At 34.6% G+C, this 144,179-nt stretch overlaps 1 protein-coding gene and 1 long non-coding RNA gene across 6 annotated transcripts; one reads left to right on the top strand and one right to left on the bottom strand.

Moving 5' to 3' along the window:
* Positions 1-50,383: 50,383 nt before the first annotated feature.
* On the top strand, positions 50,384-96,958 carry LOC128549813 (uncharacterized protein CXorf38 homolog). The gene is made up of 6 exons (XM_053527471.1): positions 50,384-50,667; positions 53,559-54,132; positions 56,095-56,253; positions 57,600-58,115; positions 69,272-69,347; positions 96,894-96,958. Exons 2-6 carry the CDS (start codon positions 53,572-53,574, stop codon positions 96,956-96,958), a joined length of 1,377 nt encoding a protein of 458 aa, XP_053383446.1. The 5' UTR covers positions 50,384-50,667; positions 53,559-53,571.
* Positions 96,959-100,502: 3,544 nt separating this feature from the next.
* Positions 100,503-137,233, bottom strand: LOC128549421 (uncharacterized). 5 transcript variants are annotated; one of them, XR_008367593.1, is made up of 15 exons: positions 136,906-137,233; positions 135,007-135,148; positions 134,309-134,425; positions 132,450-132,663; positions 131,077-131,217; positions 130,587-130,723; positions 123,569-123,701; positions 122,820-122,954; positions 119,406-119,520; positions 117,554-117,646; positions 115,939-116,054; positions 114,486-114,573; positions 108,386-108,449; positions 103,512-103,627; positions 100,503-102,444 (listed from the first exon to the last, which is right to left on the bottom strand). It is a non-coding gene; the product is annotated as an uncharacterized LOC128549421 (long non-coding RNA). The 5 variants fall into 5 exon arrangements; XR_008367596.1 differs by having other exon boundaries at positions 119,417-119,520; XR_008367597.1 differs by having other exon boundaries at positions 122,836-122,954.
* Between the last annotated feature and the right edge of the window lie 6,946 nt (positions 137,234-144,179).

Below are 144,179 nucleotides of genomic sequence, written 5' to 3'. Positions count from 1 at the left end.
AATTATTATACAACAATTCACTGTTCTGACGTCACAATTATCACGTTATAGCGTCAAACGACATAGCGGCGCGCAAGAAAAGAAACCGATTGAAAACGGGCAAATATCTAATGAATGCCGTCAAGGATAAACTCTACTTTCAAGTCCTTGGTAACGTGTTAGAATCGAAATAATATATCTTATTTCGTCGTTCAGATGCGTATTATTATATCACTCGGGCTGCGCCCTCGTGATATATTTCCTTCGCATCTGAACTCCAAACAATGATTTATTCAGCGACAAATCACTAAATGAGATATGTTATTTCTTAATTAAGTCACACAATGGTTAAATAGAATCATCTTAAATTTAACGTTTAACAATACAACGACAAAAACAGACGGGTACTTTAACAATCGTTTTAAATCAATTAATCTACTCTAGTTCCCGTATGTAACTAAATATTTGATGTTTTCCATATTTGTTCGTAGAGACTCTTTGGGTAGGGTAGGTTTTTTTTTAAATAATACATGACGGAACCATTAACCAGGGGGTTTGAACCTCTATATGCAGCCCGTCTGTACGTACCATGTCAGGCTCTAAGCACCAGTATCTGACAATACTGGTAAGACAGTCTCATTTCTGTATATTTCCATATATCCTGATCTGCGCATTCTATTTCTCTAACCACTACAATCTACAATAGCATTTATTTGTGTAAACTGTTCATTCTTCCTACTCATGAGTTCTCAGGCATCGCAAGTCTCACGAAAATGTATTCTTATATACATTAAAAAAACAATATTCATTATTCTCTAATTATCTTCTTTTGATTGTTTATTTACTTCGTTAACTTAGTAGCATTGTTTTGAAACTTTGCACACTTATTTATCATCATGAAGGGACAATTAAGGCCAAGAACTATAATTCCTACATGCATTTTATCAAAATTATGAAACTTCTAGTACTAAGAAAATCTGACTTCTTTGGTCAAAATTTTTGTTTAGATCCACCTTTTTTTCAAAAACTATAAGAGCTACAGCCATAACTCTAACCTGTATTTTCTCAGAATTATGGCCCTTTTTGTACTTAAAAATTCTAAACTATGACATTTGTTCTTACATACTGACTGGTATGTGCAGACGAGCGATAGCACCCGTAGGAGGTGCTCTTGTTTTAATTAGTTGTAACTGTATGTATAATTCATATAACAATTATAGGCTGAACACCACTAAGTCCGAATGCTCTTTATTTCATATAAAATACACTGACTTCAGATCAATTTTTCGACATTTTCTAGCATATTAGACTTTCAGAGCCTTTTATTCCCATTAAGAACTATATCGCTACTTTAGAAAAACAAAAAAGAAAAGGGGGTGTTAACTTCTATATAAAAAAACTACAGTTTGTTAAAAACAACCCACTCCTTTTTCCTTCTTTCATTTTCTCCTTTCGAGACATTAACTTCTTACGCCGCCCTTTTTACCTAGCATGCGATAGGATTATGCCGATTTCGATAGAAACAAAGTGATACATACTGAAACGCGTTAGGGTAAAAGTAAACAAGTTGCTGTTGAGAAAATGCACTAGGAAAGGATTTAACAGTTAATCTAAAACTATATTCTTTCACACAAGATCAGGAGAGTGTTCAGTCAATTATTTTTTCATTCGTTTATATCATATATGTCTTGCGCTTGATATTAAGATGACAAATCTTGGAGATAAGATATCGTGTGTACGATATAAAATTTCAAACGCATGATATAAGAGCTGAAACAATCTTGGTCGCTGTAATTCTATATTCAAAATTGTTGCCGTGTCCTACACACAGCACCGTAACAGAAAAAAGATCTTTACAATGATGTTAACAATGTTTACGATAAAATTAATCTCACAAGGAAGCTCTTCTCAATGAATTATTCTATACATTTGTATTTACGACGTGAATACTACTCTAAATTTACGACATAAATACTATTCTATATTTACGACATAAATACTTCTCTATATTTACGACATAAATACTACTCTAAATTTACGACATAAATACTACTCTAAATTTACGGCATAAATACTACTCTATATTTACGGCATAAATACTACTCTATATTTACGACATAAATACTACTCTATATTTACGACATAAATACTACTCTATATTTACGACATAAATACTTCTCTATATTTACGACATAAATACTACTCTATATTTACGACATAAATACTACTCTATATTTACGACGTGAATACTACTCTATATTTACGACATAAATACTACTCTATATTTACGACATAAATACTACTCTATATTTACGACATAAATACTACTCTATATTTACGACATGAATACTACTCTATATTTACGTCATAAATACTACTCTATATTTACGTCATAAATACTACTCTAAATTTACGGCATAAATACTACTCTATATTTACGTCATAAATACTACTCTATATTTACGTCATAAATACTACTCTATATTTACGTCATAAATACTACTCTATATTTACGTCATAAATACTACTCTATATTTACGTCATAAATACTACTCTATATTTACGTCATAAATACTACTACTCTATATTTACGACATAAATACTACTCTATATTTACGACATAAATACTACTCTATATTTACGACATAAATACTACTCTATATTTACGACATAAATACTACTCTATATTTACGACATAAATACTTCTCTATATTTACGACATAAATACTACTCTATATTTACGACATAAATACTACTCTATATTTAGATCTACTACATAAATACTACTCTAAATTTACGACATGAATACTTTTCAATATTTACGTCATGAATAAATAAAATCTTTTTAGATTGATTATGCATTAGCATAAACTTTATCATATATAGTTTATGTCATTTATTTCGAACAATTGTTGCTAGCTGTTGTGTGCTCTTGTCGCCCCAAGAGGCATGAGTCTCCCGAAATATCTGCCTTAGAGGCAAAATTATCCCCACTCCCAGCAGACACATCACCGTATGACTAAAAAACTGTCAAATCAAACAAATAGGAAGATTCACGACAAATGTATAACTGTATCTTTAAACAGATATTTATTTGCGTGCATATCAAATAACAGCTGAAAAGATTTGCCTATTCTTACTGACTAATATTGTGTACACTTTCGTGATGCGAAAGGAATATAATGGAAAATTGTGGGGATTACCCAAAATAATTTAGTTTCAGTTTCAGTACATGTTTATTTAACGCATATCTATCAATAATACAGCGAATATTTCAATCTTACTGAAATACAAGATCTTAACATTGTAAGCAATGCATTTTAGGTGATGATTTAAATCAGATTAAACAATTAGTTAAATTAATCGAAACTGGTAAAAAAAAATAAAGAAACATTTTCTTATTCGTGTAAATCTTTTCTACAGTTCTCTGTGATATTCACAATATATCTACTATCTACTATCAGTGTTTTCACCATTATACCTACTTGATCGGTTAAAGATGAATCATTATTGAGGTAAGCGTAGGTCCAGAGTATGCAAATATACCCTTACAATATTCAGGAAATGAAAACTTGCGAATCAATTAAGGAGGTAGGTTACCTTGTTACAAGGGTAAATTCAAATTAGTTGAACCGCAGCACATTTTTGTATTTCGTGTAATATGAAGTTTTAACTGCTATAATCTCAATTTCGTTTGTCTCTGTCCCTTCAAGTTCAATTTTTATCCAGGTTTGAAGAGCATGACCCTCCAAAGGTATTTCACATTGAAAGAAGAAGGAAAATACGGATATTTAACACTTTTCAGTGTATTTTAGTTTCATTGATATCCGTAGAAGTCTGCATAATTGATAATTTTACTAGTATGCACGTTATCTTTCTAATAAAAGCTTAAAATGTATATGTCGCGGGGCTCGTGTTTCCATGGTAACGCATTTTCTCTCATTTTTAAACAACTATGTATAAAAATAGGGGTTTTCGACGGCTTCAGTGCCATTCTGTTAATGACCAACATGGCATATTTGGGTAATATTATTAGCAAAATACCAAAAACTTTACATGGTACCCTTTTTTTCATAAAGTTTAAAGTAACCATGGCAACAGAGATGTTTAAAATAGCTTATATCTTGCTTTTTGTCGTAGTTTCTTATAAAAAATATTGAATAAGATTATCTTTCTAGTTAATGTAGCTATAAAACATATTATTTCTAACGTAAGTTATATTTTCGTGTTATTTGCATTTATTCAAACAAATTTCAAAGCTTAGAATACTTACAGCAGTACCCCTCGTCTGGCATTTTTCATGGAAAAGTCGTTCAGCATGCTGCTATTATTCTCATGGATATTGTTGAAATGAAAATAAAAAGCCGAAGCTGTGTTTCTTAAATAGACCAGTGTCAAAGCTTTTGAATTTTACATTTAGATACATAGGTCACGGGCTTCGTTTCCATGGTAACATCAATTCAATTCAAGAAACCACATTTTTCTACCGAAATTTGAACAATTTTAGATGTTAGTTTTAGTATAAAAGTAACAAATTATCAACGGAACCTGAAAAATAGGTATTACAAATCAAACTGCTAGATTTTTATTTGAAAATGGCCGTAACAAGTAACTTTTCACCCAACTATATACCAAATAACATTGGTTACCATCATCCATTTTCTTACATTCCGCATAACATTTCAATATAACTACATAAAAGAAGCAAAATATTGATTTTTATTCAGCGCAAAAGACTCATAAAAATATTTCAGCAAATAATGGTTATTTGAAAATAGTTAAAATATAAAAAAAATGCACAGAATTACGTACTTTCAAGACAAAAACTATTAATTTTGCGCGGTAACTGACACGTAACGTCATGACGTCAGTGACGTCATTTTAAGGCAACATTGTTTTGAAGCGTTTCTGCGGCAATTTATTCATTATTTCTGAATTATTAAACCATAAAGCATCAGATCGAAGACAGGTTCATGATTTGTTTTCAGAAGAATGAATATACAAACACATTTAGTTTGTCGTAAACGTCGTCGTAAATCGTCACGTTAGCTTCCGGTTGGACATGCGCACATACAAATATGAAGGTAACCTACCTCCTTAAACCAATAATCAAACTTAATTACGTTACTTATCAATTGAATTAACTTGGATACATTGATTTACTTGTACTATTTATTTTAGTGTTTGACAATATATTTTTTCCAATGGCATTGCAGTATTTTTCATATTATCGGGAAATTTATTTTGGTAATTCAGCATTTACCTCCAGTCGTTTATAAACACCATAAGTCACATACTGTACTATGCCCCAACGATAACTTGATATTTACAAACATGACTATTAATAAATCAAAATGGAACATAGGTAATTCAACATTTTTCTAACATGTTACAATCAAAATACGGGAAAACGAATAGAAAAAAAAGAAAATTAAAAGAAAAAACCCTCATGAGGATTCGAACCCACAAAATGATTTGCTTACATCCAATTGTTATCTGTGTTTTACCCGACTGAGCTATGTTGCATTTTCGGCTAGCATGGATCAAGACCAGCCTGCGCATCTGCAAAGTCTGGTCAGGAACCATACTGCTTGCTGACGGTTTCTTTAATTGGCATAGGCTTTGAAAGCGAACAGCAGGCTGGTCTGGATTCATGCTGGTCGCAAATGCACTCAGATGGTTTTCCCATGGCGCGGTTCATATCAGTTTTCTTATCTAGTTTAAAACATCTCCTTTTATTAAACCTAAATGTCTTCCGGGTTGATTTCGTGTATGGGCCATTACAATCTGGATTTGAAACGTAATTTAAATGACATGCACAAATTTGATATTAGGAATAGTTATACAACTAAATTATATTAACAAAGGAAAAACTGTTAACAAACATTTTTGTTTCTAAGTTCATAGCCTTTAAAACTGTGATTTAACTAACCATTTTATTCAAACATGAAAGTATATACTGTATGCATTACACATGTAAACATCGCAAAAGTTTCAAAAAAAAGAGGAAGGTTTATATGTTGCAGATGAACCTGTCTAAGCGGCCACATGTATTATTTGTTGTTTTTTTTCTGTTCGTTTTGGGTTAAACGCGGTTTGTCAGTTGTGACGGCGGGCACTTAACTTTACAGGTGTTCCCTGGATTCTGTACCAGTACAAACCTGTTCCCCGCAAGTGACTGCAAACGTCTATACATGAGTCGGAGGTGGAGGACGAATAATTACAGATAAAATGTCATTTATAAAATCACCAGGGAAAAATATGCCCGCCCGGGTATCGAACTCGCGACGCTGAGATGCATACATCTGCACTCCTCCTATTGAGCTTAGCAGGCGAGTCCGTCCTCTGTATTAATCTGTCATTCGCCTTAAGCAGCGACTTCTCAAGTGACCTTTTGTTCTAATTTCGACATGTATTAGGTATGAACATTAGTCAGTTTAATAATAATATATCATTTAAAACTTCTCAACCATCACCCCTACTTTTTTACCCAATCTATAAAAATACATATAAAATGTATTTGAAGTTAAACGATTGTCATGCTGGATATGGCCTTTGAGATCAATGTAGGTAATGATCAGACTGCACTGTTCGTCAATCAGTCAGTTTCTTTTTGGTATACACCCTTTTAAGAGTTAATGCTTATACCCAAACTAAAAGACGGATATGTTAATAATAAAAAATTAACAACGTAAGGGTTAATTTTCAACGCTACACATGACTTAAGTTACTTTTCTGCGATGAGCTGACTTTAAAATTTATAGCCATGACTGTGTGTGCTTTACACATTATGGTCAGTCTATAACGGCTTATACAGGTTTGACTGTATGTTATTTCAATACACAAAATGATCATTTAAAACGGCTTGTACAGGTTTGACTGTATGTTATTTCAATACACAAAATGATCATTTATAAGGGCTTGTACAGGTTTGACTGTATGTTATTTCAATACACAAAATGATCATTTATAACGGCTTGTACAGGTTTGAATGTATGTTATTTCAATACACAAAAGGTTCATTCTGAGTGTAATGACTTATACAGGTTTGACTGCATGCTATTTCAATACACAATATAATCAGTCTATAATACCTGTACAGGTTGAATGTATGTTATTTCAATACGCATTATGATCAGTTTATAACTACTTATACAGGTTTGACTGTAAGTAATTTCAATAGACATTATGACCAGTCTAAAACGGCTTATATACAGGTTTCACTGTATGTTAATTCAATACGCACTATGATCACTCTATAGCCACTTATACAGGTTTTTCTGTATGTTATTTCAATACGCACAATGATCAGTCTATAACGGCTTAAAGGTTTGACTGTGTGTTATTTCAATACAAAATATGATCAATCTAAAATTAGTTATACATATTTGACTGTATGTTAATTCAATACGCACTATGATCACTCTATAGCCACTTATACAGGTTTGTCTGTATGTTATTTCAATACGCACAATGATCAGTCTATAACGGCTTACAGGTTTGACTGTGTGTTATTTCAATACAAAATATGATCAGTCTAAAATGAGTTATACATATTTAACTGTATGTTAATTCAATACGCACTATGATCAGTCTATAACGGCTTACAGGTTTGACTGTATGTTAATTCAATACGCACTATGATCACTCCATAGCCACTTATACAGGTTTGTCTGTATGTTATTTCAATACGCACAATGATCAGTCTATAACGGCTTACAGGTTTGACTGTGTGTTATTTCAATACAAAATATGATCAGTCTAAAATGCGTTATACAGGTTTGACTGTATGTTAATTCAATACGCATTATGATCAGTCTATAACGGCTTACAGGTTTGACTGTATGTTAATTCAATACGCACTATGATCACTCTATAGCCACTTATACAGGTTTGTCTGTATGTTATTTCAATACGCACAATGATCAGTCTATAACGGCTTACAGGTTTGACTGTGCGTTATTTCAATACAAAATATGATCAGTCTAAAATGAGTAATACATATTTGACTGTATGTTAATTCAATACGCACTATGATCACTCCATAGCCACTTATACAGGTTTGTCTGTATGTTATTTCAATACGCACAATGATCAGTCTATAATGGCTTACAGGATTGACTGTGTGTTATTTCAATACAAAATATGATCAGTCTAAAATGAGTTATACATATTTGACTGTATGTTAATTCAATACGCACTATGATCAGTCTATAACGGCTTACAGTTTTGACTGTATGTTAATTCAATACGCACTATGATCACTCTATAGCCACTTATACAGGTTTGTCTGTATGTTATTTCAATACGCACAATGATCAGTCTGTAACGGCTTACAGGTTTGACTGTGTGTTATTTCAATACAAAATATGATCAGTCTAAAATGAGTTATACATATTTGACTGTATGTTAATTCAATACGCACTATGATCACTCTATATCCACTTATACAGGTTTGTCTGTATGTTATTTCAATACGCACAATGATCAGTCTATAACAGCTTACAGGTTTGACTGTGTGTTATTTCAATACAAAATATGATCAGTCTAAAATGAGTTATACAGGTTTGACTGTATGTTAATTCAACACGCATTATGATCAGTCTAAAACGGCTTACAGGTTTGACTGTATGTTAATTCAATACGCAATATGATCACTCTATAGCCACTTATACAGGTTTGTCTGTATGTTATTTCAATACGCACAATGATCAGTCTGTAACGGCTTACAGGTTTGACTGTGTGTTATTTCAATACAAAATATGATCAGTCTAAAATGAGTTATACAGGTTTGACTGTATGTTAATTCATACGCATTATGATCAGTCTATAATGGTTACGGGTTTTGACTGTAGTTAATTCAATACGCACTATGATCACTCTATAGCCACTTATACAGGTTTGTCTGTATGTTATTTCAATACGCACAATGATCAGTCTATAACGGCTTACAGGTTTGACTGTGTGTTATTTCAATACAAAATATGATCAGTCTAAAATGAGTAATACATATTTGACTGTATGTTAATTCAATACGCACTATGATCACTCCATATCCACTTATACAGGTTTGTCTGTATGTTATTTCAATACGCACAATGATCAGTCTATAACGGCTTACAGGTTTGACTGTGTGTTATTTCAATACAAAATATGATCAGTCTAAAATGAGTTATACAGGTTTGACTGTATGTTAATTCAATACGCATTATGATCAGTCTATAACGGCTTACAGGTTTGACTGTATGTTAATTCAATACGCATTATGATCACTCTATAGCCACTTATACAGGTTTGTCTGTATGTTATTTCAATACGCACAATGATCAGTCTATAACGGCTTACAGGTTTGACTGTGTGTTATTTCAATACAAAATATGATCAGTCTAAAATGAGTAATACATATTTGACTGTATGTTAATTCAATACGCACTATGATCACTCCATAGCCACTTATACAGGTTTGTCTGTATGTTATTTCAATATGCACAATGATCAGTCTATAACGGCTTACAGGATTGACTGTGTGTTATTTCAATACAAAATATGATCAGTCTAAAATGAGTTATACAGGTTTGACTGTATGTTAATTCAATACGCACTATGATCAGTCTATAACGGCTTACAGGTTTGACTGTATGTTAATTCAATACGCACTATGATCACTCTATAGCCACTTATACAGGTTTGTCTGTACGTTATTATAATACGCACAATGATCAGTCTTAAACGGCTTACAGGTTTGACTGTGTGTTATTTCAATACAAAATATGATCAGTCTAAAATGAGTTATACATATTTGACTGTATGTTAATTCAATACGCACTATGATCACTCTATAGCCACTTATACAGGTTTGTCTGTATGTTATTTCAATACGCACTATGATCACTCTATAGCCACTTATACAGGTTTGACTGTATGTTAATTCAATACGCACAATGATCACTCTATAGCTTCTTATACAGGTTTGTCTGTATGTTATTTCAATACGCACAATGATCAGTCTATAACGGCTTACAGGTTTGACTGTGTGTGATTTTCAATACAAAATATGATCAGTCTAAAATGAGTTATACAGGTTTGACTGTATGTTAATTCAATACGCACTATGATCTCTCTATAGCCACTTATACAGGTTTGTCTGTATGTTATTTCAATACGCACAATGATCAGTCTATAACGGCTTACAGGTTTGACTGTGTGTTATTTCAATACAAAATATGATCAGTCTAAAATGAGTTATACATATTTGACTGTATGTTAATTCAATACGCACTATGATCACTCCATAGCCACTTATACAGGTTTGTCTGTATGTTATTTCAATACGCACAATGATCAGTCTATAACGGCTTACAGGATTGACTGTGTGTTATTTCAATGCAAAATATGATCAGTCTAAAATGAGTTATACATATTTGACTGTATGTTAATTCAATACGCACTATGATCAGTCTATAACGGCTTACAGGTTTGACTATATGTTAATTCAATACGCACTATGATCACTCTATAGCCACTTATACAGGTTTGTCTGTATGCTATTTCAATACGTACAATGATCAATCTATAACGGCTTACAGGTTTGACTGTGTGTTATTTCAACACAAAATATGATCTGTCTAAAATGAGTTATACAGTTTTGACTTAGGTTAATTCAATACGCAATATGATCACTCTATAGCCACTTATACAGGTTTGTCTGTATGTTTTTTCAATACGCACAATGATCAGTCTATAACGGCTTACAGGTTTGACTGTGTGTTATTTCAATACAAAATATGATCAGTCTAAAATGAGTTATACAGGTTTGACTGTATGTTAATTCAATACGCATTATGATCAGTCTATAACGGCTTACAGGTTTGACTGTATGTTAATTCAATACGCACTATGATCACTCTATAGCCACTTATACAGGTTTGTCTGTATGTTATTTCAATACGCACAATGATCAGTCTATAACGGCTTACAGGTTTGACTGTGTGTTATTTCAATACAAAATATGATCAGTCTAAAATGAGTAATACATATTTGACTGTATGTTAATTCAATACGCACTATGATCACTCCATAGCCACTTATACAGGTTTGTCTGTATGTTATTTCAATACGCACAATGATCAGTCTATAACGGCTTACAGGTTTGACTGTGTGTTATTTCAATACAAAATATGATCAGTCTAAAATGAGTTATACAGGTTTGACTGTATGTTAATTCAATACGCATTATGATCAGTCTATAACGGCTTACAGGTTTGACTGTATGTTAATTCAATACGCACTATGATCACTCTATAGCACTTATAACAGTTTGTCTGTATGTTATTTCAATACGCACAATGATCAGTCTATAACGGCTTAAAGGTTTGACTGTGTGGTTATTTCAATACAAAATATGATCAGTCTAAAATGAGTAATACATATTTGACTGTATGTTAATTCAATACGCACTATGATCACTCCATAGCCACTTATACAGGTTTGTCTGTATGTTATTTCAATACGCACAATGATCAGTCTATAACGGCTTACAGGATTGACTGTGTGTTATTTCAATACAAAATATGATCAGTCTAAAATGAGTTATACAGGTTTGACTGTATGTTAATTCAATACGCACTATGATCAGTCTAAAATGAGTTATACAGGTTTGACTGTATGTTAATTCAATACGCACTATGATCACTCTATAGCCACTTATACAGGTTTGTCTGTATGTTATTTTAATACGCACAATGATCAGTCTAAAACGGCTGACAGGTTTGACTGTGTGTTATTTCAATACAAAATATGATCAGTCTAAAATGAGTTATACATATTTGACTGTATGTTAATTCAATACGCACTATGATCACTCTATAGCCACTTATACAGATTTGTCTGTATGTTATTTCAATACGCACTATGATCAGTCTATAACGGCTTACAGGTTTGACTGTATGTTAATTCAATACGCACTATGATCACTCTATAGCCACTTATACAGGTTTGTCTGTATGTTATTTCAATACGCACAATGATCAGTCTATAACGGCTTACAGGTTTGACTGTGTGTGATTTTCAATACAAAATATGATCAGTCTAAAATGAGTTATACAGGTTTGACTATATGTTAATTCAATACGCACTATGATCTCTCTATAGCCACTTATACAGGTTTGTCTGTATGTTATTTCAATACGCACAATGATCAGTCTATAACGGCTTACAGGTTTGACTGTGTGTTATTTCAATACAAAATATGATCAGTCTATAATGAGTTATACATGTTTGACTGTATGTTAATTCAATACGCACTATGATCACTCCATAGCCACTTATACAGGTTTGTCTGTATGTTATTTCAATACGCACAATGATCAGTCTATAACGGCTTACAGGATTGACTGTGTGTTATTTCAATGCAAAATATGGTCAGTCTAAAATGAGTTATACATATTTGACTGTATGTTAATTCAATACGCACTATGATCAGTCTATAACGGCTTACAGGTTTGACTGTATGTTAATTCAATACGCACTTTGATCACTCTATAGCCACTTATACAGGTTTGTCTGTATGTTATTTCAATACGCACAATGATCAGTCTATAACGGCTTACAGGTTTGACTGTGTGTTATTTCAACACAAAATATGATCAGTCTAAAATGAGTTATACAGTTTTGACTTAGGTTAATTCAATACGCACTATGATCAGTCTACAGCGACTTATACATATTTGACTGTATGTTATTTCAATACATATTATGATCAGTCTATAACGGTTTATACAGATTTGATTGTACGTTAATCCCACTATGCGAATATAACGACTTATAAATACAGGTTTGGTTGCATGTTATTTCAATAAGCATTATGACCAGTCTATATGTACTTATATACAGGTTTGACTGTATGTTATTTCAATACATGCAGCGATCAGTATATAGCGAATTATATATGCTTGACTCTATGTTATTTCAATAGATATCATGATCATTCTATAACGACAATCATATACAAGTTTAACTGTATTTTATTTCATATCCAATATGATCAATCTAATGCGACTTATACAGGTTTGACTGTATGTTATTTCAATACGTACATATGATCAATCTATAACGGCTTATACAGGTTTGCTATAACGGGTTCGAAGTGTGTTTGTAAACATGACATTATAAAGAAATTAAGAATGAATTCGTTTACATTACAAAATCATATGGTCATTTAACTAACCAACTTTAACCAATGCATATAGGAATGGAAATGATTATATACGCATGTCATACATATAAATATCAGCAAATTCAGGAATTGATTAACACGCGGGCATTTAACTGAAACTTGCAAAAGTGTGAATATTCAAAGAATGAAGATGTATACAGAGTCGCTTACTTTGAAACACTTGCTCCCAACCGATGTGTGGTTAAAGAAATATTCATGACTTAGGCAGCCATCCAACTGGCTTACCGAAGATCGCTGGTTTCTGCCCAAACCCGAAATTTAATAAGACACAAATATATATAAAAACATCGCTAATATGACGTAGAATAATGTGCAAATTGTGCACGAATATTATATATAGAGGATAAGGGTACTGGTTTGTATCCTACAATGTATAACTTAATGAAATTGCAGTTTAACTTAGTAGCCATTTAGTTTTTTAAAATTTAAAACACTGTAAATGCGGTTATTAGGTAATATAGTATTTCCTCACAAAAATATCTCTAAACGGTTTTCCAAACTTATTTCTAAATATAATCACCATGTTTTGTACGATACCGATTACTAGGGCAAGGTTTTGTTGAACACCGTCATTTGAGCCGTTTGTCCTTGTTGTATTTATAGATACACCGTTGACAATGACAAAATCACGACTGTTTTAAGGAAAAGTACCCGTTCTATACTTTAAGTTTCAAGGCTACATTTTGAAAGCATGTGCTATTTCTCTGGAATAAGGGTATTGAAACAGCTGCGCTGTTTGGTTCAACGAGTTGTAGGAAAAGTATGTCAGGTCATGTTGTATTATGTAGCCAAATGGAAACATATTGGTTGATGACGGAACAAGAAGGGGAACCATGGTCTTCTAGCCTCTTCCACCCCACCCTTCCCTGACGGACTGGTTTGATATCTGGCCTGTCCTGCTTCATCGTGTCTTTAAAGGTGTTTCCTCGGTGTTCTAGCGTCTGCGATGACATTTGTTGATGGTTCTATATGAGCATATTTTGTGTATTACATGTACCTTGTTTTCCTGTGGTCACTGTTTAATGTGACAGGGATTCACCTCGCGGGGAGCAGTTTCATTTGCACTGAATAATCGTATTTGAACAAAATGTGGTTTGGCACCGGTAGACTGGTTCAAATTTCCAAATGATGATTTTTGCTAATGTCCGTTCCAAGGCGATGCCCTACTGTGTCCCCTCTTCATGTATGCTTCTTGTGGCTGTTGGTTACTTCTTGGTGTACAATGCGTTTGCTTGTGTCAGTGTGTACATGTGCTCAGTGGCTGTGTGCGTGAAATCATTGTTGCATATAGTATATTACCATATGTGCGATTGCAGACTTTGAATGTAATTGTCGCACTTTATTACTCGTTTTTCATCTCGCCTTAGCACAAAACGCTCAGGGTGAGCTTATGTGACCACTCCCCGTCCGGCGTCCGTCCGTTCAGCACCCAACGTCCGTCCACACTTTCCTTTAAACAACATCTCCTACACAGCAAGGCCAATTTTGACCAAACTTCATAGACAAAACTTGAATCGTCTTCCTAAAATATTGTTAAACAATTTGAATTCCATACAAATCTCTGGTTGCCATGGCAACCGAAAGGAAAAGCTCTAAATATCTTCTTGTTCTAAACCACAGGTCATCGGGCTTTTATGGTTTGTATGTAGCATCATCTACTAGTCCTCTACCATGGTTCTTCAAATTATCCCCTAGGGTCAAATATGTCCCCGCCTGCGGGGTCTCATTATTTACATAGACTTAAATAGGAACAGTTTTGGAAATGTTCTTGACAATGTATAAAACTACAGGTCGTAGGGCTTTGATAATTGGTATGTATCATTATATAGTAGTTCTCGACCAAGATTATTCAAATTATTCCACTAGGGTCAAATATGGTCCCGCTCTGGGGTCATATCATTTACATAGACTTATTTAGGGAGAAAATTCTTGTCCATAACAACAGGACATAGGGTTGTAGCATCATTTAGTTTTCATCTTTCCAATCATGTATAAATTATCACACTATTGTCAAATTGTCGCTGCCCCAGGGATTACATGGTTTTAAAGACTTTTATAGGGAAACACTTTGAAAATCTTCTCGTGCAAATCCACAGGGACAATGGCTATTATATTTGATATTTGGATTTTACCATCATCTAGCGGTCTTCTACAAAGATTATTTAAGTTTTCCCTCTTGGGTCAAATATGCTGCCTCGGAGAGGGGAGTAAATGGATTAAATAGGCTGGTACAGGGAAAAACCTTTAAAAAGATTCTTGTCTTAAACCATAAGGCCCAAGAGTTTAGATATTTAGTATGTATTATGCTCTAGTGATTCTTTACCAAGATTGTTCAAATCATGGCCCTGGGGTCAATGTAGGCCACGCCCGGATCATCCTTTATTTTACACGGACTAATACTTGTTTTTAAGTTTGGACCACATACATAAATTTTTCTTAAATTAATGTCTTTATCATGACCTACTGACCTACTTCCTTGTTTCTGAAGATACAGCATAGATTAGATCACATTTATAACATTTGATACCAATTTAAATGAAAAGACCTGTAAAATTTCCTAAACCACTGTCGTACCTAGATATTGTCTTATGTCCTGAACCACATAATGGACGTAGCTGTTTTACATCTGACACCATGATGTAGTGAATTGAGCTGGAGAATTATTTCCTGAATGTTATGGAAATGAATGGGTTTAGATAAAATTTAATTTACCCTAATGCATCGACCGTAGTTGGACCAAGCTTTATGTGCAGTCGCTAGAAATTATCTAATTTTTAGTATCATATGATAGCAAACGGATCTAGATATCGTCAGGTGTCCAAACCGCTTACTGTAGTAAATGGAGCTAGACACAATCTAGCGGATCTAAATACAGTAAAACCTGTCTATAAAGACCACCCTTGGGAGAGCCAAAATGTGGTCTTTATTGGGAGGGGTGGTCTTTCTTCACAGGTTAAAATGCACTGTAAATGTTAAAATGGGATACACAACATGTGGTCTTTAGAGCCAGGTTGTCTCTGTTCAGAGGTGGTCTTTAACACCGGTTTGACTGTAATGATAATATCTATTGTCCAGAATCAGTTGTTTGAGGCAGTTTTCAGATAAGACGGATTCGTTTGGTTCGTTTTGAATTCATTCTAATTTAGATGATTTCATTTATATATGCTAGCAGACAATTGTATGTTTTAGCCCTTTGTCTTTCCGTTCCACCTATATCCCACTAGATAGCTCTGGTTATAATTTTGTTGGAACCATATCTTTTCAAGATAATTATTCACGATATGAGATGTCATACTAGCTTGCATTTAATGGTTTTTTGCGCCTTTTGCAGAATTAGTTTTGTTATCAATAATATTTTGTTATTTCCACAACTGTCACAATGTAACTTGAATGTGATACTTTTGAAAGATAGTTATTCACGTGTGCTAAACTTTTTATACTAGAGGCCTTTGTCATCGCAACATACATTCTAAACAGATACCTCTAGTACGTGTGTGCGTGTTGTTTTTTTCTCAGTCGTTTCTTCCTCTTTGTATATAAGAATAGATATGAATAGATTCATGGAAAGATTATTAGTTCTTCGAACCAAATAAAATCCCCCTAAAATTATTTCTATTTTAATCATCCTGTTTTCATCGTGTTTTGCGCGCTTGTGCTATTTAACAGTTTTATATGTTTAAGAAAGTTTAGAATTATAACTCGTTTCCAGTAACATTTTATTTAAAACATTTTATGTTCTAAGTTAAAAATACCACATTTTCTGTTCTTCGCGTATTTATTATGCACGTGCGAACAAATAAGATTTTGCTATAAACTAAAATGCATATAATTCAAAGTGTGCGTGTGTGTGTGCGTAAGTTAGTACTTGAGCTCAATGTTATTATTATTTTGATCTCCTGTGATCATTGTGCCCATTAAACATAAGTGTTAGGAAAAGGCAGGCCTAAGCCAAAGAAACTGGTATATAAATGCTAAATGCTACGATGTCTATTTGTGCTTTAAGCGCATAACGTATTCCTAAGGGTGAAACATTACTTAAACCCTGCCAAGTCGAAAACAATAGGAAGCAGTTACCTTTGTTGAGAAATAATATTGAATTAAGTACTAAAATTTTATATGAATAAAAAAACATTAATCAATAAACCTTGCTTCATTCAGTTTCATATGAAATGGCCTGCTTTAACATTACTACCAAAATAGTTGTAAGTTAGATATCGCAATAAATAACAATTGGGAAAATCGGGGATTACCCAAACTATTTTATTTCAAGGTGAGCTACCTGTACAATGTTTTACTAAAAGCTTTATGATAAAAACTTTAAGTGTATATAGAAAGATTAAATTTAGTAATTAAGACCTGACATCAAAGCAGTTCTGCAAGTTTGATAAACAAGAAACGATTTAATGACATAACGTAATTTGTCCTGATATAACGTAGATCAAAGTCTGGAACTGGGATAAATGATCGGCATTTAATAGGAAAAAGGGAAATATTTTACTTCTTGGTGTATATCCTGATTACATATTCAGTCATTTGTCTCAAAATAGTCGGGTCATAACACTTCTAATACGCGTTCAAAATTATTATTGATAGAGAGTAGATTGGTCCTGTCAATGGAAAGTTCAAAGGCAAGAACTGTTTTATTTTTATTAGGCACTAATTGGCTATAATTGGTATTTGACATTCAAAACCCATCAAAATATAATCTAGTTTGCGTCCACACTAGGCAAAGAAATGTGGTTTAAATATATACATGCAATGTTGGAAGTTAACAAAAATCTTGCAATAAGCAAAAATGGTTACAAAGAATTGAGGCTAACAGAAACAAGAAGGGGTCATCAATATTTAAACTTCTGTGTTCATCTAAGAATTTCTGTTCATTCCATCTACTGTCCATTTTGAGCGTCAGCATGACTCCATATCGCAATTTAATGTTTTTGTTTCAACAACAGTCCAATTACTTTTGCCAGCCACAGCATCAATTGTTTGATACAAAAGAGAAACACATGGTATTCTTCCTCCAAAAGGTAAGATCTGTGGATTTGGGATTGTAAAACCAGTTATAACCCACATTTGCGTTCACATTTGTAAAATAATGTAGCATTACTTTTTAATGTAGTATTAAAACCACCTCCCGAGGTAGTTTTAATGCTACATTACAGAAACCACTTGACCTTTACAAAATTCACATTTTACACCACATATAGTGTGGACGCAAACGAGTTTAAAAAATAAACCCAAGTTAATGTAGGATTAAAAACGTAGTCTGAACACGGTATAATTGAGGCTGAAAACGGTTTACAGAACATGCAAAATCTGGTATGCATACGTTGGTGCCTGCAGTCGTGATTTTGAGCGATTACATCCACTGTCTAATTATTGAAATAAAATTTTAAGTATGATTTGTCTGTTGACAGTAGATAACCGTTTCATATTAAGGCCAGCGAGTGAAATGTCAAGGTGCTTTCTATAATGGAAAAATATCTAGTGAAACTATCAATCTTTGGTCAGAATTTCACTCTTAATTAGTCAAGAGTTATGCCAAACTAATAGAATGTTTAAGCTTACCGCCGTTAGATTTCTTATGGTTATTATATATAGATAGAACTTTAAGGTCCATGGATCCGAAACTCAAGTACCTATGTTGAAAAATTCACTGGTCTGTCAGCGAGAGTTTGTGAAAGGCTCTCTATAACTTTATATTCCTCTGGTATACAAGCGAGAGTTTATGGGAGGCTCTTTATAACTTTATATCCCTCTGGTCTAAAAATAAACAAGACTTGATAGAATATACATACATGCTGAGTAAAAGCAAACAACAATGGTTATTACTTTGTCTTGTTTTGTTTTCACTAAGTATCTTGAATGTTATTGTTGCATAAACTTTCCTATTATATTTTTATGAGTTAAACCTGCATATTATGTTTAGATTGGATAAGAATGTAACATTATGCTCTATAAGCAGTACAATAAGTGAGTTGTCTGCAACACGTTAGTACATTAGTCACCTAATCCACGTGACAGTGATTATATAAGCCGTCGACCACACCTCACAGATGAATTAAGATTAAAATTTCATCCTTTCAGGCTTAAACGTTTTGTTTGTTTTTTCTCAAAGTCACCTTTGCAAAATAAAAGAGAATCAGACTTTTCGATAGAATGTTGTAAAGCGTCACTGTGTACAAATGTACCAATGTTCAGAAAAAAATCTTAAGGAGGTATCAAAAAGAGCTACCTGATGTGAAGCATGCAAAAAATTATATCAAAACATGCCCAGTTCCATTTTGCGGCTTATATATTCCATTTACCCGCTTTGATCCACACAATTACAATATACGGGATGATATCATTTGATAAGTAGATAATCACTTTCTGAAACTGCTATCTGCATGGTACAATCATTATGAAACATAACTTCTATACCAACAGCTTGTTTGCTGAAATAATTATTATAATGATAAGTAGTCAGATACAGTTTTACCAAGGGCCAGACCTCCTTAAAGGCTGACAGGCTCGCACTGGTACCATACCTGACTAAGATATTATACAAATAAATACTGTGACATTGAATAAGAACAGGATCGCACTGGTATCACACCTGACTGAGATATTATATAAATAAATAATGTGGAATTGAATAAGATCTGCTCGAAAAGACCGAGCGGACGTCTTCTTTTTGCAATTTGAGTAATTCATGTCATTTGAATAATCTAAGCTGTCTGGTATAAACTGCGCATTCAAATGTTATTCAACCTTGAAATGTTTACAAAATTCTCCACTTGCAGCATCTACCAAAATAAAATGTTATTTGCAAATATCGGGTAACATCTATTTGCAAAATTATCGTATGAATTTATCCGGGTTCAGTTTTTATCACAGTTATTCACTGGATAAAGTCTTCATATTGAAATTACTTTATAAGCTTGTATCGATAACTTCCGTACTGTCTTGTAAAGGCATTTGCCTCAAACAGATTTCAGTGCAATGATATTTTCATGGAAAAGAGCATATAATCTTAATGCATTTAAAAAAAGACTAGAATAGCAATGTCACTTCAGTTTTTATTACGTTTATTTCTTATCATACAACATAGCAAGTAAAATCTTAAGTCTTAAATGTCACACATATATCAAAATTTATCAACACATTGCTTTTGGAGAGAACAGAATGCAACTACGCCATATGATAGCACATTCTGTCAGGTAAAAAATGTAAATAAAGCTTCCACACACTTTATACTTTTATCACCGGATGAAGTGCGGACTTCTATTATAAGTGAAAAGTATTGAAAGGACTCCATGAGCATACAAGATCAAGAATGATAACAGTACTCTATCAGGACTTGGAGTGATATATTCTGACAGCCAAGTGATGTTGTATATATACAAATGTAGATAAAGTTCGGGACTGATGGTGTTATCCGAGCTGCTTACTACTGCGTCACTGACTTCCTTAAATATATAATCTATTACAAACATCTTTAGACACATAAAGCAAGAATTTAAAATAGTAGCAAACTCGACTTTATTAAAGATGAAGATGTGACATACATGTAATTGAACTTGCAACTGTAACATTTCCACAAGCAACTAATAGCATGTAATGCAGATGATAGATTGGACTGCACGAACTAATGTGATCAGAACAATATTTTGGAGAATTTGTACAGTCATAACACAGCTAAAATGCCAGTCTTGATTGTAAGCAAAATATATTCAAGCACATTACACCTCTAGCACAGGCTTAAGGAAAATCTTTCATTCAGATATATTGAATGGACTCCTTGGTCCCAACTGCACAGAAAGGTCTGTCCTTTGACTTGACAAATTGCCTGAAGTAAGACTGATTTGAATATTTTTGATGTGCATTTTGTATAGCTCTTTGACATGTTTCCTGAACTAGTCTTGTAAAATATAAAACAATAAAGAATAAGCATCAGCTGGGGTTGAGTCTAAAGATAAACATCGGTATTTATGCAAATATTTAACAAAGTTTTTGTGTTAAAGCGTCTCCATATGTGGACTAGTAGTTTGACAAGCTGAGGGTATGTCTATACAACTTTTAACGGTAATGTGATCTTTACCTGCTGAAATATAAAAGCTCAACTTTGAACGACATTGTCAAATATTTGGTAAACAGCCTGTTTTGAGACAAAATAAGTCGTATTAAACATCTCCATATATGGACATAAAACGAATGATTTCAGCGAAAATGTATATTTCCCTATAAAGTGTATTTTCAAGGAATTAAACATATTATAAATATTATATAATAAATAAGGTTTACAGCGGTAAAAGTACGAACCCAAATATTCGTATACTTAAGAATTTCTTAGAGAGATTCTGAAATGTATATTTCAACCCGACTCCAAAATACCCTTTTAGATCCGACCCGTAAGTCCAAAATGGTCCAAAAGAAGCTGTGTTGCTATGTGAATATAGGAATATGAAATTTTTATTTCACACGTTTGCGAAACACGTCAAGTGTTTTTACAGCAGTGTTAATGAATTGTACTATCAGCTCAATCTGACTATATGGTGCTTTTTTATGTGAATGATACAACATGTCCTTGTTATCATGTAGTTCAGTAGCTTTATTGGTGAAATTAAGAATGTATGAGACAGCTGCTTTAGTAGTCAGGGGTTTACTTGAAAGTAAATTCTAATTAAAGTGTCTCTGTGTCTCAGTTAAAATGTCGGGACGACATTTCTTCAGAGAGGGGGAAAATGGCGCAGGGCTAAATTGTGCTTTACATGTTGAAACGTACTTATTCGAGCCCCGGACTGACAGCATATTTTTCTCACCCTGTGACGTTCCGCGCCCCACGTAGGGCCGTGGCATGCTTCCCTGGTCAGCCTTACGACGCATGCAATATTATTTACATCCTGAACTCGAGTCTCCAATTTGTGGGTGTGTATGTTAAGGTACGGACTTGGTCACGCAAGGGGAGAATATGTGTCAAACGCCATTTAACTCAGTTGGTAGAACACTCGGCCGGCCTGTAAGCGAGGGTCTTCGGTCATTTTCCCCACCTTAGAAAGACATTGGTCGCGAAAGTTTTATCATTTAACTCTGGGGTACCGTTTATCATGTTATGATAACATTTTTCGTCAATAAATCTTGATATTAAGAATTCAATTCCTTCATATCAAGACTTCAGTTTCTTGATGCATGTATACCATGAAACATTTTCTGATCTAAAAATTTTGGAAGCACATACACAAGTGTCAAGATAACACCGTAGATTTATCAAGCGAGAAAGGTCAAAGATATACTTTTGCTTTTCCGATATTTTTTGAAACATAATAAGTATCAATTAACGGAATGAATTTTATCTTAAGACTTATAATTGTTATAACGGACAATGTTGAAACACAAATCAAATTGCATGTGCAAATTGTATCCGAGTATCATTATATTGTCAATGGCAAAAATCAACAAGTTGCTGGTTTGTATCTGGTTGCATAGTTTGCTGGTTTGTATCTGGTATCTGGTTGCATCCGCGTGACGCGCGATGAATATAGTGTTTAACAAAACAATACTGCTGTTAATATTCGAACATGGAGAGCAGCTAATACTAATATTTGATTGGACACAATGATAATAGTGCAGGTTAAGAAACTGTCCCACACAAATACTTATGATGAATATATCATAATAGCATCTTTTTATCCAGTGATGACACTTACGAGGTAGATTCAATGTCATGTTTTGGGTTAAAGATCGAAAAGAAGGCATAAGGGCAGTTGTACTGGTACAGATCAGCTATCATGTCCAAGGAGACGTAGAAAAAGTATGTCAGCTCACTGTTCTATAATTTAACCCTAAGATATACACATTGGTTTAGTGCTTAGGTATATACATAAAAGATAATAGGTAAGGGTAGATTTCTTGAAAGCACATAGTACCAAATGCACAACCTCATAGCCATGCATTTGCAAAGTAGCTCTCCACCCCCTAACAAAAAAGAAATAAAAAAGCTGTAATCAAGTATATATTAATTTATGTCAAATATAGATAGAGGGGGATGAAGTAGTAAAATGACGGGGGATTTATCAGCAGGAAAATAAAAACAAATGTGCACCGCCCTAGGACTCCGGCAGCCAGGATAAAGGGGTGCCATGAAAACTAACTCAAAGTAAAGGGGGAGGGGATGCACCCTAGCAATGCACACCATTTGATAATGCTGGCTTATATAGATGACATCCGACCTTTAAGATGGTGTTTCAAGTCAGTTTAACACAGTTTTATTGTCAACGGCGTTGGTTCTAGTAGTTTATAACATACATGTAGTTTTGTCAAGATGCTGAATAATGTCGTTGTGGGACATCTTTTTGTCAGCTCTGGTCTTTCAGTAGTGCAAATACAGGTGAATGAATGTTTCAATACAATCCCTAGGGTTTTGAGTTATTCTGTTCTAAATGGTGCTCTTACTGGATATCCAATATCGTCTTATAAAATGAGTTTTGGACGAGGTACAAGCATGCTGATTTTGTTGCTGTTGTTTTTAGGTTTCCTTAACATAGAGATCTTATTTACACACTCTTAAATATATTTGGTCTTTAAATCCAGGGAATATATTTAGAGGATTATGCTATTAATGTTTGGTTCGTCCAGGAATTTCTTTAAAAGTCATATCTGCATCTTCTGTTGTATGATTGAAATAATAAAACAGTTCGTTTTAACGTGTTTAACATGACCGTCTATAACATTTTGAGTCTAACCGACCTGATCTTAGTGATAGGTCTTGTGTAAGTGTATAACATTCCTAATGTTTTCAGAGTCATTGGTAATTCAAAGGGAAAAGCAAGATCACTACCTTCTGTTTGTTTTGGGTTTAACACCGTGTTTTACAACATAAATTCAGTTATGTAATGGCGTGCACTTAATCTAACCAGTGTTCCTGGATTCTGTACCAGTACAAACCTGTTCTCTGCAAGTAACTGTCAAATTTCTCAACATGAATCGTAGGCATAGGCTGAATGATTCTAGACACGATGTCTTTTTATCTTATTAAGTAGTACGATCTGAGCTAAGCGGATGGGCTAGATGAAGGCAGTCTTTCTACATATTTTTATGTCTTTGAAAGCTCCATTCAGAATCTTAATCAATTTGCACCTGATTTGACCTATCTCTTTATATTTGATCATTCATTGTGAACTTAGGCATTGGCCGCTTACGCCCAAGCTTGGTTTTTAGAAGTTTGGCCTCGTAATTTAGGTTGTTACAATTAGGTTTAACTTGGTCGAAATACGGCAATTTTTATGGGCGTATGAATGCTAACTGTATCAGTGAACACTAGCTGTTTACATTTACACTTACTAGCTTATCAGCATGAGGCTTTGTATGGCACATGCACATACATGTAATTAGAAGGTAGTTTCAAAACAGTCATATTACATGTTGATAATTTGATAACAAAGACAAGGATAATTGACTGCATACGCACTGGAAACACACCTGTAAATATAATAGCTTGCAGTCAACCCCTATGTGTGCTGGCCTAATGAAATGTGCTTGCCTAATGAAACCATGTGGTGGATTTGACCAGATTAGTATTGTTTGATGTTTAATATCTTTATATTCAACACATGCTCTTGAAATTGCAAATATCTGGGATTTTTCTAATCTGAAAAGGCATTAATGCTATGTATACTATTTGCAAATGTGGTGGTAATTATGGCAACGGCTCTAACTACATGGATAATAAACGTAATTATACTCTTTGCATTTGCAATGTATATTGATAAACATTATTTGGTAGGAATCAAATGTGTATATATCTCGTTAAGTAAAGTGTTCAACGTTTTTTACAAATTACAAAAAATTGTGTCTGTTGCTGAAATAGGCTGTGTAAATGAAATTTACTTCTTTATAATCTTTCCATATAGGTATGACAATATTTTTAAAAAATTAAATTGTTTAAAGCCAATAGTCCTGATGAATATGTTCTTAGTCAAATGATCACCCTCATCAAGGCGGTGTGCAGAACTAATGAATCAGCCATGCAAGCTCAAGGTCAAGGTTATGATTTAGGGTCAAATTTTTAGCCTTCCTCTTGTGTCCACTCTGTATCCTCAATAACCTCATCAAGAACTCATGGGTCAGCCATGTCAACTCAAGGTCAAGGTCACAACTCAAGGTCAAAGGTTTGAGCTCTGTATCTCCTAAACTCTATAAAGGATGTTCATGGAACTTGAGTCAAATGATCACATTATGAAGACGATGTACAGAATTTTTGAGTCAGCCATGTCACTTCAATGTCTAGGTCACAGCTCAAAATCAAAGGTTTACTCTTTTATTATCCATAACAATGGCGGGGGATTGAGCTGCCTTTCAGACTGCCTTGTTTTCTTAACAAATATTGATAATAACAAAACTGACATAATTGATGCATATATTGAAGGCTGGTGCACCATTCATATTGCCATATATCTTAAAAGCTAATAGCTAAATGCCACATTCTTGCTCTCATAATAAATGCAAAAAAAATCAAATATCTAATGGTTATTGCTAAAAGAGTATGCTATTTGTTCATTGATTTTATAAGATACAAATCTGCATCATGTCGATTGAGTCTGACTTAAAGCACTTGCATATTCAACCAGTCATGCCAACATGGGAAAATACAGCTAAGCATCGAGCTTTGTATCGAGGACCGGTGTGCCAAGCTAATTGCCATTCGTCAATTTTAGTGCTAAATGTCAATATCTTTATGCTAACTGCCAATTATTGAATGCTAAATGCTATTATTTTGTCAAATTATTTTCATATAGCATTCCACAATTAACATAACACACCGTCCTTCCATAGTATTGTTTTGCCATCGTATTGACAAATATGACCAAATGTTTAAGATGAAGCATCTGGCAATAAATATTTGGCATTTGGTACGTTGTATTTTTAAAATGAAAGGGAGGCGGACAGGTATAATGTTGATTTCCCACTGCTGTATATTTTATGCCAAATACATGTATTAAATGCTTACTTGCATTTAGAGTATCAAGCTTTTTTTATGTAATATGAAGTATTTGATACTATATTAGAGAGTTTGAGATTTCAACCTTCGCCTTCCCCGTCAACGTCTCTTGCGAAGTTAACGTATGAAGTTGAAGTTCGATTAAAATTCCTTGAGATTTCAAACTTTAGAATGAACCTTACTTCTTTTAATCCGCCCATTCAATTTTTCCGTAATTATGATCGTTTTTTTTCGTGCATTTTGATACCAATTGTCCGAAAGGGCAAGAATTTTACAAGAGGTTTTAAAAATGGTAAAGTGAAAATTAAATAAAAAAACAAACATTTCAATTAATATAATCATCGCATGGATATTAGAGCGATTTAAAAAAAAAAAAAAAAAAAAAAAAAAAAAAAAAAAAAAACACGATTAAACAATGTGAACAATGTAAAAACTCGTTAGTGTTGCTCCAAACATTTAGGTTTTATATAAGATTATGTCAGTATAGTCAGTATACAATGCACGATTGTAAATCATACATGAGAGGAAATAAAAATGATAATTACATACCTAAAATTATTTTTCATTGGGTTTCAATGGACCGCGATCGTGCAATATTTTTCCATATCATGACGTTGAACGCTTTCATATCGGACTAGTCCCAATCCGTGACTCTAGTTACCTCCCCTGACGTTCTGTCCATTGCGGATCTCGTTTTTATTAACATTTTTGTTGCTATTGTGTGTTTGTTTAATTTGTAATTTATGCAACATTTTGTTTACTTTTACACTTTGATTAATCTGACCTATTAGATACTGGCACAAAGTAATTTATCAGACTGAAATGAAATGAAAGTTATAATTACGTCATGAATTGGACTAATATAGGACGTGGAATGTTTTCTTAACGTTGTAATGAAAAGAATCGCGTGATGTCCATGGCGTCCACGCGCACGTTGCGACGACAAGTTTTCGCGGAAAATATTAATGCGCGTCAGTTTGATTTGTTTATTGCGTTTTCGGATAATATATTTCCGTATTTTTTTCCTGTCTTTCGTGACAGAACGATAATTTAGAAATAAATTCATCATTTGATAGTGGATATGTAATAAAAAGGTTATCAACTTTGTATTTCGCGGACAATATTGCGCTCCTAAAGTCGCGCAATATTACCGCTGCAGAACTCGTGCATATATCCACATACAAAGTTAATAACCTATAATGATCATATCAACGTGATAATGACACTCTGTATGACTCTGTTTAATGCCAAACTCTCAGACAGCACAATATGATTTTAATATACTATTTTATAAGTAAAGCATCTGCGGATCCAGGAATTTTGGTTAGAGGGACACCAACATTAAAGAGGAGGTCACCCATTTCAGGGGGGTGGGGTGAGGGGGTAGGGGTAGGGTAGGGTCACGCCGAGTTTCAAGACCGACTTTCTTTGTAAAATGTAAGAATCAAAGGGGGAATTAACCCACAATGTCCCTCTGCCAGACTCTGGTTCCGTGCATTTAAAGAATGGAGTTATCCCATACGGCTAACAGGAAACGTCTCTCATCATGATATCATAGATCTGAAATTGTCTGGTACTTCAGAAGAATTTTCCGTCTTACTAGTACCATTTTATGTTTATAATAGACCTTTCTAACGTAAACGTAATTACGAAACGGAATACTGAATTCGTAAATTTAGCTAATTTGTGTCTAGGGAACAATTCATCAATGAATGCAATAGTATCTCCTTACACTTATTGAAATAATATTCGAATTCAGTATTCTTCGATATCGTTTACGTTAGAAAGTCTAATTAAAACCTCATTGTCGTATAGTGTCCGAAAAAAAAAGTTCTACCAAATGATAATCGCGCGTAATTATTTATTTTTCAAGTAAAATGGCTGTCATGCCATGTGCTTCCATCCAGATTTCAGTCTTTGATGCCGAGTATGTGGACAGAGTAGATGTAAAAAGAATGAAGTTTCGACTTTCGTGATATCACATCTTCGGACGTTCAAAACTTCACTTCATACGACAAAAAGGCCCATCTGGTATAATCGATACCGCCTGGGGACACAAATATGCCGTAAAAGTTAAAGTTTGAACAAAATCTCAAAGTTTCTCAAAATCAGTTGATAACTTCATACTTCCAGGTTCAGTACAATGTATTTAGTTAAAATCATTAGCCATACAAAACTTCATTATTCTTATACCTATTGATAGTGTTTCGCATCAAATTCAGTCTAATTATATATATGAATAATCAAATAACTTAATAAGCAGAAATCCTGAAACTAAGCTCTTTATTTCGCATAGTAATAAAGAGAAGTTTTAGGCTTACGTGATATTACATGAAATACTTTAGTAGCAACGTGTGATATAAATAAAATACACGCGTATCGGTGACGTTTTACCCAAAATATATATGAGAGACGTTGAAGGAGAAGGCGAAGTTTGAAATCTCAAACTCTCTATTGTGCTTGCCAACTTGTCTGATCAAATGAAACTATAATATTATCAACAAAATAGCAAATAAATTGCGTAATAAGGTAAGATAACTAGCGCTTTCGATGTATTACATATATATAAGTATACATATATATTCTTTAAACCAAATGTCTATATGTATTACCATTATATTTTCACAAATCAATTAAATTCTATCTTAAAACATTTGGCTTTGCTAATTTGTACTAAATATTATACATGTATGTGATCTTTTATATTTAAAGCAGTAGATAACTAACTTGAGTTGATTGAAGTATATAATCGGCAACATGTGAAATTTACACACATAAGTAACTTGCAAAAATTATAAACTGAAATATGACGTTTCTATTTTCTGCAGAAATACCAGTTTTGTTGTAAAAAGTGTGCCTTTATGTATTTACATAAAGACTTTCAAAGCTGAAATTTCCTCCAATGAATGTGACACCTGCATTAAATTCAGAAAAGCCATAAACCTTCTAACTAACAGAATACAGGATAAGAATAAATGGAAGAAATTTCTGTACAATTCAAAATGACACAATATTCTCGGAGGAAGATATGCCTGTACTTGTGTATCACTGCCCTTCAAATACAACACTTAAATTTGCATTTATTCTGCCCCTGAACCTTAATGCATCAACAGATGATACCACTTTATTACATGTGCATTCGATCTTTTAGTTTCGAACATTCGAACAACTGGGCCCACATGGTCTCAATGAGTTGCATAAACAAGTGGCAGTGAACCACTGATCGCAATTTGCTAGACTTTGGTCAGTTCTTGACCTTGATAGATAATAAACCTAGAATTAGGCTTGTAAATTTTCGGATTGTACTAGACAATGATATTGGATATATGATATAGACTAGCTCAGTTCGCTAGTTGCTACATTCAATCATACAAAATGTAAAAAATGTATCATAGTCTAGGAGCTGGTCCTTTTACAGGTTAACATTGCATGAACTCTTTAATTCATGAAGGAATTACGCTATTACGCACTAATATTCCCCATCATCAGGAGACTTGTCATGCGCAGCACAAAGACTCCTTGCTTAAAGACGTATCCGGGAGTTGCCAATGCGCATCTTTGTGCGCATTCACTTTTGTGTTACAAAGAAGGAAAATTTAAACTAGCAGAGAGAATTTTCTTAAATTTTGCATGATCATAGAGCATGATATTAAAAACAAATTTATAAAGAAAATGGGAGAGTCACCTTCTCTGCAAGTCCTATCATCCTATTTAGATTAAAGATGCTAGGTAAAAAGGTTTCTGAAGTACTGAATTGAAATAGATTTCTATGTTCTGGTCCGTATGACATTGACCTTAAATTGAGTGACCGCACAATCGATAGAGGTAATCTACGGTGCATGTCCATTATCATAAAGATTCAACTTTTTGGATGAAGTGGTTCTTAAGTTATTGATCGGCAATGGTTTTCCATATTCTGACCCTTTTGACCTTGACCATTATCAGTGACTTCAAAATTAATATGGATCATCTATTCTGTTTGTCAAATCATTCTATGAACTTTCAACATTCTGAGTGAAAGTAGTTTCTCAAGTTAATGATCGAAAAGTGTTTTCCATGTCCAGACACCTTGATCTTTGATGGAGTGTCCCCAAAACATTAGAGGTTGTCTACACTATAAGCTCTGCCATCTACTGAAGTTTGAAGGTTCTGAGTCAAATCGTTCTCCAGATTTTTACCGAAAATGAATTGTGACGGACGGACTGACTGACGAACGGACAGGGCAAAAACAGTATGTCGCATATGTTGTCATATTTGACCATAGGGAGATAATTTGAAATAGTTTGGCAGAAGACCACTTGATTAGGCTTCATGCCAAATAGAATAATAGCCCTTGGACCTGTGGTTTTGGGAAGGAATTGTTTAAAGATTTTCCTTTCGATTGCCAAAGCAACCAGAGTTTTTATGCAGTTAAACTCTTTGAACAATTTTAAAAGACGACTATCTAAGTAACATCCCTGTGAAGTTTCTCAAAATAAGCCTGGTGGTTTATGAGAAATTATTTAAACGAATGGACGCCGGCAGGTGAATGATCACAGTAGCTCACTCTGAAAAAATAAAATTTTGGTGTATTTTTGCTTCTAATAAATCCCTTTTAATATAATAATTTCTTAGTTATTTTTTTCCACATTTTCCCTTCGAATTAAAAAAAGAAAGAAATGCTATTAAACTTGCAATCTAATACTTTTTATATCTACGAATGTTATAAGCTCTAAACATGTGTAGATTTTCATATGTGCACCTTCCAGATGGGATTTTTGTACTGCAAAGGCAATACTTTATTCATTTGATTTCCATGTTATACAATTTCCTTATATTGCCTAAGATATTTATAATCTGGCTCCAATTCAAGAAAAGTATCTCATATATTTAGATCTTTACCCGTTTTATTTGCAATAATGATTCATTGCTATTCTTTTCTATTCTATCATAGTACTTAAGTTGATAAACTAAAGGTTTGGTGGGCTGTATGACAGAATTGAATTCTTTTGATTTCTATGTTTTAACAAGTTGTCTACACCATATATAAAAGTTATTTACAAAGGAGTGGAGCAATTTAAGACTTGAGAGCGAACTCCAATTTCGTCACAATGACTAATGTTGTATAATAACAGCAGTCATACACACGACAGTTTAAATTTAAGCCTGTTTGTGAAGAAGTACTTTAATCGAGTTAGTTTTTGGTAACCAACCTGCGCTTTTGCGCTTTTCGGGTTGAAACGCTAGATATTAACCATATTGGAACAAATCAATTATACGGTAAGTTGTGTTACATGTGGACTACAGATCAGCTCACGCGGAAAACCCATTCTACTCGATCCTCGGAGGATGGCCAAAACGAGTACCAAGGCTCCGACTCGAAGTTTCTTCGAGTCAGCCATTTTCCGTCAAGGAATTTCGCTATCTGACTCCGAGGATTTATGCGAAGTCACTCGAAGGAAATCCTCGAAGTGACTCGCGATGAAATCCAATTAGCGGAATACACACCTACATTTGTATATTGGTTCCTTTTGTTTCCGAATCACTTGACGGAATTCCTTCGAGTGACTCCGAGACGAATAATTAATTACCTATACAAATTTAAATGAGCCTTCGAGGACAGATTTCAGATTACTTGGAGCAGGATGATTATATTTTACTTAGTGCTACGCGAAATAACACAATATTTGGAAATAAAAATAATACTGAATTGTAAATAAAAATAATACTGAAGTATATTTTATCTTACTTTAAGATAAAATAATTTTTTTCTGTTTACTAATGATATTTCATTTCTTTTTGAGTGGATACGGCAGTAGTATTTTTATCTTATTTATAATTCCTTCCAACTGAATAAAAGAAAGACCACTTTCATAATAAAATTAATCATTTCTCCTATAATTTTCATTACTTCATAAAAGTCACTTTTCTTTCACGGCCATTATCTTAACGTTTATCTAGTATCATATAGTTTCTAATTTAGTCCATTTAACATCAATTTATTTTTTAAATTTAATTTGCACTGTCAGAAACTATTTCAATATTATATTTAAATCACTATTTTTAACGGCAGTTATTTGAAATTCTGTTTACTTTTAATTTACTTTTCGAGCGGGTGTAATTTTAAAGTTTATCTAGTTATAAAGTATTCATATTTTAGTGCATTTTTATGACTTTATTTCTAAATTATATTCGCAAAGTCAAAAATTATTTCTATATCATCATACAACAAAGCAGTTTCCTTTAACGGCGCTCATTTGGATATTTGTTTAATTATATATGATTAATAGTTTATTCCGTTCTACATAAATTTACTTCTAAATCTAATTCGCATGTATTTCAATATCATACTAAACAATTTACTTATTAATTTACTTTTAGCGGGTTTATTTTTAAGTTTATCTAGTATAAATTATTTTTAATTAAGTGCATCAATTATAAATAATAGCACGACTTTTTTTCTAAATTTAATTCGCAAAGTCGGAAATTATTTAAATATCAAAATTTAACAAATCACTTTCCTTTAACGGCGGTGATTTCAAAGTTTGTTTAATGTCGTGTGATTGATAATTTAGTTTATTATAAATAAATATACTTTTTAATCTAATTCGCATGGTCAGAAACTATTTAAATATCAAAATTTACAACAGTTTCATACATTCAAATAAAAAAAAGAAAGAACAAAAAAATAAGCTAATTATGTAAAAACAATCCTTAAGTAAGGAAATGCTGCCTCGAAGTTTCGTCAAATCATCTCGCGGCACTCGAAATGACCGATTTATTGTTTATTACAGACTCGGAGTCGCGCGGAGTGGCCATAAAATACCGGAAATCATTAAAGTGTTACCTGTATATTTTAGACTCGGAGTTCCGTCAAGTAATTTCTCGGAGTGACTCGACGAAATTCCGCTAAAGTAATAAAACTATAACAGTCGGTACTCCGAGTCAGAATTAGGCAGTACTCGGAGAAATTCCTCGCTATGTAAGATTTTTCCTTCGAGGAAAAACGGAAAGTGGGTTTTCCGCGTGAGCTGATCTGTAGGTTAACATGATAAATCTGTTTTAGAACGGCGTTAACTACAAAAAAAGACTAGAGCTAAAGTGAATTTCTGCTCCGTCTGTTCAAATAAATTTGACATCATTTTTGTAAAAAAGCTTCACAACAGCAGTCATATCCTAGCTATCCTAAGTATTTACTTGTTCTCCGCATGTAAGTGACAACTGCTGGAAGAGAATGACCCGTCTCCTTTAAAATCTAGTTTCTATTGACTTTGTATGTATAAAATACGTAACAAAATTTATGTATTTATATAGATTTATCAACATTATAATAAGATATATAGTTTATCTGTATAATGTAATCTGTATGGCATGAAATGCGCATTTAATTTGATTTTAATATAAGAGTTGTATCCGTGGTTTTATTCTTTCGTGTTAAACCTTGCTACTTTTACATTCTTTCCTTTGACCTTGTTTACCAAAATATAATGTTTTCGCAAATATCCGGTTGCAACCTACAAGCAACCTGCAGTATGAATTATCCGGGTTCAGTTGGTATCACGATTATTCGCTTGATGAAATCTTAGATTTAAAACAACTTTATAAGATTTTTAAGGATATTTGAAAATTGTGTCCTCTTTCTTAACCATTAATTTTACAAATATATTTCAGCACGTCTTTTCATGGAATGAGAAATTTATATAAATGCATTTATTTGAAATACATAAAAAAGAAACGTCTCCTCATTTATTTATATATTTCACCATACTTTCTGAACTAACCTGTATTACTTGCAACATTCACTGAAATATTTTAGCTAAAATCATGATCTGATCATATGTGTGCAAACTCTCTATTTCCCTAATTCTTTTCTTTTTGCTTGATCAACATTTACTGAATGGCATTCATTTTTTTTTAATGTTCATCTGTATATTTGTTTTGTGTACGCATAAATGCATTGACCCAATTTTACAGGGGGATGTTTACAAATGTAACAGTAATTCACATATAACAAAATCATAAACCATATAAAGGTAGCCTCACGAATATATTGTATTACGGACTACCTGCAATTAACAGGTAGGTTTAGAGTTATAAATATACCTCTTGCCTGGACTAAAATTGCACTCTTTACGATATGTAAGTGGTTTGTCCTCTATTTATACAGAGCCTCAATTCATGTCATGGCAAGATCATAAAACTCTTACCTATATGTCAAATCACTTTAAAATTATTGATTATTTGATGTGGCCTTTCTATCAAATTGAATACAGTTCGTTGAAAAGGAACGATAGAGTTACTGTTAAACACTTAAATAGTATATGTATGAATTTCAATTATACTTTACAATACTTTTTTTCCCAGTAAAGTAACCAAACAGTAACCTCGTTACTGAAGATTTCAATCTGATATTACCGATATTAATCAGTGAAATTTTAAATAAATCTTTTAACATGCAATTTAACAGGTATATAACACATGTTAAATCTAAGTGTTGAAGACACTAAAACCAAGTACATCTGAAAAGAGTTTGATTAATATCATATTAATTTCGTTACAATTTTCCCTTGGCTATACATTGTCAAATACATATATTTACACAAACCAGACTTGAGATATCATTATATCAAGAAGCTCATGCTATTCGAATAACCTAAGCTGTCTGGTATAAAATGCGCATTTAAATGTTTTTCAACCTTGAAATGTTTTACAAAATTATCCACTTGCAGCATCTACTAAAATAAAATGTTATTTGCAAATATCGGGTAACACCTATTTGCAAAATTGTCGTATAAATTTGTCCGGGTTCAGTTTTTATCACAGTTATTCACTGGATGAAACCTTCATATTAAAATTACTTTATAAGCTTTTATCGATAACTTCCGTACAGTTCTGTAAAGACATTTGACTCAAACAGATTTCAGTGCAATGATATTTTCATGGAAAACGTAACATAATCCTAATGCATTAAAATAACTAGAATAGCAATATCTCTTCAGATTGCTTCAGCGGACATCTACATCATGCGTCTGAATACAACAGAGCAAGTAAAATCTTAAGTCTTAAATGTTACACATATATCAAAATTTATCAACACATTGCTTTTAGAGAGAACAGAATGCAACTACGCCATATGATACATTCTGTCAGGTAAAAAAATGTAAATAAAGCTTCAACACACTTTATACGTGTATCACCGGATGGAGCGCGGACTTCTATTATAATTGAAAAGTATTGAATGGACTCCATACAATATCAGGAATGATAACAGCACTCTATCAGGACTTGGAGTGATATATTATGACAGCCAAGTGATGTTGTATATATACAAATGTCGATGAAGTTCGGGACTGGTGGTGTTATCCGAGCTGCTTACTTCTGCGTCACTAATTTCCTTTAATATATGATCTATTACAAACATCTTTAGAAACATAAAGCAAGAGTTCAAAATTGTAGCAAACTCGACTTTATTAAAGATATAGATGTGACATACATGTAATGGAACTTGCAACTGTAACATTTCCACAAGAAACTAATATCATGTAATGGAGATGAAAGATTGGACTGCACGACAAAACTGTGATCAGAACAACATTTTGGAGAATGTGTACAGCCATAACACAGCAAAAAAAAAAAACTTGTTTGTAAGCAAAATATACTCAAGCACATAACACCCCTGAGAAATCTTTCATTCAGATATATTGAATGGATTCCTTGGTCCCAACTGCACAGAAAGGTCTGTCTTTTGACTTGCCCTTCAATCAAATTGCCTGAAGTATGATTGATTTGCACTTTTTAGATGTGCATTTTGTTTAGCTCTTCGACATGTTACTTGAACTAGTCTTGTAACATACAAAACAATAAATAATAAGCATCAGCTGGGGTTGTGTCTAAAGATAAACATAGGTATTTATGCAAATATTTAATAAAGTTTTTATGTCAAAGCATCTCTATATGTGGACTAGTAGTTTGACAAGCTGAGGGTATGTCTATACGACCTTTAACGGTAATGCGATCTTTACCTGCTGAAATATAAAACCAAATCCTTGAACGACATTGTCAAATATTTGGTAAACAACCTGTTTTGAGACAAAATAGTCGTATTAAACATCTCCATATATGGATTTAAAACGAATAATTTCAGCGAAGAATGTATAATTATTTCCCTATAAAGTGTATTTTCAAGGAATTAAACATGTTATAAATATTATATAATAAATAAGGTTTACAGCGGTAAAAGTAAGGATTAATATTAGTATACTTAAGTCTTTCTTAGAGAGATTCTGAAATGCATATTTCAACCCGACCCCAAAACACCCTTTTAGATTCGACCCGTCAAGATAACACCGTAGATTTATCAAGCGAGAAAGGTCAAAGATATACTTTTGCTTTTCCGGTATCAACTAACGGAATGATTTTATCTTATGACTTATAATTGTTATTACAGACAATATTGAAACACAAATTAAATTGCATGTGCAAATTGTACCCGAGTATCATTATATTGTCAATGGCAAAAATCAACAAGTTGCTGGTTTGTATCTGGTTGCATAGTTTGCTGGTTTGTATCTGGTTGCATCCGCGAGACGCGCGATGAATATAGTGTTTAACAAAACAATACTGTTTTTAATATTCGAACATGTATTCTAAAGCTCTATAGCAAAATCAACTGAACTAATTTACCCATCACAAATATCTTTAAGCGAGCTTGCAATCTTAATTGTAAACACGGTAACCATCGTATATAGTGGTCTGTAATATATTTGAATACTAGTGGTCTGGTTTTAATGTAAAATAATATTAGTAGACTTGACTGTCTTATATTTTCAAGGCTGTTTGGGTATAAACAAGATCCGGAGACAAAGCCCCATCTTGTAATAAAGTCTATGATAATGTCCATATATTGTTTTCAGCCAGCACCTAAGCTTATATTCAGTATTACATTGCATTTTGTTATCGTGGGCAATCGAGCTATACCCAATGCCGTAACGTGCTGTTCTTACAACTAGAACAAAAAGTATAGAGAGCAGCTAATACTAATATTTGATTGGACACAATGATAATAGTGCAGGTTAAGAAACTGTTCCACACAAATTCTTATGATGTATATATCATAATAGCATCTTTTTTATCCAGTGATGACACTTACGAGGTAGATTCAATCTCAGGTACAGATCAGCTGTCATGTCCAAGAAGACGTAGAAAAAGTATGTCAGCTCACTGTTCTATAATTTAACCCTAAGATAAACACATTGGTTTAGTGTTTAGATATATACATAAAAGATAATAGGTAAGGGTAGATTTCTTGAAAGCACAGAGTAGCAAACGCACACAACCTCATAGCCATGCATTTGCAAAGTAGACCCCACCCTCCTCCAACAAAAAAGAAAAAAGAAGCGAAGCTGTAATCAAGTATATATTAATTTATGTCAAATATAGATAGAGGGTGAGGAAATAGTAAATTGACGGGGGGTTTATCAGCAGGAAAAAAAAACAACAAATGAAAACTAACTCAAAGTAAAGTGGGGGGTGGGGGGATGTGTGCACCCCAGCAATGCACACCATTTGATAATGCTGGCTTATATAGATGACATCCGACCTTTAAGATGGTGTTTCAAGTCAGTTTAACACAGTTTTATTGTCAACGGCGTTGGTTCTAGTAGTTTATAACATACATGTAGATTTGTCAAGATGCTGAATAATGTCGTTGTGGAACTTTTTTTGTCAGCTCTGATCTTTCAGTAGTGCAAATACAAATGAATGAATGTTTCAGTACACATATTGCAATCCCTAGGGTTTTGAGTTATTCTGTTCTAAATGGCCATGGTGTTCTTACTGGATATCCAATATCGTCTTATAAAATGACTTTTAAACGAGGTACAAGCATGCTGATTTTGTTGCTGTTGTTTTAAGGTTTCTTTAACATAGAGATCTTATTTACACACTCTTAAATATCTTTGGACCCTAAATCCAGAGAATATATTTATAGATTATGCTATTAATGTTTGGTTCGTCCAGGAATTTCTTTAAAAGTCATATCTGCATTTTCCGTTGCATGATTGAAATAATATAACAGTTCGTTTTAACACTTTTAACATGACCGTCTATAACATTTTGAGTCTAACCAACCTATCTTAGTGATAGGTCTTGTGTAAATGTGTAGCATTCCTAATGTTTTCAGAGTCATTGGTAATTCAAAGGGAAAAGCAAGATCGCTACCTTCTTTTTGTTTTGGGTTTAACGCCGTGTTTTACAACATAAATTCAGTTATGTAATGGCGTGCACTTAATCTAACCAAAGTTCCTGGATTCTGTAACAGTACAAACCTGTTCTCTGCAAGTAACTGTCAAACTTTTCAATCGTAGGCATAGGATGAATGATTCTAGACACGATGTCTTTTTATCTTATCAAGTAGTAAGATCTAAGCTAAGTGGATGGGCTAGATGAAGGCAGTCTTTCTACATATTTTTTGTCTTTGAAAACTCCATTCAGAGTCTTAATCAATTTGCACCTGATTTGACCTATCTCTTTATATTTGATCATTCATTGTGAACTTAGGCATTGGCCGCTTACGCTCAAACTTTGTTTTTAGAAGTTTGGCCTCGTAATTTAGGTTGTTACAATTAGGTTCAACTTGGTCGAAATACGACAATTTTTATGGGCGTATGAATGCTAAATGTATCAGTGAACACTAGCTGTTTACATTTACATTCACTAGCTTATCAGCATGAGGCTTTGTATGGCACATGCATATACATGCAATTAGAAGGTAGTTTCAAAACAGTCATATGACATGTTGATAGTTGATAAAAAAGACAAGGATAATTGACTGCATACGCACTGGAAACACACCTGTAAATATAATAGCTTGCAGTCAACCCCTATGTGTGCTGGCCTAATGAAATGTGTTTGCCTAATGAAACCATGTGGTGGATTTGGCCAGATGAGTATTGTTTGATGTTTAATATCTTTATATTCAACACATGCTCTTGAAAATGCAAATATTTGGGATTTTCCTAATCTGAAAAGGCATTAATGCTATGTATACTATTTGCAAATGTGGTGGTAATTATAGCAACGGCTCTAACTACATGGATAATAAACGTAATTATAGTCTTTGCATTTGCAATGTATATTGATTAACATTATTTGGTAGGAATCAAATGTGTATATATCTCGTTAAGTAAAGTGTTCAACGTTCTTTACAAATTACAAAAAAAATTGTGTCTGTTGCTGAAATAGGCTGTGTAAATGAAATGTACTTCTTTATAATATTTCAATATAGGTATGACAATACTGTTTTAAAATTAAATTGTTTAGAGCCAGTAGTTTGATGAATATGTTCTTAGTCAAATATCACCCTCATCAAGGCGGTGTGCAGAACTAATGTATCAGTCATGCAAGATCAAGGTCAAGGTTATGACTTAGGGTCAAATTTTGAGTCTTCCTTTTGTGTCCACTCTGTATCTCCTAAACCACCTGAAAGATTGTCATCAAACTGGTCAAACAATAACCTCATCAAGAACTCATGGGTCAGCCATGTCAACTCAAGGCCATGGTCACAACTCAAGGTCAAAGGTTTGAGCTCTGTATTTCCTAAACTCCATAAAGGATTTTCATGGAACTTGGGTCAAATGATCACATTATGAAGACGATGTAAAAATTTTTTGAGTAAACCATGTCACTTCAATGTCTAGGTCACAGCTCAAAATCAAAGGTTTACTCTTTTATTATCTATAACAATGGCGGGTGATTGAGCTGCTTTTCAGACTGCCTTGTTTTCTTAACAAAGATTGATAAAAACAAAACTAAGATGATTGATGCATATATTGAAGGCTGGTGCACCATTCATATTGCCAGATATCTTAAATGCTAATAGCTAAATGCCATATTCTTGCTCTCATAATAAATGCAATAATTCAAATATCTAATGGTTATTGCTGAAAGAGAATGCTATTTGTCCATTGATTTTATAAGATACAAATCTGCATCATGTCGATTGAGTCTGACTTAAAGAACTTGCATATTCAACCAGTCATGCCAACATGGGAAAAAACATGTAAGCATCCAGCTTTGTAGCGAGGACCGGTGTGCCAAGGTTATTGCCATTTGTCAATTGTAGTGCTAAATGTCAATAACTTTATGCTAAATGCCAATTATTGAATGCTAAATGCTATTATTTTATCAAATTATTTTCATATAGCATTCCACAATTAGCATAACACACCGTCCTTCCGTAGTATTGTTTTGCCATCGTATTGACAAATATGACCAAATGTTTAAGATTAAGCATCTGGCAATAAATATTTGGCATTTGGTACGTTGCATTTTTCAAATGAAATGGAGGCGGACAGGTATAATGTTGATTCCCCACTGCTGTATATTTCATGCCAAATATTAAATGCTTATTTGCATTTAGAGTAGCAAGCTTTTTTTATGTAAAATGAAGTATTTGATACTATATTGTGCTTGCCAACTGGTTTGATCAAATGAAACTATAATATTATCAACGAAATAGCAAATAAATTGCGTAATAAGGTAAGATAACTAGCGCTTTCGATGTATTATATATATATATATAAGTATACATTTATATTCTTAAAACCAAATGTCTATATGTATTACCATTATATTTTCACAAATCAATTAAATTTTATCTTAAAGCATTTGGCTCTGCTAATTTTTACTCAAAATTATACATGTATGTGATCTTTTATATTTTAAAGCAGTAGATGACTAACTGGAGTTGAAGTTGAGTTGAAGTATATAATAGGCAGCATGCAAAATTTACACACATAAGTAACTTGCAAGAATTATAAGCTGAAATGTGACGTTTCTATTTTCTGCCGAAATACCAGTTTTGTTGTAAAAAGTGTGCCTTCATGTATTTACATATAGACTATCAAAGCTGAAATTTCCTCCAATGAATGTGACACCTGCATTAAATTCAGAAAAGCCATAAACCTTTTAACTAACAGGATACAGGATAAGAATAAATGGAAGAAGTACAATTCAAAATGACACAATATTCTCGGAGGAAGATATGCCTGTGCTTGTGTATCACTGCCCTTCAAATACAACACTTAAATATGCATTCATTTATTCTGCCCCTTATTACATGTGCATTCTATCTTTTAACGTTCAAAGTTTTAACGCAAATATCGTAAAAGCTAACTTTTCCCACTACCATTTCAAGAAACACACACACACGCACGCACGCACGCACACACACCCGTTTTACTCCTTTATTGTTCAATTACAGTTTAATTAATTACGTCCATTTTATCACAAGCCACAGTAAATGTGTATCTTTTATATTATAGTACGAAGTACAGAGAAATAAAATTCATTTCTGATACAAATTTCAATTCAACAGACTCCTGCAGTTGTAAATGCCAGCTATTATGGCCCATTTGTTCGAAACATAAACTTACGATTAAACTAACGGTTGACTGACTTTTATGGTTACATTACGACATTTCAAAAGATTTAGAAAAGCAAATGTATGAGTTAAAGATTATGAACACTGAAAATTCTTTACAATACAATCAAAACATCATATTCGAGTTTTCCGCAAAAAAACAACAGTATTTTGAATTAAAATTTAACCGGATGTTTGTTTAACTGGATGTTTGTTTAACAGCCGGTTATAGTTTCGAACATTCGAACAACTGGGCCCACATGGTCTCAATGAGTTGCATAAAAAAGGGGCAGTGAACCACTGATCTCAATTTATTAGACTGTGGTCAGTTCTTGACAATGATAGATAATAAACCTAGAATTAGGCTTGTGAATTTTCGGATTGTACTAGACTATAATATTGGATATAGGATATAGACTAGCTCAGTTCGCTAGTCGCTACATTCAATCATACAAAATGTAAAAAAAAATGTATCATAGTCTATGAGCTAGTCTTTTTAAAGGTTAACATTGCATGAACTCTCCCATTCATGAAGTAATTACTCTATTACGCACTAATATTCCCCATCATGAGGAGACTTGTCATGCGCAGCACAAAGACTCCTTGCTTAAAGATGTATCCGGGAGTTGCAAATGCGCATCTTTGTGCGCATTCACTTTTATGTTACAAGAAAGGAAAGTTTAAACTAGCAGATAGAATTTTCTTAAATTTTGCATGATCATAGAGCATCATATTAAAAACAAATTTATAAAGAAAATGGGAGAGTCACCTTCTCTATAAGTCCTATCATCCTATTTAGATTAAAGATGCTAGGTAAAAAGGTTTCTGAAGTACTGAATGGAAATAGATTTCTATGTTCTGGTCCATGTGACCTTGACCTTAGATTGAGTGACCGCACAATCGATAGAGGTAATCTACGGTGCTTGTCCATTATCATAAAGATTCAACTTTTTGGATGAAGTGGTTCTTCAGTTATTGATCGGCAATGGTTTTCCATATTCTGACCCTTTTGACCTTGACCATAATCAGTGACTTCAATATTAATATGGATCATCTAATTCTGTTTGTCTAATCATTCTATGAACTTTCAACATTCTGGGTGAAAGTAGTTTCTCGAGTTATTGATCGAAAAGTGTTTTTCGTGTCCAGACCCCTGTGACCTCGATCTTTGATGGAGTGTCCCCAAAACATTAGGTGTTGTCTACACTATAAGCTCTGCCATCCACTGCTATCTGAATGTTACTCCACACACATTTGTTTACAAATCCAGCTTATGAACAGAAACACACTTGATCTGATGTTAAACATGAAACAAGTGATTATTTACTCTCTTTGTTTTTCTTTTTTCGCTCTTCGCTCGCTTCAATAAATGATGATTTGAAAAATAAATATATATTTTTTTTTTCGCTTGCTCGCCCCAAATATTTTTGAAAAAAAAATTCCGAAGAACAAGACATCAATTTGGTGTGGCCTAACTATAAAGAAAAAGAAGGGGAAAAAAAGAAAACAGACTAGAGCTAAAGTGAATTTCTGCGCCGACTGTACAAATGAATTTGACATCATTTTTGTAAAAAGCTTCACAACAGCAGTCATATCCTAGCTAGTAAAAGTATTGACTTGTTCTCCGCATGTAAGTGACAACTGCTGGAAGAGAATGACCCATCTCCTTTAAAATCGTCACTGAGAAAACATGCATTTACTATCTTTTTTAGTTTCTATTGACTTTTGTATGTATAAAATACGTTGCAAAATTTATGCATTTATATAGATTTATCAACATTATAATAAGATATATAGTTAATCTGTATAATATAATCTGTCTGGCATGAATTGCGCATTTAATTTGATTTCAATATGAGAGATGTATCCATGTTTTTTTTTTTCGTGTTAAACCTTGCTACGTTAACATTCTTTCATTTGACCTTGTTTACCAAAATATAATGTTTTCGCAAATATCCGGTTGCAACCTACAGGCAACCTGCATTATGAATTATCCGGGTTCAGTTTGTATGACGATTATTTTCTTGATGAAATCTTAAATTTGAAACAACTTTATAAGATTTTTAAGGATAATTATTTGAAAATTTTGTCCTCTTTCTAAACCATTAATTTTGCAAACAAATTTCAGCGCGTCTTTTCATGGAATGAGAAATTTATATAAATGCATTTATTTGAAATACATAAAAATAGGAATGTCTCCTCATTTAATTATTTCGTTTGTTTAGTTAAAAGTACATTGGTAGCATTTGTTATGTCCTCTTTCAATATAGACCGATAAATTTGCAAACAGATTTCAGTACGTGTTTTCATGGAAAATTATATGAATGCCAATATGGATTTTAAATAAAAAATAAATATACTTTCTGAACTAACCTGTATTTCTTGTAACATTCACTGAAATATTTTAGCTACAATCATGATCATATGACATGTGTGCGTCCCTCTATTTCCCTACTTTTTGGCGAAGCTTTGGGTGAAGATCCACCACTATATTATCCTTATCCGTATGTCTGTACGCTCGTCAATCCGAATATCCGTCCTTCTGAAATAATGTCGTGCATATCTCGAAATTCGATTGATGGAGAGTCATCAGTCATCACATGATTGATATGCAATATGTGAAGTTCTGTACCTTGGTGACTAAACCAATTCTTGGGCGCAGCGGTATATTTGAATTATTGGTTCATGTTTCAATACCTCATAAAAGACGCAGTCTAATCCATTGTTGGTTGGATGCATTCTGCTTCCAGAACATCTTTGAACAGATTTCTTTAAACAGCTTCAGCTTCAAATCTTATGTTACGGTATTTAAAAAAGAATGAATAGTTTGTATTTAGCGTGCGTAGTCACTGAAAGACACTACATCGAATTAATGAACAAATTTCATATAAAATTGGGCGCTCAGCACGCGTAATATGAACCTCTCCGGCATCCAGTCTGGGCTGATACTGCTGGAAACAGTACCAAATTAAGTAAAGCACCCAGTGCTGAACTATACAGGATAGGAGTCTCGACCGGGAGTAGAAGCCTAATCGCTGGCACTATAGTTCAATCCGTTAACCACATATATCACTACAAGAACAAGCAAATTCGATGAACTGGTATCTTCCGTCGAAAGGGTATGTGGTGAGAAATGGCAAACAAATATATCCGCCAAAATGTTACAGATGTTACTAGAAAGCAAATTATTTCAATAGTTAAAATCAATTTAACAGAAAATGATTTTTTTGGGGGGTGGAGGGGCCTAGGGGATGACCGGGTTAGGGTACAAAACGTCACACGTTGATTACAAATATTGATGGAAAATTAGAAATGTAATAAAAGGGTGGTAGTGGGTGGGTGTTGCATGATCTGGGTGAGGGGTATAACTCAGCAGGGTGGAGATGTGAAGTGGGGAAACAGCTACAACTTTGCATGTTGATAAATATTCACGGAAGCTTTGAAAAAAAATAATGAAAAGGAATGACTCTTTTTTTTTTTGGGGGGGGGGGGGATGAAGGGGGAGGAAGGACCAAGACAAGGTAGTGACCGGGTGTGGGTACACAACTTCACATGTTTATAATAAATGTTCAATGTTCAGGGAAAAGAAAGAAAGAAGTTTAATTAAATTCTACCAAGGTTCATATTTATTTCAAATTTCTGAAATTGTACCAGCTTGTTACTGAGAAATGGCTGCACACGTGGATTTTTCATTAAATCTAGAGCAATATCTCAAGGGAAATTGACTAATCAAAACAAAAAATTGACGGGCATCATCGCAGTATGTTGGTCCATGATTATTTCAAGTTTCATGAAATTCTACCTGCAAAATACTGAGAAATGGCTGCGGACTGAGAGAGCAAAATAATAGCAATCTCGGTTTTCTCAAAGTTGTTAATGTGCAACATTTCAACACGCTACTAATATAGTTTAAACGGAACTCTCTAATATAAAGGTAGATAGAGTGGAATACATGATCACAAAGGATCAGAACATGAAAAAATGTAGACTTGTTTCAGCCTTGTCGAACCACATAAAGACTGTAGCGGAGATAAAATATTTAGAATACCCTTCTGAAGCATAATGTGCATAAACGATGCATATTAGCAGACTGGGCATGATCGGGAAGAAATAAGATGTGAAACACTTATCAGGGCCCCGGTACCGGTTTAAGTACAATTCTACTAAACAGATATATAAATGGGTTCATTGATCCTAACTACTCATAAAGTCTGCACTTTGACTTGTCCTGCTACCAGGTTGCCTAATCTAATACATTATAAGTCCTTTTCACTTTAAATGTATGGTGTAATGAAAAAATATAGAAATAGTTAACAAGGCCTTTGTATCAAAACATTTGTATGTAAAAGTTTCCACGTGTGGACTAGTAGTTTGACATGCTGAGGATATCTTACGGTCATATGATCTACATTTGCTGAAATATAGAAGGTAAACCTTGAACGATGATATCGCATATCTTCGTAAACATTCTGTTTTGTGACAAACTAGTCCAATTAAACATCTCCTTATATGGATATAAAACAAATATTTACAACGAAAGTCTATATTTAACAAAATGACTATGCTTCAAGGAATTACAGATATTATACGATACAAGGTTCACAGTGGTGTCTGATTCTTTCAGGCGTTTTTTTATTATTTTGGTTATCTAAATATAGTGTTCAGATCACCGACATTTTGCAGAAGTAGGAAGTTATCATTCATTTTGCATTTTAGTATGCAGTCAAATAACTCATCGTGATTATACAAAGTTTAATTTGACTGGTGTTTTCTTATCTCATAAAATTGAATACGATTTTATATGTTGTTTAGCATATTTAAAATATGGCAATAAATGAAAAGCTTCAAACAAATCCTTTATTTACACAATGCCAAAATATGTTCCACAATAAATTCAAATTAAAAGACTAAGCGTAGCATTAAACAAAACAAAATGTTTGATTTAAAAAATAAAGTAAATGAATCACAACAGTTTGCAATGAGAATCGCAGAAAATATCGAGTTAATATTTCAAATTTCTTAAATAATATGGGAACATGTGTAGTCAACATAATTTATTGTGGCTGATTTCTGTCGTTTTAGTGTCTGCTCAGCGGCGACGAGAAGACAAGAAAAGGCGGCAACCTACGGATTCGCCGTGTGTCCATGTTCTCGCATGTCGAGTGAATGACTTAAGGACATAAGACATTGAAATTGAAGTAACAAAACATTATCGGTGAACACAAGAAGTATAATTTTGGCCAACGGTTGTGTTGTTGGGTATTGCGTTATTATGTTGTCGCCTGGACACAAGAATCAAAGAATAATCTACAAACTGTAGCGTTCATTTCCTTCATATCAAAGACTAAATGGCAGAAACGAGTCACCAAGGGGACTAGACTTCAGAATGTGACTAGAATGATCTTTCTCTCTTAAAGTTTCGTCATATCATTGATCGCGGCCGAGGCCGCGATCATATTGAATAGGACAAGTATTTGCACGCTGGGGAAAATATGTCATGATGGACCTGTCAATTCTTTACTTGTGGGTGAAACAGGTCTCATAAGCGTAAATACGACTAGCTTCTACTGATTATAAAACATACCGTACGATTTGTTGTGAATTAACTGTTGTTGTACTTTTTGTAGTTTAACCGCCACCCTTGTATAAGAACAACATTTAAAAACACGTCTTTTTCATCCTCAAGTAATAAGTAAGTAGACTCGCCCAGTTTAATCAACCTAGACGCATAATCTAACTGTTATATATAGAGCGCTAACTTCACCCGATTTACATTCGAAACACTTTCACGCGTTTCGGGCTTTATCGTATGTTTAACATGGGATTTCTGAACCGTCCAAAGATGCTGGAAATGTTTGTCTCATTGTTTATTTTTTTAAATAAAAATGTTACTGCTTTCATTGTCTACCACTTTTTTTCCACCCTTGCCTGCAAAAACAGTAATGAGTTTGTACACTGTTCAGACAATTTAACCAAACACAAGTTTACCTGCATAAACAGAAAGCATGATATGTCACCATGCGCGGATCCAGCGGGGGGGGGGGGGGACCGGGGGTCAGGACCCCCTCTGGAAAATCATTAAACAAGAGCTGTCTCTATAGGATGACACACGCCCCCGATGGCACTTTGAATGAATAGTTATGGCCGATGTTAGAGTTTAGGACCTTTGACCTACGGAGCCGGGTCTTGCGCGCGACACGTCGTCTTACTGTGTCACACATTCATGCGTAGTTATTTTAAAATCCATGCATGAATGACAAAGTTATGGACCGGACACGCCCATCAATGCACTATCATGAAAAATTACCTTTAACGTCTAAGTGTGACCTTGACCTTTGAGCTACGGACCTGGGTCTTGCGCATGACACGTCGTCTTACTGTGGTACACATTCATGCCAAGTTATTTGAAAATCCATCCATGGATGACAAAGATATGGACCGGACACGCCCATCAATGCACTATCCTTTAACGTCTAAGTGTGACCTTGACCTTTGAGCTACGGACCTGGGTCTTGCGCGCGACACGTCGTCTTACTGTGGTACACATTCATGCCAAGTTATTTGAAAATCAATCCATGGATGACAAAGATATGGACCTGACACGACCATCAATGCACTATCCTTTAAAGTCTAAGTGTGACCTTGACCTTTGAGCTACGGACCTGGGTCTTGCGCGCGACACGTTGTCTTACTGTGGTACACATTCATGCCAAGTTATTTGAAAATCCATCCATCGATGACAAAGATATGGACCGGACACGCCCATCAATGCACTATCCTTTAATGTCTAAGTGTGACCTTGACCTTTGAGCTACGGACTGGGTCTTGCGCGCGACACGTCGTCTTACTGTGGTACACATTCATGCCAAGTAATTTGAAAATCCATCCATCGATGACAAAGATTTGGACCGGACACGAAAATTGCGGACAGACTGACAGACCGACAAACGGACAGACGGTTCAAAAACTATATGCCTCCCTTCGGGGGCATAAAAAGGAAAGAAGACAAGAAGGAAAGAAAATGTTTTTCGAAAAAGGCAACATTAGGACTGCATGTAAAGTATATGCGGCTGCTGCTACATACGACCCCGACATAATTCATATTATTCATCTAAAAGAAACTAAGAATTTAACCTTCAAGAAAGCTTGATTTTTTATCATTTTCCCAAATTTAACAGGTTAGTCCATAAAACTGTTCCAGAATGCAAAAAATGAAGAGCTAAATTTCAAAATATCCAGGGTGTGGGGGGGGGGGGGGGGCAGGGGATCGGACCCCCTCTGAGAAAATTGGCTGTATCCGTGCATGGTCACTATACTTGTCCAGTACTGGACATTATGGTAAACGCTTCTTTCCTGCACAAATGACAATTTCGCAACTTCTGTCAGGTTTGTACAAATTTCTGGCCGCGATAAACCATTTGACTTGTAAATATTTGAACATACGCTTTTGTTAATATGCTCTCACAAAAAGGGAAATCAAACTAGCTTTGATAAATGAAAACTTCTATCACTATAGAGGCACTATTGCTTGGATGATCTATATGACATTTAATAAGAATAATTGTCTTCATGTTAAAATCAATTTCAGGTTTTGCGTTATGAATGATTGAAAACTGTCATTTTGTAAAATCAATTGGAAAATTGCTAAGCCGGCTATGGAACAAGTAGCTCACATCTGACACAGTCTGAGGACAGACGTATTGACAGACAAAGCAAACTCTATATTCCCAATATATTTCTGTAATTTGACCTCGAGATTTCAATCAAATTGTACAATATCATCAATAGTAGCATTAAATTAGCAATAGTAGAAGCAATGCTATTTTTTTTTTATCTTTTACAAAAAATATACTTGTATATAGGAAAACACAAAAGATCTATTTAGGCAGCCCAATTGTCTCAAATCATTTTATATACCCTTCGACTAGTAAGGAACAACGGAAATATATATACTGTCAATTAAAGTACCTATTAACCGTAAAATTCGCAACTAATTTATTTGTTAAGTGTTGAGAATATTACCAGAACATGTACGCTGTACGCAGAATGTACTGTGTGCATGAAAGTTAAATAGGTAAACAATTTATGTTTGCTTAGAATGACTTAGAAGCAGCAACTATGAGACAGAATAAAGGTTTCTCGAGTTTGTTTTGAAATGTGTTAATTCTGTTAATACTGGTAGAAAATCAGTTTTCTGAATTTTGACACAAAGACAACTTTTGGCAAAGTTGGTAAAATACACAAGCTAGCCTACCAGTACTTGCTAGAAATTTTAAAACATCTTTTTTGATATCAAAGCACAATTGAAGCTATAATACTAGTAACTGTATAGCAGCAATCCTTACTTCGGAATTCGAAATTTGTGTTGACTTGTTTTCCTCCGATTCATTTCCTTACATTCTATGTATTCCACACCATCAAGTTAATGTTGGGATTAGTTCAAATGTTTAAATGACCAGCCTAACGTGAGCAACATTGATATTTTGTTTGTATATCAAAGTGGACGTAGTACCGAGTTTACTGTATGTGGACTGTTGAACTCAGTCCACAAGTGACACCGAACGATTTAAAAGTATAAAAGAAATTAACAAGAATAGCTTTAAACAATACACATAGTTTGCTGTCATATATCAATGTATGAATGTCGTTCATATGAGCTTTAATTTCGAGCCTTTCCTTTTCTTTAAAGTAGATAGGTACATCTTTAATCAAGCCCCTGTGCTTCTTTATAAAATCGCAACGCCATCAAGGATATTTAAATAGCATTTGTACCCAGTTAAGTATTAAAAATAGTAAACGGTGATCATTTACTAGACAAGTGTTTTATAACAGTAAAAATGTTCTACATATTTAAATATTAAATCTGTTTATTTGTATACTTTTGCAGAAATATTAGGAATTCATACATAATCATATAGCTTATATACCAGTGTTTTTCAAAGTGTGTTAATATAAGGAAAGTTGTTCAAATGATTGAACTTGAAGACATTATTTAACGAAACTGACAATGGTTCGGAACATTTCAAATTGTTGCAAGAGACGCAAATTCAGCTGGAATTAACAAACGTAGCTAAGGTAACGTATATTGCACTAACATCAATCTGATTTACATGTACATGTCCATTTCATGTTTGAGTCTTCCTAGATTATGTACCAGTATAAACCTGCTCTCCGCAAGTAACTGCCAACTACCCTTACATAAATTATGAGAGGTTGAGTCTTTACAAATCGTCACGGAGAACATACGCCCCGCCCGGGGATCGAAGTCGCTACTCCGCGATCTGTAGACCAACGCTCTCCCTACTGAGCTAAGCGTACGGTGTCTGAAATATTACCGGGTGTTTTTTGTGCGTCACGTTAAAATGTGATGACTTTATAGGTGCCTGAAATGTTTACCTTGTGCGTCACTTTAACTCTGTCCAAGAAAACGAAAAACATGGTGTTTCTGCATAATGCAGATAATAAAGACAGTTCTAAATGGGTAATCTCTTGCATCAGATGGTCTGTTTCTGTCTGTTGTCTACACGACAACCAAAATTACATGTAATGGCACATAACAAAGCCTGACAAGATAGATTATCAAGTCGGCACAAACATACAAACTGGAAGATTTAACCATACAGCACAAAGTCATACCGATCTGATTCTTTTGTCATAAGGTACTAATATGGTATAATGGTATATTAGTATACATTTTCCATCTCTATATATACTAAATAAATTTGAACATTTGTATTTTCTTACTCTGAATTTAGAATAATGCGGCTGGTAAGCGACTACTGTTATCTACGAGTCGACCAACGATAACTCCTAGACGGTGGCCACATAAATCATCTTTACTCCGTTTTTACAGTTTTCAGTCTGTAATATTTACCTTTGTTTTGTAAAAAGTCATTGAAGTTGCAGTGTCAGTTTTGTTTTTTCACTCTATATTTTATCCCTCATAAGTCTATGAAAATTTGAGGAATTAAAAAAAAGTATAAAATTTAAACTGCGACTTTTGTCACGGTCTAATTAAATAGCAGTAGTAGTAGCAGCGACAGTAGCAGTAGTAGAAATAGCAACAGCAGTACAGACGCAGCAGAAGCAGTAGATGGTAAAACAGTAGCTACATTTCCGGCAGGGTGATATCAGAAACAGTAGCAGTAGAGCTGAAGCAGCAGTAGCAGTACCAGTAGCAGCACCATCATATTAAGCAATAAAAGCAGAAGCAGTATAATAGGCAGCAGAAGTTGCAGGGGCTAAAGAATCAGTACAAAAGCAGCTGAAGCAGTAGCATCAGTAGCAGTAACAGCATTAGAAGCAGCAGCAAGAGAAAAACGTGACAAAAGCAGTAGCAGCAGTGGCAGCTGCAGAAGAGACAATAGCAGTAACAGCGGTAGTATTAGTAGCGGCAGTAGAAGTAGCAGCAGTAGCAGTAACAATTATAGTAGCAGCAGTAGCAGTAGTAGAAATAGCAGTAGCAGTAGCATCAGAAGAAGCTGTAGCAGTACTAGGATAAGCAGGCAACAATAGCAGCAGCAATAGAGGCAGTAACAATAGCTGAAGCAGCAAGTGCAAGTATCAGCATTCGCAGAAACCTGATGTTAAAAGTAGTAGTATTAGCATTAGCATTAGCAGTAAACAAAACCTGTGCTTTCGCTTCTGTTTCTACGTTTTAGTACCGCTATTACTTGAACTGCTACTACTGTTGCTAATACTGCTGTCTACTTCTGATGCTTCTGTTGCCTTCTGTGGAAATTTATCTCTAGCCCCACTGCATTGCTGTTAATACTGCTGTTACTTATGCTACTACTGCAACTGCTTCCGCTACTGCTGCTACTACAACTATTATTACTGTTGCTACTGCAGCAATTGCTACTGCTACTACTTCAACTGGTTCTGCAATGCTGCTTATACAATTATTGTTACTGCTGCTGCTATTTCTACCGCTGCTCCTGCCACTGCTGCAATTGCTGCTACTGCAACTGCTACTTATACATTTTTTAACTTTACACAATAATAATTATTTCAAACACGTTTTACTTCCAATTGAATCATGCTTCGCATTTGAATTTTCATAAAAGTTCAGGGCTAAGACATCAACTAGTATTTTTGTGTGTGTTTTTTCTTCCTTTTTTCATCTTTTTTTTTGTTATATTTTTTTTTGCTTTTTTGTTTGTTTTTTCTTTGAATTTTTATTTATTTTTCTTCTTTTTAAAGGTGCCTCGACCTATTATAAAAGACGTTTCTAGGCATATAAACTTGAGGTTTAAGTGATCAAACTCGACATTTTATATGGTACGCATCGATAAAATTACAGCAAATTTAAATGTCTCGTCTGCAATTCGCAAAGTTTACGGAGATAAGTATATCAATAGATTTTGTGACCTCAACATTTGATACAATTTCGATATAAAATCTCCTGGATTTGAAAGTTCCCCGATACATTTTAAAATCTTAAAGTAAAACTTTTCGCCACATTAAAATGGACGCTACGGGCCACCATATAAATAACCTTCCAACAAGATTGATCAAATTACTTTGAGTCGTTAAAGGTCATAGCCGCCCGTCTTATTAAATAATTTTACACAAATGGTACATGTATGACTAAGATAAATCAAATCATTCAGGTGCATTTAGAAAAGTAGACACAAGAGGACATGGTCACTTTCCCAGTATGTATACAGTCAGAACTTGCAAATTCAAATGTCAACAGTTTGACTTGCACGTTTGAAAGTATTCAATATCTTTTATTGCTTAAAACAGTATTACTGTACCAGATGAAACGTCGTAAAACACACGGAATAACTTCACAGTTCTGCATGTTCAATAACTATGTAAAGAAATTATTTTCAAAATCTTGAATCAGTTAACATTAAACTTTAGGCGTTAAACTTTATAACTTATTTACAGATGTACTGTATTCCATCATAGTATTGTATAATGCAGGCATACAGACATATTGATACCGTTCTTACTTACAGATAAAGATAAACAATGGACCACAGGGCGCAGCTTGAGAACAAGAAATACAGGAACTGGGTGAGAGCCAGACTTGGTATTAAATATGTAAAAGACGGCTTGGCACCATTCTGTGATCATCTTGTTACCCAGCAGCATGTTGATATCTTAGATAAAGTTAAACAGAAACATAATCTATCTGCAGTTTCATGTGGACTTTGTGATGTACGCACACTCCAGCCGGACCATGTTCAAACCAAAAATAGACAGTGTCCTCTCGGTCAAACTCATTGTAACTGTCTACATCCTCGCGGGAAAACGTCTTGTCCCAACAACGTATGTGGTGCTATATACGACGAAATTATTAGGCGTCACGCATCTACTCCACCTGTCCCATACTGGAGAAACACAGACGCTCATCAGTGGTGTACTGAACCTTGGGCTGTTGCAAAATGTTTCATAAATGCTCCAGGATATGAACACAAGCTAAGAGCAACTGAGTTTGACTGTTCCGGCTTGTTGCACCTGTTGATTGATAATCTAAAGTTCCATCACCATATCCAGAGTGTTATATCTGGTAATGATGCTTTCTCAAGGGTAAGTAACATATACACTATTATGCTTAATGTTCACTTTCAAGCATATACGGTTACAGCAACAATGACATTAATATACTTTATAAGAAATGTATGAGCAGTTTGAAAACAAATTATGAACAAAACATGTACTTTCAATAATTTCCGAGCTTATCATTGTATTGAAAAGGCAGTAGCTACTTTCCACCTCGCGTAATCGTAAATTTATAAACAGATATGTGCGCATGGGCGGCAGGAAAGTGCTACAGCATTGAAAAGATACGACGTAGGAAAGTCGAAATAATGAAATCATGCAAAACGTTGACTAAATCATTTTGAAATTGGATAACCATCAGACCATGTAGGCTGCTTTTCCAAAACAGAGATAAATCGTAAAACCAGAAATAAAACAAGCATAGTGAAAATGACACTGTAAAAAGACTAAAAAGTCTTTTAGTATGAGCAGTAAGAAATTTCTGTTTCCTATACAGAAATTCTAACCTGGCATTTTCCTTTATGATACTAGAGTTAGCCATTTATTCACCAGTAAGACTCTGATCTAAAGTTGCACCTAGATACTTCAGATGATTCAGATGTGGAATTTATAGTTTGACCATTGCAACTTATATCAAGGTTATTATCCGACTTTAACCTGGGCTTTTTTTGAGCCGAATAAAAAATAAACTCTGTTTTTCTTAAATGCAGGGACAGCTTGTTATCAATAAATCACTGACTAACTGATTAAAGATCTTCTGTTGGCTTTTTTTCAATGTATTTTACCAGAGTCACCCGCATAAAGTAGATCTAATAATGTGTGGTAGTGGTAGTAGTGCCGGTGGTCTGAGATATTCGTTTTGGTCTGTCTCTGAAAAACAAAGTCCAACGTATATGTGTGTACTATTTTCGATCGAATACTTCACACATATATCACACATGTGATCTGTTCGGTCGAATATTTCACTCGTAATATATGTATATTTTATTCTGTTACATACACGACCCAACAATGACATCACATTTCATTCTAATAGTGCTATTAGTATCGAATTAATATAAAATTACTACGCCTGACGTATAGCCGCCCATAATGTTAAAATTATCTAATGGAAAATGACGTTTTATATCATATTATTTATAATGTCCCCACCCCCGCTATTCTTTCGATGAGGGAGGGGTATATTATTTCGCAGATATTGGTCGGTTGGTCGGTCCGTATATCAATCGGTTTCCGCTAAATAACTCAAGATGATTGATTTTAAGTGGAGTGGGTCAAATGTCACGGTTACAGTGATTGGAAGAGTTAATCGGTTTCCGAATGATAACTTAAAAATGTTTAGACCTAAGATCATGAAAGTTGATAGAGGGGTTGGTCATACCAGAGAATTAGACCTTTTCATAATATTGAAGTTGGTGGATTAAAGGTCAAGGTCAAAGTGACCAGGAATAGTTAAACCTTTTCTGGAGTCATGAAACTTAATAGACAGGTTGATCATGACCAACGTATGACTTATTTTGATTTTGAGGTCAGCAAGTCAAAGGTCAAGGTCACAGTGACCCGGAACAGTTAAACCATTTCTGGAAAATAACTTGAGAACGCTTTGGACGAAGATCACGAAACTTAATACGGCGGCTGATTTTGACGAGCAGACGACTCCTAATGATTTTGAGATCGGTAGGTCAAACGTCAAGGTCACAGACCCAGAGCAGTAGAACTTTTTACTTAATGACTAGAGAATGCTTTCGTCTAAGATCACATTTGATTTGGAGGTCATTTATGACTAGTAAATTAGTACTGTTTTTTTTCGTGAATAATAGGCGATGTACTACTGCTAGACTTAGTAAAGTTTTCTTTTTGTTCAGTTCTGTCCTGTTCTGTTTTACATACACATACTAAATGCAATGTTCATGACTTCAGGATTTGTGATAAAAAACGTTTTGTCTAAATAATGTTTCTAAGCCTTGTTGATTTGTTGACGTATTGCAGGTACTTCAACACAGAAACGCCATATTTCATTGTAACAATATGGAAGTAGAGGACACAGACATTGCAAATTATATAGATGATATGATAGAATTGCTGCAAGATGATAAAGAAATCAAAGATAGACAAGAATCTAAAAATGCGGTCAAGAAACTGCTTGAGGTAATATTCCCGACGCAACTTGAGTTCCTGAATTCAAATAACTGGAGTTTTATAATGAATATGTTATTTAGACTAAGTTTATAATGTTCTTTCCGCATGCATATATATTTTTTGTTGTTTTAAATTCCGCGCTAATTTCAGCTATTTTTAATTCTCCGCCACGAGTGATAGGGGTTTTAGGGGGTCTCTGTCCGTCCGTCCTTCGTCCGTCCGTAACATTTTTGTGTCATCTCTATATGTCCTAAACCCCTTGAAGGATTTTCATGTAACTTGGTTCAAATCATCACCTTATCAAGACGATGTGAAGAATTTATGCGTCAGCCATGCCGGATCAAGGTCAAGGTCACAACTCAAGGTCAAATGTGTTAGCCATTTTATGTCCGCTCTATAACTCCTATACTCCTTGAAGGAATTAAATAAAACTTGGGTCAAATGATCACCTCATCAATACGATGTGCAGAACTTGAAAGTTAGCCATGCCGGCTCAAGGTCAAGGTCACAATATAGGGTAATTGTTTTAGCCTTCCATTATGTGTCCGCTCTGTATCTCCTAAACTCCTTGAAGGATTTTCATCAAACTTAGATAAAATGATGACCTCATCAATGATATATGTAGAACTTATGAGTCAGCCATGTTGGCTCAAGGTCAAGGTCACAACTTAGGGACAAAGGTGTAAGCCTTCCATTTTGTTTCCGCTCTGTGTCTCCTAAACCTGGGTCAAATGATCACCTGTACAAGACGATGTGCAGAACATATAATTCAGCCATGCCGGCTCAAGATCAAGGTCATAACTCGAGGTCAAAGGTTTTAGCCTTCCATTTCGTGTCCGCTCTATATCTCCTTAATTCTTGAAGGAATTTTGTAAAACTTGGGTCAAAGGATCACCTTACCAAGACGATGTAAAGAACTTACGAGTCAGCCATGCCGGCTCAAGGTCAAGGTCGCAATCTAGGATCAAATGTTTAAGCCTTCCATTTTGTGTACACTCTGTATCTCCTAAATCAAACTTCGGTCAAATGATCACCTAATCAAGAAGTCATGAGTCAGCCTTGTCAACTCAAGGTCAAATCACAACTCATTGTCAAAAGTTTGAGCTCTCTATCTTAAATCCCTTTAATAGAATTTCATGTAACTTGGTTCAATTGATCTCCTCATCAAGATGATGTGCAGAATTCATGAGTCAGCTATGCCAGTTCAAGGTCAAGGTCAAAGTTTTACCATTTTACTATCCATCACAGTGGCTTGGAATTAAGTGGTCTTGCAGACTGTCTTGTTAAGTATCATTGTAGCTCTGAGTGCTATAATAAAGATAAATTGTTCCAGATAATTTATATTTAATTTACAGCTAAAGCAGGAAAAGTTTGTAATAACAACTACAGATGAATTGGAAGTCCGTCGTATTGCAATGGATGCAATCGAAGAGAAGGAAAAGAATCTTGAACAGAGAATAGTTGACGCATCGAATGAAATTGGAGTTAAAACTGATGAAAGTAAAACACAGATAAAGGAGATAGGTTCAACTATTAAAGATGAACTCGCACAGAAAAGGGTAGATATGAAAGATGATTTGAGAAAGACAGAAATCGACTTAATAGGAAAACTACAGAAGAGAGAGAAAGAAATCAAAGAAGCGATTAGGATGAAGGAAATTGAATCTACAGAGACTATGGATAAAAAGGAGATGGAAATCAAAGATAATTTAAGAATGGTAGAATTGGGATCAAAAGGGAAACTAGATCAAAAAGGGAAAGAAATTGAAAAGCATTTAGAGCGTAAAGGAGAAGATATACTTAATCAGCTGGAAAGAAAACAGTCAGCTCAGATTCAGATCGAGGCCAAGCGTAATGATGATATTACTAAGGTAAAATTATATTATATTCTTGATATATATGAAAGTTATATGAAAAATATTGATCTCGAGAAAAATTAATAAAGACTGAGTCATTAGACTTGGTTGATACTCATGTTTCGAGGGTTTTATGTCTTGTCGGAATGCAAGGCATTTATACCAAAAACATATAAAAGGTCTTAGCAGTTATTGAAAATTTCAACATAATTGGTTAATTAGATTGTTTAAATGATATTAAATATAAAATATCAACACATATGAAATACAGACATAAAACTATATTTGTAAAAATTGAAGAGGGATCGTCCTCCAAAGTAGTATAAGAAATGAGGGTTTTGGCCCGATTTTTTCAGTTTTAATTAGCCTGCCCGATTCTATAAGTGCACTTTGGTCTTACCCTAAACTTTAGTAGAAACTAAGTGTCTGTCTTAAAATACTAACTTGGTACCCTTGGTACCCTGAAAATCTTTGGTTAAACCAAACGAAAACCTCCAGTTTAACCAAATGAAAACATCTGATTTGATGGACGTAAGGTTGAAGGGTCAATCTGACCTTATTTAACCTATAGTCCTTGGTAGGGACTGACCAATGCCAGACAATTCAAAAACCACAGGTTTTAAACCCAATAAAAAGTTTTAAATACATATGATATAGATGAGTTTACAAAATAAAATATATTGTTTAAAAGAAAAAAGATGTACTGATAATATAAATCCTTATTATGTTATAACAAAAAACGGGAGAAAAATGATAATGGCTACCTGTTCGTCTTGTGGAAGAATGAAATCAAAGTTTGTTAAAAGTACTATCACAGCAGGTAATATAGATATTCACAAAGCAATGTTACCTATTTTACCTAAGAAAGGGTTAACACTTCCAGGATATAACTATTGCGGGCCCGGAAATGCTTTAGATAATGGACCTCCTGTCAACGAACTGGATGCAGTATGCAAAACTCATGATTTCTGCTACGGCAGCGGTATTGAAAAGGCCAAATGCGATAAGCAAATGCTTTCCGACTTAAATAACACTAAATCAAAAACATTCGGGGAAAAGATTGCAAAACATTTAGTTGTGAAACCTGTAATTAAAACGATATACAAACTTGGGTTGGGACGAAAGTCAAAAAACGGGAAAATGGGGTAGAGTATACCCCCGAAATAACTGCACCAAGCTACCGTTGGAGTGATGAATTAGCAGAAGAATTACACAAACCAATTAAAAGAAAATTTAGGAAACGAAAAGTTATTGTCCGTGACATTGATGATACTTGGTCTGCTGATTTAGTTGATATGCAAGCTTTTTCAAAATATAATAAAGGAGTAAAGTACTTGTTAACCGTTACTGATATATTCAGTAAATATGCTTGGGTTATTCCATTAAAGAATAAAACTGGAGAATCTGTTACTGAAGCATTTAATAAAATAGTTTCAGGAGGTAGAACACCAACAAATTTATGGGTAGATGAAGGAAAAGAATTTTATAATATTAAAAAGTTTGAATCATTTTTGAATAAAAATAATATTAACATGTATCATACATTTAATGAAGGAAAAGCTGTAGTTATTGAAAGATTTAATAGAAGTTTAAAAAGAATAATGTGGAAATATTTTACAGCAAATAATACTTATACTTATTTAGATAATTTGCAGGATATGGTTGATAAATATAACAAAACAAAACATTTTAGTATAAAAATGACACCAACCAAAGCCAGTAAAAACTTAAATAAAGGTACTGTTTACTTTAACTTATATGGTAAATTAAAGATACCAAAGAGTAAAGCAAAATTTAAAATTGGTGATCGAGTTCGCTTAAGCAAACTTAAAAGACATCTTGAAAAAGGATATACACCAAAATGGACAGAGGAGATATTTATAATTCATGGAATTAATAATACAAATCCAAGAATATACACTATTAAAGATTTAAATGATGAAATAATTCAGGGTTCATCTTATGAACAAGAACTTTTACCTACTACACAAGAAGTTTTTAGAATAGAAAAAGTTATTAGACGAGACTATAAGAAAAAACAAGCTTTAGTAAAATGGAAAGGTTACAATGAAAAATTTAATAGTTGGGTTCCGTTTAGTGAATTGGAAGAAATTTAAATTGAAAATATATTATATAAATGAGTAATAAAAATCTAATTTCTAATAATGGAATAGAAACAATAGACCAAGTAATTATTCACTTAACTAAACTAGCTGCTGCTTACAGAAAAAGTTATAAGTTTTGTGGAAGAGTAAATACAGGATTACAAATTACAGCAGGTATTTTGGTTGCTCGGCTGCATTAGCACTTGTTCCAGCTATTCCTATATTTTTAGCAATTGCTGACGCTGTTCCATCAATAATTACTATATTTATTAATAGACTAAAAGTTGAAGACAAAAAAGCTATTTTAAAGTAACACCACCACAAAATAAAACAACTTATTACAAAAGCATGGATTGCAGCTTTAACTGTTCATGGCCCTTATGATCCTGGAAAAGTGAATAAAGAAGAAGAGAAAAAAGTTATTCAGGATATTTTTACAATACTATTAGAAATGCAGAAAGAAAAAAAACTATTCAACACCTCTTGAAATGCATATGAAGGAATTTAAACTTAACAGATATAAAAGTAAAAAAGAAGAAGAGTTATATTAAATTTTACGTGTGTTTTTTAAAGTTTTTTCTATAAGTATATTATATATAGATGGTTAATAGAAAGGTAGATAGAACGATTATGCCAAAATTGTCTAGCATTTTAGAAGAAATACTGAATCCAGACAATAATTCATATAAAAAAGTTCTTAAAAGAAGAAATGTTATTAAATCAAAACATAATCAAATAGTTAGCGATGAATATAAAAATCATGTCATTGATAAATTACAAAATGTTATAGATCCTTATCTATTAGAAAGGAATTTATTTGAATGGGACTGTGGTTGTTTAATGTTAGAAGAGGAAAGTAATGAAATATTATGTGATTGTCCCAGACCAAATAATATTTGAAACAATCCTAAAAAAGTTATTGCAACCGATTGTGATACTAATGAAGAAAAAACATATAAAAGCACTTATGCAGCATCTAAAGACCTCGATATTAATTCTGGGTTAATAACAATGTGTTGCAAAGGAAAAAACCAAGTTAAAAGTGGAATATCAAAAACAAGCGGAAAAAGATATAAATCCAAATATTTTTAATTTCTTTTATTATTTTTTCCTTAGTGATTTTATTTTCTAAATATAATATATAGGTGGAAATTGAGAGATCTACAAAGCAATATTATAAGAAATTTGAAATTAAAATTGAATATAGACAAGATCCAAAAAAATCAATTATATTTAACTATAAACAACTCTTATGAAATATTTAAATCTGAACTTAAAGCTTTAAAAGGTATAAAAATAAATATTGTACTAAAAATAACTTTTGTAAAAATGAGTGTAACAGGTACAATATATAAATCAGCTTATTTTCAATCAAAGGCTTAAGAAATTATTAACACAAACGAAATAAAAAAACACTTTACGTCAAGCTTTTGATGAAATAATAAATAGAATTGGTAATTGGATTTCAGAAGGAAATGGCTGGAGAATAGAGTCAGTTGATGCTAATTATATAAATAGATATAAATATACACCACACCACTGGCTGCTTCAAGTTAATTAGCGTTACCAAAGAAATTACAACATCCAATGAAAGGATTAATAAATATAAAGAATGATGATAATGAATGTTTAAGATGGTGTCATTTAGCTTATAAATTTCCTGTTAAAAAAACCCCTCAAGAAGTTTCAAAATATAAAAAACATATAGAAAAACTCAATTATAAAGGAATAAAGTTTCTGGTTACATTAAATCAAATATCTAAAATTGAAACTCAAAATGATATTTCATTTAATATATTTGGTTATGAAGAAATATTTATCCATTGTACATATCAAAATATCAATATTCCGAAAGGTCTGACATGTTATTAATCAATAAAGATAAGATAAATGACGCGTCACCAGGGACCTTGGTCCATCATTATGTTTGGATAAGAGACTTTAATAGATTAATGTTTAAAAAAACAAAATGTAAAAATAAAAAATATTTTTGCAAATCATGCTTACAAAATTTTTCTCAAGAAAGAATATTGAATGAACATATTCCAAATTGTTTAGCTATTAATGGTGTTCAAGCTGTAAAAATGCCAAAAGAGGGAAGTAAAGTACAATTTAAAAATTATCATAAAGGTTTAGCAGTACCTTTTGTAATTTATGCTGATTTTGAATCAATAACTAAGAAAGTTTTAACTGCTTTACCGTCACCTGAATCTTCATTTACTGAACCGTATCAAAAACATATAGATTGTGGTTACGGCTATAAAGTTGTTTGTTGTTATGACGATAAATATACTAAACCAACCCAGATTTATAGAGGTTCTAATGCAGTTTATAAGTTTATTGAAAAAATGCTTGAGGAAGAGGAATATTGTCAGGAAATATTTAAAGAGCACTTTAACAAAGAACTAAGAATGTCTAATAAAGACGATATTGAATTTAAAAAACAAAAGTTTTGTCATATCTGTGAAATAGAATATATAGAAGATTCAATAAAAGTAAGAGACCATTGTCATATAACAGGAAAATTCAGAGGAAGTGCTCACTCAGAATGTAAAATTAATTTTAGACTAACACACAAAATTCCTGTTATTTTTCATAATTTAAGAGGTTATGACGGCCGTTTTATTATGCAACAAATAGGGAAATTCAAAAAAGAAATTAATGTTATTCCTAACAATATGGAAAGATATATGGCATTTATGATTTCCGACTTGGTCTTTATTGATTCATTCCAATTTATGTCTCAATCATTGGATAACTCAGTAAAACATATTCCAGAATTTAAATATTTATCTCAGGAATTTGATAAAAATATAGCGAAGCTGGAACCTTAAGTTACACTAGAATTATTAAAAATAAAAAATGTTTATCCATATGATTACATGGATTCATTTAAAAAAAATCAAAGAAACAAAATTACCTCCTAATAAAGAGTTTTATTCAATTTTAAATGTAACACACATATCTAATGAAGAATATGAGCATGCTAAAAATGTTTGGAATAAATTTAAAATTAAAACAATGGGAGAGTATCATGATCTATATTTAAAAACTGATGTATTACTTTTAGCTGATGTATTTGAAAATTTTAGAAAATTATGTTTAGAGTACTACAAATTAGACCCTTGTCATTATTTTAGTAGTCCCAGTTTAGCTTGGGATGCAATGTTAAAAATGACTGGAATAAGTCTGGATTTAATAACTGATTTTGATATGTATCTTTTTATTGAAAAGGGACTGAGAGGAGGAATAAATTATATTTCAAACAGATACAGTAAAGCAAACAATAAATATATGAAAGATTATGATCCTAAATTAGAATCTAAATACATTATGTACCTCGACGCCAATAATCTTTATGGTTGGGCCATGTGTCGACCTTTGCCCTCTGGAAACTTTAAATTTATATCCAAAAAACAATACAAGAAATTAATTGCAAAGGGCAAAACTAAGTTTATAATTGAATGTGGTCTTGAATATCCAAAAGAATTACATACTGTACACAATGATTATCCTTTGGCTCCTGGAAAAATCAAAATACCAGACGAATGGCTTTCAAATTATAGTAAAAATATTAAAAAAGAAATTGAAATAGGAAAAAGTAATGTAAAAAAATTATTTCCAACTTTAATGAAAAAACAAAATTATGTTGTTCATTATAAAAACCTTCAACTATATGCACAATTAGGGTTAAAAGTAACAAAAATTCACAAAATATTAACTTTTGACGAAAGTCCTTGGTTAAAAAATATATTGATTTTAATACTCAAAAAAGATCTAAAGCAAAAAATTCATTTGAAAAAGATTTTTTTAAGTCAATGAACAATTCTGTATTCGGTAAGACGATGGAGAATTTACGAAAGAGGGTTAATATTAAACTGACACATGATGAAAACCTTTTATTAAAATATATTGCCAAACCTTCATTTGTTAGTTCAACGATGTTTAACAAGAATTTGTTTGGTATTCATAGAATAAAAGAAAGCTTGTTATTAAACTGACCTTGTTATTTTGGAATGTGCATTCGAGATTTATCAAAATATTTAATGTATGATTTTCATTATAATTACATTAAGGAAAAGTATAAAGGTAATTGTAAATTACTATTCACCGACACTGATTCATTATGTTATGAAATAAAAACCAAAGATGCATATGAGGATTTTTATAAGGACAAAGATTTATTTGATAATAGTGATTACGATAGTAATTCAAAATTTTATTTCGACAATAATAAAAATGTAATTGGAAAATTTAAAGATGAAGCTGCCGGCATTCCCATTGTTGAATTTGTCGGATTAAGAAGTAAAATGTATTCATATTTATTACAAAATGAAGTTAATGTTAAAAAATGTAAAGGAATTAAAAAACATGTTGTAAAGAAAACAATAGTTCATAAAAATTACAAAGATACTTTGTTTAATTCAACCCAAAGTAATCACACCTTTAAAGTTATTCGTCCTGATAAACACAATCTTTCCAGTTATGTTATAAATAAAACATCTTAATCATGTTATGACGATAAAAGATATATTCTTGATAATGGTATTGATACATTAGCTTACGGAGCGGACCTTGGTCCCCTGACGCCTACGGCAGCTTCAGCTACTTATGAGCTTCACGCTCAGCCTGGTTATATTACAGAACCATAAATTGTTAATTGAATATTCATAACGTTTAAAGAATTAATATAAATTACATCATTTGTTTGAAATTAATTTGCATAATTAATAGAAATAGATTCATTTTTTCTGTTAGTTTTGGCATTGTAACTTTGAAGAATTACATTTTCTTTATTTTTAGTTGTAAATTAGCTTCTCCTTTATCTAATTTAATTGCATTAACAAGAAAATTAAAATGCAATTAAAATTAATTGTTACATTATTACCATTTTGAACTAAACCAGGACTAGCATTATCAATTTTCCATTGAAATAATCCAGCAACATCTTCTGTTGCAGATGTTAAAAACAATGGAGGTTTTCTTTTAATTTGTGTTGACGTCAATCTTTCTATTTTACTTATTTTTTCATTGATATTATTGAATATTCCCATTATATAAAAAACACAGTAATTAATTAAAGTTTTAGTTAACTAGATAAAATCTGATATAACTACCGGGTTCTATGATAAATTTACCAGAACCTTCAAATGGTACTGGTAAAACAACAAATGGTTGAATTGTAAACATCATTCCTTTTTTTAGATTAATTTTAATTTTTTTTATTAAAAACATTTGATTTAATTGCCTGTTCAGATCTTATCTTTTCAAGCTCATAGTTATCAGGTCCACTCCACCAATCAAAAAAATTATATCAAATGTTCTATCAGAGTTGCTAATTATAATATTTATTTCGATTATGTAATCCCCATCTTGTTGGATTTGAAAAACATCTTATTTCCTATTTTTACGATTATTTTCTGAATATTTATGATTTGTTTTAATAAAACTTTTATAATCTGTAATCTTATTACCTCGTAATCCAAATAATTCAAATAAATCTGTGGTATTTAATACCTTTTGTTGTAACTGTTTATCTTCAATGTCATATGTCTGAATTTGAATACGAGTATAATAAAGATTTACATGTTGTTGTCTGCTATTGTAGTATTCAAAAAGAAACACTTCACGTCTTACTGTTTCTAGTTCATCTTCCAAAGTATTATATTTTTTATTAAGTTTAAGAATTATTTCAGCTAAATCATCAAGTCGTTTTGTTGTAGCAACTTCAGAAGCAGACAAATTGTCAACAACAGTCTTTGCTCTAGCTAATTGTGTGTCTTGTTTTAAGAAAACATTTTTTACTTCTGTATTTTTTTTCTGCATTAGTGGAAATTGCTTGGGTATTAGCAGTGATGGATTCTCCTTGTTTAGCTGATATTTCAACTACAAAGTCCAGATCATTTATTATTGTTTTAATTTTATCATTAAATTCGTTGATATCTTTTTATAATATTTCTGTAAGTGTATTTAAGTCTGCGTACTTTAAATTGTGACGTGTGTCGGCATTACTAATCAAGATCCGAAGTTGTTTCTTAAAATTTTCTATTTTAGAATTGAGCTCTTTTTTAAGGTTATCTAATGCTATGCCATGGTCATCACCTGTTTGTGAAGCTGCCTTTTCCAGTTCAGATTTATATTCTGCAAATTTACTTGAAAATGTATCGAGTAAATCTTGATTCTTTTTTGTAAAGTCAGTGTTAAGTTTGCTTATTTCTGTTCTAATTTCTAACTGATACATATTTTGTAACTTTTTCTCGGCTTCAATAATCTTGTTTTTTAGCTCTTCATGTTTAATCATACTATCTTTTAATTCCTGAACTTGATTGTACAACTTTTCAAAATTGGTTCTGAATTTTTTTTTGTCATCTGTCAAATCAGATTTCTCTTCAAGTTCTTTAATAGAATCAACCATAGCTTTCATTTCTTCTTCAAGTTTACCTTGTAACTGAACTATTAATAATGAATTGTTTTTAAAATCTTTTGTTAATTCTTCAATATTCTTTACTTCTGCTTCTAGTGTCTGTTTTATACTTTTAATATCTTCAAGATTATAGTCATCTATTACACTTTGAACTTTTTTATACATAAACCGTCTTGAAACTGCATCTAATGCTCTGTTCATTGTGTTATCAAGTTCCTTATTTCTGTGAAGATACGATTCCGTTTCCTTTTTAAGTTTTCTGAATTGTTTTTTAGTAGCATAATCACTTAAATCAATATCAAATTTAACTTTACTTATACTGTCAGGTTCACTTATTTGTTTTACATCATTAAAAACTCCCATCTATATAATTCCTGTAAAGTTTTTTCTTAAAAACTTCCTTGGTTTGTCAATATATAAGAAATTATATTTTTGTTTTGTTGCATTTGCAAAAGAGTTAGGGTTAATATTTTGTTCATTACAAATCATATCATTGTCCCGTTTACTTGGACTTTCAAATAAAATATAATGTGAACAGTTAATTCGAATGTCTTTTGGTGTTTTATAGTAAGACTGACTTAAATAAATAACACAACAGCTTTTGTGACGTCCTTGAATAAAGTATTTTGTTATTTTATTTTGAACCTTTTTTCTTCACATACAAAATCATCAAATATTACTACTTTTTGTTTTTCTGATTCAAGATCATTAACATCAATTATTTCATTATTAGAACATTCAAGTATTTCATTGGATCTACTTTAATTCTTTTAGCAATTCCATTTAAGAAATTAATTAAATCCTGATAATTAGATTGTTCTAGGCTTTTAGCATATAGGTATAATTTATCATAATATATAAGAGGTTTTCTTATCATATGGATTAGTGTATTTGTTTTTCCAGATCCAGAAGATCCACATATTAACATTCAAAAACATGAATCTGGCATAAAAGCATGACGTTGTTTAAAGTTATTAGATTTATCACTTTTTGTATCATAATTTGGAATTTCCATTATATAATAATATTACATTATCTTACATTATTTTGCATTATCTTACATTATCTAACATTATTATATAAATGCAATCAAAACTTAATGAAATGAGAATAAGAAAAAACTTAGTCGGGCAAAAGATGAGAGCTCTTAGAAAAGAAATAATGAGAGAAAAAATTAAAAAAAGCTACAAATCGGGATAATTATGTATAATGAAATTTATAAACCAATTACTGAAGGAATAGAAAGTCAAAAAGAACAATTATCAAGTAAGTTAAAAGCATTACCTGGAATTAAGGAGCAATTAGCGTTACTAGGTGATAAAATGAAAGACATACAAACATACCAGGGTTTACCACAGCTATTCCAAGAACCTCCATCAGTTACATGGTCTCCTGAAGAACTGGCGAGGGAATATAAAAATACAGGGAAATAAACAAAGAACCTACCGAAGAAGAAATTAAAGAAGTACTGAAAGATTATGGAAGAGAAATAAGAAAAAAAAACAAGCCTTAAAACCAACTTTCTATACACCAATAGATTGGGGAAATAAACCAGATGAACCTGTTGAGGTTACTGAAGATGAACTTAAGAGAAGAGAAGATGAACGTAAGAGATTTGAAGATGAACTTAAGAGATTAGAAGATTATGGAAGAGAAAAGATGGGAATAACTGAAACAACTGATGATACAAGTGAAAAATTAGAAGAATTGGGAGAAGACCAAAAGAATTTACAGTTGATCTTTATAAAGACATTGATTTAGAACTTTTAGATACAAAAAATATAATACACCACAAGAAGTGTTTGATTTTTTTCACAGCAAATCTAAAGAACCAGATGAAAAAATGACTAGGGAAGAAGTAGAGAAGGTCATAAAATTTTTCCGTTTTTTTTTTTGTTTAATTGTTGTTTTCAATTTGAGTAGACCTTGGTTTTCATTTTATTCCTTCAACCTTACGTTCATCAAATCAGATGTTTTCATTTGGTTAAACTGGAGGTTTTCGTTTGGTTTAACCAAAGATTGTCAGGGTACCAAGGGTACCAAGTTAGTATTTTAAGACAGAAGCTTAGTTTCTACTAAAGTTTAGGGTAAGACCAAAGTGCACTTATAGAATCGGGCAGGCTAATTAAAATTGAAAGAATCGGGCCAAAACCCTCATTTCTTATACTACTCTCCAATTGTAACAAATTTTTGTAAGACCTATTTTATCTTTAACTGTTTTGTGTTGCATTGATCAGTCAATTAGATTAAGCAGCTAAGCAATGGTCAAACCTTTTTCAGTCTCAGTGTTACAGTGACCTTGACCTTTGATCTTTATAATAACAATGTGCTTTTACTGTTTACATGGAATCATCCTATAAAGTTTGACGCATTAATCAGTTCTCAATTAGGAACCGTTTTTAGTCTCAATGTAACTACGAAATTGACCTTTGACCTATTGACCCTTGAATTTTTTTTTCAAAGTCAGTTTTAAGTAACTGCAGAAACATATAGTTGTATTAACTGTCGTGTTACTATTGAGCATTTTGTTTAAAATGAATTCACCAAATTAAAAAAAAATCACTGACTTGATTTATATAAGCGCTTGATCGTGGAAAAAAGATAAATACAAGCATTTACATTGTTAAATTTCTCTCATATAGGCAACAGAAGACGATTTAATGAAGTCAAGTCCTCGTGACAGGGTTCTGCAGTCTAATTATGAAAGAATGAGAGCAGGTAATTCTTACCTTTACTCAACATTTAAAAAACATATTATATCATTATATTATTTGTATTATTAAAGTGTGAAAGTCCTATCGATTTGTTGAATTTATATTTGTTTTCTTTTATCGAGTTGAACCATCTACTTTCCGTAGAAAAACAGGAAGAAAGCAATATCAGTCAGACTGATGTTGGTCAACAGGTGTTTCTGGTTGATGAACATTTAAATTAATTCTGTGTAGTAAGTTATGCTTACTGATGATATTATTTTAATTTCTTTTTTTAAAATACAGTGTCAGAGACATATTAACGTAATGAGCTATAACTTTACAACAGAAAAAAGGGAAAGTGTTGTTAGCTTTTAGGCAACATTAGACTAAGTACGCTTGATTCAGTACAACCCTCTGATTTTACTCCTGTTCGAATCTTTCAGTTATATCTCTTTTCGGGATATGAAATTCTTGTTCCATATTTTATCAAGACAGCGATTTGAGCATGCAGTTTCCAACTGAATACTATAAGTATATACTGAAACGTAGTACAGTGAAAGAAACCACTTTTCTATCGAGAAAGGGTACGAGGAAAGGGAACGAAGAATAGGACTATTGTATTTGGACTACTTCTGATCTTTAATAGTGGTCAGGCTTACAGTTTTTTAAGAAGCAATAATTCGGTCTGAATTTGCTTCCATGGTGTCGAAAGTACCCTATAGGTTAGGGACCACAAAGTGTTTTCCAGTAGACTTCCATTATAGCATTGTGGCGTGTACGGCCTTAGATTTTTAGAAACATGTATATCTGGTACATTTGTTTTCAAGAACTATTTTAGTTCCATCGAAATATATGAAAAGTGATGCTAAATTTAAGACATTTTGATGTGAATGATCTGACCCCAATGATGGCGGGAGAAATTCATTTGAAAGAAAAAGTAAACAACTTTTTAATACACATAGACTGTAGCAAAGTCCGCCCGCTTAGCACTATAGGGAAAGAGCAGATCTACAAATCAAGGGGTCGTGAGTTCGATCCCAGGGTGGTGCGTATGTTCTCAGTGACGTTTTGATAAAGACATATTGTCTGATATCATTTGTCCTCAACCTCTGAGGGGAAGTTGGCAGTTAATTGCGAATAACAGGTACTTGTATAGAAACAAGGAATACTTCTTAAGGTAAAGGTCCATGTTTCGGAGAAAAAAAGTTCAAACGTCATCAAATCATAGAAAGAAAGCATTGTTTTACATGAAAATTTAACAGCGTATAAAACATTTATATTATTCTACAATACCATTGTCAATTTACTCATATATTATTGAATTCCGGAAAGGAACTGCATGAAGGTGCCACACTTCTGGACAGTTTAGCGCCTTTAAAAACTCACCATTTTTAGCTAATCTGTCACAAAGTGACAAGGTGAGCTTTTGTGATCGCCAAGCGTCCGTCGTCCGTCCGTTAGTCCGTGCGTGCGTGCGTAAACTTTTGCTTGTGACCACTCTAGAGGTCAAATTTTTTATGGGATCTTTATGAAACTTGGCCAGAATGTTCATATTGATGATATCTAGGTCAAGTTTAACACTGGGTTACGTGCGGTCAAAAACTAGGTCAGTAGGTCTAAAAATAGAAAAACCTTGTGACCTCTCTAGAGGCCAAATATTTCATGTGATCTACATTAAAATTGGTCAGAATGTTTATCTTTATGATATCTAGGTCAAGTTTGAAACTGGGTCAGGTGCCGTCAAAAACTGGGTCATTAGGTAAAAAAATTGAAAAACCTTGTGACCTCCCTAGAGGTCATACTTGAGAATGAATCTTCATAAGAATTGGTCTGAATGTTTATCTTGATGATATATAGGTCAAGTTCGAAATTGGGTCATGTGTCATCAAAAAGTAGGTCAGTAGGTCAAATAATTAAAAAACCTTGTGACCTCTCTAGAGGTCATATTTTTCATGGGATCTGTATGAATGTTGGTCTGAATGTTTATCTTGATGATATATAGGTCAAGTTTAAAACTGGGTCAACTGCTATCAAAAACTAGGTCAGTAGGTCTTAAAATAGAAAAAATTTGTAACCTCTCTAGAGGCCATACCTTTAAATGGATCTTCATGAAAATTGGTCAGAATGTTCACCTTGATGATATCTAGGTCAAGTTTGAAACTGGGTCACGTGCCGTCAAAAACTAGGTCAGTAGGTTAAATAATACAAAAAAACCTTGTGATCTCTCTAGAGGCCATACTTTTCATGGGATCTGTAACTTTGGTCTGAATGTTCATCTTGATGATATCTAAGACAAGTTTGAAACTGGGTCAACAGCGGTCAAAAACTAGGTCAGTAGGTCTTAAATTAGAAAAATCTTTTGACCTCTCTATAGGCCATATTTTTCAATGGATCTTCATGCAAATTGATCTGAATGTTTACCTTGATGATATCTAGGTCAGTTTCGAAACTGGGTCACATGCGGTCAGATTCTAGGCCAGTAGGTATAAAAATTTAGTAAAACCTTGTGACCTCTCTAGAGGCCATATGTTTCAATTTTTCATGAGATCTTCATGAAAATTAGTTAGAATGTTCACCTTGATGATATCTAGGTAAAGTTCAAAACAGCGTCACGTCACTTCGAAAACTAGGTCCATGGGTCAAATGATAGAAAAACCTTGTGACCTCTCTAGAGACCATATTTTTCAATGGATCTTCATGAAAACCGGTCAGAATGTTTATCTTGATAATATCTAGGTCAAGGTCAAAACTGGGTCATATGAGCTCAAAAATTAGGTCATTATGTCAAATAATAGAAAAAAACGACGTCATACTCAAAACTGGGTCATGTGGGAACAGGTGCGCGATTCAGGACCATCATGGTCCTATTGTTTTATTTGGTGGTCCCTGACCTCTAGTAAGTAAATCCTAATTATTCCATTTTAATGCATAGCGCATGGTCAGGGGACCACAGTAACTTTTTCACTTAGACAGTTTATATTTAGGTAGACTGTTTCAATGCACGTGCTCGTTATTAAAGACAAACAGCGGTCACTTACACACCAATATTTTCCACACCACGGGACAAACCTCTTCATATACTTGTATTGCAACAGTTATACTGTATTATAAATAGCAATTGGCTTCCGTACATTTATTAAGTGGTTTATCACTTTGCAGATTAGTTTTATAAAAGCTAGTGATAACTTGTGATAAATATATATTTTACCTGAGACACTGTAATTCATGGATAAACCCGTCTCTAGCTGTCTGTCATTTCGATATAAAGATATGGTCTTCTAGCTGAAATATTTCTAAGTCATGCGAAATCGTAGACGATAATAGTCGTGGAATTTATTTCAAGACTTATAAATTCAGACATTAAGTTGGTTTAAAAGAAGTTCTCGAAGAAATATTTTTCCGCTATGGCGCATGTTCTGAAAACATACGCACTCACGTACACAAACACTTTCATGCTTGAAAAGAATCTATTTATGTCCAGGTGACTTGGCTGTAAACATCAAATCAGAGGCAGGTTTTGTTTTGTTTCCAAAATGATGGAATATAACTCTTGAGAAATGTGTTACTAGACTGCTGTCCAGTCTAATTATATTAAGGTTACATTTGAAAGAAAGTAGGATATTAATACTGTGGTCCGAATTCTGATATGTTGCCAAATAGGGGTACTAACTACGGTTGACCTAGTATATTTTTTTATTTCGTATTTAGCTCACCTGTCACATAGTGACAGGGTTAGCTTCTGTGATCGGAACTTGTCCGTCATCCGTTCACAATTTCTTGTGAACACGATTAGAGACCACATCTTACAATCAATTTTAATTAAACTTGCCCACAACTTGTTTAGGCATACTATCTCGGTTCCTTTTGAAACTTTCGAAAACTAGCTAGATCCCATCATGGGTTCCAGAGATGTTGCCCCCTAAAGGGCCAAAATTTGTTACTTTGGCTTTTGCAGCTATGTAGAGACTTCTTTTCTGGTTTGATTTGATACAAACTTGCAACAATTACTCCCGGATTTCGTGGAGGATCTGTCAGATCCATTTTAGGTTCCTGAGTTACAGCCCCTGATTGACCCCTGAAAGAGCCAAAATTTGAAAACTTTTAGCCTGTGAAGACGATAGAAGTGACATTTTATATTTGACTTTTACCTACCTTACACATATTTTAAGTCACAATAAAATCTTGGTTCATTTCGAAAACCGGCTATTTTCAATCAAGATTTTTAGAGTTACTTGGGCAAAATTTTCTATTTTGTCCCTTACAGACTTATGAAGGTTTAAGTTTTTGTTTTTGTTTGATACAGACTTACACAAAATTATTTTCTTGATGATCACAAGGCCTGGGTAAAAATTCGTGTCGGGTCAAAAACTAGGTCATCAGATCAAATCAAAGGAAAAGCATTTATGACCTATCTTCATCAAACTTGGACAGAATGTTTATGTGCATGATTACTAGGCCAAGTTTAAATATTTGTCATATTGGATCAAAAACTATGTCACCCGGTCAAATTGAAAGAAAAGCTTGTTAAAATGTTTAGAAGCCACATTTATGACCATGTCTTCATGAAACTTGGTCGGAATGATTATCTTTATGATTCCTAGACTAAGTTTGAAACTTGGTCATATGGGTCAAAAACTTGGTCACCCATTCAAATCCAATTAAAAGTCTGTTAACAATCTGATATGAATGAAAATTGGTAAGAATATTTGTTTGCTTGAAATGTCGCCTTATTTTTTATCTAGACAAACTAGGTCACCAGGTCAAATGATTGATGCAATATTCTACTTGCGACAGATTGGTCCTTTGCGTGTCATTGTGCTCTTTTTGTTTATTTATATTTTTGTTTGAAACTATTTATTTGATTGTAATATGTAACTATATTTGATAGTGTTTTACAGGATTTTGATGATATTTTTTTTATTTTTTAAAACAGGGGGTTGTGGGTGGTATGTGTGTGTGGGGGGGGGGGGGAGTTCAGGTTACGCGCCGGGCACCTGTGTGAGCAATATGGATTTTGTAAGCCAGCTTTCAATTTGTTGCTTTTCAACAACGAACTGCCATTCTGATTAAGTCTGCTGGCTTGCTCCTTGTAATAAAGGGAAAAGGCTGGGAGCCAGGAATTGATTTTCTGATTGTTTTGATAGTTTTCACATTAAAATTCTATCGTTCGCCGAGGTAAGCCAGCAAAAGTGTAGAGAAAACATCAGTATTACCAGCTGATTATAACACTGTAATGTCTCAAGTAAGATGTATAGATGAAATATCATTTATCTCTTTGTGGGTTTACAACGTCATTCTACGGAATCCGGTTTGAGCCATGTTAAGCTAAATACGACACTCAACACGGCACATGAAAATGCAACACGACACTAGTTTCAATAGTCGATATTACGACGTGACATACAAAATTTGTACGATTTTGTTCGCGGGAATGTCGCGTTGTTGCACTGCCATATGTCGCGCCTTTGTCATGAAATGTCGCTGTAAATATCAAGTGCCGGGTTGTACTGTCGTGTATCGCGTCGCATTGTTGTGTTGCATATTGTATGCCACGTCGCATTGTCGTGTGGCATTTAGTGTGTCATGTCGCAATGTAGTGTGGCGTGTCGTTTGTCATGCTGCATTGTCGCGCGACGTACCTTGTGTCACATAACATCACACCCTGGTACCGGCGCTCCCAAGTACAGGTGGCACTCACACATACAGCGCTCGATAAGCAATTTTGGAGGAGCGGTGGTGTAAGTATTTCTTATTGTATCTCCTGTAATTCAAATTTTTTTGTAAAATGAAAGATATCTGCGCCCTGGTGAATAATTGGTGACTATGTTCTGTGAGTGTCACAACATTTCATCTTGAAATAAACAAAATACGGCGAGTTAAACGTGAACGTTTGACTCAAAAATGTCAAATGTTAAAAAAATCGCGTAAAATACTCAGTAAATACCCCAAATGTATTCATTTTTGATACAGCTTCGTATAGTCATATCTTCCTACAATAACCAGTTCAAATTCCAAGACTTAATTTGTTGTATTTAAAGAATGACTCGTGTTTAAAGATGGTAAGTAGTTTCAAAACGGCACTCACATCGCACAGCTATGTATTATTTTGACGCTCACCAAGTACAGCTAGAGAAAGGTCTTCAGAAATGTGAAGAAATCGTCAGCTCTTAGGCAACTACAACGGAAAAGAGATGAATCGGACTGGTAAGTTATGTGTGGTAGAGATTACACCACCAAGAACAGTTTGATGTTGGATTAAACAGTAGTTAATGGAACTAGTCATTACGTCTCATGTCTGCTATGACTCACATCAATTCCTGAGAGAGCCAAACAAGAACTCATTAATTGATAAATTCCTTGAATTAATAAGATATTAAAATATGAGCGTCTTTTGTACCTAACAGACATTTTAACAAAATTCTTTGGTGGCTGATATATGCCATTCCGTCTTTCCGCTAATTTTGGGCGCCGATTTATAACGTAAATATCGACTTTTCGCTCAGCGCCCCCACTAATTATCATGTTTTCAATCCACGCTCCCGCCTTTTCTTATTCCTAGTATTTTCTGTATGGAAAATCGCAGACACTTTTTAAATCGTCGGGGGGAGTCGAGCGAAAACTGGCTGATCAGCGGGCGCCGAGCAAGAAGTTGAGGTTTGAAAGGCATAACATTGGTGGGCACCCGGGCACCCAGCCGCTTTACATCTTGAATCTCACTCAACGCCAGCACCCCCCACTCCTCCCCCATCCCCATAATCGTGTTTTCGCTCCGCGTCGCCACATGTTATCGAATTTTTGCTCGCTAACCACTCCGCGTTTAACTTTTTTTAATTCTCGTGTTTTCGCTCGACGGGGTCGCATGGCGAATTGATGAAATGGTATAAATCAGCCACCGTAAAAATCTTCCTTTTTTCTGTTATGAGTGTTTACTGAATCTTAAATCTAATGAAACAAGTAAAATATTGTTCGTAAGAAGTTCAACATTTATTATACATTCAATGTAGGCGTATGGTAAGTTGTTAAAATTAAAATAAAGAAAAGAATAGAAAACTTGTCAGTCCGTTATAAATGAGTTTTACTAACTTTATAATTAAACATTTATTCCACACCCCAGCAAAACAAGTATCGACCTGGCTCTATATATTTCATACGGATGCTCATAGCATTATACTGGTACTCAAAAACGTTGAGATTGACCTGAAATAGCGTTTAGTAACGGCGTTTAACCAAACGCATACGCACGCACAAAGGCACTCAAGCACACGTATCTTCTTGCAAACCTTACCGTCCACTGGTCCCACTGAGTCCTATGAATGTTTTGAAGCACGTTTTTCATTTTTCAACGAAATCCTAGGACATATCAAATTTTAGCATTAATCAGTTTTCAAGAAGCTTTTAAATAAAAAATAATGTTAAAATATTGTCGCCGTAAGTTTTAAAGGTCGACTTCTAGAGTCAGTTTTTTTAACGGTATAAAGATTTATGATCATACAGGCACCACACTGAGAGTAAACAACAACAAGGTCTACATTTCTGAAGACTTTTCTCTAGCTGTACTTGTTGAGCCCCCAAAAAAATAACACCTGTGCCGTTTTGAAACCCCATACCATCTTTAAACACGAGTCATTCTTTAAATATAACAAATTAAGTCTTGGAATTTGAACTGGTTATTGTAGGAAGACATGACTATACGATACTGTATCAAAAATGAATACATTTGGAGTATTTACTGAGTATTTTACGTGTTTTTTTGACATTTGACATTTTTTGATCAAACGTTCACGTTTAACTCGCCGTATTTTGTTTATTTCAAGATGAAATGTTGTGACACTCACAGAACATAGTCACCAATTATTCATCAGGGCGCAGATATATTTCATTTTAAGAAAAGTTTTGAATTACCGGAGATACAATAAGAAATACTTACACCACCGCTCCTCTAAAATCGCTTATCGAGCGCTGTATGTGTGAGTGCCACCTGTACTTGGGAGCGCCGGTACCAGGGTGTGACATTGTCGCGTGGCATTTTGGGTGTCACGTCGCATTGTTGTGTGGCATATTGTGTGTCACGTTGCATTTTAGCGTGACATATCTTGTGTCACATAATGTTTTCGTGTGGCATATCGTGTGTCACGTTACCTTGTTGTGTGGCTTATCGTGTATTACGTCGTATTGTTGAGTGGCAGATACCTCAGTCGATTCTTAGGCTTGTTCCTTAATCTCAATTTTACATATTATTTTCAACATTTGTGTTACAACTAGCAAAGTTGCAACTGGTAGGGGTAAAGGCATTATAAATCCAATCCCTAAATCCTCTACGACCGACCGTAGAAATCCGATGTGTTACCGTCGTATTAATATGGCACCTACAATGTGTATAAATTATACTGCAAAGAGTTTCGATATGGTTAGAGTGTAATGAAAAATTGGTTGATGAACAAGATGGTTTTAGGCTTAATCACAGTACAGTAGATCATATTTCCTCATTAACATCAATAATTGAAAAATGATGAAAAAGGAAATAAGCAAATTTCACCGCGTTCATAGATTAACATAGTTGGTAGCCCGCCCGCTTAGCTCAGTAGGTAGAGCGCCGGTCGTGAGTTCGATCCTCGGGCGGGGCGTATGTTCTCCGTGACTATTTGATAAACGACATTGTGTTTGAAATCATTAGTCTTCAACCTCTGTTTTATGTGGGGAAGTTTGAAGTTACTGGCAGAGAACAGATTTGTACTTGTACAGAATCCAGGACTACTAGTTAGGATAACTGTCAGCCGTTACATGACTGAGATACTGTTGAAATACGGCGTTAAACCCAAAACAAACAAAACAATAACATAGTTGTATCAAGTAATTTCTTCTTCTTCGTGCATGCAACCATTTCGCGCCAGCGTTCACCCACGCGCGTGGCACACCGAGCAAGCGGAGTACCATCCAAGGTTAACAAAGTTTTGCTGCAAAAAACAATTGTGTTCTCACTCACAGTAACATGTTCATCACGAAATAATAGGTTGTTGATATCGCCCGGATAAGATAAATGTTTCTGAAGTATTACAGAGATAAGTAGTTGATAACAACAATATCGACAAAGCTAAACAGGACCTGCAAATGCAATGTAAGAAGAAAAAGTCTGTTTGGTTTAGAGCTATGAATGGTCTAGTAGTCGCAATTTGACCGCATGGCTGACCTTCAGCTGATTATTCATATCGATTATTTCATTGAAGAAATAAAGGGTGATTTAGACTCTTCCACTTGTTAGATATTACATAATATGTATTCCATAAGACAGATCAGTGAAACAGACTAAAGGGTGATTATGGTAGCAATGTATGGAATAAATATGTATGCAGTGCAGTAGCAAAGTATGTATACTCAATATTTGTAATAATTAGAACTTCGTGATTTCGGATGTCTGTAAAATATGGTGAGAGGTAATGATTGTTAATTCTTTAGAAAATTTATGCAGCCGTTATATGTAAAATTCTGATGTCAGTTGTAAAACTAACTGCTGCTAGCTTTGTATGAATATATGAGACACATTTTCGCGGAAAAATTCAAATCATGGAAGGCATCTGTGCTTGTTGATTGGTACTCAGAACATGTCCGCTATTTTGTGGAAAAAAACTAGCTGGATGGGCCCCCATTCCGTTTATAACCTGAAGTTCAGTAAGGACTGACATGTAAATTGAGAAAGTCAATAATTTGGCATTATTCTTGCAACGGGATCATTGCAGGCTGTTCAAAAGGTGCAAAATTGATGATTTTGGCATGTTTTTTTTTAATGGATGGTGTAAAACTTTCGTTTTGATAACTTTCTTTATTTTTGTATGAGAATCCTGATCTTGCCATTAATTTAAAGCACAAAACATGCACGCAATTTATAAAAGGGCCATCCTGATTCTGCTCATAAGGGAAGTGCATAATTGTGACTCGCTACATGTAAGACTTCCATGCCCAAAATTTTCGAATCTAAGGTAATCTAACATTTCCTGCAGTGTGTATTTACAACTATTTTTTTCATTTTTATCTCTTTTTTAAATTTCTTTTCTTTAATATCATTTTTATTCACGGTTTATTTCAGTATACGTGTATTACAATTTCATAGATATTAATTAAAACAAGTTTTATTCATGATTCAGTTTCGATCGCTATAATTTCAGAACGAAACACATATTATCGTGAAGCCCGTGAATTTTGATTTTCACATGCCCCTTTATAATTTAGAACGTATAAACCAGTAAACAAATAAAAATGAAAATAAAAAAAGAAAGTGTTCTCACTTATGGGCTCGAACCAGCAATTTCCCCGCATAAAAGTCATGTGTTGTAACCTCTGAGCCATCGATACGAACAACGAGTAGGTGCTTCACTTACAATACTAATAATGATATTTAGACACTTAACCAAAATTTACCTCGTGGCCGAGTGTTAGGGCCGCTGACTTCAAATCACTTGCCTCTCATCGATATGGGTTCAAGCCTCACTCGGGGCGTTGAATTATTCATGTGAGGAAGTCATCCAGCTGGCTTACGGAAGGTCAGTGGTTCTGTGCAGCTGTCCGCTCGTGATGAAATATTGCACGGAGGGGCACCAGGGATCTTCCTCCACCATCAAAGCTGGAAAGTCGCCATATGACATATAATTGTACTGATAGCACCAGAGGCAAATGGGAACAGTTGACAACATTTTGTCCTGCAAAGTGTAATAAATCACTTTTAATTAACGAAAATAAAACATTTGTTTGTGCTTTGTAGATTACACGAAGGCTTTCGATTTTATTGTGAGGGAGAATCTTTGGCCCTGAAACTAATCCTAAATAGGTTAAGAGGGAAAATAATGTCAGTCTAAAATCTATGTATTCAGCCGTTAAGTCAAGAATTATGGTTTCAAACTCGTGAGGCGAAAGCTTTATAGATCGCTTGGTTCGTCAGGGGACTGTCTGTCGCCTTTTCTTTTTTCTATGTACATAAACGATCAGAAGATACTTTTATGCTCAAAGGTTTTCATGCATCGATTAGGAATGTTCAAACTATTTTTACTATTGTACGCCGCCCCCCCCCGATGATATCGCTTATTATTACCGAACGCAGAGGAACTTCAATATGGGCGGTGCTAGAGGTATTAAAGGAATATTGCGACAAATGGAAACTTACCGTAAATGCAAATAAAACAAAAGTATCGGTTTTTGAAATGGGGGAAGAAATAGAAGAAATCTTAGAATTTGTATTTGGAGATGCAGATATTGAAATAGTAGTATAATTCACATATTAGGAGTATTTTTACCAACAGGCGGGGGTCATTTTCAAAAACTTATGAAGCTATAGAAGGTTCAGGCCACTAATGGCAATTGTTCTCACTTAAATGTGTATACAAAAATTTTTCAACATTTTCAGTAAACACACACCACAAGTCTTGTCGAGAAGCTAATTCACCCCATTTAAACTATGGTTGTGAGGTATGAGGGCTTTAAAGAATACAAAGATGTTAGTAATTATTTCATTTGCAGTTTTTGCAAAAATTTATTAGGCGTACGGTTCAAACACAAAATTCGTTTATATATGGAGTGTTTAGGTCGAGAACTTTATTATATAATTGACTGTATCAGATTAATAAAAATTTTGGTTTTTAAAATTTGAAATCAAGAAAAGAAACCGATATATTGAAGTTTATGTCATGTTGATACATCAGTTGGAGCTTAATACCAAATAATAATTGTTGGGCATAAATCAGTCATATCATTATTAGTACAACTGGGATTTCACTATGTTTGGTTAATTCAAGATAGTAGGAATGGAAACTTTAATTATTATTTATCTTCAACAAAGAATAAGGAGACAATATTCAGGTAACATTGGAAATGAATCTTTAGAGAATTCTTCAGGGCTTCTTCTTACAAAATGTTTTCAAACTTCGGTTTTAAGTCTTTTTAGATAATGTTTATGTAAGAAATTTAGGAATGCATTAAACGACTGAGGATTGTCTGCACATAAATTATTGATAGAAACAGGGCAGATGGCACAAGACCGAACATAAAATCGAAAGAAATTGAAAGGAAATGGGTGTGTATGTAATAACCTAGAGGACGAATTTCATTTGTACTAGAATGTAATACTATATAAGACTCAGAGCGAAGTATATACATAAATATTACTGGAAAACCCTAACATACCTAAATTTTCAGAACTTTTATCAACTGAAAAATTTTCCTACCCTGAAGAAATTGTCACTTTTGCTTACAGGGCTTTTTGAAATTGTAATAATTATCCTATTACCTTAACACTCTTTTTTCCTCTCTGATAGTATATTGCAGATAATTACATGTTTTTGTAGGTTCATCAATTGAATTTTAACGAGGTGTTTGTATGTTGTTAATGTGTTAGGATTTTTGTGTTAACTGACAGGAAATGTTTATGATCAGACTAATGATTAGTATATCTAGATAATTACAGGTTGGTTTAAGTAGTAGATTCAACTTAATTATAAACGGTGTTTTAGTATGTAGTTATATGTCAAGGTTTTGGTTTGTTAATTGACAGAACTGGTTATGACCAAGTTCAATTGCTTAAAAGATATGTCATATTGGCATAGGTATACATCTGATCTTATGGGTATTTGTAAAAATCACTATTTTTCATCACCGCCATTGACATTTCATTTTTACTGTTATATGATTATATGTTATATGTGGTGAAAATCTTGGGTTGTAGAAGACCCGTTTGTTAATATACTATCTATCTACTATCTATAAAAACCACGATGTATAGAACTGGGAAAAGAAAGTTCGTACACCTGATATCATTTTGATTTGAGATTATAGGTTGCAGGGAATTTTTAGAGTTGCTGGAAATTTTCAATTCAAATCGTGCATACTTCAAAGGTGAATGATTTGCGCGCCGAGTCGTCTGCTTGAAATTCTGTGGATGTAGTCCAGCCAGTGTTTGTTGGCGATAAAGAAATTACACTAATTCCCACATCATGACTTACTTCAGATGACTTGAACTGATACTTTCGTGTTTCGATACAGCCGTGCTTGCTTCTTATTTGGCCCCGGGAGTCGTTGCTGTATCTACAGTTGTTGTGGTCATACAGGAGTCTGTAGTCGATAAAGATACTATTCTGTTCTCGTCAAACTTATCCAGAGCCCAAAAACCCAACCTGACGGTAGAGGACTTGTTGTTTTCGTCACAGCTAGAATCTTCGTCAGACAGCGGGGTCATGTAAACTCGTCAATCATTTATCGCGCTCCTTGAATAAAAAATAAATAAATAGTTACTATTAGAAAGAAATGTGGCCTTAGATATACATAATATATTCGATGTCTCCTTCAGGCAAAGCTCGGGGTAAGATGTGCGAAAGAGGGAGAAGAATCGGAGAAGATATTCGTTTGTTTCAGTGTGAGACTGAAATATCTTTCACAAGTCTGAATACTAGATGCCATATTTCCACGTGTGGCATGTTACTCATGGAAATGTAGATGTGGTGTTCAGGAGTGAGTGATAATTTCATCTAACATGTGAAACAAACACACTATCATATAACTCTTTCAGTTTCGACACAATTTACCTACCCCATATGAATTTCGTACCAGTGGAAAATGCTTTTGATATTTTTCACTTTGAAATTCCAGTATATTTCTCAATAGTATGCCAATAATTCACTGAAAGCATGTATTTCCCCTTAAATAATTTTAGGTTTGTTACATTTTTTAAAATCACTGTGGTATTCTTGCGTTCAGAAATAAGGACTTTGTTCTTTTCGTAACATATATTACCGCTGTGTTTACCTTAAATTGTGGCGTCTTACACCTTGGAAAACATATTTAGTTTAAACATAAAGAGAGCAAAACGAACGAGAGAATAAAGTTTGAAACCTCACATCTTCAAACTTTAACAAAGAAACATGATGCACTTTACCTAAAACAGGTAGATGTAAAATTATTCCCCCATCACACCTAGCTCGTTTTCAGTACGTTCTAAAAAATGTAAGGCCAATCGGGCTCAAACTGTGTGGCAACGAAATAGCGTAGTAGCGACGTTCTGCGTCTGTCTAAGAATTAATGGGCGGCTCAAAGGGAGTTGAAGGGGAATGGTGCTCCAGAACTTTCAAAATTTCTGCCGATCTTTCCCGTCCTACAGTTAGACGGACTAAACAACGTATTTAAAAAGGAGAATGGCCCTACTAAGAACTGAAGCGCCGTACTTCGATCGTACTGGCGAGTGTTATGACGTAATGCATGGGGGCGTCAATTCCAGTATGTGTGCACACTGACCGGATCCGTTTGGAAAAAACCGTTTCACAGATAAACAAGTGGGGTGATAAATACACGCTGTTGCCGTACAGGTTCATGATTTTGACACAAGGTTTAGAAAAGGGCTTATGCCTTTGCTTTTTTTCTTTGGTTTCTGATTCTGTCCCCCTTATCCTCGGATAGAGGCTTAGACGGTGCAGGGAATCAATTACGACGCTCATCCTCACAATTTTCAGGGCTGACCCAGGAGACTCTTTATCGGCTTCTGTCAGACATCGGTCTTTTATTGCTTAACACTTTACACCATGTTTCTGTTTGATACTTGCCAATAGCTGTGGATTCTTTTTTTTTTGTATTGAGACAAACAAGAACTGGGCAAACGGAATGGCTTTTAATAGCTCACGGGCCAGAACGTGATTGCCAATTTACGTCTGAACGTCTAGGGGGGAGAAAAGGGGACGTAATCAAACCGAGTTAAACTGTCTGTGAACGAGTTGGTCGAGTTATAAACTAGTTAGAACGTCCTCGGAACGAAAAAGGACTAGTTTCGAACTTCTTTAATCTGACTACAGACGGACATGGACTGCCTACAAAAGGTGGCCACATGAGGTGAACGGGCAATTATCTCCGAACTGAACTTACTATAAACGGACTTCAGACGGGATAAAGACGCAGTGGACGTATCGAGAACTGTTTATGAACTTACTATAAACGGACTTCAGACGGGATAAAGACGCAGTGGACGTATCGAAAACCTGTTTATGAACTTACTATAAACGGACTTCGGGACGGGATAAAGACGCAGTGGACGTATCGAAACTGTTATGAACTTACTATAAACGGACTTCAGACGGGATAAGACGCAGTGGACGTATCGAGAACTTTTTAATGAACTTACTATAACGGCTTCAGAGGGGGATAAAGACGCAGTGGACGTATCGAGAACTGTTTATGAACTTACTATAAACGGACTTCAGACGGGATAAAGACGCAGTGGACGTATCGAGAACTGTTTATGAACTTACTATAAACGGACTTCAGACGGGATAAAGACGCAGTGGACGTATCGAGAACTGTTTATGAACTTACTATAAAGGGAAACTTCAGACGGGATCCCAGACGCAGTGGACGTATCGAGAACTGTTTATGAACTTACTATAAACGGACTTAGACGGGATAAAGACGCATGGGACGTATCGAGAAACTGTTTATGAACTTACTATAAACGGACTTCAGACGGGATAAAGACGCGATGGACGTATCGAGACTGTTTATGAACTACTATAAACGGACTTCAGACGGGATAAAGACGCAGTGGACGTATCGAGAACTGTTTATGAACTAACTATAAACGGACTTCAGAGGGATAAAGCGCAGGGAAGTATCGAGAACTGTTTATGAACTAACTAAAAAGGACTTCAGACGGGTAAAAAACGCAGTGGACGTATCGAGAACTGTTTATGAACTTACTATAAACGGACTTCAGACGGGATAAAGACGCAGTGGACGTATCGAGAACGGGTTATGAACTAACTATAAACGGACTTCAGAGGGGATAAAGACGCAGTGGAGTATCGAAAACTGTTATGAATAAAATAAAACGGACTTCAGACGGGTAAAGACACAGTGGAGTATCGAAAATGTTTATAAAAATAATATAAACGGACTTCAGACGGGATAAAGCGAGGGGGACGTATCGACAATATTTAGGACGGGTGGGAACGTTTGAGAATCTCTTGGTGTGATTTTGGTATATAGGATATAAACATGTGGGAAAAAGTAGGGAAAAGGCAGCAACCAACGCTAAACTAAACTGCGAAATGAAAAAAGTGTTTTCAGAAGGTGGTATTTTACTGCGACGAATGTCGAGGAACCTTAGTTCAACGAGTATAAAAACATATCAACATAGAGCCGCGCAGAGAAAAACCAAACATAGTGCGTTAGGACAGCATGGATCCAGACCAGCTAGGCATTGCACCTCTATTGCAATAGGTTGAAAGAAAACAGAGGAGATGCGCAGGCGGTCTGGATCCAGCCGGTCGCAAAGCACTACGTTGGTTTTCTCGTTGCACGGTCATATATGAGAGTGGTAAGAAAATTCCATGGATGACCCTCAGTCAATAGCTTAAAGATCTGTCACATGTAAACACGTCTGTGCAATTATCCTAAAGCTTTCGTCGGAAACTAATTTCCAAAAACGGGAAGTTTCTCTACTGGGTATAAATATGAAATGACAGGCTTTGTCATCATTTTCGGGAACTTTCTTCCCATGGATTCAAACAGCCGGACCACGGGGTTTGTCACTAGTAAGTACTACAGAACGTTATTTTTGAAAACAAAATTTATGAAATGCACGTCTCCTGTTGCGTATAAATGACAGATGTGGGAAAAAAACCCACAAAATTTTATAAAACTTAAGGTAGACTCCCCGTAGTTAATAGGCCCCTCAATTTCCCCAAAAGGCGTACATAAACTTGGTAATGTAAGCCTTGAAAATGTTCAACGATGAAATAAGGTACATATTGACAAGTAACATGTCTAAAATTTTCCTTAGATTACCCCCCTGATATTTTGTTTTTCATGAGTTATCTCCCAAAAACTAGATCAGTAGTTTTCTACTTTTCCTATGGGAATTTTAGATTTCTTTTGATATTTACCAGAATCATATAATGCGGCTTTCTAATGAAAAACAATCTCAAAATTAAGTTCCCCCGTTTCATAATCAAGAAATTGATATTTCCCTAGGCATCATTTTTAACTTCAATACGATTATCCCTAAAAAATTGAATAAAATTTGGAAAAAACTCTCGGGAAAACGCTTATTTTTGAATTAGATAGTGTCGTATTTAGATAAAGAAAAATGTTACATAGACAACATATGGAACTTCGATTATCAATTTGTTGCAGTGCCAAAGCGACGTTAGAAAGGCAAAGCCCATGTTTCCCATTATAGCAAGGCTGTTCTTTTTTTTTTGTTTTTTTTTTTGTTTAACCTCTTATTTAACACTTCCATTTCAAAACCCTCAAAACAACCCACTGGCCCACATTTGAAGAAACAAAAAAAATGCAGTTAGTGCAGAAGTTTGCACTATATTATGATAATGTTGTACCAGAAAATTTTTTTTTAGCTCACACATACTTGTCATTATGCACTGCTCATATATGCGACTTTTCTAAGGACGGCGACAACTGGCAGTTTGTCTTAAACTGTCAATGTTGGAGCAATTAATCTTTCTTTTTTTTAAAAGAAACCAAAAATGATAAAATAGCAAACTTTTGACCGAAATGTTCCAAAATTTGCTTTAATAAATATATAAATACCACCATTATTAACACACTTATCATAGGCAGCTAAGCTCATTAACTGACATCACGTTTAAGGGTCTTCGTTCTCCGGTGCAACAGTTTTTTTTGGACACGGTGTCGTTGCACTTTCGTTTGGATTCAATTTGCGTGTAGCTGTACTCTCAAGTGACAGCACGGACCGTATATTTAACAGGTAAAAATGTGTTTTGCCGGAGGAAGGTTTTAGACCAATTTCCTTTGGGAAAAACGTGTATGTATTTTAAAATGCCGGTAAAATGTGCATTTTTACGACCACTCAAGCTACACATGTAAACTCTTTTCACTACTGTGGGAAATTGCTGGTTAAATTTTTATTTTTAGCCATGTATTCATAAGAAATATATATAGAAGTTCCGTGAGGCAGACTCCCGAACATTTATTAGCAATTTCCCGTGAAGGCAGCCCTCCCGAACATTTAAAACAGCAAGTTCCGTGAAGGCAGACCCCGAACATTTAAAACAGCAATTTCCGTGAAGCGGGACTCCCGAACATTTATTTTAGCAAGTTCCGTGAGGCAGACTCCGAACATTTATTCTGAAACAACAATATATATATAGCAAGTCCGTGAAGGCAGACCACCGAACATTTATACAGCAAGTTCGTAAAGGGCAGATTCCCGAAACATTTATATAGCAATTTTCCGTGAAGGCGACTCCCGAACATTTATTCGGAAACAACAGCGTACTTTTACTTACTAACTCTGCAGTTCTTGAAACTGGCTTGTTTTTAGCTGCGAGGCTCCGTTGCCTACGCTTCGAGGTATTGGGCACGGTAAATTGCGCTAAGAGGTACCCGTTTGGATTGCATAGGTGATTGCGGGATAATTGTAGTAACATTTCCCAGTCTTTTTTTTTTTCTTTTTATGTATAATCTGTAATTAATCACTTTTGGAATGATATGCAAAACAGAAAACCATGATAATCCCTTACAATGTTATTAGACTTCGTACATGCTTATATCACCATGTCATGTTGATTGAATGTATCTCTTGCTTTGTTTTACTCAAACAACGTACAATTTTCGTGTTCTGTATTGTTCTGTTCTGTCTGTATTATAAGAACGTACAATTTCCGTCATCTTCGTGTCTTGGGAAAACAAGTCTGGTCGTGTTATAATATATCTAATTTTATAATTTTATGATGACTTCAGTGACATTTAATGACAACGTCGATAGAAATTTTACAGAAATGGCGAGACAAATCCCTTAAAGGTAGCACAAATTTTTCTAGTGCACCAACGCTTGAACTCTATGACTAAATTATGTATAATCTTTCCCCCATAGTACACTACGAAGTACAGGTTTGTACGGTGCCCCCCTTTAGGGCCATTGTAATAGTACGATGGTGATGGAGAGGAAATCACGACGACGAAGACGTGAGGTTCCCGAAACTCGAAGACGCGAAGGTACGATCACGAAGGGACACGAAGGTACGATCACGAAGACGCGTGCTACGATGACGAACACGCAAAGGGTACGATCACGAAGACACGATGCTACGATCACACGGTTGTGATGTTGTGATGCTACGACAGCCGATGACAAACATTCGCTATTACTTCGCGTCTTCGTCTTTGTGCCTTCGCTCCATCATCATCATGTTGTTGTACTGTCGTGTCATCACCATCGTAAACTATCGTTGTCGTGTTAACGCCTTCCTGTCTGACATGCGCATACAAAAATAAACAATGGAAGAAAGCATGGCTTCCAGTATTAGGAGTTATTGTGTGTCGTGGTACACTTTATGTACATGGAAACAAAAGTGCGAGAGAGAAATAATAAATATGTACATGATTAGTTTGTGATATATGTGCTTTCATACGTTTAAAATCGCTATGGATTGAATGTTATGCAAATATCATGCCTGTCGTCAGTAGATGACCTTTTTTTTTTCAGGGTCAATGGTCAAAGGTCACAGAAAACCCTTTGGGAATGAAAACGATTTCCGCTAACTTACAAAAGAACGCTTTGACTACAGTCGTCTAACTTCATAGGACGATTGCAACGCTTGCAGAAACACTCGCAGACTTTCAGGTGTTTTCAAACAACGTCTCTCTCCTGTTTATTTGCACTTGTCTGTGATACATAGAGGAAGACTCGTAGAACTTCAGACCTACCAATAGACTTGTCACAAAGTTAACAGGTTCATATTCATTTGCACTGGTCTGCAACATTTTCAGGAACATTCGCAGATTTCTAGGAGTCGATGCCAACGCGTTAATGTGTCATAGACACCCTTACCGCCGCAGGTTCATTTTTATTCCCAGTTGTCGCAACATTTAGCAACACTCGCAGACTTTCAGGAGGAGGCACCAAACGAGTATTTATCTGTTTTTATCACCAACATGTCACAAGGGGAGCGGTGGTCTAGTGGATAAGGTGCTGGCCGCTCAATCAGGGGTCGTGGGTTCGAGCCCCACTGGGGTTGTCATGACTTCTAATTGACCAGTACGGGTTTTACCAGGAAGCGGATTCCGCGAGTGGTTACAATAAGCTTAAAGCTTCATCACAATCGAGCTAAAACAAATTAGTTATAAACTAACATGTATAGTGTCCGACTTATGATCTTAAATGTAACCTTCAATTTTTGTCTACAGTAAGGGAGAAATGCAAAACCCGTAAGAGTACACAGTCAACCCACACTGTTGGTCCCCCCCCCCCCCCCCCACCCCATATCACACACATTTTAAGAGGGCGTTTAACCATTAATCAAAAGGCGTAGTATTATGACTTGAGCTTGTTCTTGGAAAAATTTGGCGCTTTATCCATCTGAAATAGTTTTGGAAACACAGAAATCCGAAATGCGATCAAGTTCCAAATCAATCTGTGTTGGTATCTGGGTCGGACAAAAATGTGTTGTATTTCATTGCCTCTTAGTCAACCGATTTGCTATAATGTTTTAATATTGGTTGTGTTCTGGGTTTCCAACAGAATCTTGATTACGTTCAAACGTTTTTAATCCGCAGGCATCACCAAATTCATCCTCCAACGTAGTCACATTGAAATTGACTGAGGGAAGGACGAGGGATTCTTGGGAAATAGCAGAGAATGCCCGGCTAACTTAGTCTAGATGTATAGATGTCAATGAATTTATTAAGAAATAATAATCTGCCCCCTACATTTTATCAGTTAATAAATATGGCAGGAAATTTGGATGCGTTTAAAAATTAAATCACGAGTGATTTAAATTATCCGCATCCATGACTGCCCATGTTTTATTAATTGATAAATTATTGGAACATATTATTATTTTGATCTAACAACGCAATAATTGCATTTTACAGTACTGTACTACTTTTCAGGTATAGGGCATTCGGGTATATTGCTATTTTCAATTTTTTCCCCTATGGTTAGAAAAGTTGCTAGCCAATGTAACGTATAGTTTTTTGTTTCTTTTTATCAAATTTTTGAGGGAAATTTTTTAATTTGTAATCAACAGCTTTGCAAACTAATTATGAAGGATCGTCAAAAAAGCGGTTGACCCCGTGTTACAAGTTACGAGCTTTACTTTATATGACGTCATCATTATGACGTCATACTTTTGTCCCTACATTTATGACGTCACCGCTGAATCTTAATTAAGCAATTGAATCGCTTATAGGATCATATCGTGTTTTTACGGTTTCCTACACATAAGTCTATGACTTTGATCATATTTCTTTTTTAGATGTTGTTTTCAACCGTTTGTCTTGAAATTAATTTGTATTGTTGGAACTGAAGGAAGAAACTCTTATTTCACAATCATAGGGGGTGAAATGTAACAGCCAACCATATTTTATCGTAGATTTATGTATAGGCGAATTTTGCTAAATGTTTTATATACCAATTGCTGCAGATCGTTGGGTTGAATTAATATTCGAATATTCTGTAACTTGTCTACAGTTTCACGGAACGACAGCCAAAATTCAAAATAATAATTTAAAGAAATACCGCAAGAAACCCCGATTCATGTATTTATATCGTTGCTGGCGCTTTTAACACTTATTGCAATTTTCTAAAAAAAAACTAAAAAAAAAAAAAAACACGGGAAAATAAAACAACCATAATTTAAAATTATATGGCCTGAAATCATTTTTGCTGGCCCGAAGTTCGTATGTTTTTTCCCCGTAGATGTTTCTATAAAGTCGCTATATGACATAAAATTGTGTCAGTGCGAGTTTAACCCACCAAAATAAATAAATAAATGTTTCTATTGAGCCCAAATTTTCCTCTAGTCGAATGGGCTCCGACCTGGAACCTGCGCGTCCTTTGAAAGTGGCCAAGACATTCGCGGTGGTTCCAATGCTGCGGCGGCGCAGAATCCGTCGCTAAACGGTGGATAAATATGGCCGGTTTAATTCATTTTCGTTGTATCGATTAGGTCTTAACGAGTTTTATTATTTTCATGTTTAGTTGAAACAAAAAGTAAGCCAGGAGCCCACATTGTCCAGCACAAACAGGTTGTTCAGTTTAGTCTTTGCCATTATGTAAACAATCTTAAAACTCCTTCAATCAGTTCAACAGTTACAGAACGGACAAGCAACAAAGTCAAAACCTTTGACCCCTAAGTGTGACCTTGACCTGAAGCAAGCCCCTCTGAATACATGCACGTCGTTTCAATTTGTGAAAATTTGTTCCAAGTGTCTTTGAAATCCTTCAAGGGGTTCAAGATACAGAGCGGGACAGGAAACTGCTAACGGACGGATGGGCGGACAGAAGGACCCCTACGTCCCTTCGGGCGTACAAAAATTGATTGATGTGAACATCTACTTATTTCGCGTCCATAAACAATATCACTAATAAAAATCTATAAAAATTTTGCAAAATGTCACACGAAACAGTCTTGATTTCGTGGGCCCAGTGGTTAGAGTCGTTGACTTCAAACCATTTGCCCCCTCATTTGTGTGGGTTCGAACCTCATTTGGGGCGTAGAATTCTTCACGTGAGGAAGCCATCCAGCTGGCTTACGGAAGGTCGGTGGTTCTACCCAGGTGCCCGCTCGTGATTTAAATAAAAAAAATTATGCACGGAGGGGCATCTGGGGTCTTCCTCCCCCCATTAAAAGCTGGAAAGTCGCCATATGACCTAAAATTGTGTCGGGCGACGTTAAAAACCCCAAAAAAATAAATAAATAAAATTTATTTCAGAACTATTCATTTTGAAATATCAGTTTTTAAATATGTTTGAATGCACTATGGAGTGGTCTATGATGTCTCTCATTAATTCTCGAGTGGATACAATTTACTATTAGTCTGGTAGTTGACCCATCACTGGTACGGACTTCGCTGGTCGCACGCGCCCATCTCCGCCAGGAATAAGTTCCTCAACAACTGCGAGTTTCCACATAAACTATAGGAACTTCATCGTTTCACCTGCACATGTCGCCTGCTCGTAATCAGATTGTGCCGGTTTGCGTATGTCGTTCTCGTAATGACGTCATTCGAAACTTTTTGCAGGTTTTAGTGACTCTTTATGTATTTTTAGGTGGGAAAAATCTGTTCTCTAAAGATACGTTGTAAAGGTGGCCGTGGTATATATATCTCACAATTAAAGTTTGCAAAAAACATTCTATGTACCTAAAACTGTTTAAGGGAATTAACCCTTTTTATCTTTGGAGATCTGTAACAATTATTACCGTTACCATATTTTTTATTTATCATAAATTTAAAAACTGTCACACCTTCATGCTCCTGTAATTCGTTTTTGTAATTAAAAATAGTTAAAATTGGATTGGATTAACTACATATTTATTTTATATTACTTTCAGACATTTGAATTTCTGAAACTGCAAGAATTCCTTTGATTCAAAACATTAAACACCAGAAACTTATAAAATTTAAAAACATCTCTAAGGTTTTTTAACCCCTTTCTGACCATGCCCCCTGAGGCGTTGGAGAGTACATTGTCGAAGTCAAAGTGCTAGTCTGTAAATGTGTGATCTGAGAAAATTAAATTGTGACCTGCACACAAAGTATTAAAAATAGAAATATAAAATGGACTTCATGTTATCAGTTCAAAATTAACGTGAATTTAGACACTGGAACCCAACAACCCAGAATTCAGTATCAGTCCATGGATGACTTCCATATCGGTGTACAAGCCAGAATTCCAGTATCAGTCAATGGATGACTTCCATATCGGTGTACAAGCCAGAATTCCAGTATCAGTCAATGGATGACTTCCATATCGGTGTACACTGCCTAGAGAGTTCCCTAACCTGAAAAGGACCAATGAATACAAACAACAGTGATCCTCGGTCATACATCCTTTAAGTGCTTGATTCTTATATCAATTATTAACCCTTATCCTGCTACAGTTCTATCCATCTTTCAATTTGAATAGTACCATTAACTGTTAAATGGGGTGCTTACCAAAATCGTGTTCAGCATGATAAAAGTGAAAGAACAACCACACTGTGCTTGCCAGTCGATGCACTTAGAAGTCGTATTTAAGCCATGTATATAAATCCAAATTTGTCATCTTTTAGACACAATCATGCTATTCTTACTTTTCACAAGGCAAATACTATAATATTTGAATAAGAATAGCCGCCGGTTTCTTTTTGCCATGAAAGACAGCTAAATTTCCCGCCACTGTTATGGATATTGAAAGGGTAACCTTTGACCTTGAGCTGTGACGTTGACCTCTAACTGACATGACTGACTCATGCGTTCTGCACATGATCATGATGGTGATAATTTCACCCAAGTTTAATGAAAATCCCTCAAGGGGTTTAGGAGATACAGAGTTGACACAAAATGGAAAGCTCAAACCTTTGTGACCTTGACCCTGAGCTGGCATGGCTGACACAAGAGTTCTGCACATTGTCTTGATGAGCTGATCATTTGACCCAGGTTTCTTATGAATCCTTCAAGGGGTTTAGGAGATACAGAGCAGACACAACATGGCTCAAACATCTGACCCCTAGTTGTGACCTTCACCTTGAGGCAACATGGCCGACTTATAAGTCCTGCACATCGTCTTGATGAGCTGATCATTTGACCAAAGTTTATGAAAATCCTTCAAGGGGTTAAGGAGATACGAAGCGAGCACAATGGAAGGCTAAACTTTGTGACCCTTGACCTTGAGTCGGCATGGCTGACTCTTAAGTTTCTGCACATCGCTTGATGAGATGATCATTTGAAGTTTCATAAAAATCCTTCAAGGGGTTTAAATGATATAGAGCAGACACGAAAGTGTTACAGACAGACGGAAGGAGACCATTCTTATACCCCCCCCCCCACACACACACAACACCACCACTTGTGGCGGGGACTTAAAAAGGAATTAACATAAAGTTGTTCCACTCCAAAGGTCTTTAAGATCAAATGTAAGTAAACCAAAGCAACATAACATCATTGAGATATCCAGGACTCTGCGGAAAACACAATTTGCATAAAAAATTTCACGAGTGGTTTTCCCGGCAACACAGAAAACAGTACGGAACAGAAAGCTTTTTTGGAACATTCAACTATGGCAAATCAACTAACGTTCCTCCATCTGTAATTTGAAACAAGAGGAAACCCTGGTTGTCCTGAAAACGCTCAACCTGTCCCCACATGACCCAGTTTTGAAACTGAGTATGAGTCTTTTTATTATTATTTGACATAGTGACCTAGTTTTAGAGCTCATGTGACCCAGTTTTGAGTTGACCTAGACATCATCAAGATAAAATTCTGACCAATTTTTAGGAAGATCCATTGAAAAAAATGGCCTCCATAGAGGTCAAAATTTTTTTTCATTATTTGACCTAATGACCTTGCTTTTGAAGGCACATAAACCAGTTTCGAACTTAAACTAGATATCATAAAGGTGAACATTCTCACCAATTTTCATGAAGATCTCATGAAAAGTATGGCCTCTATGGAGGTCACAAAAGGGTTTTCTATTTTTAGACCCACTGACCCAGTTTGAACCGCTGTAATCTGTTTCAAACTGACCTAGATATCTCAAGGTGAGCATTCTGACCAACTTCATGAAGATCCATTCAAAAATATGGCCTCTAGGGATGTCACAAGGTATTTCTATTTTTAGACCACCTTACCTAGTTTCGAATTGAACTAGATATCATCAAGGTGAACAATCTGACCAATTTTCATGAAGATCTCATGAAAAGTATTGGCCTCTAGAGAGGTCACAAGGTTTTTCTATTATTTGACCTAATGACCTAGTTTTGGACTGCACTTGACCCAGTTTCGAACTTGACCTAGATATCATCAAGATGAACTGACCAACCTGCATACATATCCCATGAAAAATATGGCCTCTAGAGAGGTCACAAGGATTTTCTATTTTTAGACCTACTGACCTAGTTTTGACCGCACGTGACCCAGTTTCAAACCTGACCTAGATATCATCAAGGTGAACATTCTCATCAATTTTCATGAAGATCCATTGAAAAATATGGCCTCTAGAGAGGTCACAAGAATTTTCTATTTTTAGACCTACTGACCTAGTTTTTGACCATACGTAACCCAGTTTCAAACTTGACCTAGATATCATCAAGATGGACATTTTGACTAATTTTCATGAAGATCCATTGAAAAATATGGCCTCTATAGAGGTCACAAGGATTTTCTATTTTTAGACCTACTGACCTAGTTTTGGAGGGCATGTGACCCAGTTTCAAACTTGACCTAGATATCATCAAGGTGAACATTCTGACCAAATTTCATATAGATCCCACAAAAAATGTGACCTCTAGAGTGGTCACAAGCAAACGTTTACGCACGCACAGACGACGGAGTGTCACTGCGCGATCACAAAAGCTCACCTTGTCACTATGTGACAGGTGAGCTAAAAATAAGAGAGAACAAACAAAAATTAATCCAAGTTGGAACATATCAATTATAGTAAAGGCACATTTGAAAGATAATCTTTGTTTGTTTTGGGTTTAACGCCATTTTTCAACAGTATTTCAGTTATGTAACGGCGGGCAGTTAACCTAACTGGTGTTCCTGGATTCTGTACCAGTACAAACCTGTTCTCCGCAAGTAAATGCCAACATCCCACATGAATCAGAGGTGGAGGACTAATGATTTCAGACACAGTGTCGTTTATCAAATGGTCACGGAAAACATTCGCCCCGCTCGAGGATCAAACTCACGACCCTGCGATCTGTAGACCAACACTACCTACAAAGCTAAGCGGGCGGTCTTAAAGATAATGACTGAACTGGAATATTGTAAATGGTGAATTGTATGTTATACAAGTGTATTAATTCTCACAACAGCGAAAATGTCTGTCATGCATTTGTATATATATTCTCTTCATTGGCAAAAAGGCTTTTTGTATACATTTTTGTATCTTCAACATTTTTTTTTATCATAATGACCGTTCCTTGAGCAAATCCCTGGTCTTTCAAGAACATTCAAGCAAAATACAAATATACAACAATGTCAAGGATACGTGCATTATTCAAACAAAGAAAATCTTTAGAATAAAGGAGCCTGATTCTGCTAATTTCACAGCTATGAGCAATGCTGACTATTTCTCTTATTTGTCTTTTCTATTTATAACGAACACTGCTAAAAAAGCAAGGGAAAACCTGAATTATTGCATTGATCATACCTAAAAACGAAAGAATGTGAAATTATTGTCGTTCTGTATTAATTTTTGTAAATTTCATGGTTGGCTCAATCGAAGGAATAAAATCCCAATAAAAAAGTAACCAATAAATTACTTATTCAATTAATTAATCAATAAATCAATCAATCAATTTATGCCAAAAAAATTATATCCAAAAATTCAAGCCTCTAAGAAGTACATGTAGCAGCATTTAAATCATTTGTAATTTCGTGGTTTAAATTTTAATCATTTTTTTTGTATGAGAACTTTGAAAATAATCTGTACAGAAAAAAAATGGCATGAGATTATTCAACTTTATTGCAAAAAAGTCAGACATTTTGGAGGCTTAAAATTGCTACCACTGAAATGTTTAGACATTTAGAAGTATGATCTAATCACAGCAATTTATGAAGTATATCATGGTTATTATTACAGGATACGTGATATACGCTGTTGAGAAAATCCATATCAGACGAGAGCGTAGCTCGAGCCCGATATAGATTTTCGAGACAGCGTATATCCTGTATTCTGAAAATGGCACCTTATGTGTCAACAAAAGTTGACAAACTATACCATTCAAACATGTTTAAGATTTAGCTATCATTTTTGTACATTAAATTACAGGTCAAATCTAGTAAGGCACTTACATTACATCAGCAATCATGTAACAATGCTTACAGCTATTGAAAGGTTTCTAGTTAATAGACAAAATGTATCAAAAATATATTACATCAGCAATCATGTAACAATGCTTACAGCTATTGCAAGGTTTCTAGTTAAAAGACAAAATGTATCAAAAACATTATACATCATTTTAATAGCTTTTATTTGACTGGAAGGGAACTGAACAAAAGAGGTTCTACAAAATAAGCTACAAAATCCTTTATTAAGACCAAAGAGCTATAAAAATAAATAGATCGGCAACTTGAAAGGCATATAGAGCAAATCTCGCCAAAAAAACGTGACAACTGAATGAGAGCTCGTTTACCGGAAGTGACGCTTTCTCCACGCGCCATTTTATATGCAAAAGCAATTATTCATCGGTAAATTAATTATCACCGTATGACCACGCTTCTTTTGATGGTAAGAAACGTGTACTTTGTGTCTTAAGAATATTTCACATTAAACTAATTTTGTTTTAGAAGCTTACATGTATTTTAAATGTAGTTTTAAAGGTACAAATTGTAACTTCATGCTCGCCTATGTTTGTTTTTTTCTAAGATAACGCCGATTCACGCTCTGACACGAGATCACGCGAGATTACAGCCAGTTGCCATTCTGTGTATTTTATACTTCTTTGTTAAGACCCTTGAAATATGAACAATTGACCTCTTACTAGACATAAGCAGATTTATCTGGGAAACAAGTAGATAGTCCATTCTTCCTTACTGACCTAGTTTTTGAACCCACATGACCCAGATTCCTACTTGACCTAGAGATCATCAAGACAAAGTGTTCACTAGCTTTTCCTTCAGTTTGACCGGGCGACCTAGTTTTTAACCCCAAATGACCCAGATTCCAACCTGACCTAAAAATCATCAAGAGAAACATTCTGCTTAAGAATCAGAAATATTGGGTCACAAATGTGGCCTCTAGAGTGTTCAAAAGCTTTTCCTTTGATCTGGCCTGCTGACCTAGTTTTTGATCCGACATGACCCTCTTTCAACATTGGCCTAGAAATCATCAAGATTAAAATTGTGACCAAGTTTCATAAAGATTGGGTCACCAGAGCTCCAGATAAGCTGTGTGTATTTACGCAATTAAAATTTCAGAAAACCCAATTGAATTCATACAGTGTGCGTACTAAAACGCAATAAAAATTCCTAACACCCAATTCATAAAATATTGCTTGCGTATCGCATTTTCCTAATCACTAGAACGCGTACGAAACTTTTAGACATAAAGACACTAAATAGTAAATAGCGCAAAAAATGGTAAAAAATGGTAGTCGCATAATGGCGGATACAAATAGTCCTCAGCTATTTTCCTTATTTTCTTTCCTAAAATCACATGACAGATCTATGCTTGACATGTAGGTAGCATTTTCATAATGAAATAACATCATGACAAAATTGTTCATGGAAACTTAGCTCATACACCACCAGTATAACTTGGGGTCTCATTTTTTTTAGCTGATTTTGCAGTTTGTGTATTTGACTGAAAATATTTTTCTTGCATCAAACATGACCCCCACTTTTCTACTGATTTTTATTTAGCACTGACAATATTCTCTAAGACAATGTAAGTTACAGACATTTAAAAAGGGTCCTGATGTGTGCTGCGGTCATTGGAAATAGGTAAATTTTATACAGAATAAAGAAGAACAGCTATTGAGCGTGTTATAACCTTATTAATGATAGATAACTGACTGGTTATACGTTACCACAAAACAGGTTGCAGTTTATCGGAAAAATGGCAGTACCATTCATTTAGGATATTGATGAATTGATATCTAACTACATAAAAGTGAAAAAGAAAACAGTATCGAACAAAAGTATCTCAGAATACATTAAATGATTGGAGAAAAAAATATCTTTATCACTACTTAAGATACACATATTTACCTTCATAACAGGCATGTATTACTATATACATTTTTAAGAGACAGTACTGTTTTAATTAATAACATTTCATAAAAATTTAAAATACATACATTTGTATTTGTATTAAACTTTGAAGGATGCTATCAAAGTACTTACATGTAGTTAGTCAATTAAACTTGGAAGGATAGTTAGTCAACCCTGGTTAATGATATAATTATATCATGTATACTGTAAGCAAAAAATACTCAGCTGCTGTATTGCGAGATTGGTGAAATACCCAATTGGTTTTAGCAAATACCCAGTCACTTCTGAAAAGGCTAGGTAATGATTTTATTTTTACCCAATTCAGATTTCCAATACTCAATTCAGGCAAAAAGTGATGGGTAAATACCAAATTGCACCAAAAGCTAAACTGTTAACAAGGCAAATGTTGAAAAACGACACAAGATGGACAATAACCAGTCACAATAGCTCACCTTGCGTATCTTAGAGACAGGATAAAGTCACTTCATAAGTATTTATATATAGAAAAAAATATTTATAACATAAAAATATTTTTCATTGTTTTATTTTGACATACAAACTTGTCTCAATACAGTTATTTTCCAGATAATAATTTCTTGCACATCGGACTGGCGTTTCCCGTGATTTTACCCATGCTGGCAAAACCCATCTGGTACCCCCCATGCCAGATGTCTCTCGTGCTGTTAATGACAACTAGTGTAGTGATTCATGCACTGATAAAATATTGTCTATGTAAAATACGAAAAAAAGCAGTTACCTCGATAGTTTCTCTCAGTTCCTTATAGTATATTTCTTGATTCAAAATACATTAGTTTACCGTAAGAACATAACGTTACGCTACAAACAATTCAACTAAAGTGGAACATTGCAGGCCTCCTAGCAGGCCTGAACAAAAATAAAGGTTTTTATAAAGGCTCCAATCTATGGAAATACAGGCCTTTCAGTGTAAAATATTAAAAAATAAAGAGTAAATAAAGGCTATTTTTGTCAGAATTCTCGTTGAAAACACATAATATATAATTATAGGTATTTACTAAAAAAAGTTAATTTATATATGGAAACCCACACTCTAAAACCAGATATCAGAAATAGGCATGTTTGATATTATCTCATACTGTTTAAATAATACATTATGATTGATATACATACCTAACTTAATGGGTATACCTACTTTCACGGCACATTTATATCACCTTTTTTGTATATGGTTCCTGTTTTTTATACATTGTACAGGCTTTCAAACACTATTTGGAAAAACAGTAGGGTTAAAATTAGGGCTATTTTTGCCAAAAAATAAGGGCTAAATTAGGACTAAATGCCCACAGGTCAACATGTCAAGCCCGTCCTTTTATATATTGTTGCTTTTTGCAGGTGCACCATTCTAGAACAAATGTGTCTCCAACATAAGTTTTTGATATACAGGTATGAAATGATGGACACTGGTGCCTTTATTTGTTTACATATTGAGGTACTGGAGGGGTACTTCTCTCAATTGGGGGGAGGGGGTTAGGGGCTCTCCCCTGGAAAATTTTGAAATACAGGTATGAAATAGTGGGTGCTTGTGACAATTTGTGTATTTTTTGTTCTAAATTTTGAGGCATAGGAGGGTGTAGCCCCCAAATTTTAGGGAGGTAAGGATGCTGCCACCCTCTGAAAAAATTTAAAATACAGGTATAAAATGCTTGATTGTAGTGCATGTTTTGGTCTAATTTTTGATGTGTGGTAGAGGGTATCCCTGTAGTTTTAGGAGGGTCAAGGGAGTCTTCCTCTGCAAATGTTTTGAAATGTAGATATCAATGGTGGCCTCTGGGGAACTTATATAAATTTTGAGGTACTGAAGAGGCAATCCCCTCATTGGAAGGGGGATCAGAGGGTCCTCCCCCTGGAAAATTTTGTAATAGAGAAATGGAATGGTGGCCTCTGGCGCGTTTTTGGGCCTAATTTTGAGAAAATATTTATTCCTTGCCAAAATAGTTGAGACAAACTTTGATGAGCCAAATGGGGGCACAGGCCTCCTGGGCCCAGCCATGGATCTAGGCCTGATCACTCAATGAAATAAATCTATGTTTCATGAAGATGTAGCCTAGGAACTCATGGAAACTGATAGAAGCAACCTCTGAAAATGAAGCTTGAAGAAAATAAACTTCAATAAATTAATTGGATCATTATATGCATGACTTTGTGCAAAGACAAATTTAAGTTCAGACAGATATTACAAAAATTTAGGGACAATTGAAAAAAAAATAAGGGCTTTTTTAGGAATTTGGCCCTTTTTGAGCATTGTTTTAGGATTTTAGGGAGACCTAAAAAAAATTAAGAATGTTTAGGAATTTTAGGGCCACTTGAAAGCCTGAATTTGTAGTGTCTACATCAACTTTGCTCAGAATGCTGTATCTTCACCAGACCTTGTCCAGTGTTACCATAGTGTAAACATCATGTCACCAGACCATTTCAAGCATTCAGCTCCATGGTACCTTATGCTGAATACATGGAACACCTATGGTCTGGTGAACACTACTGCAAACATCTACATGTATGTGGTCTGGTGAACACAACAGCATTCTGAAAAACTCAAAGATGAAAGATACACAAGCAGTATCCTAATAACAACACTTAAAAGGGAGGGAAATACAGCAGTATAACTATTACTTGCTTTAAACTGGCACGGCAAGCAGTCTGAACAAAAATATAGGTTTCGAGTGAGAATTACAGGCTATTTGGCCGTTTTAAAGGTTTTTTCAGAAGATTTAAAGGTTTTAAAGGTTTGCTCTGAAATTAAAGGTTTTTAAAGGTTTTAAAGGTTTCACTAGGAGGCCTGAACATTGTTATTGTGTGTAACGCAAAACATCATGACGTCACTTCTGCTTACGGACGTTAATTTCTCGTGCTTTGTGTTCATTCTCTACTGTAAGAAAAAGTGCTATAAAGAAAGTATTTCTAGCTCTTATTTGTAAAATACAATTTGCAAGAAAAATAATCTGCCGATTAAAATGCTAGCATGAATAATTACGATATGCAAGAAAAAATATCAGTCACGTGTTTACGAATCGGATGGAAATATCTGTCCCTCGGCCACCTGTGCATGGGCGGTAATTCGGCAAGCCTCTTCGGCAATGCGCAGGTGCCCTCTGGAGGGATATTTATATCCGATACGTAAACACATGACAGATATTATTATCAATGTTGATAAAAAAAGATAAAAAAACAGAGAAAAGCCTTTGACTGAAAACAGTATAAATGTAGTCTTAAGTCAATGTCACATTTTTATTAAATCTTAAAAAACATTCTAAGATGACTGATGGTATCTCCAGACTAGAATCTTGGGCAGCATGTCACCACTCTTGAACATCTTGCCAGCTTGTCTGATTGTGTTGTTCCTATATCTAGAATGGCTGTGGATGCTGGTTGATACTGCAAATCTGTAACCAGAGTATATACATGTACATGAAAATACAATAATTATTGGTATGAATATGCAATACAATAGAATCATAAAATATTGTCACCATACAATTTTGTGTTTCTTGACTGTTTTATGCAGATGCATGACATCTAATATTCTAATTTTTTCTAAGAATAACAAGGACTTACAAGTTACTATCTATTAATATTGTAATAGTTTTCTTGCAAAAATGAAATATAATAAAAGAAAGGAATAATGAATTAACATAAATTAACAACAAGTCTACTACAGAATGATATCATAATACCACTTAATCTGCAAAACTAATCTTTCAAATGAAATGTTTACATTATTTTTGTAACCTTTTGTGTGGTCTGCACAGACATCTACTGGTGAAACACAGAGCACCAGAATGTAAATTGTAATGTGTAGATTGAACAGTGAGTGAGTGAGTGAGTTGGGTTTTATGGCAAATCAGCACAAAATGGTCATATATCACAGAGCATATGAGGTCATTAATAAACAAGAGGTGGCGGTGGGGGAATGGTAGTGTAATGTGTAGATTGAACAGTGAGTGAGTGAGTGAGTTGGGTTTTACGGCAAATCAACACAAAATGGTCATATATCACAGAGCATATGAGGTCATTAATAAACAAGAGGTGGGGGTGGGGGAATGGTAGTATAATGGTTAAGGTGTCGGTTGATGAACCCGGGGTAATGGGTTTCAGACCAGACGGGGTCAAGACCACATCCTCTACTATGACATCAATACTGTGGACACAAGTGTGGTTCAAATAAGCTTGAAGATTCTATCACAATTAAGCTAAAATGAATTAGCGTAACTAAAAATGAACACCCAAAAATTGCACTTGACTTTTGATGTAAAAATCTGATTCATGTACATAGCACATAATTTCTGTGTAAGGTTTCACTGGAATCCCTTGAACTGTTTAGAAGTGATAACTCAATACACCAAGTGTTTATCAAGGATGAATTAATTAACTAACTACATAAAGCAGAGTGATTATATATTGCCATAAACAGTCTTCCAGGCCTTCAGTTCCTTTTGTAATAGAGAAATACCTGTAACAAGGTTCCAGCAAAATGTAAACTCACTCTCCCTAACTGTAAAAGCACTACAACTGGCTTCGTCAAATGATCACCAAAAAATGTACCGGTAGTCTCTGGTTTCAACTGGCCTGAAAATGTTGTAATATTATTATATACGTGTTATATATGTGAAAACTTATTATTGAAAGTCAGAGAAAATTAAAAACCTTGACATTTCGTTTATGGAGATGTTATGGACTATAACTTTAAAACTCAATAATCAATTTCAATATTATTATTTATTAATTATATGGCAGTGTACACAGGTAAAGCTGGTAGCAAGAAAGTCACTGAGCTTCATGACAGTTTACACAGGTAGAGCTTGTAGCAAGAAAGACACTCGGCTTCGTGACAGTGTACACAGGTAGAGCTAGCATTGAAAATGTCACTCGGCTTCATGACAGTGTTCACAGGTAGAGCTGGCAGCAAGAAAGTCACTGGGCTTAATGACATTGTACACAGGTAAAGCTGGTATCACGAAAGTCATTGAGCTTCATGACAGTGTATACCTGTAGAGCTGGTAGCAAGAAGTTCACTGAGCTTCATGACAGTGTGCACAGGTAAAGCTGGAATCAAGAAAATCACTGGGCTTAATGACATTGTACACAGGTAAAGCTGGTATCATGAAAGTCACTGAGCTTCATGACAGTGTATACCTGTAGAGCTGGTAGCAAAGAGTTCACTGAGCTTCATGACAGTGTGCACAGGTAAAGCTGGAACCAAGAAAATCACTGGGCTTAATGACATTGTACACAGGTAAAGCTGGTATCACGAAAGTCACTGAGCTTCATGACAGTGTATACCTGTAGAGCTGGTAGCAAGAAGTTCACTGAGCTTCATGACAGTGTGCACAGGTAAAGCTGGAATCAAGAAAATCACTGGGCTTAATGACATTGTACACAGGTAAAGCTGGTATCACGAAAGTCACTGAGGTTCATGGTAGCAAGAAGTTCACTGAGCTTCATGATAGTGTGCACAGGTAAAGCTGGAATCAAGAAAATCACTGGGCTTAATGACATTGTACACAGGTAAAGCTGGTATCATGAAAGTCACTGAGCTTCATGACAGTGTATACCTGTAGGGCTGGTAGCAAGAAGTTCACTGAGCTTCATGATAGTGTGCACAGGTAAAGCTGGAATCAAGAAAATCACTGGGCTTAATGACATTGTACACAGGTAAAGCTGGTATCACGAAAGTCATTGAGCTTCATGACAGTGTACACCTGTAGAGCTGGTAGCAAGAAGTTCACTGAGCTTCATGATAGTGTGCACAGGTAAAGCTGGAATCAAGAAAATCACTGGGCTTAATGACATTGTACACAGGTAAAGCTGGTATCAGGAAAGTCACTGAGCTTCATGACAGTGTATACCTGTAGAGCTGGTAGCAAGAAGTTCACTGAGCTTCATGACAGTGTGCACAGGTAAAGCTGGAATCAAGAAAATCACTGGGCTTAATGACATTGTACACAGGTAAAGCTGGTATCACGAAAGTCACTGAGCTTCATGACAGTGTATACCTGTAGAGCTGGTAGCAAGAAGTTCACTGAGCTTCATGACAGTGTGCACAGGTAAAGCTGGAATCAAGAAAATCACTGGGCTTTATGACATTGTACACAGGTAAAGCTGGTATCAAGAAAGTCACTGGGCTTAATGACATTGTACACAGGTAAAGCTGGTATCAAGAAAGTCACTGGGCTTAATGACATTGTACACAGGTAAAGCTGGTATCACGAAAGTCACTGAGCTTCATGACAGTGTATACCTGTAGAGCTGGTAGCAAGAAGTTCACTGAGCTTCATGACAGTGTGCACAGGTAAAGCTGGTAGCAAGAAAGTCACTGGGCTTAATGACATTGTACACAGGTAAAGCTGGTATCACGAAAGTCACTGAGCTTCATGGCAGTGTATACCTGTAGAGCTGGTAGCAAGAAGTTCACTGAGCTTCTTGATAGTGTGCACAGGTAAAGCTGGAATCAAGAAAATCACTGGGCTTCATGACAATGTACACAGGTAGAGCTGGAATCAAGAAAGTCACTTGGCTTCATGACATTGTACACAGGTAAAGCTGGCATCAAGAAAGTCACTGAGCTTCATGACAGCTGAAATCAAGAAAGTCACTGGCTTTATGACATTGTACACAGATAAAGCTGGCATCAAGGAAGTCACTAAGCTTCATGACAGTATACACAGGTAGAGCTGGCATCAAGAAAGTCTCTTGGCTTCATGACAATGTACACAGGTAGAGCTAGTAGCAAGAAAGTCACTTAGCTTTATGACAGTGTACACAGGTAGCACTGGAATCAAGAAAGTCAGCCGGCTTCATGACAATGTTCACAGGAAGAGCTTGTAGGAAGAAAGTCATTGAGCTTCATGACAGTGTACACAGGTAAAGCTGGAAGAAAGAAAGTCACTGGGCTTCATGACAGTGTACACAGGTAGAGCTATCAGCAAGAAAGTCACTGGGCTTCATGATAGTGTACACATGTAGAGTTATCAGCAAGAAAGTCACTGGGCTTCATGACAGTGTACACATGTAGAGTTATCAGCAAGAAAGTCACTCGGGTTCATGACAATGTAGTCAGGTAAAGCTAGTAGCAAGAAAGTCACTCGGCTTCATGACAATATACACAGGTAGAGTTATCAGCAAGAAAGTCACTCGGCTTCATGACAATGTACTCACGTAATGCTAGTAGCAAGAAAGTCACTCGGTTTCATGACAATGTACACAGGTAGAGCTATCAGCAAGAAAGTCACTCGGCTTCATGACAATGTACTCACGTAAAGCTAGTAGCAAGAAAGTCACTCGGCTTCAAGACAATGTACACAGGTAGAGCTATCAGCAAGAAAGTCACTCGGCTTCATGACAATATACACATGTAGAGTTATCAGCAAGAAAGTCACTCGGGTTCATGACAATGTAGTCAGGTAAAGCTAGTAGCAAGAAAGTCACTCGGCTTCATGACAATATACACAGGTAGAGTTATCAGCAAGAAAGTCACTCGGCTTCATGACAATGTACTCACGTAATGCTAGTAGCAAGAAAGTCACTCGGCTTCATGACAATGTACACAGGTAGAGCTATCAGCAAGAAAGTCACTCGGCTTCATGACAATGTACTCACGTAAAGCTAGTAGCAAGAAAGTCACTTGGCTTCAAGACAATGTACACAGGCAGAGCTATCAGCAAGAAAGTCACTCGGCTTCATGACAATGTACTCACGTAAAGCTAGTAGCAAGAAAGTCACTCGGCTTCAAGACAATGTACACAGGTAGAGCTATCAGCAAGAAAGTCACTCGGGTTCATGACAATGTACTCACGTAAAGCTAGTAGCAAGAAAGTCACTCGGCTTCAAGACAATGTACACAGGTAGAGCTATCAGCAAGAAAGTCACTAGGCTTCATGACAATGTACTCAGGTAGAGCAGGCAGCAAGAAAGTCACTCGGCTTCATGACAATGTACACAGGTAGAGCAGGCAGCAAGACAGTTACTCGGCTTCATGACAATGTACACAGGTAGAGCAGGCAGCAAGACAGTCACTCGGCTTCATGACAATGTACTCACGTAAAGCTAGTAGCAAGAAAGTCACTTGGCTTCAAGACAATGTACACAGGTAGAGCTATCAGCAAGAAAGTCACTCGGCTTCATGACAATGTACTCACGTAAAGCTAGTAGCAAGAAAGTCACTCGGCTTCATGACAATGTACACAGGTAGAGCTATCAGCAAGAAAGTCACTAGGCTTCATGACAATGTACTCAGGTAGAGCAGGCAGCAAGAAAGTCACTCGGCTTCATGACAATGTACACAGGTAGAGCAGGCAGCAAGACAGTCACTCGGCTTCATGACAATGTACACAGGTAGAGCAGGCAGCAAGACAGTCACTCGGCTTCATGACAATGTACACAGGTAGAGCTGGCAGCAAGACAGTCACTCGGCTTCATGACAATGTACACAGGTAGAGCAGGCAGCAAGAAAGTCACTCGGCTTCACGACAATGTACTCAGGTAGAGCAGGCAGCAAGAAAGTCACTCGGCTTCACGACAATGTACTCAGGTAAAGCTTGTAGCAAGAAAGTCACTCATCTTCATGACAATGTACTGGGGTATAGCTGGTAGCATGAAAGTCACTCAGCTTCATGACAAAGTAACCTAGTAAAGCTGGCAGCAAGAAAGTCACTTGGCTTCATGACAATGTACACAGGTAGAGCTGGAAGCAAGAAAGTTACTGAACTTCATGACAGTGCACAAAGGTAATGCTGGCAGCAAGAAAATCACTGAGTTTCAAACAAAGTGCAAACAGGTAAGGAAAGTGTAAACATGCAGAAAGGTCACTCATTTTCATACAATAATTATCAATTATTAATGGGTCCAATTACAGCATATCTGTGGTAAAGATTTGCCCATATCAGTATATTTATTCCAGGAAAGTATATCTGCACCGACAATAGAAAATACTGCCACAGTTCGCTCACCTGAGTAACACACCATATCAGTGTACACATGGTTGTCCTAGTGACCCAGGTTTTGATATTACATGACCCAGTTTTAAACTACCCCAAGTTTTCAAGAAGATTAACATTCTGACCAAGTTTCATGAAAATTGGAGCAAATATGTGGCCTCTAGAGTGTAAACAAGTTTGATTTTTTTTCGATTTAGTCTAGTGACCTAGTTTTTTTGCCCCAGCCTGACACAATTTTTTAAACCTTCTGAGATTTCATGAAGACAAATATTCTGACCTATTTTCAATAAGATTGGACAAAAATGCATAAAAACATGAAGAAAAAATCTCTGAAGGATATGTTAACAAGTTGTTGGGGATAATGGATTTGGATATTTCATACTTATATTACCTGGTTTTCCAGAAGGTGAGGCGGTATATGAAACCTGGGCAGTTTTCTCCTTCATGTTGTATTACTGTAAAACACAACTTAGTGTTTTCATGTGAGATATGACTAACACATTGTTTAGTGTTTCAAAGTATTTTTGTGATCAAAGTTGGACAGTCAGACTTCTGCTACCAACAGAATTAACATTTTATGAGCACTAAATGGTAATGGGCGACATCGGTCAGTTAATTCCCCTGATAAAACAGGTGCGCGTATAGGTGGCGCTACATGCGAATAGGTCCTAGATTAAGTTTTATACTTACATCGTTATACATGTACAGTCGTTGTTACTTCAAAATATAAGTAGGTTTTGAAAGTATCCGAATATGTCATTAAAGTTCAGCTTTTTATCACCTGAGTTAAATTTTGAGTGTTCAAAGCTATTGATATTCTATGCTTTGAAAAATAACAGACTAGCTGTAAGGACTGTGCATTTTCTGTGTGTCATTTTATTCATAGACTGTATGATTGTCATATTTGTTAATTGTGGCAATAAATGCTTTATTTAGCTTTTAAGTAGTTTTTCAATATTCAGTGCCTTCCTTGGAAAATTCTTTTATCATTTTGCAAGTATTCAGACTATATTCTTTAAATCAAGGATCAGTATAGACAGTATATATTCCTAAAGTTACAATTTTATCGGAAAGATCTGCATACACAGCTGAGGTCTTGAATAATATAGAAATTATAAGAATGTTTACTGTAAAACGTTGAAATATATGCACTTGTGATAAGATGTCCCTACAAATTTCCATCAGCCCAGTTAATTATTAAATCTGTTTTCTCATATATTTTATGAAAATATCATTAATGAGGCATAAATGATCTCTATTGACAAATTAACATACCTTGTGTTAATTTTAATGTTATGGTGCTGCCTCTTTAATTTTCAGTCAATTCAAATTCACAGCAGCTTGTCCACATAAAGTGAAATACAAACTTCCAATAAAAGGGCCATTGGTTCAGTCTCAAATTTTTGTCGGGTCTAAAGCATCGCCTCTTGAGATAACACCCAAATAATTAGTTGAAATGTTTTTAAATAAATAAAAAAAACCAAAAAACTGACACCTTTGTTTCGTAACTATAGAAAACAAAGGTAGAAATATCACATGAATGTCAAAACATGAAATATTATAAAAGCACCCGGAGGATTTTTAATATACAGACCAAAAATTTGTAGAGCTTTGGAAATAAAAAACAAGAGGACCATGATGGTCCTGAATCGCTCACCTCTTCCCACATGACCCAGTTTTTGAGTATGACGTCAATTTTTCTATTATTTGACATAGTGACCTAGTTTTTGAGCTCATGTGACCAAGTTCTGAACTTGACCTAGATCTTATCAAGATAAAAATTCTGACCAATTTTCATGAAGATCCATTGAAAAATATGGTCTCTAGAGAGGTCACAAGGTTTTTCTATTATTTGACCTGTTGACCTAGTTTTCGAAGGTACGTGACCCTGTTTTGAACTTTATCTAGATATCATCAAGGTGAACATTCTCATTAATTTTCATGAAGATCTCATGAAAAATATGGCCTCTAGAGAGGTCACAAGGTTTTTCTATTTTTATACCTACTGGCCTAGTTTTTGAACGCACGTGATCCAGTTTCGAAACTGACCTAGATATCATCAAGGTGAACATTCAGATCAATTTTCATGAAGATCCATTGAAAAATATGGCCTCTAGAGAGGTGAAAAGATTTTAATAATTTTAGACCTACTGACCTAGTTTTTGACGGCAGTTGACCCAGTTTCAAACTTGACCTAGATATCATCAAGATGAACATTCAGACCAACTTTCATACAGATCCCATGAAAAGTATGGCCTCTAGAGAGGTCACAAGGTTTTTTTATTATTTGCCCTACTGACCTAGTTTTTTAAGGCACGTGACCCAGTTTCAAACTTGACCTAGATATCATCAAGGTGAACATTCAGACCAACTTTCATACAGATCCCATGAAAAATATGGCCTTTAGAGAGGTCACAAGGTTTTTCTATTTTTAGACCTACTGACCTAGTTTTGATCGCACATGACCCTGTTTCGAACTTGACCTAGATATCATTAAGATGAACATTCAGACCAACTTTCATACAGATCCCATGAAAAATATGGCCTTTAGAGAGGTCACAAGGTTTTTCTATTATTTGACCTACTGACCTAGTTTTTGACGGCACGTGACCCACTTTCGAACTTGACCTAGATATCATCAAGATGAACATTCAGACCAATTTTCATACAGATCCCATGAAAAGTATGGCCTCTAGAGAGGTCACAAGGTTTTTTTTATTACTTGCCCTACTGACCTAGTTTTTGATGGCATGTGACCCACTTTCGAACCTGACCTAGATATCATCAAGGTAAACATTCTGACCAATTTTCATGAAGATCTCATGAAATATATGGCCTCTAGAGAGGTCACAAGGTTTTTCTATTTTTAGACCTACTGACCTAGTTTTTGACCGCACATGACCCAGTTTCGAACTTGACCTAGATATCATCAAGATGAACATTCAGACCAACTTTCATACAGATCCCATGAAAAATATGGCCTCTAGAAAAGTCACAAGGTTTTTCTATTTTTAGACCTACTGACCTAGTTTTTGATGGCACGTGACCCAGTTTCGAATTCGACCTAGATATCATCAAGGTGAACATTCTGACCAATTTTCATGAAGATCTTTTGAAATATATGGCCTCTAGAGAGGTCACAAGGTTTTTCTATTTTTAGACCTACTGACCTAGTTTTTGAAGGCACGTGACCCAGTTTCGAACCTGTCCTAGATATCATCAAGATGAACATTCTGACCAACTTTCATAAAGATCCCATGAAAAATGTGACCTCTAGAGTGGTCACAAGCAAAAGTTTACGGACGGACGCACGCACGCACGGACGGACGCACGGACGGACGACGGACACCGCGCGATCACAAAAGCTCACCTTGTCACTTTGTGACAGGTGAGCTAATAACAACAAATGTGAGACCTATTAGACATTATGTCAAATCAGTGTTAAAAGTATTAAGAAAACTTATTATAAACATTAACATCAGACTGTCAAATACGTAGCATACACGTGGGAGGAGAATCTGCTTCAATGACATATTCTTTAACCCCCTAAGAGTGAACAGGACACACGGCATGCTAACCCCGCTTTGCTCGCAAACTAAATAGAAATGTGACTCGCTTAAAAATAAATGCTAGGACACTATTTCAGTTATATATCAATGGCCAGTATTTTGAAGTGAGGCTATAAATCTCGTTAAAAACAGAAGAAACATGTAGCTATCTAAATAGATGATATTGATAAATTACATGATTTCACTTTTTTAAATATTTGAATCACTTTCTTAACACTATGATAAACGCCGTGAGTACACCGCATGGTAGGACCTATTCGCCCGTAGCGACACCTGTTAAATCATTTGGGAAGATAACTCGCCGAGTGCTGCCATTAAACTTAGTTTTTGACCTCACATGACCCAGATTCAAACTTGACCTAAAGATCATACAGTCATAAATATGGCTTCTAGAGTGTTAACAAGCTTTTCCTTTGATTTGACCTATTGACCTAGTTTTTGACCCCCACCTGACCCAGATTTAAACTTGACCTACAGATCATCAAGATTAACATTCTGACCAAGCTTCATTAAGATATGGTCATAAATGTGGCCACTACAGTGTTAACAAGCTTTTCCTTTGATTTGACCTGATGACCTAGTTTTTGACCTCAGATGACCCAATATCAAAATCATCCAAGACTTTATTGAGGGAAACATTCTGACCCAGTTTAATTAAGATTGGGCCAAAATTGTGACCTCTAGAGTGTTAACAAGCTTTTCCTTTGATTTAACCCGGTGACCTAGTTTTTGACCCCACCTGATCCAGATTTGAACTTGACCTACAGATCATCAAGATTAACATTCTGACCAAGTTTCATTAACTTTTAAAGATAGGTTCATAAATGTGGCCTCTAGAGTGTTAACTAGCATTTCCTTTGATTTGACCTTGTGACCTAGTTTTTAACCCTACATTTTCCAGATTCAAACTAGACTTTCAGATCATCAATATTAACGTTCTGACCAAGTTTCATGAAGATATATATGGCCTCTACAGTGTTAACAAACTTTTCCTTTGATCTGACCTTGTGATCTAGTTTTTGACCCCAGATGACCCAATATCGAACCCGTCCAGATTTTATTAAGGGTAACATTCTGACCAAGTTTCATTAATATTGGTTCAAAATTGTGACCTCTAGAATGTTAACAAGCTTTTCCTTTGATCTGACCTGGTGATCTAGTTTTTGACCCCAGATGACCCAAAATCAAACTTTTGTAAGATTTTGTTAAGGGTGACATTCTGACCAAGTTTCATTAAGATTGGGCTAAAATTGTGACCTCTAGAGTGTTAACAAACTTTTCCTTTGATTTGACCTGGTCACCTAGTTTTTGACCCCAGATAATCCAATATCAAACTTGTCCAAGATTTTACTGAGGGTAGCATTCTTTCATTAATATTAGATCAAATTTGTGACCTCTAGAGCGTTAACAGTCAAATTGTTGACGACGGACGAACGGACGGACGAAGACAGACAACGGACACAGGCGATCACAAAAGCTCACCTTGAGCATGAAGAGCTAAAAACAATGATTATATAGAGGATAATTTTTGGTTTTGGTGTAATATCACGTTATAATTTCACCGAGTGGGCACCAAAAGTGATATTTTCACGAGTGGCGCAGCCACGAGTGAAAATAACAACTTTTGGTGTTCACGAGTGAAATTACCGTGATATTACATCGATACCAACAATTTTTCTGTTTATTTTATGTCTAAAACTCTACTTTTGTTGTGTTTATTTCAATGAAATGTCAAAATTTGCGGGAAATTTTATCAGGAAGCATCGCAAAGATGACGTCATTTTATCGACGTCATCGTCATATTGTTTCCGGCTTTCAGTATGCTCGGTAAACTTTTTGACGTTAATCTGGGTATCAGATTTGATAATTTTCACTGAGTGGCCAGTGAGTTTATCAGGATATAATTCACCGTTATATTTCGATAAAACACCGAAAAACATAAAATAAATTATAGTTTCAGTAACAGTCTTTTCATTGTTGATACGATACCGAATAGACTTGACAAGTTATGATGTAATACAGAAAATAAAAAATATGTAAAGTTGTGGTGTCCAGAACTTCAGTGAAAGTTACACAATTGTATATACAAGAGTGCCAGAATGTCACAATATACCCCATTCACAGCAAATTTCTTTATACTAGCACCTGTATTTGCAAATGGAATTTTAATTTTGTGGTTGTTTACTAATCATTGTAATTCTTCTGTTTTTCTAAATAAACAAAAAAGCTCCTTACCCAGTAGAAATACCTTAAAATACACCTAAAATTTGAAAGTAACACCTATGTTGTACCACAGAAAAGTGGTCTTGGTTTTTCCCTACGGTCAATTATAAAAATTACAATATAAATTATTTATAGTAGATTCTAACAACTAATCTTTAAAAAAAATTTAAGTCCACACAAAAATCCTTACCAGGTAGAACTAGGTTAAAATACACCTCAAAATTGGATGTAACATGCATAATGTATTACAGAAAAGAGGTCTCCATTTTTTCCTACCTCTAGTAACAAACAAGTAACAACATAAGCTATTTCTAGTAACAACAAAGGGAAGTAATTTTAAATAAGGGACCAGCGCATGGCACTCCATCTCATTGTGCCAAGCTACATCAAAATCCCTCCGTGCATGAAGCAATTATGCTCCAGACAGTCATTCTTGACTTTGATATTTGACCTCTAAGTGTGACCTTGACGTTAGACCTAGGGACCCGGTTCTAGAGTATGACACTCCATCTCATAATGGTAAACAGTTGTGTCAAGTTTCATCGAAATCCCTCAATCCATGCAGAAGATATGCTCCGGACAAAGTCTGTGGATGCCGCCCGCCTGCCCTTCCTCCTGAAACATTCCCATAATACATCCTGTTTTTTTAAAAGGGGAATAAAAATATCGATTAACAAAACTATCTTCCTGCATGCTTACCTGCAATGTTTTGTTTAGTTTGACTGTTCCAAGTCATTTTAACCTCTGACTGCCAAAGGGCAACTTTTGAAACCTGCTCATTTTATTGCTGAAATCAAGATTGAAGAAATATTAACGACTTCATGTGATATTTCATGCAGTAGGTTGTTACTTTGGTTATTGAATATTGTTCATATTTTCTTGCATTGCTATAACAAGAGCTGTTATAGGAAACAGAACGCCCGACTATTTCGATCCTGGAAAGTGAAAACTGGCATATCTGAGGAAACTGGAGCTGTCACCTGAGTGTTAAATGACTCTAATGGTGGATAAAGATATTGCACAATAGCTTTAGTCTGTGTCCAAAATAAAAAGTAATAAGAGAGATAAAGATAAAGTGTATAAAACACTAAATAACTGTAATTCTAAGCAAACAGTGGGCATAATTTATAAAAGTTTGGTGCAAGAATTATGCATCTTGTGTCATATGAAGTGGGTGATAATGTGGAACAACTACTTCAAGTCTTAATCAAAAGTATCCAGTAACAACTGAGATATAGCGAAAATGCATCAAAATTTACCTTAAATTTTAAGTAAAATGGGGGCATAATTCATGAGAAATTGGTGCCAGAGTTATGGACCTTGTGTAATATGATGTGGGTGATGTTGAGCAACTATTTTAAATCTGAATCAAATCCATACCGTAATAACTGAGCCACAGTGAAAAAGCACCAACATTTAAGCTTGTCTGATGTTTCAGTTCAATATATGCATTGTCTTTGGAGAGAACAATTTATATGCAACCCTTTAACCCAAAAAGGGGAATAATTTTGTTAAAATTTATTTGAGAGTTATAGAACTTTTCTAAGTTAAAACGGGGCATGTAACAGGAAATACTGCACTAAGAGTTAAACAATTTGTCACACTAATTAGCAAGTATAACATGCTTCAATTGACTGATTGGTTTATTTTGTTGTGTTTAACTTCGCACCCACACAACCATATGTTATAGGGCGACTTTCCAGCTTTGATGAAGAACCCAGGTGCCCCTCTGTGGATTATTTCATCACAAGCAGGTACATGGGTAGAACCACTGACCTTCCATAAGCCAACTGGATGGCTTCCTCACTCATATAAAGAATTCAGCGTCCCCAGTGAGACTCGAACCCACATCCACAAGGGGCAAATGATTTGAGATGTTTTAATTCAACAGAAGACATCTGACTTAATGACAGAATAACCAGTACAGATATAGACACTAAACTTTCTTATTCTTTGAATAGTTGAGCTGAAATTCAGCTTTATAATTTTGTACCCTGGACACTATGTTATATTGCTGTATGAAAATATTAACAGTTTATATAGATGAAATAAAAGTTGATTCACTGCCTTATATTTGTTATCACACTTACTGATAAAATTAATGCATCCAACATATAGCATGATGTTGTTAATTGACAGATTATCAAATTACCTGTTTCAAGAACCTGCTGAACTCTGATGTTTCCATGAATGACAGACATTCTTGTCCTTAGCATCTTGTATCTACTGTAGCTTGTCTTTCCTGGGGCCATTTTCCTTTTCTTTTTCCTGTAAGACAATCTTAAAAGATATAACCAAGAAAGAGTTTAACTGCCAGAATAACATCCAATGTACATTTATCACCCTTTATTAAATGTGACATCTTGGAAACATTAAAGCTACTGGCAATAATGTATGAAGCCAAGTTTGTGATTTATATGTGCCTTTTTTCCACATTGGCAAAATTATATAACTTCTAGACAATATTAATACAAGAGCACTGCCTTGCGGTTGATTTGACCCTGGATCACTCACCTGAGTAATATAAGCCACATGTTTCAAAAGGAAAACTGATGCTAAAATATTAAGAAGGTAGATCAGTAGGTCACATTCATGGAGACTGAAAGTCAGTTTTAAGATCGGTGTGCAAAACTGCACATGTCATCCAAATTTCAAGGCTGTACCTTTAAAAACAAGGAAGTAGGTCAGAAGGTTAAGAGCACAGTCAAATGATCCGAAATTGCTCATAATTTTAAAAAGTGACCCCCAGAGTAGAGCCTCTTTTCACCCATAATTTGAACAAACTTGTTAGAGATTCACCAGGCAATGCTACATACCAAATATTAAAAGCCTAGGCCTTGAACTTTCAGACAAGAAGATCTTTATTTTTTTCATATATATGTAGAAGTCTATGTTAAACATGGTACCCCCAGGCCAGGGCCTCTGTTCACCCTACGGACATAACTTGAACAAATCTGGTAAAGAAATACTAGGAAAGGCAACATACCTAATACTAAAAGCCTAGGCCTTGCGTTTTCAGGCAAGAAGATTTTTATTTTTTTCCCTATATATATGTCTATGTAAAACCTGAAAGCCCTGGGGCATGGCTTCTTTTTCATTCCAGGGGCATAATTTGAACAGTTTTAGTAGAGAACCACAAGGCATTGCTACATACAAAATATCAAAGGCATGGCTGTTATGGTTTTAAACAAGAAGAATTTTAAAGTTTTTTCCTATATACAGTATGCTGTAAGTCTATTTAAACTTGTGGCAGAAGGCATTCATACTGACAGAATTTCATGAAGATCTGTTGAAAAATACAGCCTTTATCGCTTTCATGAGGTTTTTCTTTGATTTGACCTAGTGACCTAGTTTTTGACCCAAAATGACCCATAATCAAACTTAGCCTAGATTTCATCAGGGTTATCATTCTGACCAAAATTCATGAAGATCAATTGAAAAATACATTCTTTATCTCATACACAAGGCTTTTCTTTGACTTCGAGCTAGTGATCTAGTTTTTTTTTACACTAGATGACCCATCTTCGAACCTGGCCTAGATTTTAACAAGGTATTCATTCTGACAAAATTTCATGAAGATCAGTTGAAAAATACAGCCTCTATTGCATTCACAAGCTAAATGTTGACAGACAGACTGACAATGGATGCTGGACATTGAGCGATCACAAAAACTCACCTGAGCAACAGGTGAGTTAAAAAAATTATATATGCATATAAGGTTTATAAAATTATGTAATTTTATCATTGTTTTATATGAACTAATATACCTGTCACCAAGCCAGCTTATCACCATTGCACAACAGGTACATCTTTCTATCAGAAGGTTGCTGCATCGAATCCTGGGGAAGGTGTTTGGCTATCTGTAAGGCAAAACATCAAGGTTAAGTTTACTCCCTTGATCATGTGAAGAAGTTATCAATTACTTGTAGAAAAAAAAAACAAAAAACTTGTAGCAAAGGTCTCTGGCTTAGGGACATTTTTCACAAAACATATTGCATGAAAACACAATGTCTTCTTCTATACTATAGATGTATGTAAATCAAAACTACATATCAGAAAATTCACACAGACATTATGTAGTTTGAAAATGTCTGGAAATCTATAATTTGTGAATGCTTTCAAATGCTAATACATGCATTGTAATGGTTTACTGTTTTTTATCTTTAAATAAAAAAGGAATTAATTAAATAAAATGAAATATTTTGTCATATTAAAGGGAGGTAATTAATAAACAAGTGAAATACATGACATTTATATGGTACTAAACAGTCTATCAATACAAATTATCTTACTTTCATTTTTAAATTACTGGGAAAACTGATATAAATACATATGTATTGTACTTTATCATAAAAAAAGGGAAGTAATTTCATGTACAAACAGAAAAAAGAAATTAACTGGGGTGCCTGTGACCTCAAATTTGTATATGACACCATGTCTTGTAATGGTGAATATTTATACCAACACCACTTCATCAAAAAGTTACAGAGCAGACAAAAATTACCAAAAATCCCAATAGGCGACATTGACCTTGCATTAGATGTCTGAGTCTTACATGCAACAAAATAATTTGTTTTTGTGACTGTTTAGGTCAAGTTAACCTCTAACTGTGACCTTGACCGTTGAAACAGGGGCCTGGTCTTGCACATGACACATTGACTCTTAATGAGGAATATTTGTGCTAAGTGATTTTAAAATTCCTTGACAAATGGCAGAGCAATGGACAGGACAAGAAGCAAGACCATGTTAACCTTTGACCTCTATGTGTGAACTTGACCTTGGAGCTAGAGGTCTGGATCTTGCATATGATATATCAATGACATGATAGGGAAAATTTGTGCCAAATAACTTTAAAATTCCTTTATAAATGGCAGAGCTATGGACTGGACAAGAAAAGGACCAAGTTAACCTTTGACCTCTATCTGTGACATTGACCTTTGAGCTAGGGATGTTGGTCTACAGAGTGACACATCAACTTATTAAAGGGAACATTTGTGTCAGGTAATTTGAAAATCCCTTATGGATGACTGGACTAGAAACATGCAATGAGAACACTGAACCCCTAAGTGTGACCTTGTCCTTGGTGCTTGAGGTCTGAGTCTTGCACATGACTCATTGCCCCATTACAGTCAAAACATTTTTGCCAATCAATTTAAAAATCCCTAGAAGAATGGCAGTTATGGATCGGACATGAATCAGACACTATTTACCTCTTGTTAATCTTAAAAGCTACATGTACATGTAGATGTTTGGTTATCCATATAATTCATAAAACAGGATCAATCAAACCGCACTTCAAAGCATTATTCATGTGGAAAAAAATTATCAAAACTTCAATCAAAAAATTTATTTAATTGAGGGCATGGCTGAGGAAAGACTGATATGAAATTTATGGTCTTAGTTTCATATGATGCATGTGTTATAAGGAATAACTATTTTCAGTGAATTAAGCCATCAAGTAATAACACAGACGAAGTAGAAGTTCAGGAAACTTCTAGCATTTAAACTGAAGACGTGAAAGCCGGTGCCAGAGAGACAAGAATAACTCTCAATATACTTTGTACAGTCAAACCTATAATACTGATTCGTTTACATATTTTTTTTTCAGCAGGAACATACCATATCCTTACATTCTGTAGACTTTTCCTATAACAATTCCTTCAACTCTGTGCAACAAATGTAAACTTCTTGTTGTGTTTATGGAAAACTGCAGAGCCCTACCTCATATATTTCTCTACAAAAGAAGAATATTTCCTCACATGATGTACATACAAGATAATTCCTTTTTTAATGCAAAGCATATATTAAGACATATCTCAGTGTTATATCAGAATTGTGCATCGTAGCAACTGTTCCCATGTGTGATGTGATGTGTTAAAACATCGAATGTTCAAAAAGTTGCTTTCCGAGTTTTCAATTTTGTTCTGTCTGTGACTGATAGTAGAGCTGGACTGAGTGAAACAAGTGGTGAAAGACTTAGTGATCTGCAATAAATAAATCCCTGCTGTTAAGGAGGTAGGTTACCTTAAATAATGAATTCATATTTGTATGTGCACATGCCCAAGCGGAAGCTAACGTGACGATTTACGACAGCGTTTACGACAAACCAAATGTGTTTGTATATCCATTCGTCAGAAAAGAAAACATGTACCTGTCTCTGATCTGATGCTTAATGGTTTAATTATGCAGAAATAATTAATAAATTGCCGCAGAAACGCTTCAAAACATTGTTGCTTTAAAATGACGTCATTGACGTCATGACGTTACGTGTCAGTTACCGCGTAAAATTAATAGCTTTTATTTTTAAAGTAAGTAATTCTGTGTATTTTCTTTATTTGAACTATTTTTAAACAGCCATTATTTACTGAAATATTTTTATGTATCTTTCGCTCTGAGTAATAATCAATATTTTGCTTCTTGTATATAGTTAAATTGAAATGTTATGCGGAATGTAAGAAAATTGATGATGGTAACCAATGTTATTGGGAATATAGCTGGGTGAAAGGTTACTTAATACAGCCAGTTTAAAATAAAAATTGGGCAGTTTGATTTGTAATACCCATTTTTCAGTTTCCGTTGATAGTTGGTTACTTATATATTAAAACTAAGCTCTAAAATGTTCAAATTTCACTAGAAAATTGTGGTTTGTTGAATTGAATTGATGTTACCATGGAAACGAAACCCGTGACCTATATATCTAAATGTAAAATTCAAAAGCGTTAACACTGGTCTATTTAAGGAACACAGCTTTGGCATTTTATTTTCATTTAATAAATATCCATAATAATAATAGCAGCATGCAGAACGATTTTTCCATAAAAAATGTCAGACGAGGAGTACTGCTGTAAGTATTTTAAGCTGTGAAATTTGTTTAAGTAAATGCAAATAACACGAAAATATTACTTACGTTAGAATTAAAATGTTTTAAAGCTACATTAACAAGAAAGATTATCTTATTTAATTTTTTTTTACAAGAAATTATGATAAAAAGCAAGATATAAGCTATTTTAAACATCTCTGTTGCCATGGTTACTTTAAACTTTAAGAAAAATAGCGTACCATGTAAAGTGTTTGGTATTTTGCTAATAATATTTCCCAAATATTCCATGTTGGTCATTGACAGAATGGCACTAAAGCCGTCGAAAAACCCGTTTTCATACATAGTTGTTTAACAAGAGCTGTCAGAGGAGACAGCGCGCTCGACTATTTCGATGCTGGATAGTGAAACTGGGCACATCTGAGGAAACTAGAGCTGTCACTGGAGTGTTTAATGACTCCAATTGTGGATGAAGATATTGCACAATAGCCTGAGTCTATGTCAAAAATATCAACTTAAAGTAATAAGAGAGATAAAGATAAAATGTATCAAAACACTATATAAGTATATCCTAAGCAAAAAGGGGCATAATTCATTAAATATTGGTGCCAGAGTTATGCAGCTTGCGTCATACAGTGTGGGTGATGATGTTGAACAACTACTTTAAGTTTGAATCAAATCCATTCAGTAATAACAGAGACAGAGTGAAAGTGCATCAAAACTTTAACCTAAAATTCTAAGTAAAAAGGGAGAATAATTAATGAAAAATTTGTGCCAGAGTTATGCACCTTGCGTCATATGGTGTGGGTGATGATGTTGAACAACTATTTTAAGTTTGAATCAAATCCATTCAGTAATAACAGAGACAGAGTGAAAGTGCATCAAAACTTTAACCTAAAATTCTAAGTAAAAAGGGGAAATAATTCATGAAAAATTGGTCCCAGAGTTATGCACCCTGTGTAATATGATAAGGGTAATGATGTTGAACAATTGTTTAAGTTTGAATCAGATCCATTCAGCAATAACAGAGATAGAGTGAAAGTGCATAAAACTTTAACCTTTAATTCTAAGTAAAAAGGGGAATAATTCATGAAAAATTGTGCCAGAGTTATGCATCTTGTGTCATATGATGTGGGTGATGATGCTGAACAACTATTTTAAGTTTGAATCAAATCCATTTAGTAATAACAGAGGTAGAGTGAAAGTGCACCAAAACTTTAACCTGAAATTCTAAGTAAAAAGGGGGAATAATTCATGAAAAAAATGGTGCCAGAGTTATGCATATTGTGTCATATGATGTGGGTGGTGATGTTGAACAACTATTTTAAGTTTGAATCAAATCCATTCAGTAATAACAGAGATAGAGTGAAAGTGCATCAAAACTTTAACCTGAAAATCTAAGTGAAAAGGGGGGATAATTCATGAAATATTGGTGCCAGAGTTATGGCCCTTATGTCAGATGATGTGGATGATGATGAGGAATAAGTATTTCAAGTTTGAATCAAATCCATCAAGCAATTACAGAGATAAGTTGAAAAAAGAGAAAATGCACAAAAACTTTAACCAAGGTGGGGACGCGGAAAGACGCCGACGCCGACGCTGGGGCGAGTAGGATAGCTCTCCTTATACTTCGTATAGTCGAGCTAAAAATGAGAGAAAATGCGTTACCATGGAAACACGAGCCCCGCGACATATATATTTTAAGCTTATATTAGAAAGCTAACGCGTATACTAGTAAAATTATTAATTATGCAGACTTCTACGGATAACAATGAAACCAAAATGCACTGAAAACTGTTAAATATACGTATTTTCCTTCTTTCTATATAAAATACCTTCAGAGGGTCATGTTTTTCAAACCTGTATAAAAATTGTACTTGACGGGCCAGAGATAAAAGAAATTGCAATTGTAGCAGTCAAAACATTAAATTACACGAAATACAAAAAATTGCTGCGGTTAAACTAATTTGAATTTACCCTAGTAACAAGGTAACCTACCTCCTTAAGGTGAAATTACACAAAACTAGACAGCCATAATGTCCATTCACAATGAACAAAATCTTAAATTGTGTATCACAGCTATGCTTTCTCGCAAAAAAAAAACAAAAACAGCCCTGATCTATATATAAACAACAGCCCTGATCTATATAAAGAATGATTTTAATGTACATCACTGCCTGCTGAATGTTCCAAACTGGCTAAATTTCTGCAAATACCTTAATAAATTTCAACCTGAGAATCTACAGTTGGTTCTCCAAATTTTTCCAGTGACTAATATCAATTGATGTGACCCTTCTTGTGATAGAACCAGTATCTTCTGTGTGATTGGAAAGCCTGCGGCCAAACCACATCTGAAATATGAATCAAGCTAGTCATAATATCTCAGATTGAAAACTTATTCAGTTTATATGACTGCATGTATGTGCAAAATATATTTCAAAACAATATGACTGCAAAGAAAGTGTGATAAAACCTAAAAAGCAAGACTTACATATGTAAAATGTGTCATAACAAACACTTTTAATAACAAAAGTATCAATTACAATGTCTGTTCAAATTGCTTTACTGACTTCCAGATCTGAAGCAACGTTAACTGTTTTCAGGTGAAATTTAGTACAGTAAGCTGTATTCCAAGTGAGAATTATTGGGTCAGATTGTAGCTAAAAGTTGGCTGCAATCTGACCTAATAATTCTCACTTGGAATACAGCTTACTGTACCAATTATTAGGAACAAAATCCTGTCCAATTTCAAAGTAACAGATTACTAATGTAATCTCACTACCACACATGCTTCAGAATGTAGTCATTATGGTAAAACTGGCTGAAATAATGTTATTCCACTATAATTCTAATTTCTACCTGTCTTTCAATTGCCGTTGCAATTTAAACAAAGTCTATTAAATTTTACAGTATCATGGAAAAGTACCTGACTTTTATTAGAAGTATTTACAATGGAATTATTTACCCATCCACAACACCAAACAATTGTCTTCGGTCAATCTGAAAAGTTGTAGACTTGTATATACAAAGGCGGTCAATCCCCGTCTATGCGACAAACTTCACATTGTCCAAGCACTCTCATTTCAGGTTTTGGGGCACTGAAAATATAAGAAATCCAACAGAGTAAGTAAACATACAATTCAGGACCTAAAATATGAAGATTTATGCTCAATTTAGCATTTAAGGAAACCAATATTCATGTCTAATGAGTGAAAATCTGCCTGTGTTCCTTCAAAATCAATTAAAATATGCCAATTTCGGGCCTGATCTGTTCAATTTCAAGTCCTTAAACTGATTATGATTACACATATTTCTCTATTCAGACTGTGTGAACTGTGTAAATTCAAGTATCCAAAAGAGCAATTTAATGTAAACAAGAATAGAAGTATATAATATAATATCTGACTCTAGGTCAGATTTCCTCGGCGGCAGCTCAAATTTCTAAAAATCCATGGCGGCATTTGTAATACACCATTTTGTTTTCCGCAAAGCGGGTTCAAACATAAAACTTATACAAATGCATTTTATGCATGAAAACCTGCAAAATTAGAAAATTTCCAGAAACATGTAAACTGAAAGTAGGATTTTTACATTTTTAAAGTGCATGTATAATTTTTACTCAAACTGAAGCAATTTCTGCAATTGTAACAATTAATTCAAGTAATTTCCAGATGGCTATGCCTATGAGCCATTCACCATCAAAATTACAGCCATATAGATTGCAAAATAACAAATATTAACAATTTACTTTCTGAATTTTTCCATTATATCAGGCCTTTTTAAGACCCAAGTTATTTTTACAGTATGTTCTTTATAGGCAATGGGCACTAATGCATTTTTGCATGAATTCCAACCCCCCAAAATACCTGAACCCAACAGAACTATTCAAGAGAAAAAAATCCAGCCACAATAAACATGGGGTTTAAATGGCTCTTTTTTCAACCATTTTGAACCAAATCACATCCATCTGAAGAACACTCTAGATGGTCGCAAACAGGCAAAACTAGCAAAAACTTATCAAAGAGTCATGTTCTGCATATTCTGACATTCACATTCTGTCAAATTGTACATGTACCTATTATTCTATACCTCCTCTATTAAAGTATGCTATTTATTTATTGCAGGTTTTTCACTCAAAAATTTACTAATGCATTTCTTGTATTCACCATCAAACAGAGGAATATTTTCTATGTTACCACTTCCTTATTGTGGACAACTAAGGGCAAATTACTGCGATCTTGTGCCTATTTGGGCGCAGCCTCTGCACATACCTTGTTTGCATGCTGAACAATGTTAATGTAAAGTTCAAGTAAGATATTAGCAATAGTGACAAAGAAAAACAAATTTTGCCGAAAAACTTTAACCAAGAAAACTCGAGCTGATGCCGGGGTGAGTAGAATAGCATCCCTATATTCTCTGTATAGTGGAGATAAAAATGGTGGTTCTCTGGTGGGCAACAAACTACAACAGTCCTATGAGTCTAGTATTCATTTCTTTCAATTTTTCAGGAATTGCTTATCAAGAATGTCATGTCTGTGCAGTGTTATTGTTTACTTATAAATGTCTTTTTCTGTATACGTAATCTTTTATCGCATACATTCTTGAACATTTTCAATTTCGTAACCGTATACATGTTAATATAGAAGCTCACAGGGATGACCGGGCATGCCCAACTGAGTTCCTCTTTAAATAAAGTCATTGTTGTCGTCATCATTTTGAATTTTGGTCAGCAGTTTCAGAAGAGAAGATTTTGAATTAAAGTTCTGCACACAGTCACATAGAGAAAACTAACAAGTTAATGTGGCTTGAAGGAATCTGATACAGGATCACCCGCAGAAAATTGTAGTGACATTATTTTCTAATCAAACAAGTACTTTTCACAGCTTTACACTTTTCCATATAGGGAGAACTTGCCCCATCCATGGCATTCCTATTCTTTAACAAAACAAGAAATTATGCAGCCAAATTATTTTGAAATCGAGCTAGAAGTTTAGGAGAAGATAATTATGTTTACTTAAAAACATAGAGAGAAAACTAGCCATGACCCCAAGTAGCTGTGTTTTTATTTAAAAGATCAATATAGCTTGAAGGAATCTGAAGAGTGTCCGCCAAGAACTAAGAAAAGGAGAAAATTTTAATCATTTTATGTACAGCCTTTATGAGAAACTAGCCACATCTCCTAGCAGTCATGAGTTTTAATGGCACAAAATTATTGGAAGGAATTTGGTGAATGGCCATACAAGTAACATTGCTTTGAAGTTATTTTCAAATCAAGCCAGATGTTTCAAAGCTGAAGATTTTCAAAGTTTTCTGTACATCAATACTAGGAAACCTAACCTATCCCCTCCCCCACCCCACATTTTTTTAATGGAAGGAATTTGGGAAATGGTAACGCAAGGAAAACTGCTGTGTAATTACTTCAAAACTGGACAAGCAATTTCAGTAAAGATCTTCCAAAGTTTTCAATATAACTATACAAGGAACATTAGCCTGGACCTATGTGTTTTGGATTTTTTTGGTATAGGTCACCCAAGGAACATTTCTCCTTTTGCTTGTTACTGCAACAAGAATTCTGCTATGATAGTCTTGAAATCTGAAATAAGACCTCCAAAGAAACAATCCTGTGAAGTTTGGTTGAAACTGGCATAGTGGTTTAAAAGGAGATAGAGAAATTTTGGATGATATATGGATGGCAGACCACCAATGATCCTAAAAGCTCACAATGAGCACTTAGTGCTCAGTTGAACTGAACAAGACTTTAAACTAATGAAGAACTAGAGCAGTCACAGGAGATATCGCCCTCGACTTTTTCAATGCTGGATAGGGAAATTGGATAGTGAAACTGGATAGGGAAACTGGATAGGGAAACTGGCTGCATCTGAGGAAGCTGGAGCTGTTTAATGACTCCAAAAAGAATAAAGATATTGGACAGTAGCTTAAGTCTGTGTCAAAAGTATTAAGTAACAAGAGCTCGTCGAACACGAAATGCCCCCCTTGATGCATTCAGTAATTGCACAAGGAACAGAAATTATATGCTCACTGTAAACAAAAGTTCATTCTGGTTAAATCTGACCTTGACCTTTAACCTATTAACCTAACAAGAGATTACAGAGTATCTTGGCGCCATCCACTGAGCCATTTTTGAATGTTCCAAATTTCAAGACTTGTTCAAGGTCAAAATCAAGGTCAAATTTCATTTCGGTACAAAACAATGTGTATGTGGTCCAAATTTGAAAGCTGTAGCTTGAGAAATGTGAAAGTAGGTCAAAAGGTCAAAATCAAGGTCAAATTTTATTTCGGAACACAAAACTACGCAAGTGGTCCAAATTTGAAGCCTGTACCTTCAGAAATGTGAAAGTAGGTCACTAGGTCAATCTCAAGATCAAAGTTCATTTCAGTACACAAAACTATGCACGTGGTTCAAATTTGAAGGCTGAAGCTTGAGAAATGTGAAAGTAGGTCACAAGGTCAAAATCAAGGTCAAATTTTATTTTGGAACAAAAAACTATGCATGTGGTCCAAATTTGAAGCCTGTACCTTCAAAAATGTGAAAGTAGGTCACTAGGTCAATAACAAGGTCAAATTTTCGGTACACAAACCTATGCATGTGGTCCAAATTCGAAGGCTGTAGCTACAGAAATGTGAAAGTAGGTCACTAGGTCAAGATCAAGGTCAACTCATGTCAAGGTTCATCTTGCCACTCAAAACTATACATGTGGTCCAAATTTGAATGATGTAAGTTATTGACATGAAGATTCTAAGTTTTTCCCTATATAAGTCTATATGAACCATATGACCCCTGGGGCGGGGCCATATTTGACCCTAGAGAGAAAATTTGAACAAACTTGGTAGAGAACCACTAAATGATGCTACATAACAAAATATCAAAGCCATAGTCTTTGTGGTTTGGACAAGAAGATTTTCAAAGTTTTTCCCTATATAAGTCTATGTAAACCATGTGACCCCCAGGGCGGAGCCATATTTGACCCTAGGGAAATAATTGAATAATCTTAGTAGAGGACCACTCGATGGTGTCATATACAAAATATCAAAGCCCTAGGCCCTGTGGTTTTGGACAAGAGGTTTTTCAAAGTTTTTTTCCTATATAAGTCTATATAAACCATGTGACCCCCAGGGTGGGGCCATATTTGACCCCAGGGAAATAATCTGAACACTCTTGGTAGAGGACCACTAGATTATGCTACATACCAAATATCAAAGCCCTAGGCCCTGTGGTTTTGGACAAGAGGTTTTTCAAAGTTTTTTCCTATATAAGTCTATATAAACCATGTGACCCCCAGGGTGGGGCCATATTTGACCCCAGGGAAATAATCTGAACACTCTTGGTAGAGGACCACTAGATTATGCTACATACCAAATATCAAAGCCCTAGGCCCTATGGTTTTGGACAAGAAGATCAGAAACCGTTTAACTGTTCCCATGGTTCATACAGAATATCAGAGACAAAATTCAAGTACTTTTCAAGGACTTTTTACAATTTTTCAAGGACTATTTTTTTTCAAAACCACGACCTAATCTGAACAACTTTTATTATGTAAAGCAAAAATAAAACAACCATCATTTGTCACACCTCTGAAAATGACGTAATTCAATTATTAGATTGATGTGATTCACTATTTTGCTGAGGTTTATCGCTTTTCTTGTGATTTTTTAGCGCACTCCTGCTAATGATACCTCAAAATTTTGTCACACGACGTACAAATACACTTCGTTCTGTCTGCTCTATAGGGCTTCAGCCACTGTTTATATTCGTCTTTTGTCTCCCGCTTACTTGAGTAAACATGTTTATTTTTCTTACTCATTTTAATTCTCTGGAAACACTCGCAAATAGCTAAAAATTGCGAGTTATTATTCCCCCGTACTTTTTTAAACGGAAACGGAAACATGCAAACAGTGATATAGTAGAAATAGCACTCTGTAAATATCGATAAAGTGTGGCCGTAGACCACTATAATAGTATACGAGTGACCCGATCCTGCAATTTCACGAATTTATTTTCATTTTCTCCGATTTATTTTAAGCCTTAAATTCTTTTTGCAAAACAAAGTTACGGAAAGAATATTTTCAAGGAGTAAAAGGTCAAATTCAAGGAGTTTTTTTCAAAATTCAAGTACTTTTCCAGGTTTTTTAGGGTTTTTGTCATTTTCAAGGAGTTTTCAAGGACTACCATCGAATTCAAGGACTTTTCAAGGCCTGTGCGAACCCTGGTTCCTGGCCAATGTGACCTTGACCTTTGACCTAATGACCTCAAAATCAATAGGGGTCATCTGCTGGTCATGGCCAACCTACCTTTCAATTTTCCTGACATTAGGCCCAAGCGTTCTTGAGTTATTGCCTGGAAACCATTTTACTGTTCCTGGTTACTGTGACCTTGACCTTTGAAGTACTGACCTCAAAATCAATAGGGGTCATCTGCTGGTCATAATCAACCTCCCTATTAACTTTCATGACCCTAGGCCTAAGCGTTCTTGAGTTATCATCCGGAAACCGTTTTACTGTTCAGGGTCACTGTGACCTTGACCTTTAACATACTGACCTCAAAATCAATAGGGGTCATCTGCTGGCCATTACCAACCCCCCTATCAACTTTCATGTCCCTAGGCCCAAGCGTTCTTTAGTTATCATCCGGAAACCGTTTTACTATTCAGGGTCACTGTGACCTTGACCTTTGACATACAGAACTCAAAATCAATAGGGGTCATCTGCTGGTGATGACCAACCTACCTATCAACTTTCATGATCCTAGGCCCAAGCGTTCTTGAGTTATCATCCGGAAACGGATTGGTCTACATTCCGACCGACCGACCGACCGACCTACCGACCGACATCTGCAAAACAATATACCCCTCCTTCTTCGAAGGGGGGCATAATAAGAGAGGTAAAGATAAAGTGTATCAAAACATTACATACATATAATTCTAAGCAAAAAGGGGGATAATTCATGAAATATTGGTGCAAGAGTGATGTCTGCACCTTGTGTCATATTATGTGGGAGATGACTGGAATAACAACTTCAAGTTTGAATCAAATCCTTTTAGTAATAACTGAGATATAGTGAAAATGCATCAAAATTAACCTGAAATTCTATGTAAAAGGGGCATATTTCATGATATATTGATACATATGTATCAGAGACATGGACCCTGTGTCATATAAATTGGGTGATAAGGTGGAACAACGACTTTAAGTTTGAATCAAATCCATTTCTAAATAACTGAGATGGAGAAATTGCATCAAAACTTTAACCTAAAATTCAAGGTAAAGGGGAAGATAATTCATGAAATACTGGTACCAGAATTCTAGACTTTATGTCAAATGATGTGTGTGATAAGGTGGAACAACTACATACAGGCTGAATCAAAACATTTCAGTAATATCTGAGACAGAGTGAAAGAGCATCAAAACTTTGAATCTGAAATTCTAAATAAAAAGGGGGATTATTCATGAAATATTGTGGCAAGAGTTATGACCCTTGCATAATATGATGTGAGTGATGATGTTGAATAACTATTTTAAGTTTGAATCAAATCCATTTAGTAATACCTGAGACAGAGTGAAAGTGCATCAAAAATCTAACCTGAAATTCTAAGTAAAAGGGGGCATAATTCAGGAAATATTGTTACCAGAGTTATGGACCTTGTGTCATATGATATGGCTGATAAGGTAGAATAACTATTTTAAATTTGAATCAAATCTATTTCGTAATATCTGAGATAGAGTGAAAGCTCATCAAAATGTTCTAAGTAAAAGGGGGATAATTCATGAAATATTGGTGTGAGAGTTATGGCTCTTGTGACGTGTGTGGTGATGAGCACCATTTAAAGATTGAAACAAATCCATCAAGTAATTACAGAGATAAAGAGAAAGTGCATGAAAACTTTAACCTAAGTGCATATACAGGACGCCAATGCCGGGTCGAGTAGGACAGCTCTCTACACATTGTATAGTCAACTAAAACTTACCTAAAGTCTTTTGCAATCTGTCTTGTGTGAAAATTCTGCCAAATTATGTGAGAAACTAAGCATCCACTGCGAATTTTTCAACTGGACAGACACATAATAGTCTGACAGACTGGTACACATATAACTGTCCTACAGACCTGTAGAAATACTATTATACAGTATGGTAGTGTTTAATTGGTATGAAAATAAAATGCTTCATTTACTGTAATTATGGAAGCATCAATCAATTCTTAAAATACCAGTGTAGTCATACTCAATCCAAAACTAGAAACCTTATAAGATTCTGTAAGTGAAAATTTCTATGAAAGCAAGGGTATTTCAGTATGTATTTTTTTAATTAAGTTAGCTCCCTTCAATTGTAAAATCTGTTTTATAGAAGATTGGACATTTGTTGCTGCTTTTTAAAGTATTGGTATCTGTTCAGCTCTTATGTAACTCTAAATGCAGTTTTTAAGTGGTAAATTATTCTTAACAAAAATTATCTGGTTACTTATTAGATATTTCTATGACTGCCATGAAATCCAAATTTCCACCATGGTTCCCTCATACACCATATAGAACAAAGATCTGCATCTCTTCTTCAATTCTGAACTAATTGTCGGAAGCCATTCTGCTTAACTGTTACTTCACACTACAAAAGAAGAGACACCTTTCAGAGTGTTTAGAAAGAAATATATTATGAGAAGCAATTTTACAATTTAATGATAATCATCTAAAACTCCTAACTTGTAACTTGAAACTATAAAAAGTTTCCTTTAAAATTTATGAAATTTCGTGCAATGATATTCGTAAGTGAATCTATGTCAAGGGGCCTCCGTGGCTGAGTTGTTAAGGTTGCTGACTTTAAATCACTTGCCCCTCATCGATGTGGGTTCGAGCCTCACTCGGGGCATTGAATTCTTCATGACAGGAAGCCATCCAGCTGGCTTACGGAAGGTCGGTGGTTCTACCCAGGTGCCTGCTCGTGATGACATAATGCATGAAGGGGCACTTGGGATATTCCTCCACCATCAAAGCTAGAAAGTCTCCATATGACCTAAACTTGTGTCGGTGCGCATTAAACCCAACCAAAAAAAACAAAAACAAACAAATAAAAAGAATTTATGTCAGTAAGTAAAAGGTTTAGACTAAACAAGAAAAAACAATACCTAAAATAACTGCCGTTCAAAATTTATGTCACTTTAGATTTTCCTTGAAATTAATTTCCCCTGTTATTTTGCGTATCTGAATAATTACAAAATCAATGCATGTAATGCAAATTTGTTGAACAGAAAGGAAAAATGAACATATTTACGGATACTCTTAAATTATTTTTACCCTGCTAAATTTTCATCATGCACTTGTCTATCTTTCAATTTGGACAGTACCATTAACTGTCAAAAGTGGTGTTTACTAAACAGATACTGGCTGAATGGCGAACAGAGCAGATCTTGATCAGACTGCGAGGATGGCGTAGGCTGATCATGATCTACACTGGTCGCAAAGGCAGAATCAATTGTGTCCATTATTGTAAGGGATAAGGGACCAATGATAGAAAGAGGAAGAACAGAACAGAAAATAGCTGGTATGAATCAAATCTCGGCCATCAAATATTTTAAACAGGCTGCTGGTGTAGTATATCATTATACCTGAACAGAAACCTAAAACCATGATTTGTTTCTAAACTGTCTTTGTAAAAATTTCTGTGAAAACAAACCTGTAATTTACCAAAATAGAATTAAGGGCATTTAAATTTTGTGTTGTTTTTTTTCAAATTAAGTTACCTCCCTTCAACTGTAAAGTTAAAAAAATCTGGCTTAAAAAGTGCAGTTGGATTTACAGGAAAATAATTCTAAATACAAATTTATGGTGTGTTAAACTTACCAAATCATTTCATGTCTGTGACCCGCAATGTTTCCCATATACACCATGCTGAACAGAGGTCTGTGACCCACAATGTTTCCCATATACACCATGTTGAACAGAGGTCTGAGACCTACAATGTTTCCCATATACACCATGCTGAACAAAGACATGCATCTTTTCATTTTCTAAATTTCATGGTCTGTAGCTATTCTGCTTTTCTGTAACTTCACACCTACAAAAGAAATAGAATTTTTTGAAAATGTTTTGTAAATCCATCAAAGTTCTAAAGATGCACATTCAAAATGTTATTTCACAAATTTAATGAAAATCATCTACACTTCAGTTAGACGGACTGCCAGACATTCCATCAGCATGCGTGTGTAAAAGATTACAAGAGGGCCACGATGGCCCTATATCGCTCACCTGTTATCATTGCACTTGAGGACAAGAAGGTCCTCAGAAAAAATATCTAAGTCCAAAGGTCAGGAACAACAAAGGAAAGAAATTTAACCAAAAAGAATTTTTTTTTTACATGGTACAGATATGTCAAAATACACCTAAAAATTGTAGGTACCATCCATGTTGTACCACAGAAAAAAGGTCTCTGTTTTTCCCTACGGCCAATCATAAAAAGTTACTAAAAATAAGCTATCTATAGTAATGTAAAAGGGAAGTAATTAAAAGAAAATTATTGTAAGTGAACAAATAAATCTGTTGACATAAATGAAATTTCAGATCAGTATCTTCATTAGTTACAGAGATATACCAATTTAAATTTGAAATAAAGGGAGGTAATTTGACATAAAATCAGTCCACAGTTATCTACCCTGATTGGCTCAGTCCAACTAATGACAATAATGAAATTTCAAATAAGCCCTGTAAGTACTTACTGATATAAATCCATTTTGACTACAATCAGGGGTGGTAATCAGATATAAAATGACTGGAACCTACAATTGGATCTGATTTGTCATGGAATCCAAGATTTATTGTTGTTGAAGATATTTTGGAAGTTTGTATCAAATAAAACCATAAATGAAGTCTCTACATGGCTGCAAAAGCCAAAATAGCCAATTTTGGACATTTAAGGGGCCATAACTCTGGAACCCATAACGGAATCAGTTCAGCAAGAGAACTAAGATCTTGTGGTGATACAAGTTGTGTGCAAGTTTGGTTAAAATTAAATCATAAATGAAGTTGCTATTGTGCAGACAAGGTCAAAATAGCTAATTTTGGCCCTTTCAGTGGCCATCACTCTGGAACCCATTATCATGATTATGGGATCTGGCCGTTTCAACAAAGGAACTGAGATCTTATGGCAACACAAGTTTTGTGCAAGTTTGATTAAATTTAATGAAGCTGCTATTGTGCAGACAAGGTCAAAATAGCTAATTCTGGCCCTTTTAGGGCCCATCACTCTGGAACCCATAACGGGATCTAGCCAGTTCAAGAAAGGAACCAAGATCTTATGGTGATACAAGTTGTGTGCCAGTTTGGTAAAATCAAATCATAAATAAAGCTGCTATTGTGTAGACAAGGTCAAAATAGCTGATTTTGGCCCTTTCAGGGGCCATAACTCTGGAACCTATAATGGGATCTGGCCAGTTCAAGAAAGGAACCGAGATCTTATGGTGATACAAGTTGTGTGCAAGTTTAGTTAAAATAAAATCATAAATGAAACCACTATCGTGCAGACAAGAAATTGTTGACGGACGAACATGATGGTTTGTAGTATGCGGAAAGGAGTCTGAAAACAAACTATGAGTAATATCAAGAGCTGCGGCAAAAGTTAGTGCCCTTGGCCCAATTCTTTATTCACATAGGCTGCTTGCCAGTAACCACTAATGGTTACATGGAAACATGTATCAATGATCTACCTTATATATTCAAAACTGCACCATGGTTCCATCAATCACCATATAGAACAAAGACCTGCATCTCTTCAGTTCTCAAGTTAATGGTCTCCAGCCATTCTGTGTTACTGTTACTACACACTGCAAAAAGAAATATAAAGTTCAAAGACGTATTAGATACACATATACCACAATAAAATCAAGCATGGACATTTTGGTTAAATAGCTGTAATTTGGTTGAAAAAAGTTCCTCAATGATAGTTACTATTTATTTTTCATAAAATAAGACACTTTTCATGTTTCTTTTTGCATTTTTTCAGGTTATTTAATTGAAAACGAAAGAAGGGTGTTAATTCTGCAGACTGCTGTCTGAAATACTGCTATATGAGGGTACCTGACTTCAGATGACTTGCATTTTTTTCGTTTTCTTGAAGCAGATGTATGAATATCTTGTAGAAAATAGGTCTCTAATAGAGAGAAAATACAGAAACTGTATCGAAATAGATCTGTTCAAGTAGCTCAATTTTATATGAAACAAGGATCAATTTCTTAAAATATAGCCTTTTAGTGTTCTTTTTTTGAATTTGAGTTACCTCCCTTCCATTGTAACATTTGTTTTATTTTTTAAAAGAAAAACCGTTTTGTCTGTGTTCAGCTTTTCTATAACTCAGAGTGCAGCTGGATTAGAGGAAAATGGTTCTAAATAAAAATGATCGTCTTACTTGTCACATGATTTCTATGCTTGATATCCACTATCCAGTATGTTTTCCCCACACACCGTATTAAACAATTCAGAGCTGCATTTCTTCATTTCTCAACTTCATGGACTGTAGGTATTCTGCTTTACTGTTACTTCCCAATGCACTGCAAAAGATTTGTTTGTTTTTTTTTTATTTTGAGTTCAATGCTATTTTTCAACAATATTTCAGTTGTTTTCTGGCAGGCATTTAACCGTACCAGTGTTCCTGGATTCTGTAGCAGTACAAACTTGTTCTCTGTAACTGCCAATTCCCCATATGAAACAGAGGTTGAGTACAAATAGTGCCACAGAGAACAAAATGTGCCTCACACGTGGCCCTAACTCACGGATGTGCAGGCTGATCTTGGTCTGCACTATTCGCTATGCTATCAATAAATTTTCAGTGAACACCCCTTTGAATAATAAATTGTATTGTCCAGATTGAATGATAGACCAGTCCATTTTAGTAATTTAGGAGGGTAAAGGGTAATCATTCACAAAGTCTTCAAAATATCTTGCAGTCAACATTGACTTCAAGTTAACTGATTAGTATTCATTTACCAATAGACTATAATGCATTAGAAGTCCCTTTCAAACATGCTATTCCCTGTATTTGAACTAAACAGTTCTTCTATTGCCAAATTTTTTAGACTGGAAGGCATTTAATATTATATGCTCCCCAATTCCATGCTCCTACATAACATCAAGCATTTATAGAAAGTAATAGAAACCTTGCATTAAAAAACCATGTAAAGTATTTATAATTTGAATTAGCTACATATACGAGTATTGCTTAAATCTTAGTTTTATCATATTTTATTCAAATTATTGTATATATATATATTCACACATGTGTACATCACATGATTTATACACGCATTAAATCATATACATACAATTGGGTTGGGCCAAAAGTTATTCCAACATTATCTAAGCCCTCCCCATTGCTTAAACCATTAATTAATGACTAAAGATATAACGACTGACAATTTATTTATTTCATAAAGATATAACTGACAATCTTTAGCAAAAGCTTTAATTATGAAACAGTTACATAATTATGTATATGCCAAACTTTCAATCAATGTCACAAAGGCATCGGCAATTTTTACCCATACCCGTCTTCCGTACATTAGCGACCTTTTGACATGAGCCTGAAGAATTCGGTAAAAGTAGCCAATCACAAACAGTTTTACATTCTTTACTTTACAAGATGGCAGACAGCGGATAGAAATGGAAAATTGCAAAGTGAAAATAACAAAAATAACAGCTTTATGCTTAAGATTTTTACAAGTAAAATTCATTTAGTAGTGAAACGTCAATTTGTTTTCTGCTTCTGTATCTTTAATATTTGTTGTTGAAATTAAATTTAGACATATTATCGGAGACTTGCCTCCGATAAAACTTTTTGAAGGATATAGACATTTTCCGGATGATGAAAATAAACCTTTAAAATGGAAATTTCCAGATTTGTGTATTGTTTATCTATAGATCGGTAGTTACTGATAACTACTGATTCATGTGTTAAGTACAGATTTGTAGATAACACACCGATTTGTGATGATCTCCGACTTGATAAATACAAGGAAACGGTAAACAATATGCATGACATTTACCAAGAAACAAAGTGGATTTTGGCAGCATGTATGCATAGAAATAAAATTCTGGTTATTCTGTTAGAGAACCGGTTCCGGACGAATACAAATGCCCGTCTAGGGAACCAATTTCGGTTCTCTAGCCACTGCCAAACCATAAAATAGGGCAGATTAAATTAATCGAGGGCTTGGTGCAAAACTATTGTAAGTGTATATAAATAAAGAACAAGATAAATAGTTTTGCGCCAAGCCCTCGGGCTGCTCTATCACTAAAATTATCTATATACCGATGATACTGTTGCATGGTGGTAAGGTGTCTGACTTCAATTCACGTGTTACCATGGGTTCGAAATCATATTGTAGTATCCAGACATTCGTTGAAATTGTTCATTGTTGTAATTTCTTTTTTATCTTACCTGGCACTGGGTACGAATGTTCTATGTACGAACATTGAAGGCTGATTGCTTCATAAATAACTTCATAAAAGTTCTAATACTACGTTAAATCGATAGCACTTATCTGTAAATAGTTTTACAATTCATTATTAGTTGCTGCCATACCCTTATTTACATGTAAACATGCTTAAAAACTTGACTTGAATCAACAGCCAACGAATGTCAGCCATTTTAAAATTATGACGTCATATTTGGGTTAGTATAAATACCGGGCGTTCCGTATCGCTGTAGTCACACAGTCACACAACAGATATGTATCAACACATTGTTTTTAAAAACAGAAACTATATCTTTTCTTTTTCCGATAAAAAGAATTAGTTCTGAGAAACTCGCCCTAAAAAAAATGCTAAAAAAAAATAGATTTTTAGCAAAAAAAATAAATAGATAAAAAAATGCAGAGTTAGGGTACTTGATTTTCCAATCAGTTTTTAAAATAAGACAAATTAACTGTTTAAATTTTTTTAAAGCAATAGCTTTGCCCTTTTAAAGGGGAAAAAAATGCCCTAAACGCAAAATTTAAAACCAAAAAATTCTGAAAATTTCAAATTTCAAGTTCGTAAGGGGCAATAATTCTTGCAAAAAAACAGAAAAAGATTTTTTTAAAACCCTGTACAAGTCAGTTTTTGATGTTGTACAAGTTTTTTGCAAGTCTTAAAGCATAGTTTTGATATTTAGGGGAAAAGCGACCAAAACCAAAAACTTTCCCAAAGAAATCAGTTTTTTTTTAAAAATTTTAAAAAGGGGGGGCCAAAAAAATTCTTGCAAAAAGCAGCAGGGTTTTTTAGTTTTTTGCGTGCAGTGTCAGCTTTTTTTGGTGAAAAAGTGTTGCAATTTTAAAAAGCAAAGGCTTTGATAGTTTAAGAAAAAAATTTGACCAAAAAGTAAAATTTGGGAATAAGAAATTTTACATTTTCTATACCCAAAAAAGGGCCTTTTAATTCTTCCCAAAAAGCAAAATTGGAGTTATGTTTATTGCTGTACAAGTCACCCAAGGGGAGGGTTTAAAAAGTGTTGAAATTTTTAAAGCGATAGCTTAAAAGGGGTTTAAGGGGAAAAGTTGACCTAACAAAAAACTTAACCAGAAAAATCCAGGCCGACGCCGATCAAGGATGACAATAAACTCATTTTTTTTTTTTAAAAAGTCACATAGCTTTTAAATGAAATCAAAAATGATTTTTTTAACAAAGGAATCCCTTAAAATTTTAATTTTAAAAAACATAGATTTATCAAAATTCTTTTAAAAGCGAACGGAAAGTAGTAAAGGTTTTTGTGTAAAAACGAATTCCGGGGTTGTTAATGAATAACTCCGGGGCCAAACCCCATGCACCCCACCCACGCACTCCCCCTTAAACCCCCTTTTGAGAAAACCCCATAATTAATTCAAGACGTCTCTGCTAGAATTGTACTTTTTTTTTCAATTTAAGTACGAGTGTTTAGTTACCTACCCAATATGCACACAAAAATTAGAATGATCAATTTGCTTTATTTTGGAAAACACCAAAGGGGGTTACAATTTTAATATTCTACCTTTTTTTAAAATATAAACAATTAAATCTTGAGACCTAATTTTCACTTAAAAGCTTTCAATGATATAAAACACTTTTAAAATAGAAATTAAAATAAACTTTTCCCTTCTTACAAAATGAAAATATATATATATTGAAATTTTTAGGTTATTTTTTTTTTGGGAAGAAAAAAATTAAATTTTCCCTGAAAAAACCATCACCCCTGAAATTTTCTCCCTTTGAAATTTGTCTTTTTACGATAACCCTATCCCAATTAAAAACAGGGAAAATTTAAAAGAAAAGCAATACAGCTAAGAAAAAAACTATAACTGTCACATCCCTATCTGACTTATATAACAGATCTCATAAACAAATGGAAATTCATTTCGGCCCCACTTAACATGAAAACACTGAGTTGTCACTTCTTTTTTTGGAAAATAATCAGCCCCTACAAGGTAGGGATACAAAAGTTGGGGAAAACCCCCTAGCTTCCTTCGCCTATCCCAATGTCTAATGATTTAATTGGGGAAAACAAAAGGGCGGTCAAAATTTTTTTGATAAACAAAATCATTTAAGTTTGGGGGCAAAACTTCCCTCTTTGTAACACGGGGGCTCATTGCCCCGCGCAGTTAGTGGGAACCGAGGCCTTTTTCAAACTCCCAAAATGCTAAAAAAGAAATAGTTAATAAAAATTGCCAGCAGCTAATGTTAAATGTCACATATTTTTTTTCTAAGTGCTACATACAAAATAAAAAAGCCATACCCAAAATCAAAAAACCCCAAAAAAAAATAAATTTTTAATTCGTTTCGTTTATACAAATTTTGCTTTAGCTCAAACGGGGTTAAAAATTTTCAGTCTTTTTTGTAGCCACTTCCGAGTCCGCTTCCTGGACTGGTCATATGAGAAGTAAAGGGTGACCAATTGGGGCGGCCCCCAGGGCCCCCTGGATTGATAAATGAAAAATGGTAATTCTCATATTATCAATCTTTATGATCTTTTCTTTTTAAACTAATAAAAACTTTTACTCTTTAAAAAAAAAAATTCCCTGCCATTTAAATTTAAAAAGCAAAGTGTTACGATTTTACGGGGACAGGGAACCCTAGATTTTTGCTTAAAAGGTTTAAACCCAAAGAAAGTAACAGAGACAAAGTTATGTAACAAAGGGCAAGATTAAAAAAACCGATGAAATTCTTTCTTTATTTAATTTTAGCAATGGCTTTTTGACATTTATTTTTTTAAAACAAAAAAGGGCATTTATCATTGACAATTCCCTTTTGGGAGCCAAAAATTTGACAAAAAAGCAATTCGTAAAAAAAATTTTAAATTTTGCATTAAAAATTTTTGGGGATTTGGGCTTTTCGCATTGGCCTTACATGGCATTAGCATTTAGTATGTTGCATTTTATAAAAGTATTTGGCAAAATTTGCTTTTAAGTAAGGCATTTTGCTTTAAAGAAACCAAGGCGTTTTAGTTTTAAAGTAATTGGCATTTGGGCATTTAGAATTTGGCTATAATATGGAGAAACCGGCCTTTCCCATACTTACCAAATATATATGCCATATAAAATTCAATTAAATTAAATACTTTTTTAAATTTGCTCAAGGGTTACTTGGGGTAACATTAGACAAAAAAAAATATAACAATTAAACCCCTTGGGGGGTAAAAAAAAATTATTTTTGACAAAAAGTAAATTTCCCACTGTATTACTAAAACAAAATTCTATTATAATTGTAAACTTTAAAGGGGAAAACTTTTCTTTTTTTTTCCCCTTAAAAAGTTTTTTTTGGGTTAGGGGACAGCGATACTTATTATCGTTTTTCGCCGTATTTTAGTTGGGAGAATTGGGAATTTTATCAATAAATAATGGGGGAAAGCAAAAAATGTGGATTTATAATTACTCGATTGTACCTGCCGAAATTCTTAGAAGGGAATTTTGAATTTTATAAATGAAATCATGGTGAAGCGGGTTAAATTTTAATAAAAAATTACTCATTGAAAACGGCCGTATTTTTAAATTTAGGTAGATTTTAGAATTTTATCAATAAAATTTCAGGGGTGAAAAAAGAAAAATAATAGATCTTTTTTTCCCTCCAATTTAAAAGTTTTGGGAACAAACAGAAAAACAAAAAAAATAATATTTTAAAATACGGGTTTATATCCCATTATCAAAAAAAAAAATAGGAAAAAACTTTAAAAAAAATAAGAAGAAAAAAAAAAAAAAATAAACAAAAAAATTTTGGCACCCAATCTTTTTTTCCCAACCCAGTTAAATTTAAACATGAAATTGCCCTGGACAAAACCGGAAAAAAAAACTAGAATTTTTAGTTTTTGGGCCCATCAATTAAACAAAAATATCAACACAGCACTAAAGGGAAAAGTGAAAATTTGGGAAAAAATTTTTTATAGGGGGGTTTATTAGCTATTTTTGCCCAAAATTCCAAAACAAAAGATAACTAGTACTTAAAAAAAATAGCGCTTAAACTCCCAAAACTGTTCCTTTTTGACTCCCAAAAATTCTTTGGGAAAAAAATTTTTTTTAAATTTTAATCAAAGCTGGGAAATTTTTTAAACCCAGCTTTAAAAAATAAAAAAACTTGACAAAGTTGAATTTTGGGCCAACAGTAAAAAAAAGGGAAAGGGTTTTTTCCCCTTTAATCATCATGATTTGCCTTTAACAAAAACTTTTCCGAAATGGAAGCCATGTGTTTCCGCCCCCCGCACTCAAAAAGGCCACCGGAATAAAAGATGCCGGCTCATCACAAAAATTTTTGAATTAAAACTTCTCCGAAAAACATCTTCCCAAGTATTTTCGGGCCTCCAAAAAATTTGAAAATTTGCAAATGTTCTTTAAAGGGTTTTAATGTACATTTAAATAAAATCAACACACTTTTCAAAAGGCTTTAACTTCACAAAAATGTTTGTATTTTTTTGTCGCAAGTTAAAACCCAAAACCAGAAAAAATTTGTTGTAAAAAATCGTGTTTTTCTTGGGCAATTACAATTGTGTGCCAAAAATTATTTTCAAGAATAAAATACACTTGGGGCTTTGGGTTTTAAAAAAGCCCTTTGGCCCCAAAAAACCTAAAATTCCCCAGGGCAGTTTTACAAAAGGGGGCTTTCAACTCTTCCCTTTTTTTCTCACCCCGCCCAAAAAAAACCCCGGGGTTTTTTGGGTAGTAAAAAGGGTTGGGTAGTTACTGGTTTTTCACGCCTGTGCTGATCCCGAATATTTGGGCCCTTCTGGTACACTTTTTTTTTTCCCCAGGGAAAATTTTTGGAAAGGGGAATAAACAAAACCATGGAAAAAAAATTTGGGAAATTAATTCCCTTCTTTTCGCGTCAAAAGTTTAAAAAACTGGAGAATTTGAAATGGTCCCCTAAGTCATTTTCTTCTTGTGAAACCAAAATTTGAAAAATTTAGCCTTGTTTTACCACTAGGACAAAAATTTAACCCCCAAAATATTTTTAACCATGGGGCAATTTGAAAGGCTTTTACCGTCAATTTGTAAAAGGCATGTTGCGCGTCCCGCGCCTTTTGAACCAAAGACTAAACTTTGGTTTTTCCCGGTTTATTCTTTTAAAAATTTCCCCCATCTTAGGCAACCCGTACAAAAAATCATTAAGATTTTTGAAATTTTTTGGCTGCGCTTTTTTTGAAATAAGGACTGTGTCGTCTGGGGAAAAAATACAAAATGCTTAAGTCTTCCCAATTGTCATCACTTTGTTTTCCAAGGTAACTCCGGCATTACTTTTGTTTTCCAAAGTAACCCAACCCCAAATAAAATTTGGGAAAAGGGAAAAAAACTTTCAGGGGGGAAAAGTTTTTACCCTTTTTCACCCCCCTTTCACATGCCCCCCTTGCAGAAAATTTCACCTTTCAGTTGTACTCAAGACTTGATATTATCATACTTTAAGCGAATTAAACCCAAGAAAAATTTTTTTTTGTATTCCCTTGGTTTTTCAACGTTTGAAATAGCGTGCTCTCGGTAAGTTATCGAAAGCCCCGGGAAAAAACAAAAAAAGCTACGAAAGGGGTTTTTGTTTTTTTTTACGCAAATTTTTCAATTAAAAAGTTTAAAAGGGAAAAAAGTGTTTTTCAATTCCCAGTGGCTTTCCCGAAAACCCCTTGGTTTTTAGTAAATTAAAAAAAATGGTAACTACAAATTTTGTCATCCTATCGTTTTTTAAAAAGCCGTAAATTAAATTTTCCAAGGCAGCTTAAAATTTTAATTTTTTCTATAATTAAAAAGGTGGGTAGCAAGGGCCCTTTCCCCTTTTAAAAACGGGGAAATTAAAATAACCTTCAAAAAGGGACTAGGAATTATGCCTGTATTGGGAAAATTTTGTTGAAAAGGGTTTGTAGGACCCAATTCGTAAAAAATCAAATTTTTAAAAAGGTGTTACAAAACGATCGCAAATGTAACACTTTTTACAAAAGAGATCGCATATTTTAAAAAGAAATAAGCACATTTGAAAAAATTTTTAAAAACAAATGGACCGATTTCCGATTTTTGAGTGACATTGATCCCCATTTGTTTTCAGGGCAATTTTTAATCGAAAAATGAAACAAAAAAGTTTCATTTTTAAAATCTGAAACAAACACTTTTAAAATGCTTTGGCCCTTTCTTTTTCGAAGTTAAAAAAATAAAATTATTGGGGAACATCGATTGTACGTCGTCCGTCGTCCCGCCGGGCCCCTCCGTTTTACATTTTTTTTGTGAATCCCATAGAAACAAATTTATTTTTGATTTTGACAAAAAATTGGGACAGAAGTGTTTAAACTATGGGTATCTCGGTTCCTTTAAAAAAACCCTCCATATCCCGTTATTCTTCTTGAAATTCGGGCCCCGAGAAATGGCAATTATTTTGATTTTAGCCTTGTGAACTAATAGAGGGGCCAAAATTTTTTGTTTAATTTTTTCTAAACTTGCGCACCAAATTATTTATCTTAAAAAAAGCTGATTTTTTCCTTTCAACACGCTGGGGATAATTTTTTATTTGATTTTTAATAACCCCCGCCACAGTGGGGGGGGGGTTATTTCGAAATTGGGCTACGTCCTTCTTTTCCCACCTTCCATCTTCCGTCCTTCCCTTAAAAATTGTTTTCCGCTCTGTATCTCCTAAAACCCCTTTAAGGGTAATCCCGAAACTTGGGGCAAAAGACAACCCCCTCAAGATGATGTGCAAACCAAAGAGTCAACCATGTCGTCTCAAGGGCAAAACTCACCCAAATCAATCAAAGGTTTGAGCCTATCATTTGGGGTCCTTTCTATCTCCCCAAACCTCTTAAGGGTTCAAAATAAAAACCCGGGGCAAATGATCACCTACCCAAAACATTCAGGAAACCCTAAGTCAGCCATGTCGGCTCAAGGCAAGGTCACAACCAAAGGGCAAATGTTTTTTAAACCTTCCATTTCGTGTACGCTCAAAATTTTCCTAAACCCATTGAAGGAAATTTTTAAAAAAATTGGGTTTAAATGCCACCTCATCAAACAACCCCAAACCCATGAGGGAAAAACCATACCGGGTCAAGATCAAGGGGCACAATAAAGGGTCAAAGGTTTGAAACCTTCCATTTTGTGCCACTCTGTTTACTAAAAC

This window comes from Mercenaria mercenaria, chromosome 16, assembly GCF_021730395.1.
Source record: "Mercenaria mercenaria strain notata chromosome 16, MADL_Memer_1, whole genome shotgun sequence".
Lineage (NCBI taxonomy): Eukaryota > Metazoa > Mollusca > Bivalvia > Venerida > Veneridae > Mercenaria > Mercenaria mercenaria.
This window is presented reverse-complemented; position numbering and strand designations above follow the sequence as displayed.

Bases quoted from the DNA above. Each gene is read 5' to 3' on its own strand.
- LOC128549813 (XM_053527471.1), top strand. From the start codon at position 53,572: ATGGACCACAGGGCGCAGCTTGAGAACAAGAAATACAGGAACTGGGTG. The intron at 56,254-57,599 runs GTAATATTCCCG...TTTAATTTACAG, and splicing joins CGGTCAAGAAACTGCTTGAG to CTAAAGCAGGAAAAGTTTGT. The intron at 58,116-69,271 runs GTAAAATTATAT...TCTCTCATATAG, and splicing joins GTAATGATGATATTACTAAG to GCAACAGAAGACGATTTAAT.